The sequence below is a fragment of the Coptis chinensis genome, chromosome 9 (genome assembly GCF_015680905.1).
Source record: "Coptis chinensis isolate HL-2020 chromosome 9, ASM1568090v1, whole genome shotgun sequence".
Classification (NCBI taxonomy): domain Eukaryota; kingdom Viridiplantae; phylum Streptophyta; class Magnoliopsida; order Ranunculales; family Ranunculaceae; genus Coptis; species Coptis chinensis.
Genome location: NC_141464.1, coordinates 39,534,352 through 39,650,913, shown reverse-complemented (window position 1 = coordinate 39,650,913; position 116,562 = coordinate 39,534,352). Strand labels below are relative to the sequence as shown.

Sequence of the window (116,562 nt, the reverse complement as noted above, 5' to 3'; positions counted from 1 at the left end):
TCATTTTTATCTACCACATTAAAACAAAGTGACACCTTGCCTTTTTTTCACTATTAACACCTAATCTAATTTATTACATGCAAGGTGTCAACTTTGCACCAATAATTTGTTATCTTTGTCTTGACATGCTCCATGATTGATGACTCATCAATCTTGTGGCCCCCATAGTGGGTCCATGTGCGATCGATGGCGATCCGGTATTTTGGGCGGTTTACAACTTCCGCCTATCGCGTAGAGTTCATGCATACGATTATGCGAGCAGCTATTTTGTCGCATTCGAGTCCTGGTTCGAGAGGTAGGAGCTTTGGAAGTTTGATGCTTTCTACGTGGATTTGGGAGAATTCATATATCTGCCGTTCCTCGTGCTTTATTGCAGGTTTAACCAATATTTCCATGTTTCTTGCAAATACCGCAAAAAGTATGAAAACATATTTATTTCATGATTATTAAACACATAATGAACCAAATTTATATGTCTCAATGGGGTTTCATAATACACTTTTGGGTGCTTATCACACTACCCCCAAACAAACACTTTGCTTGTCCTCAAGCAAAGAAGAGACACTAAAATAGATAAGTGGCCAAAAATGTGTAGTCTAAACTAATTCTCGTTTAGAGAGTGCGATTGCATTGACCATATGCAACAAGGCCTTAAACCACTAGGAATTCCCTAGTGGGCGAGTTATAACCTCGTGAGAGTTTTCGAGAAAAGATACTCACAAACTTTATTTATACTACAACGACTTCGGATGTAAACTTGTCTCCTAAATTAATCTCGGATATCTATACATCTCCTTAGCGAGGGAGCGAGGATTTATTTCTTTGAAACTCAAGTTAATATGTATTCAATAATTAAAACATCTACATATGATTATTCATGCAGTGAACTTTTCATTGAAATATACTAGCGAGGGTTGTTTTACGGATCCTTGGAGAGCATACCTAAATGGGTTCTCCACGGTATGTGTTGAAACACATATTCACTCAAAATTTTCCCACTCGGGTTTTGTTAACTCCAGTGTGCGGTGGGCACACGTTTCCTTACATCTCAATGACGGTCGAGGAGGAGCCGATGTCGATCAATCCGTCTACTACTTATTATCACACCACCCTACTCCTAATTGAGCTAGAGGTCTTTATTAGGTATTGTGGGGCTTAGGTGATAGTGTACAAGAAAATGGAAATGGATAATCAAAATTTACAGTATGAGAGAATAGGGTCTTCATATATTTATACTAGAGAAATCCTTTTTCCTTTCCTTCTTCTAACTGAGTTTTTCAACCTTGTTCTTAAGCCTCGGATACTAAGGATTTTTTTTTTTTTAAGGCTTAAGAACATGATTCTATTTTCCTTTTCTCGAAGCAAGTGGCCGACTTATATTTGGGACAAGTCTTTCTCTTTATTCTTTCCACATTTCATCCTATTTCTCATACTCATCACTTAGGTAGGTTCTTTTATTTGGTTTTAATAGATGGGTAAGGAATTTTTTGTGGTGAAAGTGAAAGGTTTGATGAAAGGTTGATTGGAGTGACTAGCGGTAATATTTGTATGAGGTAAGAATTTTTAGCTATGTCGATCCAAAGAAGGCCTAAATTCTCGCCTAGGTTTGGTGGTGATCAAGTAAGTAGATGCATAATTTCCTCTAATCGGAAAAACTACTCCTCCGTGTCATCACACACAAATCACTCATATCAAGGCTTTTGGTTAGATTCTCACAGGATTTATAGTTTAAGTAACTAACCGTTGGTTCGAAACTTCTTTGCTATGTACAATCAATGATACTCGATTACATGAATATTCATGAAAAGATGTATAAACTATTGCGATGCATTATTATCTAAAGTTTCTTAAAAACAAATCCTAATTAGGATACTAATGTGAGATTTCTAGACAATTTTCATCATTGAAAAGGAAACAAGACTTTGTCACTAAGTACAATTATTAATATGAAAATAAAATCTATATATAGGCTACAAGATGCCTAATTTTTGCTATAGGTTTAAAGCACCCCAAAGCGAGAATGATGCTTAGTCCTCGAAGGATCAATAATTAAAAGAGAAAGTACACGAGAACCGTGAGCAAAATTAGGGCTAGATTCTTTGAACGAGAGGTTGGAGATCATAATATATTATTGAAAAGAACAAGAAAATGTTCAATAGCACACTAAACATAGCACACGATATAATAAACCACAAAGATACCTAAACATGAAAAACAATAGCACACCAAACAAAAGGATTAGCTAGATATATGTACAATGGAAACTCAAGTTTACCATCCAAAGTGGGCGATGAAGAAGGCGTCCTCTTTAAGGAAATGCATTTCCTTAGCATCACGCCAATAGATAATAGTCGCCAAATTTCGCCCATTCTTTGTCTCCGGATTCCCTTAAATTGGTCTTCATCTTTTTCGTCCTTTGGGTAACATCGAACATGCCTCGGTATCGAAATGGGGCTTCCATTGATGAAACCTTAATGGCGAATGATTACGTTTCTTTGGGCACATGGAATCCACCTTGACCCGATCATGAAAAGTATTTGGAAACCGTGGGAAATGTGTCTTCATGATTCGGCAAGCGGTGACTGGTAAAAGTATATACTTATCCCGAAAAGTGCGAGCTTCGTTTGGTGGAGACAAACACAACCTAAAATGTTAAATAAAGCATGACCCCCGAAGCTAGTAATGAATACGACATAAGCGACCTCATTGGCGGTAGAGAAATGCCAATCTCCCATAATGTTCGGGGAGTACAAATAACATTGCAGGTCCCCATGTTCATGGTCATGCTTGCTAATGGAATGGTGATGTTAGCCATGGTACATGGCCATCTCCTTCTCGTTTAATCTCAAGACCATCACCATAAGAGTCGCGAAATGCTTGCCACTGAAAAGAACGGTAAGAATTATGATAGATGTAATGCCAAGATGCAACAGGTTCGTGATATGGAAGGTCCAAAGTTAGAGCAAGTTGTTGTTTAGAAAAGATATGAGGTGTGTCACCAACTCGGATTGTGAATCCGTCTAAGTAGAAACCATGTGCATGGTTGAATGCTGGTGTGTCATCCATATTAGCATAAAAGTATGCAGCCAAACTAGGAGAATAAGTTTGGTCAGGTTGAAGAATTAGGGAAGACCACCCAATGTTTGTGATGTAATCATGGAAGAGATGGCCATAGGCATTGGAATCCATCATAGATTGAAAGGATTGCTCAGGAATTAGTTTGGGAGGTACCATAGATGATGAAGATGCAATGTTTGATGAAGATGCCATGGTGGATGAAGTAAAGAAATGGAGTAACGATATCGGGCTGAATGGAAAAATGAGTATGTAAGAAAATAGACCATCCTCAGTAGCACATGTTAAAATTATATTAGTCACAACGGAAATGATGACAATCCTACTAAGCATTTCATACAAAATAAAACAAAAGATAAGATAAAATACATAGACGACGGAAAAATGTAATAACATATATGATTATATACTTATTGACTTAGTAATATCATGGATTACGATATTGATCTAGGAGATGCATATTTTGCACCGGCATGTTTTAGGTCATCTATTTGTTGGCCGAGCTGCATCGAATGTCCCCTTGGGAGAGAGAGTACAGTTTGATTTTCCATTAGAGAGCATGATTTTGCAAGAATTGAGAATGATTTTCCAAGATCTCTTCTTGTTCAACATCATGCATTGCTTAACGATCTTGGAAATCGAAGAGTTGTGATGATGATATTAAACGGCGTGTAGTTCCTCAAACCCCGATGAAGAAGTTTAATGCCTTCCATGGGATTAATAATATTGACATGGCATTTTCATCAAATAAATTGTCGAATTTGAGCTTGAGGTGTTACGCTCATCTATCGAGTATCGGGGGTCCAAAACCAACGGAGTAATCTGTTTGAAGTACCTTTATATATGCTCTTTGAAGGGGTGTCTCGGAGATATTATTGGATAACTCCAACGATCATAATCTGCGTAACCAAAGTGGGTAGAAGCTGCCGACCTTCTTGTTTTCTTGGTGATTACGTTCTGCAGGTGTTGGATCGGACAAAATCATCTCTTTGAGTTTGCAAAATCCAAAGTAGGTGAAGTTGAGGCTTTGTGACTTCAGTTTGGTGTGATGTACCTACCACATTATGTCCCAACCAGTGGAGCACAACACGTTGATTATGTTTCAAAGAGCGTTGAAGAACCATGTGATGTGTATGTTCGACGTCGCCATGAGATACGGTAGCTCGTAGTAAAGTTTTTGCGGAATCGAATGATGACTCTTGAACAAGGGACTCCTGGGTTTTTATTGGGATTTGAAGTATGTCGGAGATCATTTCCTTATTCAATTCCAATCGTTGTCCATAGGCATTGAAGTAGAATTTTCCATCTTCATAACCGCTAAATTGGTAGAACATCAAAACCAATTCTCGGGAATAACTAGCTATTTGAATGATATAGAAGAGGCGCCCATCCTCGACGATGATTTCAGTGTCAAAATAAGGAGAAAACCGCCTTCTTCGAAAAGTTTTTAGGTAGTCTTTCTGCCGTTATTTTCCTTGGTTGAGCCATTCTTTGAGGGAAGGATAGTGAAAATTGTATGAATAAGAATGGCTTAAAAAGAAGAGATTTATAGGCAATCTATGAGGCTATACCAACTGGAGTCCAAGTGTATTTAATGACCCATGTGATTATGAACAAAGATCATCATAGGGGATCCACAAGTAAGTCTTTGTCATGTCCGGATATCCAAATACAATTAATGAGATGGTTTAATGTTTAGAAAATACGGAGGAAAGTTTCACAGGGTAGTTAGACTTACCCGTAATTTCAGAAATGATGATCATAACTCAGTAATAGAATATGGATAGAATAATCGAGCTGCATGTGTGACAAATGTTATGTGTACCTTGTAGCATGCTCGATTTTCTCTGAACACTATGTGTATCCATTAATTATTTCGGTGAGTTCTGGATGGCCTTTCTTTGTTATGGTTTGTTTATTTATTTCCTTATTATTATTTTTTTTTTTATTTTTTTATTTTTTATTTATATATATATTTTTTAATATTTTTATTTTTTAATTTATTTATTTTATATATATATATATATATATATATATTTATTAGAGAGGAAAAGACAACTAATATACACAACTAATTAATACGGAACTTCTCCATTTAATACGTAACCCGTACAAATGTGTGAGAATTATTTAACACACCATACTAATATACAAAATGAAAAACAGAAAAAGGGAGGGTTACATAGATCTAGATGTTCTGGATCAAGTTATGCATGAGTGACAAGAGAATAATGATAAACACTGTTATCACGATTAATGTGATAGCCCATTCGTTGCTCCTTTTCCCATCGCTCTAGTTTATTCATTATTGTCAAGAAATTTAAAATTTGTGAAGAAGAAGTTGTTAAGATTGAGAGAAGGGAATGAGTGAAAGAGGAAAGGAGAGTTGTATTTATAACTTGGTTTCTGACCGTTGGGCATGTGACCGTTTGGATCAGTCCGTTGGGTTCTGACCGTTGGGCTTGTGAGAGTAGGCCCAATGAATCAAGGAGCAAACTCATATTTTTGAAAGTACTATATTATTGATAACATAAATAATTTCTCATTTAAACCGTGCGGAGATACAAAATTATGAGAAATCAACCGATATATAATAATTTAGCACTAAAAATAAATATGCAATGCATTAGGGAAAAAAAAAATGACATAGTCATTTTTAAACCAAAGAAAAATAAAGCGACTCATTGGGAATCCCGGGTTAGTTAGCGTAAGATGAACCCGGTTTCTACGTCTTGCCACGACGAACTTCAGTGAGTTGATCAAGGAATGTGGCCTATAGATCAGAAAGTAACCGATCTTGGAATTCTGGCCGATTAGCCATCATCATTCTGGAATTGGCCTTGGCGATTTCTCATTTCTTCTTTGGAATTCATTAAGGGAAGTAATCATCTCTTCCTAGCGAAGAAACATCCTGCGCGATACTAGAATTCATGTTCCTCAAGGCATCCATAGGAGTATTGATTCGGCGCATGGTATCTTCATTAAAAGCGACCGCGGTGGTGAAGGCGAGGAGGAGGTAACGCGTTATCATGCTCAATGTCATCTCTAGCTACTTGGGTCCCAATGGTCTAAAACACAAGTCTCAAAAAATTCCAAAATTCTCGAAAGACCTTGTTTCAATGAAAGGAGTAGCAGATGGAACCCTAAGTTAAGCATAAGCTGAGTAACAAGTCTGACAGCAAGAGGAGCTGACCTATTTGACGCGGTCGTAAGAATATGGCCCAGGAAGTGGACCATACAGAAAGTGTGCTTCCTCTCCTATAGGATCCACAGCAGGTGCAAGAAAGTCTTGTTCACACGTCGGGCGTCTTTGAAGTTCAATGGCGTTGTCGCCAAAACCATCGAAAGTGGCGGCTAATTGGTTACGTCCGAGGCGAATGCTGGTACACGCATTCGAGCGAGTGTTGTACCCCTCGAAGCGTGTCAAACATCAAATCCTCGTGGTCGGATACTCTGACAATAACAGGGTCGGGCTATCAGAGTTAATCGGAATCTGTGCGGTATTCGAAATCAACTCCAGCGTGAGTTCACGTTCCATCCCATCCGCCGTAATCCAAAATTCGTCACCCCGGAAACCTCCATTATTATAAAATTTCAACACCAATTCTTCATAATATTGAGCTGGGATTCGATGCAATAGATATTCCCACTCTCTACTTTCAATTTCCTCATCAAAAAATGGGTGAAACATCCCGGAATTATAGAGATTTGTGAAATTTCTCTCGACTGTAATTCGTCTTCGTGCTGCCATAGCGCGGTATAATTTAAATTTTGGTGGTGCAAATAGCAAGAGGAGGTGGAGGAGGTGGTCTTTGGAGGAAGGGGTTGAGGTTGGTGGAGTTTGGCCAGCGTCTTGTGGTCAATTCATCTTTGGTATGCATGATGGGAAGTGGATGGTGAGGGACCAAGATCCGTTTTTGTGGAAGAAGAAGTGAGGGGGTGGACATGTGGGTACCTTGGCGTGGGGCTTTGTACCCGGATCTTGGGTTTTGGGTCGGGTCAAAATTTTGGCCCAAGTACAAATGAATTAGAAATTCCTCTTATGTCCCGAAAAGTTCGAAATTTCAAAGCGTGGAAATTGATTCGTTTCAACTCGAATTTAACGGATGAGATATCGAAACGATCGATTATTAAAATGCCATCCACTAGAATATGAAAAATCACATTCAAACATCATTTTTTTTTTTTTTTTTTTTTTTTTTTTTTTTTTTTTTCAACCAAACTTTGGTTTTATCTATTTATCCTTTATATACAAATGTACAAGTCGAGAAGAAGCGTGTCAACAACACCGGAAATCCAAATAAAACAACACATCACAAACAAACTTTCGAGGGCAACTTTCATGTCAAGGCGCGACCCAATCCAATCCCCGGGTGTGGCTTATCCTTTATGTTTTGGGGGCCTAGGGTTTGGGGGGCGGTACCATCCTTGACCAATGTGCAATGGTCTAATAATAATATTACCCTTAGTACATATGGTATAGCCTCAAACCGCCAAAAAGCGATCACATAGAAAATCGAGCGGGGTTGGCACAGGGGAATCCATTGCCCGTCATTGAACTAGGAAATGTCCGATGGTGCATATCACGACTCTCTTTGGGCACCATGATGGGTGCTAATAAAACAAAACGAGTATATACATGTTGAGTCTTTTAACGCGTCGGATCCTCAAAGGCGAAAGTGAGTCTTTTAACGTCCGATCCTCAAGGCGAATGTGAGTCTTTTAACGTCGATCCTCAAGGCGAATGTGAGTCTTTTAACGCCGATTCTCAAGGCGAATGTGAGTCTTTTAACGCCGATCCTCAAGGCGAATCCCAACCTGTGGGAACAACGGACGACGGCGAAGTTTATCTGAGCTGGTGTCGGACAATAATATACCTTATACCGCTCATCTCGGATAAAAGATCAAGACACTGGACAGAAAGGAGTTTGCCGGTTCATACACCACCCCATCCTTTTCGCCGCCGCTTTTCGAAAGCAAAAGTACTACGACCATTACCAATTCGAGATGGGTGAGATTTGGACCAAATGATGAGTTGGAGTTCGCGAGGAAGAGAATAGAAAAGGGAGGAGAAAGAAGGAGTTGAAATTTTTGGTACCCATTGTTTTCCTGGAGGCACGTTTGCTCGATTATCAGAAGACATTTATACTCAGTTCTGAAGTAGAGTTTTCGTGGACTAAGGTTCCGGCGCTTGCAACCACACACTCTAAGGAATTTTAGAAAAGAAAATAGAAGAGGGCCCGGCTACCCTAATGGCATACTTTTCCTGTTTAAATTTATGGAAAGAAGTACACCAGCGAATCTATTAGTCTGTGTAGACTGGATCATGGAGAAGAGTCTCTTCGACATCTGGAGAGCGCAACTCATGATAATGTTTTAAGGCGCTGGCCATTTACTTGGAATTCGCTACCATCATTTACGTTTTTTACGAGAGATAGCCCCATAAGGGGTGACGCAGCATACTGATGAAAGGACCGGACCATCGAAGTTTTAATTTTCTGGAAAAATGTGTAATCTTGAGTTGTACATCAAAACTTTTTGACCGACTTTGAACTCTTTTCGCAAATATGTGCTTGTCATGCACTCTTTTTTCATGTTGGCTTTATAGGATTTCGAGAGATCATAGGCATCACTCGAATTTCCTCAAGCTCATTTAATCGCAATTTTCTCTTTTTCACCGCCACGTTAGTGTTATAATTGAGGCTTTTGATGGCCCATAGAGCACGGTGCTCAAGTTCAACCGCAGATGATGGGGTTTTCCAAAACGAGGCGATCTGGAGACATCCCTATAGGTGTCTTAAAAGTCGCTCAGATGCCCACAAGGCATCGATAATCGTAGAACGATCTTTCTTAGATGGATTGGCAGTTTTTCCAAAATGGATTTTATTTTCGATTAGAGACTTCTACTTGACCAATCGGTTTGAGGATGATACGGAGTTGCCACTTTGTGCGTGACTCCATATTTCTTTACTAATGATTCAAAAATTTTATTGCGTAAATGTTTTCCCCCGTCACTAATTATAGCTTTTGGAACACCAAATCGAGATAAAATATTTTCTTTTACAAACAAAACGACTATTTTATGATCGTTAGCCACGACATGCCAATGCCTCAATCCATTTTGACACATAGTCAACGCTACAAGTATGTATAGGAAGCCATGAGAATTTGGAAATGGACCCATGAAGTCGATGCCCCATACATCAAAGATTTCCACAATTAGAATGGGATTTAAGGGCATCATATTACGTTGAGTAATGCGACCTAATCTGGCGGCGATTGCATGCTTTGCAATGCTCATGTGCATCTCTAAACAGTGTTGGCCAATAAAACCACATTGTAGAACCTTTGGCCGCGTTTTTCTTACCACTAAAATGACCACCACAAGATTGTTCATGGCGAAAGGATAACACATCGTTGTGTTCCCGGTCGGGAATGCAACGGCGGATTAGTTGGTCTAAACAATACTTGAAGAGGTAGGGATCATCCCGAAATAGAATTTCACAGTGGATAAAAACTTTTTCCGGTCATTACTGAGACCAAGATAAAGGAACTTCCTCGGTAACTAAGTAATTTACTATGTCAAGCGTAAGGGGGGACGAAAAAATAGAGTACAAGTGTTCATCCGGAAAGGAATCACGATAGGTTCAAGATCGTCGATTATCAACATCATCGACAAGTCTTGATAAATGGTGCGCAACCACATTTTCGCTACCTTTTTATCTCTAATTTCGAGAGTAAACTCTTGCAAAAGGAGAATCCATCGGATCAACCTTTGTTTTGCATCTTTTTTCGCTAATAGATAACGGCGCCGCATGGTCGAGTAGACAATAGTTGGAGAACCCACTAGGTAAGGACGAAACTTATCTAACGCATATACAATGGCGAGAAACTCTTTCTCAGTGGTGGTATAGTTTCGTTGAGCTTCATTAAGGGTTTTACTCGCATAGTAAATGACAACTGGCTTATCTTCTCGGCGTTGCCCTAGTACAGCTCCAATAGCATAGTCGCGTCACACATTAATTCAAAAGGTTTAGACCAATCAGGTGGTTGAATTATGGGAGCGGTAGTTAATGCGGTTTTTAATACCTCAAAGGCTTGTTTGCAACTGAAACTGAAATCAAAAGCGGCATCTTTAAGCAGGAGATTGGTTAACGGTCTAGCAACCTTTGAGAAATCTTGAATAAATCTCCTATAGAAACCTGCGTGTCCTAAGAATGCGCGAATGTCTCAAACTGTTTTGGTATAGGAAGTGAAGCAATTTTTTCTATCTTAGCTTTGTCGACTTCGATTCCGTCCTTTGAAACGATATGTCCTAAAACTATTCCTTTAGTAACCATGAAATGACATTTTTCCCAATTAAGAACAAGGTTTTTCTCTTCACAACGTGTAAATACTTTTTCAAGATTTGATAAACAGCTATCGAAAGAATCTCCATAAATTGAGAAGTCGTCCATGAATACCTCCATAAACCGTTCAACCATATCACTGAAAATATGAAGCATGCGGCGTTGAAAGTACCGAGGTGCATTGCAAAGGCCAAAAAGGCATTCGCCTATATGCAAATGTACCAAATGGACAGTGAACGTTGTCTTTTCTTGATCAGCAGGGTCTATGACTATCTGAAAATAACCGGAATAACCATCAAGAAAGCAGTAATAGGCATGACCGGCTAAACGTTCGAGCATCTGATCGATGAATGGAAGTGGAAAGTGATCTTTATGAGTGGCGGCATTAAGTTTGTGATAGTCAATGCATATTCGCCATTTTCTTTGGGATCTGGAGGAAATGCATTCATCTTTATCATTTCGCATTAACCGTAATGCCAGATTTCTTTGGAACTACGGTACAGGACTCACCCAAACACTATCGAGATAGGGTAAATAATACCCGCGATCTAGTAATTTTAACACTTCCTCTCGGACCACATCTTTCATGGTAGGGTTTAGGCGACGTGGTTCACGCTGACGTCTTTGCATTTTCTTCCGTGTATCGATGGGTGCACACATTAGGTTCAATGCCTTTAATGTCATCTAGGGACCATCCAATAGCGTAACGATGTTGTTGAATGACATTAATTAAACGAGCTTCCCCGATCGTCGGTTAATTGTGAAGAAATAATAAGCGGGTGGACGACCATCAAACATCAAGTCAGACGATTTTAATTCGAAGGAAGTGGTTTTAATTGGGGGGGGAATGGAGTGGGTATTAAAGATTCTTGAGGAAGGTCATCATCCATGTAGTAAAACAGATTGATGATCATCCAAGTTACTTGACATCACCTGTTGTAGGGTCAAATAATGGTAATCGACTCTAATAACTCATTTACTTCTTGTGTATAATCATCGCCCTCAAACTTCGAGTCGCTAAAGGAAAGAAATTGGTACACTTCATCTTCGGGAAAAGAGTTTGTAAAATACTCTTTGCGGAATCTTCATGTCAACCCCGTTAACCTCACCATCAATGTCGCTCGGAAGTTGTTTCATCAACTTGAACACATTCACCTCGACCGAAAAGATTTCCGAAGGACATGGTCATGGAACCATCTCGACAGCTTAATAAGAGCATTAGCGATGGGCAGGAGCGGGCGCCCTAAGATGATTGGAATGGAATCACATGCAACTTCGATCCAAAATAACAAAGTCTACGGGATAGAAGAAATCTTGGACTTTTACAAGGGCGTTTTCCACAATTCCTTTTTGGATACTTTATGGAACGATCCGCTAACCGTAGAGTCATGGTGGTAGGTTTAAGTTCATGAAGACCTAGTTGTTTAAATAAATAATATGGAAGTAAGTTCACACTAGCTCCTAGGTCTAGTAGAGAAAGAGTCGTGTATTTGCCACCTAAGGTGCATGGAACCGATTGGTCTACCGTGGTCCTTGTATTTTACTATACCATTGTGTTGGTAATGGAGGAAACCGCTCGTTGAGGAACGCTTGTTGAGGAACGTTAGTTCTTCTTTTTGTGGTGCACATATCTTTGAAATTTTGCATGTTTTGGTAATAATTTTAAGGCATCGAGAAAAGGTAAGTTTATTGTTAAATTTTGAAAAGTCTCGAATTTCAAACAAAAATTGTCATCGTTTATTCTTTGCCGCGTCCGCAGAAAGCGGTGCCTTAGGGCTGAATTTGGCAAAAGGGTCTACTTGCTTGGTTCCTACATTCGGAGGTGTTGACTCTGTTGAATCTGGGGAATCTTCCGTAGGTTCATTCTTAGAAATAGATTCCTTGGAACCTCCTGTTTCTTTTGGTTGATCATCCGCATAACGATATCGATTGTCTACGCTTTTTCCAGATCGTAGAGTCGTGATTGCATGGACCTCACCTTGGGTGGGGGTGCTTGTACAGGGCATTGGTCAGTTCAAAGGTCGTGGTTTTTGGTTTAGGGTTTGAACTCGCTTGTGCAAGAAACACGCCTTCGACTCTTTTCTTTTGCCAATCACTGAAGTGATTGTTGGATAGGCGTTAAAAATTTGAGATCGTTGGTTCATGTAAGCCGGGAAAGTCTCATTTGTCCTATCTGTAATGGTTGGCGCAGGTCAGGCAAATGTAGTAGTTCTCGATTATTGCTTAGAAGTTGTTGATTATAGTTGGGATTTGGATTATTTGGAACAAGGCTGCGGTTTGGTCCGATAATTAGCATTAGAATTATTTTGAAATTGACCTTGTTGGTATTGTTGATTATTTCCTTGGCGGTATGGAATAAATTATTGGTAGGTCGAACGGGTTGATTAGCTTAAACCAGGGAGGAGCCCCCATTTGTTGGTTATTTTGGCCAAGTTTAAATTCGGATGTTGTCTCCACGGTGCATGGGAATGTTGAATGCACATGCCTCCTCCGCTTGTTGAGTAGGGGAAGCATATAACAAGGGACAATATGCATCAGGATGATCAGGACTAAGACAAAGGACACAAGGAGTGGTGTCAACGTTCATGACTGGTTTTGGTAGTTGATCGTTTACTTGAACTGCAAGGGCATCTACTTTTTTAGTTAGGGATTCTATCAAATTTTTTATTTCAGGATCGGGTTTTACCCTAAAAAAATAGATGTGGCTTTTTGTAACAAGATCCTTTGATGATCTAGGCGGCTCGTGTTACCCGGTGTGTACCTTTTTCTTTTTGTTTTCAAGAAAAGTATAAGCTTCGCAGAGCTCCTTTGTCCATGAAGCAACCTCGTTCATTATATCAAGAGTTTCTTTTGATGATCGAGAGACCATTAAAGAATGAGCGAACAAGGACGACTTTTTCTAGTTGGTGGTGAGGACATTTTAACGAAGATCAAGAAAACGACTCCATGCTTCGTAAAAGGATTCATGAGGATTTTGACGAAAAGAATTGAATTTTTTCAAGCATTTGGTTGTTTTCTTCGAGTGTAAAATTGAAGCATAAAAGCTTGAACTAGTTTATTCCATGTGTCTATGGATTGTGATTGTTGTCCCCGCTAGCCGATTGACGCTTTTTCCGCTTAAAGTGAATGGAAACAATCGGAAGCAAGAGTTGTTCCTTAGAGACTATTTGGATGATGAAATGTTGTTGCCACTTGTTGAAGCCCTACGAAGATGATTGTACGGTTTTTCGTGCTCCAAACCATGATATATTGGTAACAAACCGAAGACGCGTTTGGTGGGATAATGAAAATCACCGACAATGTCCTCAAGTTTGATGCGGGAAGAAGGTCCTTTCAGAATGCAAGATAGAAGTCCGAGAGGGGCTTCTCTCTGGTGTAGGATCATCGGCCATAATGACAGAAGTTGATGGCGACGAAGGATTGTGATGAAGGTAATTAGCGAAGAAGAATTTTTTTTATGTGAGAACTTACGCAATTGCTTATCGTGATTTTTTTCGACGATAGGTTTGTTCAATTTCTTTAGTGGAACCGGACCTTAATCTCATGCAAGCATAAAATTAGATCTAACTTACGTAAGGAATTATGAGGACTTTCGAATTTTATTATTATCTTAAGCATTAGGGTTGAACAACATATGCCTAAGCTGCCGCTAACGAAAGAGTGAAGCTTAGGAATACGTGTGCATAAACCACCCAGTCACAAGATAGATATGAGGGAGGATTTCTCGCAAGCACGGTTCTAATTAAGTAACCTCAATCTTTCAAGTTTCCTAGACACCATTGGAATATGATTAAGATTTATGGAATTAAAATTTATGCAAAGGTGGTATTAAATTAATTTTAATTTAATTTAATTTAATTTAATTTTTTATTTTTATTTTTTAATTTTTTATTATTATTATTTTTTTTAAGATTTATGCAAGGGTTAAAATACAAACATACAAATACGATCTACTCATACAATACTAGGTGCAGTAGCATGTAAAGGTACTCTACTCATACTGATAGCTATACCGAAATAGGCAAGCTTGTGTCATCGATAAATATTTCCATACGCATGCAAATAAACATCGCGAATAATGTATATGTATCGCTTATTTTTAAATCGATATTACGTAAACGATATCAACAAGAATGTGCTTAATTTGAATCACTCATAACGATCTAAATACCTTAGCATACCTAATACAAATATACATACTGTGAGAATAGATGACAAAACTAAACATGCAAAGTATTATACCTAAACTAAAATACGACTCTTGTATTGCATAATAAATCGATTTCGACAATACTCATTGAGATTGCTAATGTCCTATAGAGAGCAGACTTTACCCCGTAGGTTTAGAAACAACTTACCCAACTCAGATTTTAACCCTCGTTTGGATGTTCTCCTCTTTCTTGACAAAATCGACTTATTAGACAAGACCGTTAATGATATCGTAGAGAAATATCAAACATGTAACAAGAAACATTTATCATTAGAAAGACATATACCCATGTAATATAGTACCATTAATATGTAAATATACATTCATATGCAATTCATGTCGCGGTAATCGTGATATAAATATTTACCGTATCTTTAACTTGATTCATGCATAATTCTAGGCTAAAACTTAAATAATAATCCATAAATTTTTCCTAATACTATATACATGGCATACATGCAGAAAAACATAATAATAATAATAAAAATAAATTACAATAATACTGAAAATTGGAACCTCAGCTTCTGCGTTTTTGAACTCAAAACAAACGTTTCAATTTGTCGACGCTGATTAATCCCAAAGGATTATTGATATTTTAAGGTACAAGGTATGATATTTAGGCCTGGAAATGGATCAAGGTAGATCCGAGATCTTTGGTGGTTGAACAGAGCAAAAATCGAAGAAATTCACCGCGGACGCTGGTCCCACTCTCACAAGACGCTGACTTCTACACCACAAGACGCGTGTCCAGTATTTCAGAATACTTTCAAATTTTCTCAGAAGTCTTATAATCGTCTGTAGTTATCTCTCCCAGTCCTAACTTTTGGTACCTGAAAGTAGAACGAAATTTTTTTTGGCTTACAGGTCAATCGCGAGGCAAAAATACGAAAAAAATACCAAAAAAAACATAAACGAACGAAAATGAAAGGAATGAAGAGAATGGGGGTTCCCCCTTGATGCAACGTCCGATCTTTAGCACACGTTCTATGGCTTTAGAACAGCAGCGGCGCCATTTGATATATGCTTGTTCTACTACTTAGAGATTTGAACTCTCTAAGTTTGATGTAAAAGCACTCAAAGTACCTTATTCACGATCTTCGTTGAGTAGAGTTAGAATAAGGATTCGAACTACCTAAAGCTTAGAACAACTACAAATTGGATGTTACAATAAGGGAACTAAGGAGTAAGGTTATAATACTAGGTTTCTTCCTAACAAACATTAAAGCAAAACATTTAAATTTGAAAGAGAAATTGGAGAGTTAATCCTCCTCATGTGAAACTATCATTAGTGTTGATTTGAAATAGATTTTGATTCTTCCTAGACTCATAGACAAGTCCCTAATGGAAAAATAGATTTGATCCCTAACATGCATGGCTCACTAAAGAGCTCATACATGCTAGCAAGTGAAACCAAACAATGACTTATCTCTAAGCTCATTTCTTGATTCCTAACTAAACTCTACACCAACTACCATTTTGGGATAGGATGTAGAGTTAGTTGTTCTTCCTAAACCTATCAAACCAACAACAATTTGGTTACCCTCACATGAGTTGGATTAACTCCCCAAAAGAGAAGTTAGCTCATGATCCTTGGGACAAAGACTTATGAACTAATAAAAACACTAAAAAGAAAGAGAGAGAGAGAGAGAGAGAGAGAAGAAATATCCACAACCAAACTCACTTCTATATTTTCTAGAAGAACAAGTGTTCCTCCATTAAAACTATTACAAGCTTTTTAATAAAAACCAAAACTAACTTCTCCTTTTCATTAAGGAACTAAAATAATGTCATGTGAGGAAAATAAGTCAAGGGAGTAATTGGAGTGTCCCCACATTTGTCTAATTTCTTCTCCATTTGAGAGAAATCTCATTTCCTCCCACGTGAATTATCAAACCACATTGATTCATTTTTATCTACCACATTAAAACAAAGTGACACCTTGCCTTTTTTTCACTATTAACACCTAATCTAATTTATTACATGCAAGGTGTCAACTTTGCACCAATAATTTGTTATCTTTGTCTTGACATGCTCCATGATTGATGACTCATCCAATCTTGTGGCCCCCGTAGTGGGTCCATGTAATGCGATCCTAGTGGCATCCGGTATTTTGGGCGCTTTTACAACTTCCGCCTACGCTGCAGAGTTCATCAGCTCGATTGTCCGAGAGCAGCTCTCTTGTCGATTCGAGTCCCGGGTTCGAGAGGTAGGAGCTTTGGAAGTTTGATGCTTCTAACGTGGATTTGGGGGAGAATTCATATATACTGCTCCTCGTCGCTTTATATTGCAGGTTTAACCAATATTTCCATGTTTATCGCAAATACCGCAAAAGTATGAAAACATATTTATTTCATGATTATTAAACACATAATGAACCAAATTTATATGTCTCAATGGGGTTTCATAATACACTTTTGGGTGCTTATCACTCACGATAAGTCTAAGTAAGTGTGCGCTTTTGCCAAATACTTGCATAGGTATATCATCTTGGTAATATATAGTAACTGCAGTGTAACTTGGGTTCATTTTCAGGCTATAATCATCATTGCATGGAGTCCTTCAGGATCTCTTACAACTTTATTTGATGAAGACGTCTTTAAAAGTGTTATGAGTATATTCAAAACTTGGGCTATACTTAATTTTTTGCAAGGTAATTCATCGTTTATAAGTATGTTTAGGATATTTGTAGTAGTAACTATGCAATGTACCATACATATAATTTATTCATAGGCAATGTTACACTTCTTGCACACTATGTAGCTATCAATTAGTATGATAATAACCAGTCCAAGGACTTGCATCTCAATTTGGATTATTGCTCCATCGGCCTTGCTTAGCTAAGTTGGCCGACCTCTTCTTAGTCTTACATTTTCAACGCGATTGCATAGAGGGCTTAGTCAATGGTATTAGCTTGGTTTGGGTTTTCATTCAATGCAATGCTTTTTTTTTTGTAAGTTGTGCTAATCCAAAACTTTACACCTAATGATCTAAGATTCAAGACCTTCATGCAACAAAACCATTAGATAAATCATAGATGTATTTCCACAAAATACTTTGTATGAGATGTGAGATGGATGAAATGATTTAGTCCGATTTGATAAATTATCACGGAACTATCAAGTCGGTGAAATTTAAGATCTTGTTGTTACTTTGTTTGCAGCCTAAATTATATGTGGGAAGAGGAATGCACGAGGATATGTTCTCACTTCTCAAGTAAGAAAGCTTCGGGTTTTATTTTTCATCTTACGAATATTAGGCTGTGATATCCCTCATTAATAGGATGTTTTGAAATGCTCAGGTATACTCTATTCTAGATCTTGTTGCTAATATTCTGTATCACCATTCATCCTTACCAAATGACATTGTCTACAAGTAGGATAATTCCATCTCTTACTCGTCTCCTTCAAAAAAATTCTAAGTGGAGGCCAAGTGGTTAAAACAAGTTAACTAATTCATTGAAGGCAAGCAAAGTAATGGATGCGAAACGAAGACATTACTAATGGTATGTTAATAATTAGTATGCTTTTGTATGGGTGATATACTAGTCTTGTACTCTGTAAGATGAAAATATATTTCATTATTGATATTTGTAGATATTTTGAACTTTTGATGGAGCGTGTTGATAAAGTTGAACCAACTCTTGAAACATTGGCTCTTTCTTATTTAATTCATAGGTCATTTCTGATGTATTTTTGGTGGAAAATTTCTAGTTTAGAGTATATGTATACCTGAAAGGAACTTTGTACTTTGTGTTTTTATATTATTATAAAATTAATATATATATTTTTTAGTTGTATAGTACGTACTGATTGTGGATTGTGTTGTGTCGAAGTGGTGTGGTGGTAGATTTTGTTAGAACGGATGAGTAAAATAATTTGGTTGATATGTAATGGAGTGAACAGTATGCTTGTTGCATTGTGGGTGGTGGTCCGACCAAAACAAAAGCCCACAAAATCCAATTATTGTTTTAATACTACAACTATTAGTAACGGATATATCCGTTAGAAATGGATAATTGCCAACAATTAATCAATTGCATACAAATTATTAATCGTTACTAATATATTGTAATGATTTACGTGATCCATTTGAAATTAATTTCAGTGACACTTTATAACCGTTAGTAAATTTTGTAACGGATAATAAGTGTTACAGATATTCGTTACTAATATTTGTCACACTTTTGTGTCAACGCAAGATAACCGTTACTAATATTTTTTGTAATGGATGTATATCCGTTACAAATTAACAGATTATGGTGTAGTGAATAACCACCTATTACCTAACCGAGGTAAAGCCACGAGGAGGACACACCGGGGAAAGCCATACTGTGCTTTCCACAAAGCAAAGTGCCATGAGACCAACGACTGCCACGGATTCAAGCCCTACCTCCAAGACCTCATTGAGGCAGGTCATACCAAGCACTATACTGATATAGCCGATGACGACCTGGGCCATAAGCTCATGGCTCGCCAAGAACAAAGCTGATCTCCCCCACGCCACCACTAATGGCCTCGTTCACACGCTAGAGGACGCACCAATGAGCGTTCTCGCCATGAACACCGCAAACACTCTTATGACAGGGAGAATCATAGAACAATCAATATGATCACATTCCAAGACGACTGTCGCGGTCCTCGAGGAGAAAAGGAGGAAAGTAGGGGCTCTACATGAGGTCTACCAATTCTTCTCCCAAGTGGCTATCTGCCCCATATGCAACGGCTTGTAACTCAGAGACATCACCTTCATCGAGGCCGATCTCAACAAGGTGTGTCTCCCACACAATGATGCCCTAGTGGTTCACGCCAAGATCGACCGGATCGATCGGCTGCTGGCCCCCGATAGACCTGTGCAGTTCAGGTGACATCTTATTCTACCAAACTCTAAAGGAGATGAACATGCCCAGTCGGTCATGATCGATCCAATAGCCCCCTCTATGGTTTCAACGGATCACGAGAAATAACCCAATAGGAGACATCATTCTACCTATCTCGGTTGGTCGACGCAGAGAAGGTCAAGATCAACCGCGTGTTTCAGCGCTCGATGTCAACTCGTCATATATTGTTATTTTAAGATGACGTTTGATCCACAAGATGCAAGCAGGTTCCATCAATACTTCGGGTTTTACGGGTTCTTTGGCCCCGTGAGGCATGATGGAGCTCGTAAGAAACAATTTCGATGCCCACAATTGCAAACCGAGATCCTCTCGTTAACAAAGCCCGGGTTTCACTCAAAGACAAAGGGATAGATCGCTAAAGCTGTCGGCGTAAGACTTCATCTCCGAGGTCAAGATCCCCACCAAGGCCCCCAAAGTTTAATTGACAAAGGAGAACACTAGGGGCTCGGCCTAACACACCCCTCCGTTGGTTCGTGACCCGTGAGGTCGCCCCACCCCTTCTCGGTCAAAGAGACACCGCCGAGACTAAGACCCTCAGAGGTCGCCAAACCATCAAACGGCCGCCGGACCGAAGCTTAAGGAAAAGGTCAACCTAGGAACTAAGGATGACCTTAAGTTCATTTATATAGGAGCTAACCTTGACCCTACTCTCAAGGCACAACTTGTAAGCTTTTTATCATTAAATAAATATGTTTTTGCTTGGTCGTACATCGATATGCCTAGAATTGACCCCACCAATATGTTCCAAGACATGTTAGGTGATACCATGGAGGTCTACATAGACGACATAGTGGTAAAAAGCAAGAAAGCTGGAGATCACTTGGGCCATCTCAAACAAGCGTTCTCTAGATTGAGGTGAACTCAAATGAAGCTCAATCCTGAGAAATGCCTTTTCAGAGCATCCTCTGGGAAATTTCTTGGATATCAAGTATCTCAACGAGGGATAGAAGCAAACCCAGATCAGATTCGAGCGCTCTTGGATATGCCAGATCCAAAAATGAAGAAGCAGATACAGAAATTGTCTGGGAAGGTGGCAGCTCTGAACCGATTCATATCGAGAGTATCTGACAAATGCCGACCTTTCCTACAAATTCTCAAAAAGGGTGAACAGTTCTCATGGAACAAGCAATGCCACCAGGCATTCTTCACTCTCAAAGAATACCTCACAACATCACCCGTACTAGCAAAACCAATTGATGGAGAGACACTGGGGCTATACTTGGTCATCGACTTCGCCATCAGTTTGGTTCTCTTCAAAGAGGAGCAGAACGCTGAAAAGCCGATCTACTTCACTAGCAAGACGATATTACCATCTGAAAAGAACTATTCCACAATTGAAAAGGCAGTACTGGCACTACTTTATTCCGCAAGAAAGTTCAGGCCATACTTCTAGGTGCATCCAATCAAAGTTCGGACTGATCTACCTCTGAAAAAGATCCTTCTCAAAGCCAACAAGACAACTCGCGATGGTAATATATAGTAAGAACTCGGGAACACCACATAGAGTTCACCCCGAACCTCATAGAAGGGACAAGTCGTTGCAGATTTCTTTTGCCGATTTCCCACGGACGATCTCAATTGGGAACAACAATGACATCCCGACCTCTAAAAAAAATAGGACGATCTCAGATAGTCACTTTTCATAGATGGAGCAAGCAACCCGGTGGCGATTGGAGTAGGTGTAGTCATAGTGTCACCGATGGCAACATGGTGGAAAAATCGGTTCGCTTTGATTATGGGGCTTCACACGCCATCGAACTCGACGCCCGTGAGTTAAAGGTTTTAGCGATTCACAACTAGTCGTTCACCGTGTCACCATGAATGAATACACCACCAATGAAGGTAACCTTTCCAAATATTTTCAAATTGTGAATCAAATACTACCTTCTTTTAAGAAAGTCACCATACACCATTTCCCACGAGAAGAGAATCGCCACGCCGGACAACCGGGCGCATCTAGCGACCTAAACACCTAATCGCGGACCCCTAGGAAGCTACTCATCGAAGTAATGTCGATAGACCCGCTTTACCAAAATGAGCACGCTTTTTAAGTCGGGGACCTATGCCCACTCTCTAAAAACTCTCGATGAGCCAAACATGGATGCAACCTATAATAGATTATGTCAAACTAGGCAAAGCACCGGAAGATCGACTCAAAGGCCGACAAATTCACTACTAGTTAGATCGCATTGCCAGTAAATGACAAACTGTTTAGAAAGTCCGTCGGAGGGCCTCATCCGAGGTGCATAAGCCCGTAACAAGGTCGGATGATTTTCGCAGATCCATGATGGAGAATGCGCAATCACGCAGAGGTCTCTTTGGCTCACAAAACGATCTCACAAGGCTACTACCGCCAAGAATGCAGATCGATGCAAAAAGCACGACTCAAATGAATCAAGTGCCAAACGTTTGGCCACAATATCATCCAACCCATTTCGAGAACTCATCAACATTGCTAGCCCTCGCCATTCCATTATGTGGGGTTTTGGACATCATGGGTCCATTCATTCCACGTAAAAGCCAGTGCTTCGATTCATCCTAGCCACAACAAACTATTTCACCAAATGGGTGGAAGCCATTCCTTTGGCTCATGTCAAAGAATCTAATGTCAAAAGCTTCATTTGGACCAACATTATTACCAGATTTAGCCTCCCCACACCGGGTGATGGATAATGGCTCCCAGCCCAAAGGAAAACAGTTAAAGAATTCTTGGCTAAGTGGAAAATCATCCACGATTCTCCACTCCCCAAGACGGTCGAGTAATGGTCAAGCGTATTAGTAAAAGCAATTCGAAAACTTGAAAAGAAGATCAAAAAGAATAAGAGTCAATGGCCAATGCACTAGAAAACATTCTATGGGCCCATGTAACGATAGCTCGCTCTAGTATATAGCGAAGTCCCCGCTCTCATTATGCTACTGCAACGACCGAGGTTGTCATCCCTACTAAGTTGACCGCTACAACAACCCGCCGAGATCGTTGAAACCGGGTCGAACGATGCCATTCTCGCAAGAGAAGTCGACTCCATCGAAAACCCTATGACCTAACAGCCCATTCGAGGGCATCCTACCAAAGAAACTCTGAGGAAGACATACAACAAGCGAAGTTAACCGATAAGCACCCAAAACTGTAATATTAAACCTCGAGACATAGCATTTTGGTCAATTATGTGTTTAATAATCATGTAATAATTATATTTTCATACTTTTGCGGTTCCGCAATTAAAATGAAGATAGCGATAAAACATGCATCAAAGTACGTGAATACGGGAATATTTGAGTTTCCCACTGACCCCCGTGAAAGTTCTAAGTTTCAAAAAGAACGTAACCGCGTAACGGCCCACATATGAAGAAGCAGGAAACTTCCGATGCTCGATCGATAAATCTAGGTGCCGACGTTGGCTAGTGAAGCCGCCAAGTACAAGAATACGGAATATTGGAATTCCCCGCTAAATCCCCGTAAAGCCCAAACAAAGCCCCGACTAGAGCCGAAGTTTCCAAAAGAACGTAACCGCGTAACGGGCCCACATATAAAGAGGCGTGGAAACTTCCAAGCTCAAATCGATAAATCTAGGTGCCGACGTGGGCTAGTGAAGCTCGCCATAATGATTCGGCTTAATTTAACTCGCAAGAAGGGACAAAAAGTCGTGAAAACGCCTAATTTTTGGCGCATCGACACACTAAGTGGACACATTATGGGCCCGTAAGACATGATGAGTCAAAGATAGGCAGGTGGCAATTGATGGTTTCAAATTGATACCATCCGCCAAGAAAGAAGACATCGATCAATTCAAACCTGGTGGTTTGAATTAACATAAGCTAAAACAAAACATTAAAATGGCAAAAGGACAAAAACTTAAAACCGTTGAAAACAAAGTTTGGTTTCAACCATTCAATTAGCAAAAGAACAAAATCTTAAATATTCAATGGTCACTTTTGTATTGCCTATATATATGAAGGCTTCGGCTTTCATTAGAAGGCCTTCAAAGATATTAATGCTTTAGCTAACGTTAAATTTCTTTCTTCAAGACTTACCTTCCGCTTATTTTGTTTCAAAGAAATTTTAATACAAAGAAGTTATTTTACCTTAATAACGCTTATTTCTTTCCTTGTTTAATTTCGTCCCGCATTATTTACTTAATGTATACAAAGAAGTTTTATTATTCCTCCTATGATGATGAGCTAATTCCCTCTGGGGAGTGGTTATGTCGCGTGTAAAAATCCTGATTGACTTCGTTAATATTCTAGAATCACTACTTAGGAATTAGACATAGAATTAACATCCGGTCCCAAAATGATGAGACTGCATAAAGTTGGAGTGTCGATGTTCCAGATATTTCAAGCCGCGATCCAAAATGTCTCGCATACGACTCTCTCGGTGTCGACAGCTCTCCAATTGGCCCAAACCGATGTGAACCGCGCTGTGAGCAGAAATAATATACCGTAGATGAGGTATTATCGAAACTCCTTATGCTAGTGAAATGCGACCTAGAGATGTGGGCATGCACTAGGATCAATACTGACGGCCGTCGTCTCAAAACGACTAACTAGAGATGTAGTGATTTAGTAATAAAAACTGTTGAAAAATGATTCTTGCATGAGCATGATTAACTCTCTCCCTGTTTCTACTTTTATTTACCTACATATAATCGCCGTAGTAATTTATATTATTTGCATTACCGCTATTTTAATTAAAACTAAAAGAAACCTAAAAATCCTACTCACCTAAAGTTGTAACTCCGGTTGTGGAACCTATCCGCGCCTCTAAGGTTTGACGATCCCTTACTCGACCTATCCTACCAATCCCAATGAGTAAAGGTAACTTGACTAAAACGCACGACAATACGGACGTTGGACTTTGGACTTTGACTTGGACTCGGTGGACCTCCGGACTTAAGAAAATAAGTAATCAAACCAATAAACGTGCCTAAAAAGCGTTTTATCAAATGCGCCACAGAGACGTAAGGACTCGACATAACGTAATAACCGGAATACATCCATAAAACCCTCCCCTTACCTCATCATCTTTTTAATTTTCATTTGCATTTACAATACTAACTCTTTACCGTAATGTTTTTTCTACTAACAAATAACCGTGGAGCCAAGTTTTGTTTATCTTCATTAGCATGATCTAAGTAATTCGAGGGAATTTGAAGTACTAAACAGATAAAAGAGTCCCGACGAGACTGAATTAGTAAGCCCGCCAAACTAACCTCGAGTATCAACACTCGGTTTTCGTTCGTACACGTGCCACTTTCCTTTTCAATTACTCTTTTGGGCTCTTTTGGTCCCTGTTTTTTTCTAGTAAGCATAAGCTTGGGAGTAGTCGATCGCTATATCTGAGGAATCGCGGACGCTGTGTTTCAAACTCTTTAAACTCCTCAAACTTTGTCGAGGATATTATTTGCTATAACCCGCTTTTACCTCGTGATATTTGTATGTTGGAATGAGAACTCAGGCATGTAAAGGTGGTTCGGCATCACATATTCACAATGAACACAATTAATATGATTCGTGATATATTTTGATATACGCGAAAGCACCAAACCACTTGCTTAGAATATTTTTATATGTGTATGTTACATCAATTCACATACTGGTATTCAATTGCATGAGTTCGTTTCTTGACATTCCCTAACTCACACATAGTTGCACGTGATAGGTAATATAGATTTGCATGGGTAGACTTTCAAGTAAAGAAACTAGTATATGTTAGTTAGTTCTATTTTGGCATCTATCGTTTTAATTGCATATTTCAGAATCAAGTCTCCATAATACACTAATCAATGAAATTAAATTAAAAAAAAAAAAAAAATTAAAAAATTAAAAAGTAAAAAAAAAAAAAATTAAAAATTAAAAATCATAGTAATTAAAAAAAATTTTCATCTAAATCATCTTAATAACACCCCGCATAATACACCATCATAAATCATCCTATTCCATCGCCTAGGAAACTTGAAAAAAATTGAGGTTGCCTAATTAAGGAACGTATAGCAATCTAACAACCTCCCCTCAATTCTCTCAGAGACTGGCGTCACCGGAATATTCACACGCTATCCTAGCTTCCCCGCCGAAGTTATAAAAATATTTCAGAAGGCGTGTTTCAACTTCCTCCTTCTTAACTTCTAAAAAAAACTCCAGTCATTATTCGCTCCTTTATGAGCACTAAATTAAAATTTATATTTGTATGAGACTACGGTCCGTAAACATAAGGAATTAGAACTTACATATCATCGCCGAAAAACAAGAAACAACTGTTTATGTTATCTCCTAGGCATAGTTCCTCCTCCTCAAATCAACCTCGCCAAACATCCCCGCTTTCCATTATCTCCTTTAATTATGGTGAAGAAAACCTCAAATGGTGAAACCCCTTCGATTTCTATATCGCCTCTACAGGAAGGACTCCGCTTCCCGCATTAAACTCGACGCGATTGTAGGTGATTTTCAGATTCGCCAAACATTTTCGGTTTGTTACCTCGCTTACCATGGTTTAGACCATGAAAACCGTATAATCATCTTCGCCGGATGCAACAAGTAGTCACCACTTTCCGCCATCCGACCGTTACTAAACTAACAAGTCTTACTTAGGTTGTTTCCCTTCACCCTAGCCGACAAAGCTTCAGGTTTGGCTCGCAGGACAAGCCGCAATCCATTGACACATGGGCCAAACTAGTTCAAGCATTCATGATAAAGTTCTATACTCAAAAGAAAACTACGTAAATGCTTCAAAAGATTCAATTTTTTCGCCAAAGACCCCTGTGAATCCTTTTCGGAAGCGTGGAGCAGATTTATCGATCTACTTCTAATGTCCCCATCATCAACTCGACATCGCAGATTAGTCCGTTTCATTTTTAATGGTCTCTCCGACCATCAAAAGGAAACATTAGACATCATGAACGGTTGTTTTTCATGGACAAGGGCGCCATCAAGCATACACTTTTCTTTGAGAAACAAGCCTCAATGGGCACCCATCGGGGAAACACCGATTCTTCTAGATCTTCTAAAGATACTCCTACCAAAGTTACGCCTATGTTCGAGGTCAAACCCGATCCGAATTAAAACTCTAATCGAGACCTTAAACAAAAGGTCGATGCTCTTTTCGGTACAAGTAAATGAACAAAAACCCAAACAAAGTCATGGCCGCTAACGCTTCCCCATGCCCTCTTTGCTTAAGTCCCGAAAAGCCGATTCTTATTGTCCTTTGGTATACGAAAGTGTCCTCCCCAACCTTCTGAAGAGGTTTGTGCTTTTCAACATCCCTAACGCACCTTTGGCGACAACATCCTAATTTAGCTTGGGCACCCCGCCCAACAACAAGCTCCTCCGTGTGGCAACAACGCTCCTCAGACGACCACCAAGGAATTACAATTCCTATCGCCAAGGAAATCCTCCACAATTTCAGCAAGGGCAAAGTAATTTTCCCAACAACGCAAATATGGGATACCAAAACAAACCGCAGAACCTTGTTCCCGCTTAACCAAGGATATGGCTACCAAAATCAACCCAGAATAATAACCGTGGAACTAGTTCCCCGCCTTCTTTTATAATCCACAGCCGATAAAACGGCTGAAACTTTCCCCGACATACATGAATCAACGTAATCAAATCCTAGCTTCTATCCAATTTCTTCAACCGTTAGCTCAGATAAAAGTCAAAAGGTATGGTTCCCCGCCAAGGTTCCAAACCCTAAGCCTCCCAACACCGCCTTTGAACTCAACAATGCACCAGACCTAGTAATCCGCCGTGGTGAGGTAAATGCCATTACCACTCTTCGCTCGGGCCGAACCATCGACAATAATATAATGATGCCGGACGAGGAATCGACGGAAGTCACGACCGACGCCCTTCCAACTCCTACCTCAAGAAATATAATGGACCTAAGTTGTACCTTCAAAATCTACACCTACGCCCCTAGGAAAAGATACCATCGATCCTTATACGCGATTCATTCAAAAGCTCCGTCTCCCGCCCGTTTGGTAAAGAACAAACGTGGACTTAACATTTTGATGAGATCCGCGGAAACCTTCAAAAAATTTGACCATAAACTTACCTTTCCTAGATGCGCTTAAAAGCATTTACCCAAGCATGCCAAGTTTTTGAAGGACATGTGCACCACCAAACGACGCACAAATGTACCTCAACAAGCCGCTCCTCATCGAAAGCAGTTTTCCATTACCACTACCAATGGTGTGGTGAAGTACAAGGACCTGTGTCGACTAACCGGCATTCATGCACGTTAGGCGACAAGTATACCGCCATCGCGACTTTTAGACCTAGGTGCCGTTGTTAACCTACTTCCCTACTACTTATTTAAGCAGTTAGGTCTTCATGAATTGAAACCTACCAATATGACTTCAACTCTGGATCGCTTCCATCAAGTACCCAAAAGGCATAGTAGAGAACGTTATAGTAAAGGTCCAAGATTTTTACTATCCAGCTTGATTTTGTCATTCTAGATAATCAAGTAGCTTGTGACTCCATCCCTATCATCTTGGGACGCCCTTTCCTTGCAACCGCTAACGCCTCATAAATTGCTCGGATGGTTCAATGACATTGTCTTTTGGGAACCTTCTCGTCGAACTCAACGATTCAAAATAATGAAACAATTTCCGATCCTATAATGGAGGGCTTAGATTAGCCCGGTTGATAGTCCGGAACATGATTATTTCGTAAACTCTTTTCCCCCGCATCGTAGATACAAGTTTTCTTTTCTTTTTTGATAATCCCGGAGTTTGACGATGACTCGCATATAAGGGATGTCCATGCATTATTAGAGTCGCACTCACTATTTGACCCTAACGCGCCGCAAAAACTAATTAAGAACCGGATTCGCTTTTTCCATTGAAGAGATGATCCCTCACTTAATCCTTGATCCCCAATCCTCCAACTCCGGATTTAAAACCTCTACCCCGATTTGAAGTACGACATCTCGATCCCCGATGGTAGTCACCCTATAATAATTTCTCGCCACTTGACTACGCATAAGAGACACGCTTTGATTCATGTCATTCGTGGAACACCGCCCGCTTATCGGATGGTCCTTAGATGATATCAAGGGAATAGACCCTAGCATATGCACGATCGTGATACATCTTGATGACGCACAAAGACATCACGAGAACCACAACGCCTTTAATCCCGCCATGAAGGAAGTAGTGAGAGAGGAAGTTCTATCGCTTATTTGATGCTGGTATCATATACCCTATCTCAGATAGTGATCTGGTTAGTCCCCGCCCACGTTGTTCCCAAAAAGTCCGCATTCGGGTTGTGCAAAATGAAAATGGTGAATGCATCTCCACTCGCAGATTCCTTTGAAATGGAGAATTTGCATTGACTATCGCGAAACTTAATGCCGTAACCCTCAGAAAGATCATTTTCCTCTCCCATTCATTGACAGATGCTAGAACGTTTAAATGGGTCATGCTTACTAATCGCTTTTTTTGATGGCTATTCCGATACTTCCAAATTGTCATCGATCCCCGACCATCAAGAAAAGACAACTTTCACGTCCCTTTGGAACCTTTGCTTACGCATCTAATGCCTTTTGGTCTTTGTAATGCCCCGTGCACTTTCCAACGCCGCATGCTTTCACATTTTTAGTGATATGGTGGAACGCTATATGGAAGTCTTCATGGATGACTTTTCCATTTACGAAATTCCTTTAACGATCGTTTATCCAACCTTGCCAAAGTCTTAACGCGTTGCGAGGAGAAAAATCTGGTACTCAATTGGGAGAAGTGTCATTTCATGGTTACCAAAGGACTTGTTCTAGGTCATATTGTTTCAAAAGACGGGATAGAGGTTGATAAAGCTAAAATTGTTAAAATTTCTTCGCTACCCTTCCCACGCATAGCTCGATATCCGCGCCTTTTTAGGCCACTGGTTTTTACAGAGATTCATTCAGATTTCTAAAGTTGCTCGACCCTTAACCAATCTCCCGCTTAAGGATGAGATTCGACTTCAATTTCAATTGCAAACAAGCTTTTGATACACTAAAACCGCCTCGACTACCGCCTCCTATTATTCAACCCCGATTGGTCTCAACCATTCGAATCGGGATGTGTGACGCTTAGCGACTTTGCTATTGGTGCCGCGGTATTAGGCCAACAACGCCGACGACAAACCCGCTTGTCATTTATTACGCTTAGTAAAACTCTTTAACGACGCCAACGAATAATTATACCACAACCGAGAAAGAGTTCCTAGCTGTTGTCTATGCTTTGATAAGTTTAGCCCTACCTAGTTGGAACATCGAAATTATAGTATATATCGACCATGCCGCAATTCGGGTACTTATCGCGCAAAAAAGGACGAAAACAACGATTGTTCCACTGGATCCTTCTCTTTACAAGAATTCACCCGGAAATCAAAGACAAGAAAGGAACCGAAAATGTCGTGAGTCGACCATTTATCAATATTGGTTGGTGACATCGATAGTGATTCCCGGGTTATCGATTCCTTCCCGATCAATAATACTTGTATTTCTATTTTTCATCTCCATGGTATGGATATCGTTAACTACCTAGTTACCGAGGAAGTCCCTCCCTTTGGTCACGCCCGATCATAAAAAGTTCTTATCCATCGTGAAAATATTATTTCGGGATTGAACCCTACCTCTTCAAGTATTGTTCGACCAACTCATTCGTCACGCCGATTCCGTGATCGGGAACACACCGACGATTATCCTTTGCCATGAACAATCTTATGAGGGCATTTCAGTGGAAAGAAAACTGCGCCAAAGTGTTACAATGTGGTTTTTATCGCCTACCCTTTTTCGCGATGCACATGAACATTATGTAGCTTGCATTCGCTGTCAACACCTAGGCCTAATTACCAAAACTAAATATGATGCCCCTAAGTCCTATCTTGATTGTGGAAATTTTGATGTTTGGGGGCATTGATTTTATGGGACCTTCCCTATTTTCAAGGTTTTCTATACATTTTAGTCGCCGTAGACTATGTGTCCAAATGGATTGAGGAGGCACTCGATGTCGCCGAATGACCATAAGACTGTCGTGGAGATTTGTAAAAAGAAAACATTTTTCTCGCTTTGGTGTTCCCAAAGCTATCATCAGCGATGGGGTACACATTTTTGTAATAAAAATTTTGGGTTTTAATGAAGAAATATGGAGTTACTCACAAGGTTGTTACTCCATACCACCCACAAACGAGTGGCCTGTGGAAGTCTCCAACAGTAGAGATAAAGTCTATTCGAGAAAACTGCCAACCCATCAAGAAAGGATCGGTCTTCCGCTTATCGATGCCTTGTGGGCATACCAACAAAGATTTAAGACACCTATAGGATGTCTCCTTACCGCATTGTTTTTGAAAACCTTGTCATCCGCAAGAACTTGAGCATCGTGGCTTTTTGGGCCATCAAAAGCCTCAATTACAATATCATCGAGGCAGGTGAGGCTTAAAACCGCAATTAAACGAGCTTGAGGAGATTCGGAGTGATGCTTATGATCTCTCAAATCCTACAAAGCTAATATGAAAAAGAGTGCACGACAAGCACATTTTTGCGTAAGGATTTCAATATGGCAAAAAAGTTTTATCTGATAACTCCAGATTACACATCTTTCCCCGTAAATTGAAAACACGATGGTCTAGTCCTTTCATTGTGTCACCTGTGAAACATTATGGGGCAATCTCTTTGCTTAATCCAAAAGATAACAGTTGAATTTCAAGTCAATGGACAACGCCTAAAACATTACCACTACTAATTACGCCACCGATGTTGAAATCGCATTCTCCGTAACCCAAGATATTAATCGACTAGATGTTTCGCTTAAGCGATCTTTAATCTTGTTCTATAGAGGGTACCATTTTGGTAGCCGGGCCATCTTCTATCTTATGATCTCCAAAGTTCTTTGAACGACGCGGCGCTGACGGCTGGTGCGGCGTACTGCCAAACACCCTTCCGCCTAGGCTCGGTATTGCTATCATCTTGTTAATGTTCGCTCAAGTAATTCTGTCGATATATCTCTTCAAGATATGGCTTGGAGTCCCGGAGAAGCCTGAGACCCTCTTTTGGTGCACGCAGGGTCAGGGAGTTGCTTTCCTCATATTATCGCCGAAAGTAATCGATGTCATTGATTTCCTTTGTCCCTCATTGCCGCCATATCATGGTAGACTTCTTTGCTCATAATACCACCATTCTTCAGACTTCACGACTTGCTCCACTTGCCAGATAGTCGCTCAGCGCTCGCTTTGTCACAAGATGAGACCCCCCTGCCAGTCGAGTCGACCAGAGAAGGGCCATGCACGCAGAGGTTAAAAAGCTATTTTTGAGGTCTGGCTCCATTGGTAAGCAGTTCTTTTGAACGTCCTGGAAAGCGCAGATAGTCTTGTAGTGTGCTTGCTTGATAGAGCGGAAGTCTAGGTCTGCTTGTTTTTTCTGTTATGCATCTAAGACTCTGCGATATCTTGGCGAAATTGAGAAGTTGTGGATTGGATCGGGGTGAGCATGCAGGGCGATCCAATGCTTCGCCTTTCGTCGGGGAAAAAGTTTGCATTTTAGGTAGTCATAGTCCTAAGTCTTTGTAGGCCGGGATTTGGTAGGCGAGCTACGCGGCCGACTTGGATACTTAGGGCCACCGGTCGTCAACGAGAACTTTGGTTCAATAAAGTCGATGGGAGGTCGCTTCAATGCGATTTCAATGGTGGATGGTGGCGCCTTATGTGAGTTAAGCATCTTTTGAGCGTTACGCTGCGGCGGCTTTTTCTCCCGATTTTTCTTAGTCTTTGGGTGGGGTCATCGAGGCGTTGATTAATTGGTTGTCAGGAGTATTATGCTGACATTATCGTGGTGGCATCCGGAGTCGCATTATTTGGTGTTAAAGGAATTTGGTATGCTTTCATGGCATCGGTTCTCTCGGTCGAGCGCGTGGTGGAATAACTTGCGGGAGAACGACTCGATCTACTAGAGTTTGTATTTGTGCTTCCACGGTGGTTTTCTAACTTAGGTAGGCTCGAGAAAATGGTGTGGTTGTTTTCTCATGAAATGAAATTTTGAGGCGCATGAAATTTTAAAAGGTGTGGATTTTGTATACGACTTGATGTTTTAGTTTGATAGGGAATGGTTACGCCTCTTTCTTAGGACAAAGAGTCTTCACATATCAAGTTTCTTGGGTAAATTGAATCAAACCTTAAAGTTCATCTCTCTCGCATAGATGTTTGGTGACTTTCCTTATTTGCTTGGTCGCTATCGCGTAGATCCATCTTTTAATATCTTGATGATTCCTCATTATTTACGATGTTACAAAATAAATGTCTCCTTTGATTGCGCGTTGGATCGAGCTCCGTGGATCGCTGCAGATCATTTGCTTCCATATATGGTAGGTTTGATATTTGGGATGACCGGAAGTCCGGTCGTTGTTATGCCCCAGTGGCGGATACGAGCTAGCGATATGCACGAAGTTCGGAAGATACGAATTCGGTGTGTGGACACGTGTGTTTGTAGTGATATATTTGAGAACGGAGGGTACTTACAATAGATGAATAATAAGTTGTTCCATTCATTAAACATGAAGAAAAATGTTTTGGAAGTTTCTCTTCTTACAGGAGCATTATTTTGAAGAAATTGGGGAAATGGTGAGCTTAAAATGAGGGTGTTTGATTCCTTAACATAGACACGCCATCTTCAATGGACTCGAGATCTCTACAACCGGAAAATAGATCATCTCAGAATCGTTATCGCCGTTGATCCGAATCCAAAATGTGTGTGTGCCTCGATACCTATGTGTGTGTCCGAGATGTGTGTATTGGTAATGCGCCGAAAGATACGAGATGTGTGTGTGTGGTACAGGATGGTTATAGAGGAACCGGTCTCATCTTAAATTGACCAGTTTTATTGTTTATTTTTTTTTTCGTAGAGACAAAAGCTTGAAGAAGAGACAAGAATCTGTTATGAAGTGATTGAGGGTAATTTTGAGGGCATTTTCATCACACATTTATTTGGCCTTTGGCAAAAGCAAATTGCCCGTTGGCAATAGGCGAACCCTATTTAAACGGCCATTGTAATTGTTCTTATGTGGAAGTTGCTATTCTGAGTGTGACCAGGAACTAATCTCAATTCTCGTCTTAACAAATAACCAAATTGTAAATAGCCACAAAAGTCCAGGTAAGAACTGCATAATTAAATACCAAGTGTATCATTTCCCAATAATAACTCCTTTTCCAGCTTTATTTACGTTAGAATTAGACCAGAAACTTCTAACAAGTAGTAAGGTCATCATCTATCTGAAATGGAAATAGAATTCGATGACCTCTAACAACCCCCTTTCGTTCACCCTTTGTTCACTATCAATAGTGACATATAAACAGCCAAGACTTATCTACAAATATTTTGGGTCCTGTACTCCTATGTTTATACGCACTTATCTACATTCACTTCATATGAATTGAATTCTCTTTATATCCTTTTGGGGTCCTCTTTGTGTTAGCTTTATATTATGACTGCAACACGAAAATTGGTACTCATAATACTCCTTATTATGGAGACCTAGACCCGAGTCACCCGACTAGAGTGAAGTTCATCTGGCTGAATTGCATGTACTTGAGTAAAGACAGGCAAAAGAGAAACTTCAGCTTGTTGATTGAAATTGTAGCATAGCAAAGAAATGAAAAAAAGTAGCGAGCATTAATGTATGTTTTTTTCTATTTTTTTTCAGTTAAACAGCATTAATGTATGTCACAGTAGAATGTCTGTGTCTAAAATTGATGAATTTAGTGAAACTCTTCAGACATCTTTTAAGACTACCTACCTGGTCAATTTATGGCCTTTTAAAGAAAACAAAGCCAAGTCACGTAAAAGTTGTTGTATAATTCCTCACTTACCCTTCCACGAGTCACCAAGAGCGTGCACTTCCGTGAATTGAAACAAAATCCTAACATCATTTGTCACTCATCTCACGCCCAACCTTTGTGAATCCTACTCCCTTCTTAGTTCATGTGATCTTCACCACTTTTCTTCCATTCCCAACCTGTGATTAGCTTCAATTCTGCTTCTTTCTAGTGTCTCCCTTTATATAGAAAGTTCTCTGTTCTCTATTTTTCATCAAACTCATTCTTCATTTCTACTTCAAGTCATCTACTCTAATTTTTCCAACTTCACATATACGAAAGAAGATGGATCAGTCCGGTAGAGCTTCAGCGCAATTGATTGCATTGGTATTGGCTGTTCTTATAATAGCTCCAACAGTCATATCAGCTAGGCACATTATTCATTCCCATTCGCGTATGTATTAAAACCTGTTTAAAAAATTCTAACTTTTTGCTTAACATTATTTTGGTGGTATGACGTATTCTGATTAGACATTATCAATTTTTTGCTATACAGATCATAGTCATAAACATCATCACAAAACCTCTAGAACAAAAGATGGAATGATAGTGAAAGCAGATTTCTATGGCGAGCGTAGAGCAGTCATACATGGAAGACCGGATACAGTCCAAGTAGCAGGATCAAGATTACCCGATTGCTCACACGCATGTGGGTCATGCAGACCATGTAGACTAGTGATGGTGAGCTTCGTTTGTGCTTCGGTAGAAGAGGCAGAAACATGTCCCATGGCGTATAAGTGCATGTGTAATAGGAAATCATATCCGGTTCCATGATTAAATTATGCATAATTAGAATGAAAAATGTGTACATCATCATATATATTTTGTTATTTTCTTAGATTAATTAGTCGCAAGTTTCCTGTAGTCGTTAGACCTTTGATTCCTAACAGTATGTATGATTGTATTCAAGCGTTAACATTTTACAGACAGGCATTGAGTTTGCATAATTTCACAACTTTCGAACTTGGAAATATTGAAATAGTGATAGCTGCAATATCTAATTGTAGTTCAATTCCACTAATCCACAAAAAAACAGTATCGTACATTCTACAATGAAATCATTCCACGAGCGCAGTACAGATGGGAGCAAATGTAAGTTACGCTACTAGAAGGTGCCCCAGCGGTCCATCCTCTTGAGTCTTGCCATTGCCCATGGCCCATGGGTGTGGCGTAGGCCCATGGAGAACTAGCCTTTATTCTGCAATTCCATTGAATCAGGCCTCCACTAGGGCCCCATTATACAAAGAGCCCCCGGGCCATGTTCTCCAACATTAACACTCCAGCAGTCCAGCCTAATAAACTGATTTACTCGTAAAAATCCACTTCAACAAGTTCGAGTAGTTTTGTCACTTTTGTGAAAGGATTTTGGAGGTCAACACATTAAAAAAACCCAATTCTACTTCAAATCCACGCGTATTTCACCTCAAGTTTAGACATAACGTTCTGATGAGAAACAAACACAACCTATATGAAACAAAACCTCTTTTCTATTGCTGGGTCTGAATTTGCTCGCCTTGCCTGACCCAAACTCCGCACATTTCAAATGTACTCCATGTCTCAAACCATGCAACTTTATGGCAATCCTCAAATCCGGCCCTAGAAACTGGCTTGATTTCAAGTTTGGCAATTGGGCTTGGACTTAAATTCATAAATAATAATATTCCCAATCCCTACGGAATAGGCATGGTTTTAGCATGGGCTTTTAGACGTTCTCTATATTCCGACAAATCCAATCCGACAACGGTGGAAAAGCAAAACGCACCCCTTTTGTTTTGTCCCTCCAATTGTTTGGAGAAGTGCTCAGATGCTCCACCATCTCCTTCTCTTCCACTGTCACCGGCCCCACCACCTCCACCCTAATTGGACCCCACCCATTTCTCATCACTACCCACCAAACATCTAAATCGAAGGTAAACTAAAAAGTTCTTGGTGGTCCCTACCTTTTGTAAAAAATGTTTTTGTCTTTTCCCATACTTTTTTGTCTTGTATTGTCTCCTTTGATTGCGTTGTTAACTTATTATCAAACATACTTTTTGTCTTGTTTTCCTTTTTACTATTATTATTACTTGTCCTCATTTCATTTTCGGTGCTGCATTTGTTCTTCTGTTGTGTGTATATATATATATATAATGATCATGGTGTTGAAATGATAACATTGCATGTGACACGGGTCTTGAGTGTCATCATTTTATGTTCCTTCATTCTTCTTTATCACTTTAGAAAAAAAAAATGAATAATCCTATCTTAGCTAGTGATCGTCTTTGCCTGAAATGAGATTACGTCGTCGTCGTCATACATGCATTCCTTCTTGTTCTTCCATAGAAACGGTAAAACTTCCCCATACATATTTGTATTCTTTGATTAATTTAAGTACATTATTTTTCTGGTAGTGTTTTGTGGGTGCAAATATAATATTTTGTTCAAAGATATGCTTTTCTATAGAAAAGAATGGAAGAAGTAGCTGGCCCAATAAGTTGACACATTTATGAAATTTTTTGGAGTAGTTGTTTGGGACCTAAACCACCTAAGCATTTTCCTAATATATATTTTGATCTCTCTTTTTTTTTAAGTGATTTGCGCAACTGGCAAAACTAGCTGGCATGCTTTGTGGTTTAATTTGATTACTAAGTTTGAATAATTACTGGCACCTGACAGAGATTGTGAATACAGGTTGATGAAGGTGGTCGCTGGAAACGGAAGAGTGGACATGAAGATCAGGCATTGGCGCATAATCTTGCTCACGTAATATGGCAGTCTGCTCAATGTTTTAGTGAGTCGTGGTTTATTGCATTTTTAGTTTATTAGCTCTGTTTACTCATACTTGTATTTTGGTCTATATCGGAATCTCTATGTTGGTTTTGTTTCATAATGTCTTTGTCAATATTACTCTCAACTTAAAATATATTTTTGAATGCCTATTTAGATTGTTTCTATATGATCAATCTGGTGCTTCTTCTTTGTTTTTGTTTTTGTTGAAACGGGATCTGGGTTTTACCAATGCTAATTCCTCTGTTCTGCTTTTATGGTTTTGTAAGACGTACTTTTATTCTGCATAATGAAACTTGTAAGCTTGCTAGCAAAACGTGATCGATGGCCTAGAAAGGTTCTCCGATCATGAATATAACTAAAAATATCAATAACATCTTTTGCAAGTGTAACTTTATATTACCTCCCCCTTCTGAGATTAAGTTATGAGTACAAAGAAGCATGCCTAATTTATGGCATATACGTTTTTGCTCAATTGTTTTTCTTTAATAAGTAAGTAATATATGGTGGATGCAGCTAATGCTATGGTTGGACCACGATCATGGATAGGAGGATTTTTTTTTCGCTCAGGCAACAGGCGACATGGAAGCAGTAACAAGTTTACTGACTATTCTTTAACCCCCTTCAGGTTAGTGTAAAATTTAGTAACACTAGTAGTTTAATAGTTCTTATTATTTCTTATTTTGTTCAATAGGGTTGTACTGTTTATGGAGTCAACAAGATGTTTATAAAACGTCTTCTCTTTTCACTTGTAATGGGTTTCTTTTGTTCTTTATTTTTTGTTTAATTGTTTTATTACGTATTAACGAGTGATATTTTTATTTCTACAAAATATTCTCAATAGCTGCTACTGATTTCTCTCTTAAAACTTATGACCTTCATTTATATCCTTGCAGGAAAAGAGATTGAAAATGCTTCAAGAACGGCTACAAGTACCATTTGACGAGACTCGACCAGACCATCAGGTATGATTATTGTTTATTTATTTTATTTTCTTTTTACTACTTTTTTCCCAATACTTTGCTCATCCTTTCGTTTTTCCAATGTTACATAGACACGCCATATTTTAAACATTATCCGTGTCGGATACGTATCCACGTGTCCATGTCGGACACATGCAGGAGACATATTATATGTGATATATACCTCAACTATTGATATTTCAGAGTGTCAGACACTTCATATGTGGGATATGTATCCATCCACGTGTCCGTGTCGGACACATACAGGAGACATATTGTATGTGATATATACCTCAACTATTGATATTTCAGAGTGTCAGACACTTCGTATGTCGCCTACGGACGCATGTATCCATGTCAATGTATCTTCGATTATTCCCTTTCCTTGACTCCAAAGATATGCAATCAAAAGTATGCCTAGGTGCTAATCTGACCCCTTACACCTTGGACCCTAGTGCCTCCCAGGCTCATGTGTAGTGTCACTTTTCTCGTGCCTAGCCCCTAGAGTAGTACCGAAGTTCCTTCTATTTTGATTAAGCCGAGATCAGATTTCTTCAAACTAAAGAATCAGTGCAGAAACAGAGATCAATAAGGACATATTTTGGCTGGTCCTTTTTTTACTAAAAGAAAACAAATGCATAATGGCTGTAATTTTAGCAAGTCAAAGGTGCAGAAAATCAGTTAAGCAAGACGGAACCACCACCAAGTAGACATCTAATTATGTGCCATACATGTTATCCTTTCAATGCATTATAAACTACAATTGTGTTTTAACATATGTTCCAACACTTTCCTGTGATTGTTCAACTTTGTCAGTTTGCTAAAGTATTTCTAATTGAGCCCTTGCCAAACAATTACCAAAATATAGAAATATATTTCTATGATTCCAGGTGGAGTCGACATCAGAACATTTATTTTGCTGTTATCTATGTAATATATGTGATTCCTGTTACTATTGTTTTAATGCACACTATCATATTCAGTTGTAAATATGTTCATAAATCATATTAGCATATAAACCATTGCAGTGGTTATTGCCACAATGCCACTTAGAGGAGTGTGAAAATTGTCTCTTTTATCTTAGTTGAATATTTGTTCTTCATGCATTTCATGATATTGAGGTCATATAATATCATTTGTTGGTAAGCCATTGTAAAGTATTATATCTTGCTCTTAATTGGTGTCTATAGTTCACTTAGCTTTGATGTAGTTTTTGATTAGTCATATGTAGGTCTGAATTCTGCCTTTGTATCCACTTGATAAGTGACATCAAGACTAGAAGACATATGATCACATTACTAATGCTGGTTAGGGAAGGAAAAGAAACATGTTTTGAGGTCCTTGACCTTATTTTGAAAATCTAAACTCACACTTCTAGATCGAATGGAAAGTGCCTTGCTAATGCACATATCGTGTCTGTGCATTTTACTGGGGGTACAAATCACTTGGATGTATTGAATATTAAGGAAAAGGTTCACCTTTCAATGTATGTATTACTTATTTCTGCACTGTTTATGATGCCATTTAAGGGAGTTTATTTGATTTGCTTATCTTATTGTCAGGAAGCTCTGAGAGCATTGTGGCATGCTGCTTTTCCAGAGGTTAAGCTTAAAGCCCTGATCTCAGAACAATGGAAGGAAATGGGATGGCAAGGTCCTAATCCATCAACTGACTTTAGGTCTGATACTGTATATCTCAATGATTTTATGATTGTGTTCTTGGCTAGCATTTGACTTCAAATTATAGTAAATGTGCTAACAAGAGTGATTGTTCAAGAGACATTTTTTTTATTATTCGTCGGCCAACTGATGTCAGTCTAAAACATAGTTGAGCTTGAGCTAAACTCCTTTAGCTAGACTGATTGGTTGAGAGAATGACTGTCACTTACTTTATCTATTAATCTCACTTGTTTTTCATAGAGACTATGTTTCATAGAAGTAATTGGAGCAGGGTGGTAGTTCCCGTAGACGGTTGGGAAAACTTTCTTGGTGTTGATGTGCATAAGCCTGGGATACTTTATTGCCACTTAATGTGACCCATAATTTGATAAGAGAAAAGAATAACACAGATTAATGAAGATGATAGAGACTTTAGAGACAAAATGTTGGGACTACATTGCTTGGTAAATGGAAAGTAAAATACAACTCTTTTGCTTATATAGAGAAAATTCTAGACTCATATATACCTCGACTAGACTTCTAGTACATAGTGTCCTAATACCAATATTATTCTAGTTCCTAATTTTAACATTCTTACCTTCTTAAAGATGGCTTGTCCTCAAGCCGCAATTCCTCCTAGATCCTAAACTGCTCAAAACATGAATACATTCTTAAGTTGTCCGGAAAAGAAACAAATTGCCAAGCGACACCAACAAAATAAGTTGCAATCAACGAATGTCTTGGCATTGTATGTTTCAAAAAGATACAAAGAACCTCAATTTAAACAGGGAACACAATATCTATGTGTTGAACAACCTCCAAATATCTCCTTCCATTAATAAAGACTGCAGGATCAGTATAAGTATATATTAGATCAATGACTTGAGTTGAGGCTTGATTCAAATTCAAGTGTAAAGAAGAACTTATTAATACAGGCTAGTACTCCTAAATCAACAACGTATAAGAGTGTGTAAGGGATTGTACCAGCTGATGAATGAGATCCTGGAACTGTTTGTAGGTTTTTGAAGAAGTTGGAAACAGATGTAGAAAAATATATGTATGGTAAAAGTAGGGTGTTGATATTAATGTATCACCTTAATCCTTTTCCTTGTATATATTGTTGCATAGTGTAAAGCATGTGTGTACGTAGAAATCTGTACTAAATATTGATCAAGTGCGATTCATTGACATCGGTCATACAGGAGAATGAGGAGATTATCTTTATCTTTACCAGATATTGTTTTTAACATCATAAAATCTTCACTCCTCTGCAGGGGCTGTGGATTTATTTCTCTTGAGAATCTGTTGTTTTTTGCCAGGACTTATCCGGTACGTCTATTTTCTTTACTAACCTTTCCGAATGACCATCTATAGATGATCATATTTGCACTTATTAGTTATACCAATGTTCTTGTAGTCAAATTGTTATTACATATTGTATATTACTAATTACACTAAAATTCAATATGAAGGCTTCTTTTCATAGGTTACTTTTCAAACAAGAAGGCAAACGAGCAAAGTGGGAATATCCATTCGCTGTTGCTGGCATTAATGTGTCATTTATGTTGACTCAGATGTTGGATTTGTATTCAGGTGAGCTTTTTTATTTTATTTTTTTGGTGAGTTAATTTTTGGCTCGGCTTACTGAATCCAACATATCTGCAAGGGCAGCAACAAAAAAAGATGTAAAATTACTTCCACTGTCGCAAGTAATTTGTAGGATCACATTACTTCCCATCATAACTACCACTCTGTCGCTGCCATCAACTTTCTTATTGAACTCCCTTGCCACCGTTGGCAACACCACCACCACCATTAATTCATGACAAAAACAAGAAGTTAAAGTCGTCGCATCACACTGACTCAATAAGGTTTCCTCAGCTGTGGTGTATCATGAAAACGTGATTGGTCAATGTAATTGCAGAAAACAAATCATGATTGGTGTATGACTATGCACCATCCGATATGCACGGTGCACTAATACAGACAAACCTATCTTGGTTGGTGCACTACCATGACAGGGTTATCAGGTTTCTTTAGTTTATCTATTTATTTTATGTGACGTGAAAATGTGATCATGATGGTCAATTTGGAAGAGATGAAAAACATGAGATAAGAGAGGATGATGAGGGTGGAGCTTTCATTTTGAGAAAGAAAAAAGAAATGAAGAAGAGGAAGAACCCGGGAAAGAAGAGAATGGGTGAAATGACGTAAAACAGAAAGGTGACGGCAGTGGTAATAGTGTGTGGGGGTGGCGACTGGAGGAGGAATAAGAAGATATACAAAATGTTGCCTTGATTAGGTGGTATGAGAGAAGATTTAGTAGATTCATGTGGCCTACCTTCAAGATGTGTCTCGTCTTGTTCAGACAAGCAGCAGAGCATTAATATTTACTTGTATTTTTTTATGAAGAAAAAAAACTTTTTTATATGGAGAGATTGTTGCTTTGAACCCAAGCAACTAGTTTTTAACTGTTAAAGAATGAAACTTCAACATGTCGTTGAGCCACTTGAGTAGTCTCGTCACCTCCACCTCTATGAAGACTTGCTTTCACTCCGGTCGACCTAAGCAGCCGCTATACTTTTAAGCTAACCCTACGGCTATCATCACTAGCCCCCAAGGGTAATCGATCGTGGAACCGTGACCGATTCTTTAGAAACCCAGCCCAAAGGCTATCATCGCAAGCCCTAAAGGGCTTAATTAGTTACATGAATGAAACTCGAGTTTTGTACCCGCAACCTTCCACATGCAAAGAGGGTACAGAACCAGTTGAGCTGCAAGCTCATGCGTTCTTTTAGATCGTGCCCTATATATTGGCTTCTCTTGGATCTTCCTATTTCACTGGTTGAGCCCCTAAATGATAAGTATTTTCAACCTAAAATCCTAGCATTAGTCTGAACCTAATGTACGTTCTCTCTGATCACTGATAGTCCTTTTTTTTTATAATGTAAAAGTATTTAATGTTATGTATTTCCTTGTTTTCCAAAAGAAGAAAAAATATTTTCTTGGAATTGGTGATTAACTACATTCAATGTATGTCTGTTTGTGTCTTCCTGATTAAGTTTCTCTACCCTTGTACAGCGAAACCAAAATGTCTTCCGGGAATTAACTTCATAAAAATTTTATCAGGTAAAATAAGAAGTTTTGCAATGTGTTCTCACTTGGTTGCCTAATGTTGAATTCTATTAGCATCAGTATATCAACCTCTTTCTGATTATTTTCATCATTAACATGTCAACCTTGTTGCAGAAGATGAAGAAGCTTTTGATGTACTATATTGCATAGCATTTGAAATGATGGATGCTCAATGGCTCGCCATGCGTGCTTCTTACATGGAGTTTAATGTATGTGTTCTTTTTCCTCTCATTATGAATTTCAAGTTTCCTGGTATTGCTCCTATTAATTTTTTTTTTGCTCCAGGAGGTCTTACAAGTGACGAGGACCCAATTAGAAAGAGAATTATCCTTGGAAGATGTTCATCGAATTCAAGACCTTCCCGCTTACAACCTCTTGTACCAGTAGCTTTAGTTAACCTGTTAAATACTTAGGCTTCTTAATTTGCTCAAGTTCAATTTTCCGTATTACAAAGAATGTGAATAGTTAAAATCTGTGCTCTCCAGTGGAAAGGCAAACTCTTGTCATTCCAAAGGAGATTGGTACTGGTCAAGTCTGTGCTCTCGAGTATCCCATTACATAATATGGCTATATATAGATGGCCAGCAGGACTTATCCATGAAGCAGAAACTTTCTTTGGAGTGGTAATCCGGCTATAAGCAAGAAAGTGGTGGTGGCATGGGATAGGTGTTGCAAACCCACTAGTGAAGGGGGACTTGGTATTCGAAGACTAAAAGAAATGAATCTGGCACTACTCATGAAATTAGCTTGGCAGGTTCTTACAGCAGATGATGACTTTGCCCAGTTCATGAGGCACAAGTACTTCTTACGAGATGGGGAACCTATTAAATACAGCACTCGATCCTCTATCTGGTCCGGTATTAAGTGGGCTTTAGAACATATAGAGCAGAATTACCAATGGAATATTGGAGATGGTTCAAAGATTGATGTATGGAGACATAATTGGTCGGGAAGTTCAAGTATGATGCAAGAACTGGGACTGACTAGTGCTGAACTTAAAGGATGCAATGCAAGACTTGACCAAGAAGGTGAGTGATCAATACCAATGCCTGTTCAGCATGTTTTTGTGCAAGTTGGAATCGACCCAGATCACATGCCTGTGTTAGATGCTTCAGTACAAGATTCAAGGGTGTGGCTGCCGGACTCCAAAGGAAAGTTCAGTGTTGCGTCGGCATTTGAATTGATCAGAACAAAGAAACCTCAAGTCAATTGGGCTTCTATGGTCTAGGATTCCGCTATTCATCCTAACATCTCTGCTACGGCTTGGAAACTGTGCTCTAAAGGTGCAACTACGGATGATGCGCGATTAAGCTAAGAGGTGTTAAATTGGCTTCTAAATGCTACTGTGGGTGTGCAAAAGAAGAATCTCTCCATCATATTCTATGGGAATGTCATATTGCCATTAAATTGTGGAGATGGGTGGCTCAAAAATCTGGTATTACTACAAATTTCTCTTCTATTCAGAAAGGGAGAGCAGCAGCAGCTTCTAAGAATGGTATCATTAAGGAACTATGGCAAGCAGCGTTGTTTAGTGGCATTGTGGTCCTATGGAAACATAGAAACATAGTGTATCATGATGATTGCGGGCCTAGTCTACAAACTTGTCAGAAAATGCCCGATGAAAGCATACTAAGAAGCTGGGGCCTTCCACCCAATTACAGGAGGGCACCGAGAGTGCAAAGTTGCAGATGGTTCTTACCAGACCAAGGGATGAGTAGAAACATTGGCACCCAAACCAACTTCATGGCTGAGGTGTTAGCGATCATAGAGTGCATTGAACTAGCAGTACAAAGGGGTTGGTATGTGCTCTGTGTGGAATCTGACTCCACTGCTGCTGTACATGCTTTGGACACGATAGACTGCCTTGGTTCATCACTCCTAGGTGGAACAAGTGTAAATCTAAGATGCAGCAAATTTATACCACTTCAACGTGGAGGGAAGTGAATATGCCGCAGATTGTGTTGCTAGACATGGCGCTAGTGCAACAGAGACGATAGCGGAGATAGAGGAAGGGAAGCCCCATTGGCTCAGAAGATGGGAATTACTAGATACTACATATTATAGATTCACTAACTAAATGTACTCTTAATGGGTGACTAGTTGGTTCTGTGCTGAGATTTTGGTTTTGTATCTTGGAGTGATAAAGCACTCCTTTAGGCTTAACAGACACAGCCACCTTGTACAAACCCTCCCCCCCTCCTCTCTTTTTTTTGAGTCGTTAAAATAATAGCTTTAAAAAGACACTCAAAAGGAAAGGGAATATGGAGTTTGAAGGTAACCTCAGTCCTCCAGATGTTTTTGTACTGTGTATTATGGAGTTTGGAGTGCTGGAGAAATGCTTCATCAAACCAGCATTGTCGTTTTAGAAATTAGTTCTTGAAGAGTTGGTTCAACATATGCCTTGTGCGGAGAATTAGAATTTAATTTATTCAAACTTCTCTAAAATCCTTTGTGGCAGATGAGATTGTTGGAACTTGGAAGGGTCTTGTGTTTTGGAATATTTACACACATAAGGTCGGATTCGGCATCAGCAAATACTTGTAGTACTCATAAGTTCATTGGTTACGAAGTTTTAGCTACTGATGCACATTCTCGTATAACAATTACTGAACAAGCAGTTTGTATCATTTTTGCAGTTGTGTTGTCACAAGATTATCTTGTTTGAGTAATTACCATCTATGGTCGCTTGTTTGCCTGCGGGCTCAACGGCCCCTATTAACTGCGAGGAGTGTCCGTTAGGAAATACTTATATTGTTCGAAGAAAGAAAGGCTGAACATGATAAAACTATAAAAAAAAAAAAAATGAAGTCTTGGAGCTGCTAAGTTCCTGGCTAAGTTGCCAAAAATTTGAACTTATTGAACCTGCATCAACGATGACTAATTAAATAAAGAAAGATAAGTAAACCTGTCATGTTGTAATTAATTAATTCTTAGAGTCTTCTTAATCATTGATCACGGTAAAACTTGTTCCTGGCGCAACATATACTGTGTCCAACACAGATGCAGCCTGTGAAGTAACGGATGTAAAGGAGTCTAACGACAAATTGAGTGCGAGTACGTTAAGGGTACGTAATGTAGACCTCATTTGTTAGACTTGGAGTTGATTCAGATTTTGTCAGTCTCTTTTTTTTTTACTCTAATTTGATCTCAAACGTCTTGCATAATTGAAGTATACAAGCTGCACACCTGATCAGATTGTATAACATGTAGTAGTTATAGTTTCTTGTCACAGGAAATATCCATGAAATGGGTAAAATATGTCTAAATTACTTTTAAGACATCTAGAGAACAAGGATTTACAAGCACGTACAGTAGTCATGTGTTCGATGACTACAACAACAGATAAGTGGAAACTGAATACGTAATAAATAATTGGCTGATCACATGAATCTAACTTTGTGGCGCATAATGTCCATTTCTACTCCTCCTTCAATACAGTGGCAGTGACATCTTGGTTCTTGGAAGTACTAGTTTTGATTGCTGCCTGCTCAGCATGTGTTCCATTCGTTAGAAAATCCTTGTACCATTTTGCAGATGCCTTCGGCGTTCTTTTCAATGTTAGATAGTCGACATAATAGAGACCAAATCTCAATTTATAACCACTGGTCCATTCAAAATTGTCTATCAGTGACCACACAAAATAACCTCGAACATCTGCTCCATTCCTGTCAATATCAATTAACTTTAGTCCCTCAACATACAAAAAATGTATCCATTTCAGTTGTATAATGAATAATCATATATCAAGCAGGACCCAGGTTAGGCAGTCTGGGAATGGGGAACGCACTCTTATTATAAATCCTGGTTGCTTGCACAGGAAATATAATTGGACAGTTAATTTGAATTGAAGCTGCGATTGGATTTTTTTTCCGTTCTTTATGAACGAAAAAAATTAGCAGTAAATGAAATATTACCTCATTGCCCGCAGAAGAGAAGCAAGGTAGCTTTTATGGTAATTTACACGCTTTATATCTTGCAACAACTCATTATGTTTCTCGACAGGTTCATCTGCTTGAGCCATTCCTGAACACAAATTAGCGACAATTCTGTAAGTATTTTACACTGGAGCAAAGGATGTAAGTATTTTATATGAGCAGCTACAATAGACAAGGCCACTGTCCTCAGAATAGAGTAAGATGGAAGTCTGACCCGGCATATATATTATCTGAATAACTGATAGTTATACACATCTATAGCACATATACTGATATACTCACCATTTTCAAGCACAAACATAGGCCTGATGTTATTGTATCTTTCCTTCAGATACTTTCGATGATCTTCTCTAAGCCATAGGGAACCACAAAGAAACTTGGAAATGCTGTCTGTTAAATAAGAACAGAAACTCAGTTAGTGAGAAGGTACAGAGGAAGACGGGAGTAGAAGTTCAGAAGACAAAGAAAAGATGTTGGTGTTGTTATAGAAGACTGCCATGACCAGAAGTCAGTAATACACAATGACCTAATCGTTGTTTTAAATGTCAACAAATTATTGACCTGCCAGCACACAAACTTATGATACCAGGATATTCTGACATAGGTGTCATAATCTATGAAATATTCCATCTTATGCAAAATGCCCTGCTCTTACTGTGCCGTAGCTGTATTATCTGTATCTGTGTATCATAATAGGTGGGCACATTCCGTCTATACGACTATACCGTCAGCTCCTTAGCAGATATGGAGACTGAAAGTGGTCTCGAACATAGAGGACTGCACGTATCGGCTTAAACAGAATAGGCTTTCAAAACAAATTACAATATTTAGGCAATAGATTTTGCAAAAGCCAACAGTCTTAGCTAATTAACATAAGAATAATTCAACAGACTATTTTGTATCAACTCCATACTAGAGGTCTTGTGCATCAAGTCCCGACTGAGGGCCTTACTGGTCAATGTGCATCAACTCTATACTGGGCTAAAGTCTTGATCCTAACTTCTTGGATGAGAACTGGGGTTGTCCCAGTTGGTTGTGGATGCCTAGCCTGGGACGAGTGGAACTTGAGCACCGTTCCAGCACTCCACCAACATTTAGAATAAAAAGAACAGAAAAAGGTGGTCAAGTCTTCTAAAACAAAAAAATAATCTGTCAATTAAAACGTTTTTGAAGTACCCTTTCTCCGATTAGTACGCCATTGTTTTCACTCAAGGTGAGCATAAAGCCTTCAATGGCGTGACATCCAGACTCAGAAGTAGAATGCATACAGTCCTTTGCATAAAAAGTAGCATAGTGGTTAATGGCAATGTAATCTAAACTATCTTTCATCATGTTCCTCTCTTCGTGGGAGAACTTAGGCAGTCGATCTCCAAGACATAGGCGCATCTCTGGAGGGTAATCACCATGTAGGAGGGGATCGAAAATCCTGTTTATGATCAATCATCATTTCAGTGCATATAGTTTGATAAATTATCTAGAAGAAACTGAATGTAACACGATTTAACAAATTACAGAGAAAACAGTTTGCAAGAAAAGCAAAATTTAATGAATCAAACACAAAGTTCAGAAGGCAAATCTGGAGAAACTCTGTAGCAGAGGATATTGATTGTTAGGAATGTTTTCAACAAAAGGTTGAAGGAATTGATAGTGATCTTTCTGGAGAAACTCTGTAGCAGAGGATATTGATTGTTAGGAATGTTTTCGACAAAAGGTTGAAGGAATTGATAGTGATCTTTCCAACAGCAAAAAATGCACCAAACTCATGTATCCCAATCAATGATTACAGAAAGTCAGGAACGGCACATTAAATTAATCTTTGCAGTTGGGATAAGCAAATCAGACAACATTATCCTATATATTAAGTTCACATTTTTCTTCACCCTTTAATTATAATAGCAAATATGTGTACAAATATTCACCAATATAGGTTAAAAAACTACATTAACTCAAACCCTTTGCATTAAGTTGGTAGGTACATCTACACTGTATAAGTTGGTAGGTAGATCTAGACCAAATATTATTGGCTAGGAGATTCAGAGTTTGGATAACAGCGTCCCCTTTCACAGCTCAAAGGGGATGTTTTGTATTATTGGAAATTTGGATAACATAAACAAGTAGTTCTAATATTCTTGCATATAATATCATCACTTGATATGCGCGTTCATTGTTTTTCCAGTGAGCTTTATAACATACAGTACCTATTGTCTACCACTTGAAAGTAGAGTTCCATACCCGAAGAAAATCTGAAGTAGCTTATTTTTAAGGAAGTTACAACTTACAAGCCATCTATTGCTGCATGTTACAAGGAAGAAAAATCGGTAAATTAAGGCGGGTCGAAATCATTTTAACATTAATTGACAAGTCAGTCACAAAATCAGCTTTGTTAGTATTTTGCCAATGGTCGTTGTTATATGAAGTTCGCAGAATCAATTGTAGGTTGTATAAACAAAAGTTTATTAGCCTTTGAGGGAGTCAGTGAACACTTACCAGGGGATACTGAAAGCCATAGCTCTATTCGCAGCTTCACGATCCGCTTCATCATCACTTATGGGTAGGAACGCTGACGCATGGGGCAGAATTCCAATGTATCCTCCTTGTTGGGCCTGAATTGTATTTTTAAACCAACACACATTATATCTAATATATTCACTTGTTTATATTGCTTTGTATTTCACTCTGAGACGTTGATCTGATGTCTCTTCCATGAGATTAATCTAGTAAATTCCAGATTCTACTAAAACATTTTCAGTCCATGGTCTCATGGAAAATATCACTACTAGCTATTTCTGTGTCATGGAGATTAGATTTCATATTTCGTACCCTTAAGTAATATCCGTAGTTAGCCATACAAAAAGGAAATGCAGTGATTGAAAATTGAAAAGTCACAATTATTTATGTACCTGATAGTGTTTTTTATAAATGGTTGCGGCCTTAGCATGTGATATTATCATGTTATGAGTAGCAACAATAGGCTCCGTCTCTGAATCTCCCGAAGAACAATTTCCGAATGGTGCTGAACATCGACCAGGTGGGTATATCCCCATCTTGTAAAGCGTTACGGGACGAAAAGATTGGCTCATTGATAGTAATCCAATATTTTCTGCGATCACCAAAGCTCTTAAAACATATATCGGCATAATATACAAAATCATCCCTGTAATTGCACAAAATGTTTTCAATTCTATGTCCACTTAATTCAGATAACCTAGCAAAAGAGTAAAATGAATTATATTACACTTACTGTATCAAAGGGCTAAGCCACGACTGATATCTGTCTTCAAGTTCTAGAGGTATATCATGATGGCTAATTGTCACAAATGGTTCAATTCCTGCCTTGAACATTAGTATATCAGAGCAATAATTCATCTAAAAGTAAGCAAAAGGAACCATGATAGTGGCCAAGTGGTACCTCTCAGTAAAAGATTGTCTATGAGCTTGTTGTAGAACATGATCCCATTAGAATTAACATCCCCAAATCTCCCTCCTAACAGATTTGTTTAGAAACACATGCAATTCGCTTATCAACACAGGGGATGAGTAGCACTTAAACGGAAAACGTAACGAGCTTTTACAAAGCTTACTAGGTAAAATTCTAGTCCAAGATATTGACAACCGGTAAGCATTTATGCCAAGGGTATGCATCAGCTCAATATCTTCCTGTCCATAGCAATCAAAAAAGGTATTAGAAAAGGTTTTGTTCTCTAGAAATTGAGCTAGAAAGAATGAGCAATAACACTATTACTGTTCCACCTCGTATCGATGGTAATGATCATCGGCAACATCTGCGTTATCTCCATTAAAAATCTTTCCTAAGAAGTTAATGAAGCAAAATTAAGATGAAAATGCAAGAAACCACATTATGTGAACTGTATTATTATGACAACAAAACATGCATTAGGAGAATTTAGTTCACCTTGAGTGTGACTAAATGCATCCCAATTGTTTAGACCCCTTCCATCTTCAAGAACTGCACCTTCAATCTTCAATATTGAAACACCAGACTCTTACAGAGAAAGCAGATAAGTTACATATATATGAGAAAAACAGAAAGGTCAAGAAGAGCTACCTGATAAGATGATGTAGCAGCTCCAAAGAAAAACCCACTAGGAAATTGGCTTCTACTGATCTCTTCTTGAGCGTTTGATACAAAAGAGAAAGCACAGCAGAGATAAAGAAAACTACTGTTGTAATACTGCTCATTTTTAGCTTCTCTTTCATTCAACTGGCTCAAAAATTGTAACCCAATTATACTGATGATCTCTTGTAAATGCTGAAGGAGCAGGTGATACTACAACGCGCGTATAACGTGTGGTGGTTGTGTGTGGTGTACGTAATCAAACAATTGTGTGCGACACAAATTTGTCCCTACTAAACGTTTTAGATTAGACAAATGGCATTAGTTCAAGTTATCCTGTAACTTTTAGATCAAGAAATCATATAGTGCTACGTATCTTCTAGTGCTGCATATTAATCATAAAATCATTTTCAAATTTTCAACCACCAGAGTATACAAATAAATCGTTTTCCCATAAACATACTCACTGTTGGAGTTATCCCTCACACGAGAATGAGGAAGAAGCTGGAGGAACAGGTACTGTTTGTCTAAAGAAGTTGGAGCGCGCACGCGCTCGACTTAGCCTTGCTCAAGGCGCGCCCACACCTTTGCCGTGAACAAGGACTTAGTTTTTTCACGAGAGGTGTTTTACTGGAATTTGGGTTTGAGGAAAATAAGAGAGCGCAGACATTTCGATTTTGCCTTTACCGAGAGCGCACCCAGCTCATGCCTAAACTTGTGGGTTTCTATTTCTATAGAACTTGAAATTGCAAGTTTAGTATAAAAACAGAAGTTAGGTTTTGAAAACCAAGTATTAAAAACCCAATTTTGAGAGCAATCAAAATTGAGAGAAAACCCTTACAAAGAGAAAAGTTTATAAGGAGAGAGGAGTGATCTAGTAAGGTGGAGAGACTTGAGAAGAGTGATTGTAATCTTCCTTCCCATACTTATAAAATGATTAGCTCTTGTAGAAGTAGGCATCATTGGCCGAACCACGTTATATTTTTGTGTTGTGGTATGTTTTACTTGCTTTATATTTATATTGCCTGTTTGTGATAGTTATATCCATATATTAGGATTGTGGTTGTTGGTTGTAGTGAAAGATTAGATTTTTTTATTGGAGTAGTAGATTGTCCAAGTACAAGTTATCTTAGTGGGGATTGATTGGTATCGGTTTACCCAACAAAGTGGTATCGAGCGAGGGTTGGATTAAGCCCAACAAGGTTGTTATCCAAATCTTGCCCAAAAAGTATTTGATAAAATTCATGAGAGGAGGTTTGAGTTGAAATAGCTTGTAGAGATAGACCATTCCGTAAACACCGTGATGACTAGTATGAATAATAGAGCTAACTACACTATTTGGAAATCCAAGATAGAAGACTTGCTCTATTGCAAGGACTTGGCACAACCCATTAAGAATGGATGAGTAAAACCGGACAAAATAGTATGGCCGAGTGGAGCAAGCTTGGACAGTAAAAGCAATTGGGTACATTCGACAAGTGGATAGATGATGGTGTCTTTCACCATGTATCCCAAAGAGACTACCGCTTTTGGCTTGTGGAAGAACTTCAAGACCTCTATAAGAGGAAGTCGGCGTAAAACAAGGTAATCGCTCATTAAGAAGTTTGCTAACACGGAAGTACAAAGAAGGTTCTTCAATATCCGAGCATCTTAATAAAGTACATAATACCATCAAGCAATCGCGACTTGATGAAGATTAATATGGGTGGCTTAAGTTGAGCTTTTGTTCATATTAAACTCTTTACCCGACAATTGGGAGGCGTTAGTAGTTTCTCTTAACGGAGCCGCTAAGGATGGAATCATTTCCATGGAGATGGCTACCAGGGGCATTGTTGAACGAGGAGACAATAAGGGGTTCACGAGGCAGTTCCTCTCACTCAGAGATCCTTGTCACAAAGAAGCGGGGAAAAGGTAAGAGCAGAAAACCATCTCATTCTAGAGGTGATGACATAAACAAATCTAGGGGTGAAGCTAGAACTCCTAAGGTAGAGAGACAATATTATTATTGTGCCACCAAGGGTCACTTCAAGTATGAGTGTATAACACTGAAGAGGGATGAGAAGAATAACTGTGTACATGAAGACATGGTAAAGAGGAACGGAACACAAAGGAGATAGATACCGCGACTAGTCGAGGATGATCTAGTGGGAATTGTGTCAGATTGTGGTGAGTGTTATGTTAGTACCTCATGCTAGGATACAGAGTGGGTGATAGATACATGAGCATCCTATCACGTCACACCGCACAGGGGATTCTTCACTATACCTACAGCTGTGGTGAATTTGGTGAGGTAAAGATGGGTAACAGTGGAGTCTCAAAGATTATAGGCATTGGGGATGTTCATGTAGAAACCAATGTCGGCTACACCTTGACACTCAAGGATGTAAGACATGTCCTTGACATTCGGTTAAGCCTAATTTCCACTAGGAAGTTAGATGATGATGACTTTCTAAACTCGTTTGGTAACGGGGCATGGAAACTGAGCAGAGATTCCATTGTAGTAGCCAAAAAGAAGAAAACTTGCTCGCTTTATAAGACATAGGCTAGTTTGTGTAAAGTAGAATTAAATGCAAAGACAAGAAGAAGCTTCCTCCAGAACTATGGTATAAGAGACCGCGGTCATATGGGGAGAAAAGACATGGAAGTTCTTGCCAAGCAAAAGGCCTTGCCAAACATCAAAGTTACAGCATTTAAATAGATGTACTCACTACCATTTAGTAGGAAAGCAACACAAGGTGCCTTTCCAAAGATTCCCTCACAGAAAGAAAGGACAATGTCCTTGAGCTTGTACACACATATTTATGTAGTCCTATGAAAGTGAAGTCCCATGGGGGAGCTTTGGACTTCTTGACTTTCATTGATGATGCATCAAGAAAGATATGGGCATATAGTCTCAAGACTAAGGATGAAGTACTTGGCGTGTTCAAGACTTTTTATAGCATTGTGGAAAGAGAGACAGGGAACCCTTTGAAGTGTATTCGCTCAAATAATGGGGGTGAGTACATTGGGCCGTTTGAAGAGTATTGCAAGAGTCATAGGATTCATCATGATCAGACCGTTCCCAAGACTCAGTAACATAATGGTATAGCCGGAGGATAATAAGCAGATACCATTGTAGAGATGATGATATGCATGTTGTCTCACTCTAGGTTACCTAGAAGTTACTGGGTATAAGCAATGTGCATAGCCGTACATGTGATCAACCTATCACTTTCGAAGCATCTGAATAGTTATTATCTATAAAGAGTATGGTCAGGCAGAGATGTTTATTATGGATACTTGCGGGTATTTGGGTGCAGGGCATTTGTTCATATTCCCAAGGATGAGAGATCTAAGCTTAATGACAAAGCCAAGTAGTGCATTTTTCTAGGTTATGGGGATGAGAAGTTTGGCTACAAACTTTATGATCCGATTAATAAGAAGGTAATCCGAAGTCAAGATGTTGTGTTCTTGGAAGACCAAACTATAGCAGATTTTGAAGATGGTGAGAAGCTACAAGCTTTCACTAATGCTCTTGTTGATTCAGAATCAAAAGTTCCTATTGTGGAACGTGCAGAAGGCATTGAGAATGCAGAGAACCATAGGTTTAAAGCTCATGATGATGATCCTATTGCTCATGATGTGATAGAACCTATTGATATAGAAGTTGCAGATGAAGTGCATGAACCACCACTTGAGCAAAAGTAAGTACATTCTCCGAGGCACAAAAATGGGGCAAGAAAGTCCGACAGAGAGAGACAAGCTTCAACTAGGTATCCACCACATACGTATATTTTAATATCTGATGGTGCAGAACCTATACACTATCAAAAGGCTCTTGAAGGTACAGAAAAAGAGAAGTGGTTGAAGGTCATGCATGATGAGATGGATTATTTGCATAAGAATCACCCTTATGACTTAGTTGAGAAACCGAAAGGAATAAAAGTTCTCAAGAATAAGTGGATCTACAAAATCAAGCATGAGGAGAATAATCCACATCCAAGGCACAAAGCTCGCCTTGTTGTGAAGGGATTTGGTCAAAGTAAAGGTATTGACTTTGATGAAATTTTCTCTCCTGTAGTTAAGATGACTTCTATCAGGGTGGTATTGGGTCTGATCACAAATATGAACCTAGAGGTTGAGCAACTAGATATCAAGACAGCTTTTCTTTATGGAGACCTTGAAGAAGATGTCTACATGGACCAGCCAGAAGGGGTTTTAGGTCAAAGGCAAGGAGCACCTTGTATGCAAGCTGATAAAGAGTTTGTATGGGTTGAAGCAGGCACCAAGATAGTGGTACATAAAGTTTGATTCATTTATAGTGAAGCATGGCTACATGAAGTCTACTTCCGATTATTGTGTGTTTGTTCAGAAATTTCCAGATGGGGATTTCATAGTGCTCTTGTTGTATGTGGATGATATGTTGATAGTTGGTTATAACATCAACAAGATATCCAAGCTGAAGAAAGACTTGAGTAAGTCCTTTGAGATGAAGGATTTGGGTCAAGCAAAGTAGATACTTGGTATGAGGATCACTCGTGACAAAAAGAGTGGGAAGTTGTGGCTTTCTCAAGAAAGCTACATTAAGAAGGTGTTGAAGAGATTCAACATGGATCAAGCGAAGCCAGTCAGTTGTCCGCTTAGTGGTTATTTCTGCATGACCAAAGATATGTGTCCAAAGGGTGAGCATGAGCAGAGTCAAATGGAAAAGATTCCTTATGCATCCACAGTGGGCAGCTTGATGTATGCAATGGTGTGTACAAGACCGGATATTGCTTTCGTTGTTGGTGTTGTAAGCCGTTTTCTATCAAATCCGGGTAAGGAGTATTGGGAAAGTGTTAAGTGGATATTGAGATATCTCAAGGGTACTTCCAAAGCGTGTTTATGTTTTGGTGGAAGTAAGACCTTACTTGAAGGCTACACTGATGTAGACATTGCAGGTGATGTTGACTCTGTAAAGTCCACCTCCGATTATCTGTTTACTTTTGCAGGGGGAGCAGTTTCTTGGCAATCTAAGTTGCAAAAGTGTGTTGCCCTCTTTACTACAGAAGCCGAGTATATTGCAGCCACTAAGTGTGGCAAAAAGATGCTATGAATGAAGAGGTTGTTCGATGAACTAGGGTTAAAGCAGAAACAGTTTGTAGTTCTTTGTGAGAGTCAGAGCGTCATCCATTTGAGCAAGAATCCGAGTTTTCATTCCAGATCCAAGCACATACATGTGCGTTATCATTGGATTAGAGAAGTTTTCGAAGACAAACATTTGTGCATTGAGAAGATCCATACTGACAAGAACGGGTCGAATATGATAACCAAAGTCTTACTGAAAGATAAGTTTGATGTGTGTTGTGCCACCACCGAAATGGTAGCACACTCCTCTTGTTGATTTGGGAATGCATGGAGGTATCCCCCCTCACTATTTGAGAGGGGGAGATTGTTGGAGTTATCCCTCACATGAAGATGAGGAAGAAGCTGGAGGAACATGTACTATTTGTTTGAAGAAGTCGGAGCGCGCATGCGCTCGACTTAGCCTTGCTCAAGGTGCGCCTACGCCCTTGCCGTGAAAAAGGACTTAGTTTTTTCATGATAGGTGTTTTACTGGAATTTGGGTTTGAGGAAAATAAGAGAGCGCACACGCGCTCAATTTTGCCTTACCGAGAGCGCGCCCGCGCTCATGCCTAAACTTGTCAGTTTCTATTTCTATAGTAACCGCAAAATTGCAAGTTTAGTATAAAAACAGAAGTTAGGTTTTGGAAAACCAAGTTTTAGAAACCCAATTTTGAGAGCAATCAAAATTGAGAGAAAACCCTTGCAAAGAGAAAAGCTTGTAAGGAGAGAGGAGTGATTGTAATATTCATTCTCATACTTACAAAAGGATTAGCTCTTGTGGAAGTAGACATCATTGGCCGAACCACGTTACATTTTTTTGTTGTGGTATGTTTTACTCGCTTTATATTTCTATTGCCTGTTTGTAATAGTTATATCCATAGATTAAGATTGTGATTGTTGGTTGTAGTGAAAGATTAAATTTTTTTATTGAAGTAGTAGATTGTCCAAGTAGAAATTATCTTAGTGGGGATCAATTGGTATCGGCTTTCCCCAACACTCACAACGGTTCTCACCAATAATCTGGAAACCCAATTTCAAAACTTATGCATGTTCTCTCTCAAATTTGAGATTTCAGGATAAGAACCTTTACTACTAACATAAAGCAAAATCTATCACGGAAGGTGTATTTTAGATTTTCAAATTAGTGCAAGTGGGTCTACTTATCTCTAGCTACTTATAAGTATTATTATTTTTAAAATGTCCGGAGAACTATGACGGAAAACATTTCTCCAAGTACGTTATCTAATTAAATAATACCCGTGGTAGAAATGTAGAATTATTCCTAATTTATTTATTTGGGCCTTGTCGACACAAACAATTTCTTTTGTTTATGAATTGGAATACGAAATTTTAAAGAAGGGTTAACTAGTATTGTCTCCCCACTAGATGAGCCAATTAGGATTTTCTCTTCTCCTTTCTTGATGGGAATTAGAGTCTCTTTCTAAATACACACAAAAAATACATAGTCATCTAGTGTGTATTTAGAAGTGAAGACCGTGATTTGTGTGTATTTAGGAAAGAGACTCTAATTTCCCATCTACTAGTGGGGGGAAATAATTGGCTCATCTAGCGAGGTTAATACTAGTTAACCCTTTAGGCCCTATTTGGCAGCATGAATTGCCCAACCTATAGAAGGAATAAGACCATGTATACTAGGTCTTAGTGTTTGGTCCCATCCATTTTATGAATTGGGGCCACAACTAATGAGTAGGGTATAAACCATGTAGATTGTAAAACCATAAAAAACGTGTATAGTGGATCTTTGGGTTTAGGAGAGATAACGTAATATACGAGAGAAATACAAGAGATAGAAAACACCATTTTATTATTCATTCAAGTTATACACTCAAAAAATTGAGCCTTCTTCTTCACCCACTCATTTTTTTCTCTCACAAATTTCTCCCTTCACCTTTCGAAATTAAAATTAGAGATCATAAACAGGAGGAGCAAGCAATAAAAAAAAAACATAAATGGTCTATGGTTTTTCTTCTTCACCGTCTCCATTCCAATCGACCGACCATCACTTTGATTCTTCAATGAAATTATGTTGATTTGAAGTTTGGTTTTTCTTTTTGAAGTTATTGATACGGGTTTTCTTTGGTCGATTTGTGTGTATGTGTGTGTGTGTGTGTGTGTTTTTTTTTTTTTTTTTTGGATTTTATTCCATTGGGAGAATTGAAAAAAAAACACAATGAAAAAACAGGACGAGACAATCTCTCTAAAAAAAAAGGGACCAAACAGTTTCTAGAGTAACTATTTTTTGAGTATCCACTACTTGTTTTTCATACCCTAAACATGGTCGAGTACTATCGAATTTCACATGGCCAAACAGTGCCTACAGAGCCTTAAAGAAAGTTAATTTTCATTCTTTTCAGTCGATAAAAAATCGTTCATGGGCCAAATTGTACAAGCATTTTCGTAGTAGTTTTCTGTAATATTAAATGTTGTACCTTCATGGTGTGACGCTGGTAACAGGCTATATGTAGGGCAGGGAATCAGGTCGGGTTTGACCCGAATTCGAATAGTTTGGGTTCGGGTTGATTTTTATATCTGTTTATTTATTGGAGTCGGGTTTGGATTCGGGTCTGTCATATTCGGGTTCGAGTTCAGATATATTTTTTTGGGCTTTTTTTGCATTTTTAGTGTTATCCGATCGGGTTGGTCGGGTTCGGATCGGATTCAGATATAAAATATCGATTTTATTCGGATTCGGGTTCGGATATCGTGAAATTCGGATTCGGATATAGCCGAACCCGACCCGTTCCCTGCTATAGCTACATGTCATACTCATTTCTGTGAATTTGGAGCACGTATACTATAGGTGATGCTTTTCTAGGAATTTGCAACCATATTTGAAACTTTGTGTGGTGTGAATGAAGTCTTCCACAAAAGCATGGTCGTCGGTTGAACACGTGCGTGTCGAACCACGATGGACAATTGGACACTAATACTAAACTAAGCTTAAATTGCCTTGCCCTACGAGTCAAAGGCGAATTGATAAGTTTTAGAACCGAATAAACAGAAGAAGTGTGCATTTATTATGATAGCGTTATTGCCCAACAAGAATAAGCATGTGGTACCACGCACGGTAGACTGGTGGACCATCAAGAAATGCATTTGAATGGGCTGTTGCTGTGGTGAATGATGGTTACCCTATAGAAGAATCGAAATGCAACTTTGTTTTGAGCTGACAACTAGACGAATGGACATCGGTCAATGCAAGTGTTTCAAATTAGAAAAGGAATACATTTTGCCTACTTGTCTTCTGGTGTCGTCGAGGGGAGTGAAATTGTTGCACACGGCTTTTCCGTGTGCTTATTAACACGCGAGCTTATCCCTCTACACAACCTACGAACTTTTGGTATATAAAAGTACAGCGAACTGGTGAAAACAGTGGGAATCTCCGGATTCAGTCTAAGGGCATCACCCATTTAAAATCCAGGCCCACGTTAGATTTTGGAGGTCCACGTTGCAGTAATGAGGAGCAACAAAGGAGCTAAAACTAGGCCTTTGACATAAATGAAACAATTATCCACGATGATAAAACTGGAGGCCCGTTTAGGGGTTGCATTGGAGTCTTGGAGGCTGTTTTTTTAAATGGTGATGCCCTAATTATAGATTTTGGTAAGGTTCGCTGGAACTAGATAACCCAACTTCAGCATTTGTTGAAAAAAAAAAAAAAAAAAAAAGGTAGATAGTTCATTTGCCAGCACCAGATAATTCGATGAAAAGAGCTATATTGGCTGTCTTTCTGTTTTGTGGCGCAATAGGCTACTAAAAGACACTTGTGAGGGAGTAATATTCACATCCAATGAATACCACACACGTATCCAGCATATACAGAGCTAACGACCAACCTCGTATCCTCATCCTCAGAGCTCGCTTCATAGTGACTCAACTCAGACAAGCAACCTCCACAACTCGCCGTGAGTGATGTCACCACCAACCGATCTCCGTGACTCGACCTTCGAGCTCGCTTCATAGTGACTCGAGTCAAGTAAGCGATCTTACTAAGAAGCGATCTCCATAGCGCTCACTCCTCTCTCTCCACAACGGCTCGTAACATAAACCTTTATTACACCCATCAAGACCGAAGCTTCAAGCACGTAGCTCATTGATTATCCATAACTCGCCATTATGGCTCATAAGAGACCTGAAGACCTGGATCTGACCTGAAGTGGGAGAGCATGAGGCACAAACATCTTACCTATATAAAGAGGATGAGAAACTACATCTGACCTGATTAGATAGTTTGTCCATAAGAACTCGGTCAACTCAATCCAATCATCCCAATCCCTTTATCAAGCCTACATTTGTAAGGATAACCAAAAACATCTTTTACATTGGCGTCGTCTGTGGATCGAATTACTTGAAAATTCATCTACTTAAAATTTCCATTTCATCCAACCATCTTTCTAGAATCGTTAATTTTCAAGCCCATGAAGCATGGAAAGCCTCAAAAGATCAAATAGTAAAGGTCATGGCCGTACAGATGGAAACCATGAATGATAGCATCACCCTCTTACGACAGGAGAACATCGCACTGAAAACTCAGGTGGCATCCCAGAACCCCAATGGAGTCACAGCCAAAGACGACATTAACGAAGTGAATTAGCAAATCAACGAGCTGTCCCAGCGAATTGACTAGAGTGTTATGAAGAAGGACGTCACTGAGATCATCCAGAAAATGCTGAAAACTTATTGAGCATCCTCATTCACTCTGGAGATACTTAGTAAGCCCTCCCCGCACGATTTCATACAGCCGTGCTTCGTGATGTATGATGGAAGTTCGTGTCCCGATCAACACGTAGCTCGCTACATCCAGAGTCTCACACTCTATAGTGCGCAAGAGTTTAACTATTTGCAGTGCCGCCTATTTCCTACAAGTCTGAAAGAAGGAGCTCTCGACTGTTTCTACTTGTTGGAACCAAACTCCGTCGATAGCTTTGAAAAGCTAACTGATCTGTTCGCTAACCATTATGTCCACAACAAACGTAAGAAAACCGATGTAGACTCACTCTTCATGTTGTCTCAAAAGAAAGATGAGTTAATTCGCTCCTTCTTAGGGTGATTCAAGACAGACTTACTGTCTATAGAAAGCGACCTCCAAGAGTCATTTGCAACCTTGACATTCACCAAGGCAATCCGGAAAAGCACCTGGCTATACAGGTCGCTCATAAAGGAGCATCCTGAAAAGTTAGAAGACTTGTACACTCGAGTGTACAAGTATATAAAGCTATAGGAAGCTTTAGATAACGACGGTGAACAAGAGGAAGTTGCAAGCAATCTCGACGCGTTGCCCGCCCTCAAACAAACTACCGGACCTTAGGGACGAAGTTTGGTACCGGGGCTATTACCTAAACGCGAAGTTCACAGGCCGATAAGATCTCCAAGCTACATACTGAAGAAAATAAAAACCACTACACCATAATAAGGATTTTCTAACAAATGCAATTTCTCGTTTGTAACACATATTTATCCGTTAGTAAATTACTAACAATTATAATTCCGTTACAAAGTTACCTAACCGTTAGTAAATTATTCGAATTATTTTGTGATGTTTCTCAAGATATTAACTAACGGATCTTCAAGTGTGACCAATGTTAAAATCTTACAGAAAAATTGAGACCAATTAAAAAAAATCCAAAGAAAAAAGGTGAAAATCTAAGCGGGATTTTTTCACATCGCGCTCATTAGGTCAAGACCTTGTGTAAGAAAAGAGTAAACAAAACAGGAAAAAAGGGGTGAAGTGTTGGTATTTGGTTCTCGCTACCACCGCCATGCCGGGATCCATATGAGGCATTTTTCGTTCTTTTCTTCTCTATCAATCTCATCATCATGAAATAGAATTGTTTTTAGGTCGATCGCACACAAAAAAGGAAACCGAAAAACCCCTAACCCCATCTAGTACTAGCAAACAAGCTCTTCCTTTTAACACACCCAGATATCCCCGACATTTAGAAAGTCCAACTCAAAGAAGAAGTTTTAACCATGGTTAAGTCAGATGAAAATAATATAAACGCCCCTTTGTTTCTTTTATCTTAAATATGAATAAAAATACAATATTTAATTAGTTAATATATTGTAATGTTTTGTAGATATGGCACCTTTGTATGAACACTTGATTGGTGATGGTGTGGTGCTCAAATATCGTACATACCGATATTTGCCATTATTTCAATAAAGTTCTAATACAATATCGGCATGAGGGCCGATATATTCATTATAAATTTTAGGTACAAAGGAAAGAGACAAGGATAGTGACATGTCAAAAAGCTATTGGATGGACACATGTGGAGCAACTATAAAAGGAGTGGAGACAAAAGAAAGAAAAGGACCAGATTCATTTTTCCAACTTTACTTTTTTTGTTTCTCACATGTAAATAGAGAGAGAAAAAGTGAATACTTGTAAACCCCATTAATGGAATAGGAAAAGCTTAGTTCAAATCATTTTCTCTTCTTGCATCTTACAGATGGTGTGTTGGAGAAGGAGGAAGGTGTTTTGGCTTCGATGAAGGTGAAGAATGAGGAGGAACTTAAGAAACTAGATGTAAAGTTAGAGGGTGTTTTTTCTCACATCTCTCCATGTACTAGTTATATAAGATACGAAATCAATATTGTACTAGTTATTTCAGCAAGTTAGAATATGATTAGAATGATAGCTTTGTTGATAATAATTAGTATGTAATTAAGTCTTTGTGTCCTACATGTTTGACAAAATGTCTCAATGAGTACTTTACTGTTTTTGTGTCTCGAGATGTCTAGTTCTGTAACGGTTTAGTTACATACTAAAAAAGTCTACAATCTTCATTCAATTACAAGAAATTCTCTCTACCTGGATGAAGAATTGAAGACGAGTTTTCACAATATGGAAGATGGTATGAAGAAATGTGAATGTGTATGTTAAACAATGGAGTCTGACTAACTCAACCAACTCATAATAATATCTTATTTGGATTTAAGACCATTTTATGAGCTTTCCATAATGCTAAACACCATCATGTTCATTGCAGGCTCTAATTATCGGTACCTGCCTAGTCTAAGTTGTTTGCCAGACTTGGATGGACCAATGTAAATGACTTTGTTTTGTTTTAGATCTAGTTTTTCATAGATGCGGCCTTTTGTTGTGTGCATATGAGCTAAGTTCATTTTGTAATGTACGAATTAGATAATGGGAATAGCCCCAACATTATATTTGGTAGTTTTGTTGATTTAGAGTATAGGGGGCTTACAATTCACGTTTGCTTATAGATTCTACTTCGATGTTATGTAGTACAGTGTTTAAACTGGATAGCTGATGTATTCAATACGATTACCTGAGTTTAAAGTTGGGTAGTTTGGATCTAGTAGCCTTGTGTTTGTTCATTGAGTGTTCACTACTTCGAGAGGATTATTGCTAGTATATGTTTCCCTTCCGAACTACGCAATGTTGAAATCCAGTATGATTTTGGGGTTTTAAGGTATTTTTCCCCACAATTTTTTTGAATTAGAGTATAGGCTTTATAGTTCGAATTTGTTTTTAGATTCAACCCCGATAGTCACTTGCTACGGTATTGTGGTTTTTAACCAGGCCAACGAAAGTGTTTAATGAGATTACGTGGCTTTAAAGTTGGGTAGTTTGGGTGCTACCTTGTTTATTGAGGATCTAGTAGCCTTTTGTTCATTGATATGTTCACTTTATGGAGGGATTGATATGAAATTATTAATATGCATTTATTTGGAGACACTTTGAGGATAGAGTGCAGACGGCCTGGGAGCTGATTTTTTTAATTAGGTTAAAGCTTTCGTCAGAGTTCTAGGTAGTGTAGAAAGATATGGTATTTTGAAACTTTGTGTTTACATTGCGAATCATTGGCAAGTAGCATAATTACGCTATAGATGTTGTATTTTGTTTTGTTGCGTCTTTTACTCTTCGTTTGTTTGTATTGTAATGTTGTAGAGTCTTCATGTAGTACAAGTAATTGTTATGAATATTTAGATGCGTGAGGATAATTGTGTTTGGCATTTCTAGCACTTTATTGCAGGGAATGCGCATCTACTTTGGTGGACAAACTTTGTTATTTCTACGTCTCTTAGTCAATTAATGTATTATCACGGAATAGAAGTATAGATTGCAACAAATTTATTTTTTGACATCACTTTATTCTCTATATTTTAGGTATATCTATATCAATCTCATCAGTCATGAAATATAGCATTAAATTGAGGTTAGTCCCATTTTTAGATCTGATTCTTTCCTTTACTTAGTCCCATTTTTGTGTGCACAACGTCCTTAACTATATTGTCTAGTGCATGAGTACTGCCATTCTTTCTTTTTTGGCTTAACCAAGGTGTTGCTTCCTAAACAACTCTTATGTGTATAGAGATCGACTTAAGGACTTTCATGCACATCTTTTCTTATAATCTTAAATTGGTCGTGGAAGGTAAGGATTCATGCACACATATAAATAAATAAATGAAAATTTCTTTCGTAGAATGTAGACTTTTTAAGTTATTATGTTTTTGCAGGATCCAGTGCTTACTCTACCTGCTTAGAACTCTCACAATTGATTTGATTGAGCCAATGCCCTTTCCCACTAGTTATTTTTTTAATATCATTTTTCCTTGAAACAGGCATATACATATTTGGATGAAGCACACAACATTAGAGCAGTTGGTAAAACAGGAAGGGTGTTTGTGAGCTCCTAGGTGTCGATACTGCTGATGTGGAAGTCATGATGGGAACTTTTATGAAATCGTTTGGTTCATGTGGTGGTTATATTGCGGGGTCCAAGGTTTTTTTTTTATCTTCTTGCTCATATTTATTGGAGATATAGGATACAGATATTTATAATAGGAACCATAATTGACAGACATGAGCATGCTTTTTTGGTGTTTTGAATGAGTAAATTATATGGTGGATCATGCATCTTATGTTAACCCTAGTTTTCTTACCTGAGTCAGGTTTTAGTTTTATCAGTCTACTTAGAAAACTTCAATTCCTATAATTGTGACAATGGATTTAGTTTTGATTGCGAAATGAATTTCTTTCTTTTAGCAACAAACTTAGCAACATCAAGAGTCGACCATCTAACTAAATATTAGACCAATGATGGGCGGGCCATCTGTATACTAGGGCAGTGAGGTTTAATGATGATTCGTCCGCATGTCGCTATTCCAATCCTTATTTTTCTTATTAGATTAAGTGTATAAAGGAAAGTGGACCTAATGCTTTGTTAACTGGTTACGAAGAAATTGTTGAGTGTCACACCATCAAGCGCCCCCGATGCTAGTTCATAATTTTTATACATGACTACATGCCCATTCCTCCATGATCACCGTCTTTCATTTGAAACACTGGTTTTGTTCAATATTTATTTATTTTTTGTCTTTCTTCTTAAGCCTATTTATTTCCACATTGGTTTAGGTAGCTTATTTAAGAGCAACAAGGAACACTTTTGGATTATCTTTGATGTTAGTATGCAACTTGAACTTGTGGTGTTCAAATTTGTGACTACTTATACTTTTTATTTTGATTTTACGAGCTTATCGAGTACCTGAAGTACACTTGCCCTGCCCATCTATATGGCACGCCAATTTCACCTCCTGTTGCACAACAAATTTTATCAGCCATTAAAGTTATTCTAGGACCTGAAGTACAAGTTGCAACTCGAGTTGGCTCTACTGATGATCGTTCCTCACTTTCAACTATCTCACGCTTCCACTCCAGCGCTCTAGGTATAACTAGCAGATGAAGGTATTAATGTACGTCAAATTCATAACTAGTAGGTTAAGATTTAAGAATTATTTGGATTTCTGATGATGGGTATTTTGGTTTTGCAGTTTTGAATAAAGAATATAACTCTACCTAAGTTGTATGCTAAGATGAAGTATTGTGTTTCGTGTGCGATTCACTCGCATGTTGGGAGGGTTCGTTCTCGTACTAACAGAAGGAACCGTGAGCCACCACAGAGATTCAGACGCAGGTTATAGTTATTAATTTGGGTTTTTGTTAGTTTTTTTTTTTTATTATTATTATTATTGGTTGATTGGTATGTTTGAGAAGCTAGCATGTTGCTGCACACTTCTGAGAAGCTAGCATGTTGTAGAAGCCAGTATCTTTGAGTTACACTTCTGATTTTTAAATGTCATAAACCCCTTAATTAAGGGTTGAGTCTATGGGAAAAGGTGTTGCTCACGATAAGTCTAAGTAAGTGTGCGCTTTTGCCAAATACTTGCATAGGTATATCATCTTGGTAATATATAGTAACTGCAGTGTAACTTGGGTTCATTTTCAGGCTATAATCATCATTGCATGGAGTCCTTCAAGATCTCTTACAACTTTATTTGATGAAGACGTCTTTAAAAGTGTTATGAGTATATTCAAAACTTGGGCTATACTTAATTTTTTGCAAGGTAATTCATCGTTTATAAGTATGTTTCGGATATTTGTAGTAGTAACTATGCAATGTACCATACATATAATTTATTCATAGGGCAATGTTACACTTCTTGCACACTATGTAGCTATCAATTAGTATGATAATAACCAGTCCAAGGACTTGCATCTCAATTTGGATTATTGCTCCACTGGCCTGCCTAGCTAAGTCGTTGGCCAGCCTCTTCTTAGTCTTACATTTCTCAATGCGATTGCATAGAGGGCTTAGTCAATGGTATTAGCTTGGTTTGGGTTTTCATTCAATGCAATGCTTTTTTTTTTTGTAAGTTGTGCTAATCCAAAACTTTACACGAATGATCTAAGATTCAAGACCTTCATGCAACAAAACCATTAGATAAATCATAGATGTATTTCCACAAAATACTTTGCACAGGTGTGAGATGGATGAAATGATTTAATCTGATTTGATAAATTATCTGGAACTATCAAGTCAGTGAAATTTAAGATCTTGTTGTTACTGTTTGCACAGCCTAAATTATATGTGGGAAGAGGAATGCACGAGGATATGTTCTCACTTCTCAAGTAAGAAAGCTTCAGGTTTTATTTTTCATCTTACGAATATTAGGTTGTGATATCCCTCATTAATAGGATGTTTTGAAATGCTCAGGTATACTCTATTCTGGATCTTGTTGCTAATATTCTGTATCACCATTCATCCTTACCAAATGACATTGTCTACAAGTAGGATAATTCCATCTCTTACTCGTCTCCTTCAAAAAAATTCTAAGTGGAGGCCAAGTGGTTAAAACAAGTTAACTAATTCATTGAAGGCAAGCAAAGTAATGGATGCGAAACGAAGACATTACTAATGGTATGTTAATAATTAGTATGCTTTTGTATGGGTGATATACTAGTCTTGTACTCTGTAAGATGAAAATATATTTCATTATTGATATTTGTAGATATTTTGAACTTTTGATGGAGCGTGTTGATAAAGTTGAACCAACTCTTGAAACATTGGCTCTTTCTTATTTAATTCATAGGTCATTTCTGATGTATTTTTGGTGGAAAATTTCTAGTTTAGAGTATATGTATACCTGAAAGGAACTTTGTACTTTGTGTTTTTATATTATTATAAAATTAATATATATATTTTTTAGTTGTATAGTACGTACTGATTGTGGATTGTGTTGTGTCGAAGTGGTGTGGTGGTAGATTTTGTTAGAACGGATGAGTAAAATAATTTGGTTGATATGTAATGGAGTGAACAGGTACAGTTACATTGTGGGTGGCTGGCCCGACCAAAACAAAAGCCCACAAAATCCAATTATTGTTTTTAATACTACAAACTATTAGTAACGGATATATCCGTTAGAAATGGATAATTGCCAACAATTAATCAATTGCATACAAATTATTAATCGTTACTAATATATTGTAACAGTTACGTATCCGTTACTGAAATTAATTTCAGTGACACTTTATAACCGTTAGTAAATTTTGTAACGGATAATAAGTGTTACAGATATTTGTTACTAATATTTGTCACACTTTTGTGTCAACGCAAGATAACCGTTACTAATATTTTTTGTAATGGATGTATATCCGTTACAAATTAACAGTTATGGTGTAGTGAATAACGACCTATTACCGACCTGAGGTAAAGCGACCAGAGGACACACCAGGAAAGCCATACTGTGCTTTCCACAAAGCAAAGTGCCATGAGACCAACGACTGCCGCGGATTCAAGCACTACCTCCAAGACCTCATTGAGGCAGGTCATACCAAGCACTATACTGATATAGCCGATGACGACCTGGGCCAAAAGCTCATGGCTCGCCAAGAACAAAGCTGATCTCCCCCATGCCACCACCAATGACCTCGTTCACACGCTAGAGGACGCACCAATGAGCGTTCTCGCCATGAACACCGCAAACACTCTTATGACAGGGAGAATCATAGAACAATCAATATGATCCAAGACGACTCTGTCGTGTCCTCCAGGGAGAAAAGGAGACGAGTAGGGGCTCTACATGAGGTCTACCAATTCTTCTCCCAAGTGGCTACTGCCCCATATGCAACGGCTTGCAACTCAGGAGACATCACCTTCACTGAGGCCGATCTCAACAAGGTGTGTCTCCCACACAATGATGCCCTAGTGGTCCACGTCAAGATCAGCGACTGGACTGTCAAGCGCGTCCTGATAGACCCAGGCAGTTCGTGTGACATCTTATTCTACCAAACTCTAAAGGAGATGAACATGCCCAGGTCAGTCATGATCGATCCAATAGCCCCCCTCTATGGCTTCAACGGATCACGAGCCGACCCAATAGGAGACATCATTCTACCTATCTCAGTTGGGTCGCACGCAGAGAAGGTCAGCATCAACACGTGTTTCAGCGTTCTGGATGTCAACTCGTCATATATTGTTATTTTAAGATGACGTTGGATCCACAAGATGCAAGCAGTTCCATCAATACTTCATCAGGTTTTACGGTTCTTTGGCCCCAGAGGCATGATGGAGCTCAGAAGAAACCAGCTCGATGCCCACAATTGCAACCAGATCCTCTCAGTTAACAAGCCTGCTGGGGTTTCACTCAAAGACAAGGGATAGATCGCTAAAGCTAAGCTGGCAGAAGACTTCATCTCTGAGGTCAAGATCCTGACCAAGGCCCCCCAAAGCGAATTGACAAAGGAGAACACTAGGGGCTCAGTCTAACACACCCCTCCAGAAGTTCAGACCCCAGAGGTCGCCCCACCCCTTCTGGTCAAAGAGACACCGCCAGAGACTAAGACCCCAGAGGTCGCTCAGCCCACTGAAACGGCTGCTCAGACCGAGCTTAAGGAAAAGGTCAACCTAGGAACTAAGGATGACCTTAAGTTCATTTATATAGGAGCTAACCTTGACCCTACTCTCAAGGCACAACTTGTAAGCTTTTTATCATTAAATAAATATGTTTTTGCTTGGTCGTACATCGATATGCCTAGAATTGACCCCACCGATATGTTCCAAGACATGTTAGGTGATACCATGGAGGTCTACATAGACGACATAGTGGTAAAAAGCCAGAAAGCTGGAGATCACTTGGGCCATCTCAAACAAGCGTTCTCTAGATTGAGGTGAACTCAAATGAAGCTCAATCCTGAGAAATGCCTTTTCAGAGCATCCTCTGGGAAATTTCTTGGATATCAAGAATCTCAACGAGGGATAGAAGCAAACCCAGATCAGATTCGAGCGCTCTTGGATATGCCAGATCCAAAAATGAAGAAGCAGATACAGAAATTGTCTGGGATGGTGGCAGCTCTGAACCGATTCATATCGAGAGTATCTGACAAATGCCGACCTTTCCTACAAATTCTCAAAAAGGGTGAACAGTTCTCATGGAACAAGCAATGCCACCAGGCATTCTTCACTCTCAAAGAATACCTCACAACATCACCCGTACTAGCAAAACCAATTGATGGAGAGACACTGGGGCTATACTTGGCCGTCACTGACTTCGCCATCAGTTTGGTTCTCTTCAAAGAGGAGCAGAACGCGGAAAAGCCGATCTACTTCACTAGCAAGACGATATTACCATCTGAAAAGAACTATTCCACAATTGAAAAGGCAGTACTGGCACTACTTTATTCCGCAAGAAAGTTCAGGCCATACTTCTAGGTGCATCCAATCAAAGTTCGAACTGATCTACCTCTGAAAAAGATCCTTCTCAAAGCCAACAAGACAACTCGCATGGTAATATAGGCAGAAGAACTCGGGGAACACCACATAGAGTTCACCCCGAGAACCTCATAGAAGGGACAAGTCGTTGCAGATTTCTTTGCCGATTTCCCACTCGACGATCTCAATTGGGAACAACAGTCGACATCCCGACCTCTAAAAAATAGGACGCATCTGTATAGTCACTTTTCATAGATGGAGCAAGCAACCCAGGTGGCAGTGGAGTAGGTGTAGTCATAGTGTCACCAGATGGCAACATGGTGGAAAAATCAGTTCGCCTTGATTATGGGGCTTCACACGCCGTTGGAACTCGAGGTCCAGGAGTTAAAGGTTTTTAGCGATTCACAACTGGTCGTTCACCAGGTCACCATGAATACACCACCAATGAAGGTAACCTTTCCAAATATTTTCAAATTGTGAATCAAATACTACCTTATTTTAAGAAAGTCATCATACACCATTTCCCATGGGAAGAGAATCGCCACGCGGACAGCTGGCGTACCTAGCGACCTAAACACCTAACTGTGACCCTAGGAAGCTACTCATCGAAGTAATCGATAGACCCGCTTACCAAAATGAGCACGTTTTTTAAGTCAGGGACCTATGCCCACTCTCTAAAACTCAGATGAGCCAAACATGGATGCAACCTATAATAGATTATGTCAAACTAGGCAAAGCACCAGAAGATCGACTCAAGGCCAGACAAATTCACTACCAGTTAGATCGTTACTGCCTAGTAAATGACAAACTGTTTAGAAAGTCCGTCGGAAGGCCTCATCTGAGGTGCATAAGCCCAGAACAAGGTCAGATGATTTTCGCAGAGATCCATGATGGAGAATGCGGTAATCACGCAGGAGGTCGCTCTTTGGCTCACAAAACGATCTCACAAGGCTACTTCTGGCCAAGAATGCAGATCGATGCAAAAAAGTACGTACTCAAATGAATCAAGTGCCAAACGTTTGGCCACAATATCATCCAGCCAGCTCGAGAACTCATCAACATTGCTAGCCCTTGGCCATTCCACATGTGGGGTTTGGACATCATGGGTCCATTCATTCCACAGAAAAGCACAGGCTTTCGATTCATCCTAGCCACAACAAACTATTTCACCAAATGGGTGGAAGCCATTCCCTTGGCTCATGTCAAAGAATCTAATGTCAAAAGCTTCATTTGGACCAACATTATTACCAAATTTAGCCTCCCCCACACGCTGGTGATGGATAATGGCTCCCAGTTCAAAGGAAAAACAGTTAAAGAATTCTTGGCTAAGTGGAAAATCATCCACGCATTCTCCACTCCCCAGTACGCCAGAGTAATGGTCAAGCAGAAGCTAGTAACAAAGCAATTCTGGAAAACTTGAAAAAGAAGATCGAAAAGAATAAGAGTCAATGGCCAATGCACTAGAAAACATTCTATGGGCCCATAGAACGATAGCTCGTTCTAGTATAGGCGAGTCCCCGTTCTCATTATGCTACGACACTGAGGTTGTCATCCCTACTAAGTTGACCGTTACAACAACCCGCTCAGAGATCGTTGAAACCGGTCAGAACGATGCCATTCTCGCAAGAGAAGTCGACCTACTGGAAAAACCCTACGACCTAACAGCCATTCGAGTGGGCATCCTACCAGCAAACTCTGAGGAAGACATACAACAAGCGAGTTAACCCTCGAAGTTTTCAACCTGGCAACCTAGTCTTGAAAAATACTAAGGATGACTCAAAACTGGCACCAACATGGGAAGGCCCTTGTATAGTAGGGGAACGAGACCTTTGCAATGGAGCATATTGGATCAAAACCCAAGAGGGACAGGCACTTTCGCGTCCTTGGAATACTTTCTTGTTAAAGAAATTTTATCAATAAAAAATTCCATTTCCACGAGTTTTTACTCTTAGTATTTATACACATAGTTTTTATTCTTGCATCAATGCACTGCAATCCCTTAATGTTATCAAGTTGACGCATAGCTCGCTCTCTAAACGCAGAATGCTCACTCGAACTAAAACATTCTACAAGGCTTAAACATTCTACAAGGCTTAAACGTTCTACAAGGCTTAAACATTCTCCACATCAAAACGTTCACTCGAGCTCAGGGCTACATAGCTCATAGGCTACTTAGCCTTAACACTGCTCGTTAGTTGGAGACCTATACTTCTAGGGTCAACTAACTACAGAACGCTTTCTAAAAGCAAAACATTCAAACGAACTTAAACGCTCTCTAATGCTCAAACGTTCTAAATGACCAAACGCTCACTCGAGCTCAGGGCTACATAGCTCACACACCTCTCACTAGTTCAAAACCTACATTTCTAGGATTAACTTAGTGTAGAATGCTCTCTAAGAGCAGCATGCTTACTTAAGCTACAATGCTTACTCGAGCTCAAGGGCTTCATAGCTCCAACATTTCCTACTAATTGAATACACAGAACTGTAGGATCAACTTAGTGCAGAATGTTCTCTGGAATAGTCAAACCGTTCTCCTGAGCAGTGCGCTTAATCGAGCACAAACGATTTATAACATCCTACGTTTTCCTAGACAACAGGATATATATTTCTAGGTCAAATTCCTACGAAATGTCAAAACAATATGCGACAAACATTCATATAAAAGTAAACATCATGCGTTCTATAACGTGCAAAACAAATGAACTGCCTGAGCACACTCAGGAAACCAGTTCTTCAAAATAACCGAACGGCCACTTATGTGGACACCAGTTTGCTACATTATAAATAACACGAATTGCCCAGGTTTCCCCAGGGTATCAGCTCTTAATGTATCTGGGCCACGCCCCAACCATTTCAAAAACAAACTGCCCAGTCAAGCCCAGGAAACCAGTTCTATTGTTTTACAACCACTTACAAACATGAATTCAGGGAGAAATATTCAAAAGCCGCACAACTTACACAAAGGAAGAAGAAATCTAGAAGCAATGATCAAGCACCAGGAGTAACATGCTTATCATCAGCAGGCCCGTCAGCTTGCTCAACAGGAACAATACTGGTAGACGAAATGTTACTAGGATCTCCAGGTACGACAAGCACACTTGTACCTAGAGCCCCACGTTCACTCTCACCTTTCAATTGAAAGTACGTCTCCTCCAGTAACAAATAATCTTGGCACACTTAGCCATATGCCTACTGAGCCTTTCATGCAACCGACTTGCAATGCTTGGCGTACTCTGTTACTGCACCCAATCTTTCCTGCAAGTTAAGCATCGAATTGACCATTGTCGTCCTCTCAGATACAGCGTTCTAATGCATTGTCCTCAAAACCTCCAGTTCCTTCTTTACCTTGCCCACATCGTTTTCCTTAGCTTCCATAACTTGGGCAGTGTGCTTTAATTTCTGATATCCAGCAAGAAACTACAAATGAAAATAGCAATGTTACTCTCACCAATAAGATAGAAAGAGACCAGAGAAGATTAAAAGCTTACCAAACAGCAAGCTATGTCCATGGTCTTCAAAGTCTTGTCCAAATCTTGGCCTTCTAGCCCTTCCTTATCACATTCTAATACAATCCCTTCCAGGAGACAATTAGCTATAGGTGCCGACCCAAAGCTGCAGTCAGATCGTTTCACTGCACGCTTCTTCCCCGTCTTCCCAGTATAGACGAAGTTGCTTCCCAGGTCACCAAGCCGCCTCCCCAACGAACCAGTCTCAGAACTTTCTCCAGCAACAACTTTTCCCTTGCCCGCCACACCATGGTTGTAAGCAGTTTAGGTCGACCACACCCGTAGAGCTCGGGCACCTGAACACCACACCTCCAGTTCGCTTGCGCGAACCAGAGTTAGAACGACCCACAGGTTTGGACCACTTCGTGGCCCTCAAGTCAAAAGCAACAACCTTCCGCTTACCTATATTGGCCCTAAGACGCGGCAAGAAATCGATCTCATCCAAAACGAGGGGAGAGCCCTCCCTCGCCCTACCCGTTGGAGAGACCGAAATTCCATCATCATCACCATTTATCCTAACCATCATACACTTCATAGACAACGCAACATTCAACAAAAGAAGCATACAAAACTTACATATCATAAAAGAAGAGAAAGGAAAAGAAGTCGGAAGCTAACCTGAAGCGCTCTAGAGCTTTGACAAGAACTTTGGAAAATTGGTTAAGGGAAATAACAAACCAGTACCCCTAAACCTCTCACGAAAAGATTTTAGGGTAAACTGTTTCACTTCCCAAGACATACCATTAATACATCAAAACCCTAACCGACGTGCCGCCCGACCGCCATCTTTTGAAATTCCACAACACGAGGTGCTTACTATTTCTGCTCACAAACATTTTGCCTCCTCACACGTGCCAAACACGTGCTAAAGTCCTCTCTCAGTAGAATGCTCTAACATGGAGGGCACTCTTTAAGAGCAAAATGCTCACTCGAGCCCACAGGCAACATAGCCTTAGCACTTCTCACTAGTTGAAGCCTACAACGCTAGACGCGACTTAGTAAAGAACGTTCTATACGAGCAAGATGCTCATTCGAGCCCACAGGCTACATAGCCTTAGCACTTCTCACTAGTCGAAGCCTACAACTCTAGACGCGACTCAGTGAAGAACGCTCTATATGAGCAGGACGCTCATTCTAGCCAACATGCTACATAGCCTTAGCACTTCTCACTAGTCGAAACCTATAATGCTAGATGCGACTCAGTGAAAAACTCTTTACAAGAGCAAGACGCTCACTCGAGCTCGAAGGTTACATAGCCTGGACACTTCTTACCAGTTGGAACCTACAATGCTAGACAAGTGCAATAACATCAGGCAAATTGCATTCAAGACATCAAGAAAAGGATCAAGGAGAGTAAGCATGCATTGCATAAATGTAAGAGAACGAACTGTCCGAATTAGCTCAGGAAACCAGTTCATTCCGAACTCAAACTAAAGCAGATAATAAAGGCTAACTACCTAGGCAAGCCCAGGTTATCAGCTCTTAATGTATCGGGTCATAGGCCATACATCAATAGATAAAGGCGAACTGCCCAGGTAAACCCAGGAAACCAGCTCTATTGTATTATAACAACCAATCACATATAAGATAAACAAAAACAAGGGGACATTTCTTTCACAGCTGACAAGATTCAAGAAGCATTCAGCAAACTCTCAATGGCTAGGGGCTCCAGCACGTCCTTCACAGCACCTCCATCCAGGGCGGGATTTGAGACAACATCAGCCACAAGAGTAGGACCTTCAAATACAGGAAGAACGGTACTAGCATCTCCAGGCGTGTCTAACATTGTTGCACCTCGAGCCCCACGATATGGTTCCTCCTGTAAAGCAAGGTATTTCTGCTCTAGATTGTTGTACTCCTTGGCTAGCTCGGTCGCCTCTCCGAACAGAGTCTCATAGGCATCCTTCGCCACCTTGGCCACAACTGTTGCCTTCTCCACGTACCCAGTGTACAATGCCAACTCGTCATTTGCTTCCTCCAACGCCCTTGCCATGACCATTTTCTCTAGAGCTACCTCATCGTGCTACTTCTTCAGTTCGTCATAACTGGCTTGGAGAGAGACTTGAACAGAACGCACATTCTCTAGTTCTTCCTTCATCTTCTCTCGCTCGCCCTTATCAGCCTCAGCGATCACGGCCAACTCTTTCAACTTTTGATACCTGGATAGTACCTACAAAGCAGCAGTACATCCAAAAATTAATAAATCATCCTACTCATACACATCAAAAGGCCAAGTTATACAAGTACGTACCAAGCAATATCCAAGGTCCATGGCCCTCACGTTTGTAGCAAGGTCGCCCATAGCATCCAAGTTCTGCCGATCTCAATAAAAAATGATGCTATCCAGCAAGCAACTCGTGATTGGAGCCGACTGGAAGCTACAATCATACCTCATCATGTATTGGGTTTCTCTAGTATCGGGATTAACATAGGTGACACCTGTCTCAAGAGCGCTGCCTTTCCCCTTACCAAGACCAGCCTTGGCACTACCCTTACCATAAGACTTTTCTCTTCTAGCAGGAGGAATAACAGCCACAGCAGTACTACCCTTCTCCCTCTTGAGTGGCTTCAGGTCATCATCTCCCAGATCGACCCTTTGGAACAACCTCACCCGAGAGCCCGAACCTCTATCAGAACACCCAACTTTTTTCCCTATAGAACGGTGACCAGAATCTTCCCTCATTATGCTTTCCAGACGAGTTGTCTTAGCCACCCTATCGTCGTCAGCAACAATTTTTCTTTTTAACAAACTTCTAGGTTCACGAACTGAAACTCTCAGCTCATCTACATCCACTAGAGTGGGTGCTCGCCTCTTGGTTTGTTCCGAGGAAGTAGGATCAGAACCAGAATGGTGACCCTTCCCACCACTAAGCTTGGGCCTCCCACCATCACCCCCAGAGGCCCTAGCACCTCCCAAAGGCATCAAAGGCCCGCTCTAGCTCCTATTTCTAGCCTCCCTGGTCAAAATGCCACTATCTTCCCTCTCCATGATGAACTCGCTAGAAGACTCACTATCGACCTGACCACGAGCCCTTTTCTTTTGACTCCTCTGCTTGAGCCTTATCCCACGACCTCCCCTTTCCACAAATAAAGTAGCTACCTCAGGCAATTTCTCTTGCATCTTAGCTCGGCTAAGCTTAGCAAACCTCTTGATCACTCCCCGATTAGTACGACTAGATATAGCGACCTCTGAACACAACCAGTTCCAAGGTCAGTTCAAAACAAACAAATATTGCTCAAATATACAATAAAAGACACAAAAACATACAAGAAAAATTTCAAACCCTAGTATGAACTGCAAACCCACTAGCACAATAATTTCCAATTAACAACAACAGCCTTCTCTCCCAAGTCTCGTTGCTCACACCGTCTAGAACGCTCGACTTCCCCATTAGCGTATTGATAAGAGCCCAAAACTGTAGTTTTAACCCCTTAACAATCATACTTTTAGACTAATTATGTGAGTAATAATTAAGAGTTAATACTGATTACGTGTTTTTATGCATTTCAGGGCTTCAAAGTCTATTATGTGCAGAAATGTGCCACTTTAAGATAAAGGAGCAAAGGTCGGTTGCTAAGGAGTTCTGTGAATAAAGGCCAAGATTCAAGGAGACAAAGCCTTTGTAAAGCCCGGGTCAAAACTGAAAAGTCAACACGGGCGGAAAAGAGTGCACAAGTCGCCAGAACTTCCGAAGGCCAGATCTTTGGACTCGGATCTCGAATTGGGAGTAGCTTATGTCAAAACGACCGGCTCGAAGGAGCTTTCCAATGGTCCAAGCCTTGGCCCAATCAGAGGAGCAAAAGTGGACGAAACATCTGTCGAAGCCAACTGCAGCTGAAGAGCCCATTTTGGACTAAAGAAATTGGGTTTTGGTCCGATTTTCCGCCCAAAACATGGCTCCAAGCCCATGCACGATTTTTGGATCCGGAAGTATAAAAACAAAAGCTTGACTCTTTGTTAATGGCAGTTATAATGTTAATGGAGTTTAGGGTTAGAAAAGTTAGATCTAGATTAGTTAATTACTTAGTTTTCATTCCATTAATTAGTTTCATTCTTTGTTTTAGATTAGTTATTTAAATCATTGAATATCATTCATTAGAAAAATAAAATAGTTGTTATTCATTCAATCATATCTTGTTCTTATTGTCCTATTAGATAAATAAAGTTAATTAGTTCTCCATAATCTAGTTTCATTTTCATTTATTTATTAGCTTAAATCCCTAGATTTACTTATTTGTCATTATTAGTTTAATTCAATTATTGCATGAGTAGTTTCAAATTGAGTTTAAACAAATAAAGTTCAAATCTTTATATTATGTCTTGTTTAGATTCAATTGTTGGGAATGGTAGAATAGAAAATTCACATCAAATTATTACTCTCACCATTGTTCCTTTTGGGTTTGATTAGTTGAATTCAATTTAAGTCTTGAGGGTTTAAGAGTGGAACGAATCCTGACTCTAATATATTACTTCGTTATTGAGAGTAGGAATATTGATATAAACACGTATTTACATATTTTAATTATTTATGTTTACGCATAGATAGTTAGAATACGTAAAATCACTTTTATCACGTATGCAAACTAAAATTATTGGCACGTGATCGCTTCACAACAAAGTGCTCAATAATGACACCAACCTCAACACGATACCCCAATCTCTCATTCAACAGGTCGAACACTCTTAACAAATGCCAAGTATTGCCAACATACTGGCAAGGCGCTTTCTTACAAAAGTTCAAAAAATTATAGATAAATGGTGAGAACGGTATCCTCATGCCAGCTAGCAATTTCCCCTCACAAACTACCACCCCATATTCCCGTGGGATGAATGCATTGCTTAAAGCATCAAGGTCATCCCCAATTTCATGTATCTCCAGGTTGCTAACATTTATACCACAAGTATCCCTCAAATCTCCAAAACTTATCAAAGCACACTTATCTACATTTCTAGGGGGCAACCCACTTGAAGAAGAACCCTCACAACGACCAGAGCTACTCTCCAAAGCAACTACAGATTCAGATTTTACATATTCTTCTTCAGTATCAAACCCTAACGACCCTACTATCACCTCCTCCAATCGTGTATCATCGGAATCAGACATGTTTGAAGACAAAAAAGGAAAGCACCTAACAAGCAAGGTTTAACTACCAAACGAGAAGAGGAAAAATTGAGGAGATTGAACTAACCTGAGCACTCAACGATCTTAACAATCTGAAGAAAATGAAGCAAAACAATAACTCTCTAGTTTCCCAAACCGTCTTATACACGATGCCTGTTCAGTTCTCAATCCAGACCATCATTGCACTGAACCCTACCCGACACGTCTTCTTACGACTTGTCTTTTCAACGTCCACAAAACGAGGCGGTTATTATTCCACATACATGCTACACACGTGCAAACGTTCTCTCTCAGTAGATCGTTAAAAAGTACTAAACGACCTACTGAGATAGGGCTGCGTGAGGGAGTAATATTCACATCCAATGAATACCACACACCTGTCCAGCACATACAGAGCTAACGACCGACCTTGTATCCTCGTCCTCAAAGCTCGCTTCATAGTGACTCAACTCAGGCAAGCAACCTCCACAACTCATGCCCAGAGTGATGTCACCACCAACCGATCTCCCATACTCGACCTTCAAGCTCGCTTCATAGTGACTCGAGTCAAGTAAGCGATCTTATTAAGAAGCGACCTCCATAGCGCTCACTCCTCTCTCTCTACAATGGCTCGTAATGTAAGCCTTTATTACACCCATTAAGACCGAAGCTTCAGGCACGTAGCTCATTGATTCTCCATAACTCGCCATTATGGCTCATAAGAGACCTAAAGACATGGATTTGACCTGAAGTGGGAGAGCATGAGACATGGGCATCTTACCTATATAAAGAGGATGAGGAACTACGTCTGACTTGATTTAAGTCCCCCCAGAGAGAGAACTTGATACGTAGGCAGTTCATTCATACGAACTCAATCAACTCAATCCAATTATCCTAATCCCTTCATCAAGCCTACATTTGTAAGGAGAACCAAAAGCATCCTTTACAACACTGTTAAAAACTGCAAATGTAGTGTTAAGGTTAATTCCATAGGCTACCAAGCAAGTGACTTTGACCATAAAGTTCAATTTACTCTGTACAAATTACGGAGTAACATTTTGTGTAAAAGGCAAATCGATCTAGCTACACCTAATACACTAAGAATACTTATAACCAGGGGCGACCCTGAGTTTCCAGGGCCGGCCCTAGACAAGTTCCTAGAATGTGCCTATATATATATATATATATATATATATATATATATATATATATATATATATATATATATATATATATATAGAGAGAGAGAGAGAGAGAGAGAGAGAGAGAGAGAGAGAGAGAGAGAGAGCCATATTCTTATGCGCACATTATAGCCACATTTTCGACATACAAAAGAATTACGACCTAGGTTTTTTGTGGAGATGATCTCCCTACCTCGGTCCGGCTAGGTAGACATCAATTTCGTAGACAACAATCAAACAACAAAATTTCGGCCATTGGATCACCAAATCTAAATCAGAAATCAAAGGCCAAATCTAAATAGAGTAGGGGTATTCTGGTAAATTTAATTATTTCTTTCCCAAATTTCATTTTTATTCTGTGATAAAAAAACCCTTAACTTCACGCGCTCTCTCTCTCTTTCTCTCTCCTCCACTACTGGAAATCGAAAATTAGAATAACCCAAAATTTCCACCCAAAAATCAAACCCAGCTAGGTTGACACCAAGCGAAACCCATCTCCCATTCGTTGTTCTTCAAAACGAGTCAAATGTGATAAAGATCAAGTCTTTGGACTCTTAAAGACGTGTCACCAGGTAAATTGATTTGTTGAGATTTTGTTTGTTAATTTGATGATTTTGATATAACTGATTGATTGGTTGATGTAGTGTCGACAAAGAAATCTTGTTTGTTGGCTTACTTTAAGAACCAGAGAAATAATAATAAGCCTTGTTGTATCAAATATTGCCAACAATGCCTCTTGAATAGGTTTGATTCCAACTTCATTTTTTTTTTCATTTCCTTGTTGCGAGATGTATGAACATAAATATTCACCACTAAGATCATATGTTTTTTCATTTCATTTTTTTTTCATTTCCAACACTCTTATTACGCACCCCTCCCTCTTCCCGACTCTTCACTTTTCTTTTCGCTTGCTGCCTTCTTCGTTTTTCTCGCACCATTTTTCTTTCATTTCCTTCCTAGCGAGCTCCTTGCTTTGATCCTACTTCCACCGGTGAAGCTACCCTTGCATCCCGCTCCCACTCTACACCACGATCGCCCTTCCTATTCAGGTTTGCATCTACATCCCTTAGTCTTCTTTTCTTTCTATTGTAAGTTTGTTGGTCACTTTTTAGTTCCATTTTCTTTCATGCCCCTCTCTCTCCTGCTGCCCTCCATTCGTTCCCTCCTTCATTAGGTGCCTCCCCTCACTCTGGTCTTTTCCGTCCCTTTCCAGTGCCATGTCTGACTCCGAGTCTAGCGGCTCCTCTGCTACCAGATCTACTAGATCTGGGTCCCCGACCTCCTAATCAGTCAAATCTGCCGCAGAGTCTGGATTTTCCGGCCACTCCGCCGACCACCCAGAATCTCTTTCCACTGAGTCGACACATGGGGCTGCTGCCCCATCCACCTCTGGTAGACCCTCCGCGCTACCTCCCCCTCCATCTCACTACCGCAGACCTAATATGTCCACTAAGCAGGCTGCCTACGATATTCCTGAGGACGTGGTCTTAGAACACGTGCCTGGGGTCACTCATTTTCCTCATCTAGTACCACCGCGGCCTGGGTTTTTGGTAGCAACCGTGGGGCAAATAGCGGCTGGCCTCCGCTTCCCCTTATCTTTGTTAGATGTAGATGTCTGCAACCACTTTAACATTCCACTATGTCAAGGCATCGACAACTTTTGGCGAATCATGTTCGCTGCCAATCATTACAATACCATGAATACCCTACGGATTTCCCTTCAAGACATCACTTCCCATTATTTTATCAAGAAAAGCACCAAGTTCGGGAGTGTGGGGTATCAATCTTTCTACGTGCATCCGCAGAAGAAGTCGTTTGTCATCCGTGTCACCACTTCCGACAAGGTTTGGCATCACTATCCCCTATATGTGTCTGGGAACTTCCTTTCTGCTGATCTTCCCCCTGAACTGTCCTTGAGGCAATCCCAATTTCTCCGCCGCAATGAGTGGAGTCTATTGCTTTGTTTGCTTCATGCATGGTTATCTCCTTGACATGTCTTTTCCTCTGCTTTTCAGGTTAGAACCCGGATTCCCACTCCCAAATATACACTGGTGTTTCCTTTGAGATTTTCACCAGCCGCAACCTAAGGGTCAGCCAGTGCGACATCCTCGGCATCGACCCAGACAAAGGGAGTCCGATTCTCCGGGACCCTTCCCTTAAGGACATTGGCAAATACCGCGGCCCTCTATACCTTCTGCCCTCGCCCAAAGAGAGGAAACCCAAACCGTCTCCCCCCAAGAAATGGAAAGCGAACACACTAGTTCATCGGTCCTTCGGGTATACCACAAATAACTTCCATAGCCAAGCTCTCGCCCGAAAGGCTGCAGCCTCTCAGACTCGTAAGCCCTCAGTTGGCTCTTTCTCAATCCCTCCTATTACACTCCCCAAGTCTTATTCTTCCATAGCTAATTGGGAAGACGATTTTGACCCCCCGGTAGGCACCTCTGAAAATATGGATGTTACCAAACTCAAGTAGTGGGACAGCGATTCTGATGGCAAGGCGCCCAAAAACACAGCGCAGCCAAGGGCCTTCCTACCAAGAAGGCCAAGACTACTGCCCCTGATGCCGCCGCTCCGACCTCTCGGCCAACATCACCGCGGCCATCTTCCCGCCGTACTGAAAAAGAGGCGGTCCCTATTGGTCCCCTGCCCGAAGGGCCTACAGAAATCTGGCATCCTCAATTCAAGGCCAGAGACCACAACGTCGCCACTCGTGACTCCGCTCTGGATAATCCAGTGGTGGTTGCGTCTCTTTTCTTTAGTTCATACCTCCCTAGGGATCAAGTTTATGGGGATTCTGGCTCCTTCGCCTCCCACCGAGCGGCGATCTACACTGGCTGGGAACGGGTATGTCCCCCATCCCTCTCCTTTCCTTCTTTATTGCTTATTTTTCTCTAACTTTACCTGTATCTTCAGCTAAGCCTGGATGTGGGTTATGTGATTCGCGGTCTAACCAACACCCTGGACGCGTTTGAATCTGTGAAGGCTGAGATTCATGGGCCAATTGGGTGGAAAGCGAAATGTACCCAACTGGAGAAGGAAAGAGATGACGCTCATCTCACGGCCCTCAAACATCATAAGGAGCTCTAGCGCGCCGAGCAAGCCTACAAGGACTATGTGGCCGGTGTTGCCTCTCAGCTGGAGAGTCAGAGGGAAGCTGATAGAACCGTTGCTCAAGCAGACTTGGAGCAGTCACTGAAAGGCGCGCTGAACACTTCAAGGTCCTGGCCGCCAAGAAGATAGCCTGAGAACTGAACCAACAGCTGGAAGCTCTCACTACCGCCGGGCGTTTTCTCCCCGACCCGTCTCCTGCTTTGATTCCCACCAAATCTGTGGCCATCTCCCCTGCTCCTGAGACGGAAGCCGTTGCCACTCCTGGGGTGTCCTCGTCTCCCATTGATGTGGACGAATCCACCGAAGCGGTGGAGGAGGGTGGCCTGCAAGCAGACGCCTTAGGCGATCTGAAATGAAGCATACTTAAATTTCTCTTTATCAGTTGGCTTAGCCTGTTACCCAATTTAGATTTGATCTTTGATGATTCAGTTTTTTGTTTCAACCCTGGGTCTGGATTTCTGGGTAGTCCCAGCAGATCGTGGTGGGTCTCTACTTCTTGTTTAACTCATGTTTAGTGAAAACTCATTGCAATCCACGTGTTCATCTTTTGTAATGTGTTGTCGTCCCTCCATGTTTATTTATTGCCTTGTTTCACAGTGGCGTTTACACCTGGCATACGATGGCTGCCGAGTATGCCCGGACCACTCAGCTTGCTCCCCCCCAAGTCAACTGTGGAGATGTTGAGGGCCACTGAGTACCCCCCGGGCCACTCAGCATGCCCCCAAGTTGGCCGTAGAGGTGTTGAGGGTAGCTGAGTATGCCCAGGCCACTCAACTTGCCCCGAAGTTGCCTAAGGAGATGTTGAGGGCCACTGAGTATGCCCGGGCCACTCAGCGTGCCCCTAAGTTGGCCGTGGAGGTGTTGAGGGCAGCTAAGTATGCTCGGGCCACTCAGCTTGCCCCCAAGTTGCCTAAGGACATGTTGAGGGCCGCTGAGTATGCCCGGGCCACTCAGCGTGCCCCCAAGTTGGCCGTGGAAGTGTTGAGGGCAGCTGAGTATGCCCGGGCCACTCAACTTGCTCCCAAGTTGCCTAAGGAGATGTTGAGGGCCGCTAACTATGCCCGGGCCACTCAGCGTGCCCCCAAGTTGACCATGGATATGTTGTGGGCAGCTGAGTATGTCCGGGCCACTCAGCTTGCCCCAAGTTTCCTAAGAGGTCGGTATTGAGGTTGGAACCCATTATCCGTTGCTCCTGGCCTAATACACACATGAACCGACGCACATTCATCAGATGGAGGAAATTGGCTATTGCTTTCATTAACATAGTAGCTAATTCAAAATAACATTACAAGGCTTGAATGAAGCAAATACAATTTTCTTTAATTAAAAGCACTCATAACAAAAGTTACTCATGGAATTCCTTCAGCATCCTGATGTTCCACGGCCGCTTGATGTTCTCCCCTTGGGGTGTCTGCAACCTGTAGGTCTCGGACATTCCTGCCTCCACCATGGTGTATGGTCCCTCCCAGTTGGGTCCCAACTTCCCGTTTGTCTCTTCCTTGGTGGCTAGGGTCACCCTCCAAAGTACCCGGTCTCCAACATGAAATGTCCGCGGCTTCACCCGCTTGTTATACTGCCTTTGCAACCTCCGGTGATACTCTTCCAATCTGATACGCATAGTGTCTCTCCTCTCCTCTGTGAGTTTCAATTCCTCGGCTAGTATTTTCTCATTAACCCCTGTCTCCACCGCCTTGGTTCTAGTCGTTGGAGCCATCATTTCCACCGGTATCACTGCCTCCACTCCATAGGCCATCACGAACGGGGATTCTCCTATAGATGTCCGCAATGTCATGCGATACGCCCACAATACATGGTTTAACTCATTTACCCAGCACCCTTTGTGCTCCTCCAACTTTTTCTTTAAATTATCCATGATTACTTTGTTAGAAAACTCTGCTTGTCCATTCCCCTCGGGATTGTAAGGGGCTGAAAAACCTTGCTTCACTTTGTAGGTTTGGAGGAAGGCTCTCACTTTTCCCCCCGTGAACTGAGTACCGTTGTCCGCGATGATGGTATGTGGTAGCCCAAACCGGCATATTATATTCTCCCATAAAAACTTTCTCACATGTTCCTCCTTCACCTGCTGCAGAGCCACACCATCAACCCATTTCATAAAATAATCCGTCCCGGCCAGCATAAACCTCCTTTTGCCACGGGCCATAGGCAGAGGCCCGACAACATCCAACGCCCACATAGCTAATGGCCACGGGCTAAAGACCTTGTGCAATGGTTCTGCAGGTGAATGTATCAACAGCGCAAAGGTCTGACATTTCCGGCACCTCTTGGCATACTCAATCGCATCTTTCTTCATGTGGGGCTAGAAGTACCCTTGCGATAGTAACCGGTGTGCCATCGACCTTCCTGCTGAGTGGCTTCCACAATCCCCATCGTGAACCTCTCCCAACACCACTTGTGCTTTCTGCGGCCCCAGGCATCTCAAAAGTGGTCTGCTAACGCTCCGCTGATATAACTCCCCGTCTATCAGAACATATCTCATTGACCTCTGTTCCATCCTCCTTCTTTCACCTTTGTCTCCTGTATCTACCCCCGATAGATAACTTTTGATGGGTTCCATCCATCCCTGCTCTTGCTCAGTGGTCAAACACACCTCCTGGTTCTCCATGGTGCTTGGTTAACTTAACACCCTGACTTCGATAGATCTACCTTCGATTCTAGGGAGCACTACGGCAACATACGCTAATGCGTCGACATGTCTGTTCTCTCCCGGGCCCAGGTGAGCAAAACTGACTTTCTCAAATTCTCCTACCTTTCTCTATAATACCTCTAGGTACTTTGCCATCCTAGGACACCGTGCCATGAATCTTCCATTGGCTTGACATATTACCAAATTCAAATCCGAATATACCGTTAGTTCACACACCCCCAAGTCCTTGGCCAAATCCATCCCCGCTATCACTGCCTCATACTCAGATTCGTTGTTTGAAGCCGCGAAACCCAGTTTCATCGACAACTCCAGGCGAGTATTCTCTGAGGTGATGATAAGAGCCCAAAACTGTAGTTTTAACCCTGTAATAGTCATACTATTAGACCAATTATGTGAGTAATAATTAAGAGTTAATACTGATTACGTGTTTTTATGCATTTCAGGCTTCAAAGTCCATTATGTGCAGAAATGTGCCACTTTAGCGAGATAAAGGAGCAAAGGTCGGTTACTAAGGAGTTCCGTGATTAAAGGCCAAGATTCAAGAACAAAGCCTTTCTAAAGCCCGGTCAAAAGCTGAAAAGTCGACGCTGGGCGTAAAAAAGACACAAGTCGTGAGAACTTCCGAAGGCCCGTATCTTTGGACTCAGACCTCGGAATGGGGCCTACCTTATGTCAAAACGACCGGCTCGGAAAGAGCTTTCCAATGGTCTAAGTCTTCATCCAATCAGAGAAGCAGAAGTGGACGAAAAGTCTATTGAAGCCAACTGCAGCTGAAGAGGCCTTTTTGGACTGAAAGAATTGGGTTTTGGGCCTGATTCTCTGGCCCAAAACATGGCTCCAAGCCCATGCATGATTTTTGGATCTGGAAGTATAAAAACCAAAGCTTAACTCTTTGTTAATGTTAGCTAGTTAGACCTAAAACTATAGATAATTATAGATCTAGTTTTCATATAATAAAATTAAGTTTAGTTTAAATTAAATTATTGTTTTAGATTAAACTCTTAGAATAATTATTCTTCATTAGTTTGATAAATAAAATAGCTAGTTTGTCAATTTCGATTCTTGTCATTTACAATTGTTTAGATCTAATTTCCCTTATTACGTAGATAGCTAGACTTAGATTAGTTAGATTATTAATTTAGTATTTGAATCATTGTTTTATTATTCATTAGATTAATAGAATAGTATTCTCCATAAGTTAGTTTCATTTCCATTAATTGTTTAGTTTCAATTCGTAGATTCAAGTAATTGCCATTATTAGTTTAATTCAATTATTGCATTAGTAGTTTTGAATTGGGTTTAAACAAGCAAAGTTTCAATCTTTATATGATGTCTTGTTTGAATTCCATTGGGAATGATAAGCGTGATGATTCTCGGCTAAACCTCCATTGAGGGGTTTGAAGCCTTAATGAAAGTTTGATTCCAATTATCGTAAAGTCGTTAAGTAATTTCCTTTCCACTCTAGAAAGCGATTAGTTCACCATGAGAATGGGTTTAATCGTTCACATACTAGTTATGAATTGGTAGAAATGCCATGTGTAATTAGGGATTAGGAGTAACCATATTGTTAGGGATGTCCATTCTGCGAAACCGAAACCCGCCCAAAACCCGAAAAAAAACCGACCGAACCCCACCGAGCCCGACAAAACCCGAACCCGAACCTGACCGAAATACATAGGGTCGGGTTTGGTCACACTATCTAAACCCGGACCGACCGAACCCGACCCGATAATTTGGCCCTAAACCCGATTAAAAGGGTTAAAAGCCGAAACCATATCGACCGAACCCGAACCCAAAACCCGGTTATATAGGGTAAAATGGAACTGAACTGGACCATAATTCCCAACAACTATATTTTCATTTATTATCTATTTATCTTCAACAAACTTTTAGTCTTTTGCTCATTACTATTTACTTTTGGTCTTCAAGACAAATTACCTGGACTGCAGGTACCCTTACTACTCTTTCTCTTCCCTCCAACAACTCCCCAAGAACAAGACAACCCAATCACACGTTCATGATGAAGAGATTGGTAGGTTTGATGGTCTTTGCTAAATTTGCATTCACTCGAGAAAATTTGCGGCACCTCCTCAAATATCTCTTTCTAAATGTGGTCACCAAGGTCGAGCAAATCAACGAGGTCGATTCACACCACCACAAGAAAGAAACTCCCAAAAGCCATCAATCTTATTGTCAAATTAACGGGTGTCGATTCACACCACCACAAGAAGTCGAAACTCCAAAAAACCATCAATCTTATTGAGTTATTGTCTTGGAATTGCTTGCTTTTGAACTTTTCTCTTCTTTTGCTTTAAAAAAACAACTATTGTTTTGAATCTTTGATGTTGGGTGGTTTTACGATGTTAAAGTTAAAACGAGATCAAATCCAATAAAAGAAGATGACTTTTGATTAATTAGATGAAAAAGAGGTTTTTCTTGAGATCTAATAACCGAAAATGACGTTCACGATGAAGAGATTTAATATTCTTTTTATTTCATATATTTTGGGTTTTACCATACCCGAAACCCGAACCGAACCCGGGTACCCAATTACCAAATAGGGTTAGGGTAGGGTTTGGTCACATGTATCCAACAAAAATACCCCGACCCCGACCCGAAAAAAGTGGGGCGGTAACCCGATACGTTCAAAACCGAAAAATCGGGTTCGGGCCGGTCGGGTACCCGTTTGGACATCCCTACATATTGTTTGCTGGGCGATTCGTTAATTGATTCTGACGATTTCGTTAGTAGGATTAAGTCGAGTTAAGGTGGAATCAATCCCCTCTAACTCCTTATCATAGAATCACGCGAAGCATTCCCATAGTAGTTCTAATAGTCGACTAGTTGCATCTTGTGGGTAGTTAAAGTCTAGTTGCCAAAAATCTCATTAGACTTTAGAGTTAAAGTACTTATACGTGAGAGAACACAAAGATGGAAGGACTAGGAGTGGAACGAATCACTCTACTCCATTATATCTCATAGGATTGAGAGTAGAAATCTTTGATAAATATAGGCACATAAATAGTTTTAGTTTACTTACGTTTTGAGTTTCATCGTTCATTTCGTAGGTAAACTAGGCATTTTTATGGTTTATCAAATGGCGCCGCTACCATCTTAGTTTCACTTTCGCATTGTTTTCGTAGTATAAGTACTTTTCTTAAAGTCCCATTAAACCTACCCACCCTTGTTTGATTCATACTGTGGTTGTCCGTTTCAGCATTGAAAAGTTCCGCGAAAAACCGAGCGCGACCATCAAGCCAAAGCGAAGCACTAAACCATAAGCCTGAAACCTTGAGCGACCTACCCTAAAACACAGAACTTGAGTTACACGGAGCGACCACGCCCTCTAAGCGCACCACTTTGCCACTCGAAATGACTTTTGCCGAATTTCCACAGGTTTGATTCGAACCCGATTTTTCAAGTTTTTCGGTGTTCTAACTAGTTATATACACCGAACACGCGTAAACAAGACGCTTATTCATAAGCGAAGCAAGGACGCAATCGGTATTCCTTTCTTCCGCACCTCGCATCTCCTGTTAGAGGTTTATACTAGTATATCAGAATTGTTTGGAGTGTTGATGTGTTTAGCTAAATTTGGTCTTAGCCTTGTATGAGATTAAGGTCTGGTTGAACAAAAACACAACAACGTCAACAAACGATTCTATCTAGTATACCATCTACTACACCTCTAGCTACTATTTCACACACACCACCTGACACAATGCCCGACGAAGGAGAGACTCCTCTCTCGGACTTTTATAAAGCCTTGAGCAATATCCCCAAATCTTGCATCGTTCTAGCAGACCCAGTGGGGGATTTCCAAATCCCCCCAAATATTTTTAATTTGTTACCCATTTTTCACGGTTTAGACCATGAAAAACCCTATCAGCACATGCGTAGGATTGAACAAGTCCTAACAACATTCCACCATCCTACGGTTGGTGCGGAACAAATTAAACTCAGGGTATTCCCTTTCACCTTAGCCAATAAGGCGGCGTCTTGGTTAACTGCCCAAACACCTAATTACGTGGACTCGTGGGCTAAACTTGTTGTTTGTTTATGGAACATTTTACCCACCCCTAAAGACGGATGAGATGCTTTCCAAGATTCATTTCTTTTCGACAAAATTCTCATGAATCATTTTCAGAGGCTTGGAATCGTTTCACCGATCTCCTTATAGAGTGTCCACATCATAACTTAGCGAAGCGAAAGACGTTAGTTCGTGCCTTTTTCAAAAGGACTTCAACATCACCATAAAGAAGTCCTCGACATAATGAATGGGGGTAATTTCTTAAGCAAAGGAGCCTCGGAGGCTTATAAATTTTAGAGGATCAAACTAAGCTTAAATAACAAACTGGGGGTAGTGGCGATATCCACCGCTCCGCTAGTTCATCAAATACAGTTAAGGCCGCCCGGTATGTTTGAAATTAAACACGATCCCGAGCTTAAAAACTCTAATCAATCACTCACTAAAAGGTAGAGGCCATTTACGTTCAACAAAAGCATATCCCCATCATGAACATAAATTCAAATTCATGTAGTTTCATTTGGAGCCACGAGCATCCCGACTTTAATCGTCCCCTATAGCCTATGAACAGGCTTGTTCCATTAGTAGTGAACCTAACGCCCCTTCGAGACAAAATCCCAACTTCAGTTGGAGAAATAACCAACACGCCACACCTCCAGGGTACAATAATCAATATGTTAGGCCAACGCACAGTTTTAACCAAGTTCCACCACGACAAGGACAGGGTCAGGGTAATTTTAATAATTACAACAACCAAGTGCAACCTCGACAAGGTCAAGTACAAGGTCAAGGTAGTTATAATAATTATAATGCTAATAGAGGTATCGTTCCGGTAAATAATAATTATCAAAATCCACCCATAAATAATTCACGTGAAATAGTTCCAGTCACACCACCCGTGACTACTACACCCACACAACCGGATCGTCTTGACACCTTCATACAAGTGAGCCAAAAACTTTTCCAAACCATGGCTCAATCTAACCAACAGCTTCTACAATCCGTTAATAATTTAACCCAACAGTTGGCCCAAGATAAAGCCCAACCCAAAGGTGTGTTTCCAGGTCACGCAATACCTACTCCTAAAACAACAAACACAGCCTTTGAGGTAGCCGATAATACTAGTAATGAATATAAAAATGTAGGTTAGCTAAAGGCCATCACCACTCTCCATTCTGGCAGAGTAGTTGATAACAAAGTAACTATGCCTATAGTTACCCCACCAGTAGCCCCTACACCTGCTATTTTACTAGATACCGAAATAGAACTGAAGAGCCTACCAGCGTAGAGGTACCGATTCACAACACAACCTAAAAAAACAAAGCCCACGGTTAAACTTCGAGGGTGATACCATTGCTAAATATAGACGAAACCACCGTTTCCATAAAAATTTAGCATTATTAACTAGAGATACTAATTATGAGGAGATTAGAGACATTTTCAAGAATCTAACTATAAACCTTTCCTTCCTCGAAGCTATTAAAAGCTACCACACCATGCTAAGTTTCTTAAGGAGTTGTGTACTACTAGGCGTAAGACCAATATACCAAAAGGCGATTTTTAACGAACAATTCCCAACTCTATCGAACATAATGGAATTGTTAAGTACAAGGACCCGGTCGATCCCTCTTTGTCATAATGCACCTTAGGAGATTCTTATCACGACGACGGCGTTATTAGACACGGGGGCTAGTGTTAACTTACTCCCATTTTATTTGTATAAACAAATAGGTCTAGACGAGATGCAACCCACTAAAATGACGTTGCAATTAGCTGATCGGTCTATTAAGTATCCTAAGGGTGTGGTCGAAAATGTGCTGGTAAAAGTTCAGGATTTTTACTATCCAACTGATTTTGTCATCCTCGATACAGAAGTCGCTAACGACTCTGTCCCGATCATCTTCGGGCGTCCTTTCCTAGCAACTGCCAATGCGCTCATTAATTGCCGCGATGGTTCAATGTCCATGTCTTTTGGCCATCTTGCTGTTGAAGTAAATGTTTTTAAAACAAAGACACATTTACCCAATTCGTCTATGGATGGAGAGGTTAGCATGATCGAGAGCTTTGCTCAAGATTATTTCAACAACACGTTCCATAATAATCATATGCCCAAATTTCTTTCCTTTGGAAGTTCAGACTCCAACATTTTCATCCCTACACTAGTCGATACACATATTACGGATGAGGATGAGATAGATGACTTTCTCAAAGATATAGAGGACTATCATAGTAACGTGGATATGACCAATCTAGATGAGGAATTCGATGAGTTTCTTAGAGCAGGTGATGATTCACCCTATCAAGAACTACTTTGCACAACATCCACCTCGACTCCCTTCCTTCCACCCTTTCAAAGGAATCTCGAGTTTGCACTCGATCCTTTTGTTTCTTCTGTACTTCATAATTTTTTAAATCCACCTAGTAAACAAATACTTCAGAAGAACAAAACATTTGACACCTTCATTTTCAGACTTGAAACAGTCCCTACACACACCATGAATGAGTTTTGTGCTAAACCCACATCCTCATTATTTACATGCTTTCCTTCTACAACTTATCCATATCCACCATATTATCCACAACCATTCACTTTTCCACAATTATTCACTAGAACACCCTCTCGTTCAAAAATGAAAAAGAAGGTGCATGCTAGGTTACGTTATAGGGTTATCCGACTTCGCTTTCATTTCACTAGGTTGCGTCATAGGAAATCTTGGTGCTTGATTGTGTTTGGATATGTTTTCTGTGATATTTATTTATGGAATGATCCACAACTATTTCGGTTGTTGATATATGATAAACTGCATGTTCATACATATGTTTAGATAAAGTCTCAGTATTTGACTATAAAAGACTCAACTTTTGTGTTTGGTGCATTTCCTTTTCATTTCCATATATTGGTGAGTGCACCATTAAGGTAACCGGGCCCTCCCTATGGAGTGTGTGGCTGTAAGTACCGGATCCTAAGTCCACGTTTAACATAATTCACGATTTCCACTCTTGTATGTTTTCTCGGATTTTTTACCCTCTCGTTCAAAAATGAAAAAGAATGTGCATGCTAGGTTACGTTATAGGGTTATCCGACTTCGCTTTCATTTCACTAGGTTGCGTCATAGGAAATCTTGGTGCTTGATTGTGTTTGGATATGTTTTCTGTGATATTTATTTATGGAATGATCCACAACTATTTCGGTTGTTCATATATGATAAACTGCATGTTCATACATATGTTTAGATAAAGTCTCGAGTATCTGACTATAAACGACTCAACTTTTGTGTTTGGTGCATTTCCTTTCATTTCCATATATTGGTGAGTGCACCATTAAGGTAATCGGGCCCTCCCTATGGAATGTGTGGCTGTAAGTACCGGATCCTAAGTCCACGTTTAACATAATTCACGATTTCCACTCTTGCATGTTTTCTCGGATTTTTTAGTCATGTTTCTCTATGGGGTGACTTATGTCTTTCTTGCTTATTGTTTTTCATTATAAAAGTATATATATATATATATATATATATATATATATATATATATATTAAAGAATAAACATAGTAATCTAGGAAGTCTCGGGAATCTGACTTTAAAAGACCCACTTAAAAAACAAATTTTCTAAACTTTGTTGTAAAAAATTTGTTTGGGGGTGGGGTGTTCGTGTTTCCGTCTTAGAATGTTTTATGCCCCATTAGAGTTGCTTAGGCCGTTTAATTGTATTTCGATCGGGTTGACATAATCTATGAATTTAGAGTTCAGTCGTTCGCATAACGTACGTCATGCCCGCACTTCGAGGCAATTTCCACTATCTTATATGTCATCCACGGTCGGAATAGAGTGTTTTATGGATCATTGGATTGGAAATTCTCTCCTGATCATTTCCATATCTCATTCGCAAAAATCGGACCGGTAACGAAGCGACAATTTTAGTTTGAAGTTTCGTGAAAAATCGAAAAATTCAAAAATTTCGAATTGGGCTTGGGCCCAAACCCGCGCGCACCCGCGCCCTTGCTCCACACCAATAGTTGTCCTTCATTTTCTCAAACCACCATTATCAAACAAAACCAAAACTTCAAAACCTAAATCCAAAAATTAAACAAGAAACCTAATTAAACCCACGCCCAGATTCAAATCAAGTCCAAATCTTCTCTAAAACCAAACCACCACCAAATCCACCAACTTACATCACCAAAAACCCATGAAAATTAAAAAATTTAAGCTGTCGCGCCACCACCACTGTTTATTTCAGTCGGTCGACTCAAATTCCAACACCATATCCCATTTAAACCCCCACTACATTCCAAACACTAAAATGGCTCAACAACGTCGAATTTTGCTGGAGCAAGCATTTACTGGCGACCACTTCACGCCGTTTTACGGTGATGAAATGATCAGTAGAGACTGGAATAGGTTGTGGTACTCGACCGAAACCTTTTACCACGAAGACTTAGTCCGATGGTTCTACAACACGAGGGAGTTGGAGGGGACTAGAATTTTTGTTATGGTGGCGAAGAGGAGGAAGGAAGTAACTACTGGGTTGTTGGCCGAGATTCTAGGCATTCCGCCTAGAATCCATCTGGATGTCATGTTACAGGAATCCCAATATAATGGGGTAGAGCCGTTGATGCGCGCGGATGATTACGAAGGGAACTACAATGCGAGATCGCGATTGTTCGCCGAGCATCCTCGTGAAGGAACCAACCGGGGGCGCATTTCGATGGATTGGTCGAACGCCCTGGGGAAGGAGAAGGTCGGCGACATCGGTCCGAACTGCCTCCACATTTTATGGATACTCGGGGAGCGAAGTACGAAGTTCTCGTATCTTGGAGTTTTGCTTAGCATGATTAGGGGAGTAGGGAAGGCTGTTGCACCTCTCCCCCGTGTTGATAACCAAGATCATCATTGAAGTTGAGAGCGACTCCGTCGATAGGTCTTACATCACCCTACACCGAAATCCTCGCATCTCTAAGGATTGTGTCCAACAAGTTTGGAGGTTGCCTGAGGATAGGATAGAGGACGAGGAGGATGGTGGAAATGAGAATGCCGAGGAGGATGGGGGAAATGAGAATGCCTCGAAGGATGAGGAGGACTTGACTTGTTTTGATGTGGATGCCCTGGAGAGGTGTTGGTCAGATGCAGAACGCATGGCCGTAATTCATCGTGGCATGCGTTCACTCAACACTATCTGCGAAGACCTCCGGACTCTCGACGCTACTATATCATCATAACTTTGAGATCCGATCCAGCCGGAGGGCGAGTGGTGGGAACAGATGAGGGCGAGCTAGAAGCTTCGGGCGCCAATTTCGGGCCGACATTCTTGCACGATTCCCACCTCACGAGGATTCTCCTTCTGAGGACACACCATTGAGGCACGGCGTCGTCGCCGAAAAGGCGAATGGTGTCGGCCCATCGGAGCTCGGGGAGCCATCTCGGCGTGTGCCATCTACCGTACCAAAGTGGTTAGGGATAGTATCGTTTGATGTTTATTTGTAGTTTCATTATTGTTATTTATTTTAATGTAAGTTTAATTCCGTAATTTGAATTTTGTAGTGAAATGTACTTCGAATGAAAATTTTAATATAATGAGATTATTTTCATTGTACGTGGTTATTTAATATTGATCCCACCTTCCCAAATTGTTTGGGGGTGGTGTTATCTATTCCAGCATGATTTTTATATGACCCTCGTTTTAGACGTTATTGTGGAGTCAAAGTGAAAATATGGCCGTTTAGGCAAATCTATGAATAAGTATCATGGTAGGATGAAATCTCGATTAAATAGGTAGATTCTATCCTAAATTCAACCTAAAAGATACTAGGTTTGTTTTAGAATCAAGAATATGAGTTGTTTCCGTTTTCGGGTTTAGAAATTTTAGGATTTCCGGAAACTGCCGTAAAAACTTTTTGGCAACTTCCCGATCCGTTTTAGCAACTTAAAACCTATATAAACGTCATTCATTCTACACTCACAACTCACACTACACCTAACCTCCATCACTCACCTTTCACTCCCACGATTCCCACGTTTCGTCTCATTTTTCCGATCTTCAACACCTCGAGGCGCTTTTGCGCTTGAGGAGGCGCCAGGCCACTCTACATTTTTTCAAATTTTTTTGAGGCGCACTCCTTCAAGGTGAGCGTGACCAGCTCAAACACTGGAATTCAAAATCTTGAGAGCGCTTTTCAGCGTAGTAGATCGCGACTCACATACGACTTCCGTGGACCAGAAAAATTCTAGTTTGTGCGGGTTGTTCCCAAATCATTCGCAGCTATTTGAGCATAATTTTGAGATGACATCTCCTACATTGATACCGAACAGTCTTTTCGAAGATTTGTTCCACACACTACTTACGGTGTTTGGTTTTATGAAGCGATTATCACATATGTAGGCGGGAATCGCTTATGGTAAGACGATGCACTTTATTCTCCAACACTAGCATCTTTTTTTTACGATAACTGCATTTTCTTTGAAAGACCGGATGGAGAACAAGTGTTCTCCATCAACATTGATAATGAACCAATGGAAATTACCGAGGTTCTTGCTAGCATTTGTTCTTGGACTTGCTATGCCGCTGAAATACAAGACCCATGGTGTTATTGGGTAGATAATATGTATGTCTACACTTATGAGTTTTTGCATGAGTCGTATGGCGGGCATTTTTCGTATCGAGGACCAAGGGAATATAACGTCGCCTTTGGTAGCTTTGTCCATGAACATAAGAACTGTTATGTTTTGGATCATGCTAAACATTTTAGGGAATGGCATTTTTTCTTACGTGAATGATGCCACTTGCAGCGTCTTCCTTGCTTTAGCCCGCGGGGCGTATGTGTCATGACCTTCCCGAACCTTGATGTCTAGTTTAGCTCGATCCCATAGCATGAGGCATAAGTTCCTTCTTATGCCCATTTCTAATTTCCGTATTATGCTATGTTTCTTTCCTGCTTTTTGTACACGTTCCGCGGATTGGATTATGGCCGATTAATCGTAAGACCCACAAATAGTATTATTCGATCTTTCCGTGTAATGACTTGGCAAGGGTGGAGGATACAACCTCATCGGGTTGCACCCTACACCCCATCAGACAAGTGGCTCTTAATAGGTTAGCAATAATAGATGATAAATGGCGGGAAGCCGGCAAATTATCATGGCATGGCAGATCGCGAAGGAACCTCACTTCTTTATAGAAGAAGAGGATGAGGAAGATGATGAGTAATCGCGGGGAGATAAGGTAAGTTTTCATTCTAGTTAGTGTCCGCTTATGTCCCAAGCAATTTCATTCTTGTTAACCCCATAATGGGTAGAACTTCATTATAGAGTTGCGTCGGTTTTATTTCCTATATTAGTGCGTTCTAACTTTGTTTTGCGGATGTTCTGAATTTCACGCAGCGTTTCAATGGTACTTTTCCTACCCTCTTTATTTAAAATACTTTGAGGACAAAGCATGCTTCTTGTTTGGGGGGGGGGCATAAAAACACGTGTAATTAAGGCATCTGTTAGGATATAGATATGTATAATATGCATTTGTTTTCTAGTTAAAATTTCAAAAATTCAAAAATATAAATAAATAAGTTATGCTATACACTTAGGAATATTGGTATTGTTTTCTTTCTCTATGCTCTTAACAATCTAGAAGTCTCACGTAGCTTTTGCATCAGAATAATTTTTAGAAACTTAGGTTAATATGTAGGTAATAATCTTTGCATCTATCTATAAATATATTACATGAGTATCGATGATTGTTAGCGATGAAGTTTTCGAAATCTAGGCTAGAGTACTTATTCTACAAATCCTGTGAGAATATAGCCTAAAGTCTTATATGAGCAAAACATTTGAGAAATGACACAAGGGACAAGTAAAATCCGGATAGAGATATCACACGTCCACATGCTTGATCACTAAACCATATCCTAAGCGAGAATTTAGGCCCTCTTTGGATCGATATAGCCAGAAATTCAAACTTATGAATTATTTTTACGCTAGTTAAGCCCCCTCGAGCCTTTCTTTAGCCTTTCATAAACCACAAATCCTTTACCCTGTTACAAAACAAAACATAATAAAAAATAAATAAAAAAATAAAAAAAAAATCAACCTACCCAATTTAGATAAGTCTGAGAATAGAATGAGGAAGAAAGAAGAAGAGAAAAACACCGCGGTAAAACAAAAGTTAGTTAATTGCTTCAGAAAATAAAGAAAAGAAGTTTCCATCCAAAGAAAAGAAAAATAAAAATAGAAATAAAATAAAAACTCCAAAAAAAAAATAGAATAAAAGGAGTCAAAAGCCAAAGAAAAAGAAAAAAATATGGCTAAGGATGGAAACAAAGTGTAGAAGCAAAAGTAAATAATAAGGTTTCCTCTAGTTACATAATCTGAAGACTCTATTATCTCAGACTTGTCCTTTTTGAATATCCATTTCCTTCCTTCTTAACCCATCTCCTAATCCCCGCAACACCTAATAAAGACCTCTAGCTCAATTAGGAATAGGTTAGTGTGATAGTAAGTGGCAGATGTGTTTGATCGACTCAGGCTTCCTTGTTGTCATTGAGATTGTAAGGTAAAGTGTGCCCACTACACAATTGGAGTAAATGAAACTTGAGTGGAAAAATCAGAGTGTTGTATCTTGACTATTATTGTGAGAACCTACTAAGGGCGCTATTCGAAGTTTCAGTAAAACTAACCTCGCTAGGCATTTCATAGTATTACTCATTGTATATATGTTTATTGCAGATGATTGATTATTATGCATATATTAGCTTAGGTTTCGACTTGATTACTCTATATGCATTGCTAGTGAGAGGTATAGTTAATTTAGAGCATGAATAAAGGAAACAATAGTTTTATTTCTTAGTCGTTTGTAGTATAAATGAAGTTTGTGAGTACCTTCATGGAAAACTCTCACGAGGCTATAACTTCGTCCACTAGGAATTCCTAGTGGTTTAAGGCCTTGTTGCATATGGTCAATACAATCGCACTCAGCGAAACGAGAGTAGATAAAACTCCATTTTTGGTCACTTATTCTAATTTCTCATCTTTGCTTGAGGACAAGCAAAATGCTGTTTTGGGGTGGTTTCATAAGAGCCCAACACTGTAGTTTTAACCCTGTAACAGTCATACTATTAGACCAATTATGTGAGTAATAATTAAGAGTTAACACTGATTACGTGTTTTTATGCATTTCAGGCTTCAAAGTCCATTATGTGCAGAAATGTGCCACTTTAGCGAGATAAATGAGCAAAGGTCAGTTACTAAGGAGTTCTGTGATTAAAGTCCAAGATTCAAGAAGACAAAGCCTTTCTAAAGCCCGGTCAAAAACTGAAAAGTCGACGCGGGCAGAAACAGCACACAAGTCAGTAGAACTTCCGAAGGCCGTATCTTTGGACTCAGACCTTAGAATGGGGCCTACCTTATGTCAAAACGACCGGCTCGGAAAGAGCTTTCCAATGGTCTAATCCTTGATCCAATCAGAAGAGCAGAAGTGGACGAAAAGTCTGTTGAAGCCAACTGCAGCTGAAGAGGCTTTTTTGGACTGAAAGAATTGGGTTTTGGGCCTGATTCTTTGGCCCAAAACATGGCTCCAAGCCCATGCATGATTTTTGGATCTGGAAGTATAAAAACCAAAGCTTAACTCTTTGTTAATGTTAGCTAGTTAGACCTAAAACTATAGATAATTATAGATCTAGTTTTCATGTAATAAAATTAAGTTTAGTTTAAATTAAATTATTGTTTTAGATTAAACTCTTAGAATCATTATTATTCATTAGTTTGATAAATAAAATAGCTAGTTTGTCAATTTCGATTCTTGTCATTTACAATTGTTTAGATCTAATTTCCCTTATTACGTAGATAGCTAGACTTAGATTAGTTAGATTATTAATTTAGTATTTGAATCATTGTTTTATTATTCATTAGATTAATAGAATAGTGTTCTCCATAAGTTAGTTTCATTTCCATTAATTGTTTAGTTTCAATTCGTAGATTCAAGTAATTGCCATTATTAGTTTAATTCAATTATTGCATTAGTAGTTTTGAATTGGGTTTAAACAAGCAAAGTTTCAATCTTTATATCATGTCTTGTTTGAATTCCATTGGGAATGATAGCGTGATGATTCTCGGCTAAACCTCCATTGAGGGGTTGAGAAGCCTTGATGAAAGCTTGATTCGATTATCGTAGAGTAGTCGCCGTAATTTTCTTTTCCACTCTAGAAACGATTAGTTCACCATGAGAATGGGTTTAATCGTTCACATACTAGTTATGAATTGGTAGAAATGCCATGTGTAATTAGGTATTAGGAGTAACCATATTGTTTCGAAGGGATTCAATTCGGATTCTGACGATTAGATGGATTAGTAAGATTAAGTCGAGTTAAGGTGGAATCAATCCCCCTCTAACTCCTTATCATAGAATCAACGTAGCATTCCCATAGTAGTCCTAATAGTCGACTAGTTGCATCTTGTGGGTAGTTGGATCGTAGTCTAGTTGCCACTTCGTAAATCTCTCATTAGACTTTAGAGTTAAGAGTACTTATACGTAGAGAACACAGCATGCGGAAGGACTAGGAGTGGAACGAATCACTCTACTCCACTATATCTCATAGGATTGAGAGTAGAAATCTTTGATTAATATAGGCACGTAAATAGTTTTAGTTTACTTACGTTTTGAGTTTCATCGTTCATTTCGTAGGTAAACTAGGCATTTTTATGGTTTATCAGGTGACCAGCACCACCCCAATGCCATTACCGGTGTCGGTAGTAGACCCGTCTACAAAGACTCTCCACCCATTTCGCATGTCCCAAGGGTCTAGCGGGTCGTGGTTTTGGTCTACCTCTAGTTCCATGGCCATCTCCTCACCCCAGGTGGGATCCTCGGCTGGAAACTCAGTCTGAAATTCCACCATTACCTGTGCCTTCTCTGCGGTCCTGGCTTGGTACTCAATGTCATACGAACTAAGCAACACCGCCCATTTCAACATTCTCCCTGATTTCTCTACCCGCAACTCCTGCTTGAGTGGCAAGTTGGTCACCACTACCACTGAATGAGCATCAAATTAAGGTTTCAGTTTGAGTGCAAAGAAGACCAGCGCCAAGGCATACTTTTCAATCCTACTATACCTTATTTCGGCGTCCAACATTGTTCTACTCTGGAAATACACCGGACTATCTACCTTGCCCATGATCCTTATCAACACTGAACTAATTGCACACTCCGACACCCCCAGGTACAGATATAACTTTTCCCCCTGCCCTGGCCGCAACAAGATCGGGACCTTGCCCAAATACTCTTTCAATTCCTAAAAAGCCCTTTCGCAGGCCTCGGGCCACTGGAAGTCACTCGTCTTTCGCAGTAGTAGGTACAAAGGTCGGCACTTATCCGAAGACTTGGAGATGAACCTATTGAGTGTCGCGACCCTACCCGCCAGCCTCTGAACTTCCTTCACGTTCTGCAGAGATGGCATTTCTAACAAGGCTCTAATTTGGTCCAGGTTTGCCTCTATGCCGCGATATGTGACTATGTATCCCAGGAACTTCTCGGATGTCACCCCGAATGTACACTTCTCTGGGTTCAACATCAGCCTGTGTCTCCACAGTACAGAGAACGTCTCTTTCAAGCCCTCCAAATGCTCTTCTTCAGTCATACTCTTCTCCACCATGTCATTTATGTATATCTCCATCTTCTTTCTGATTTTGTTCTCGAACATCTTCTCCCCTACCCGCTGGAACGTGGCCCCTGCATTATTTAGACCAAACGGCATCCTGGTGTAACAGTACGTACCTCCTTCCACTATGAACACAGTCTTTTCTTGGTCCGGGCCATACATCATCACCTGATTGTAACCCATGGACGCATCCATAAATGAAAAGAACACAAACTCTGCGGTCCGGTCCACCAATTCGTCTATCCGCGGCATAGGGTAGCAATCCTTCGGACATTCCTTGTTGACGTCCGTGAAGTCCACGCACATTCTTACTTTTCCATTCTTTTTTGGTACCGCTACCACGTTCGACAGCCACTCGGTAAACTTGCATTCGCGGATGATTCCTGCATTTTTCAACTTCTGCACCTCTTCTCGAATTCCCTGTGCATACTGAGGCTTCCTACTCCTCATTTTTTGCTGGACCGGGTGGGCGCCTTCCCGTATGTGCAACCTGTGGCATGCAAACTCTGGATCCAACCCCGCCAAGTCCTCAATCGTCCATGCAAACACATCACTGTTCTCTACTAACAAGGCGATCAATTTTCCTTTCCAATCCTCCGACAAACTGGTCCCTATGTTTACGAACTTCTCCTCCTCCGCTACCCCGATGTTTACAACCTCAATCTCGTCCATTGTCTTGCCCCCGATGAGCGACCTCTTCTCTTCGGCCGCGGCCTGTAATTGGTATGCCAGCTTGTCCCCTGTCTCCGGCGCCTCTTTATTAGGCGCACGGCCCAGATCTCTCACTGTCACCTGATGTATGTTCTGTGCCGTGACCTGATCCCCCTTTATCTCGTATATCCCTCCATTCGTCGGGAAGCGGATCACTTGGTAATAAGTAGACGGGACTACCTTCATCTCATGAATCCACTTTCTCCCCAGGATCACGTTGTATTGTGAGTTAGTATCCACTACCAAGAATCGGGTGAAAGTGGTTACTGGCTCCGCGGTCACCGACAGTAATAGTTCCCCCAGCGGTTCAGTCATGCTGCCGTTAAATCCGAACAAGTTGGTCTGAGGGGGCTTCATCTGCTTCCACTCAATGCCCATTTCTTCCATTGCGCTCTAAAACAACAAATCCACTAAACTCCCACAGTCTATCAACACCCTTTTTACCATGTAATTCCCCATCACTATGGTAATCACCAGTGCATCCTCATGAGGTGAGCTCAACGACTCCAGATCCTTTAGACTGAATTTTATCAATCATTCCCTTTGCCACCCCCCTGGAACTGGCTGCGGACTTCCCACCACTTCGTTTATCTGCTGCAGACTGGCAGTCTTCCTCACCTTATCTCGGTGGGCGTTCCTCCCCAGCGTTTCACCACTGAAGATAACATTTATCGTGCCCAGGATTCGAGCTGCGGCCGGGACCCTCTCGATCGGTTACACCTCCTTGACATGTTCCTTCAACTGTCATCTCCCGATCATTCTCTCTACCAACCACTGTAAAGCAAAACACTCATTGGTAGCATGGTTTCTAACCTAATGGTACGCATAAAATGGCTTTCCCTCTATGTATGAACACTAAAACTCCACTCTCTCATACAATCTTCTCCCCCTCTCTTTTTCCTCTCTCTTACTGTTTCCTACCTCTCTCTTTCCTTGCGGCCTCCACTTTTTCTCCTCATCTTCTCCTTTTTATATCCTTCTTCATCTCATCTGGTCCGTCCATCTGTCTTGTCATCCTACAACCCTCCTTCCGACCGTACACCTGCCACCTCGTGGACTAGGGTTCCGCGGTCTTGATTCGCTGCTCCTCCTTGTTCTTGCTTATGTTGCCTCCTATCCTCTACATCGCAGACTTAGTCCAATATTTGCACATCAGGCTACTACACTCTATCTCCTTAGGTGAACTCCGTGGTTCTTCGTAGTTCCGCTGTCCCTTGATTAGTGGCAGGATTTCCTCCAATGGCTTGTTCAGCGGTGTTAAGTCCACTTCTGCGGTAAGGCTTTCTCTCCCTATACTCCCTTCAGGCTTGGTCTCATCCCCTCTCTGCTCTCTGTGTCTCCCCTCTGTACTTTCCTCTATCTCTAGCCGCAGCCCTATCTTTGTCTCTCCTATCCTCCATGGCCACGGCATGTACTAACTTGTCGGGTTTCTTGTGTCCTTACTGTTTCTCCGCAAAATGTCCTCATATCTTATGTATCTTTCTACCTTCAAGTACAAAGCATGCAAGGTGATAACCTCAATCTTAGACACTGATTCATGCACCGGGTCCCCTGTTTCAACCCATGCTGGAATGTTATGACCGCGGTGCGTTCATCCAAATTTTCCACCCTCAGCATCTCTTCCTTAAATCTGCACAGGAAGTCCCTGAGTGTCTCGGCGGACTTCTGCTTGACGTTAAAGAGATCCGCTATGTCAACTACCCTCTTCTTCTGATGGATGAAGTGATTCACAAAAGCTTGGTCCAACAACTCGAACCTTTGAATACTCCGCGATGCCAACCGATAATACCAGTCGGATGCTCCCCCCTTCAGACTGGCAGGAAACATCATGCAACGAAGTCCATCATACTTTGCCTCTTGCCACAGCGACATCTGCTAACTAAAGTGATGCAAATGGTCAGCCGGATCTCCTTTCCCATCGTACCTTTCAAACTGCGGCTGCGTGAACCTCTTGGGTACCTCCGAATTCTAGACCGAGTTAGCAAGTGGGTTCTGATTCAGGCTATCCACCACCTTCTTGGCCGCGCCGTGTTTCTCCTTTTCCACCGCGTGATTAGCCTCTCTGTCTCTTTCGATCATCGCCTGCACCATTTCCATGGTAATGCCTCCGGCATGGTTCTCCCGATTGCCGTAGGATGCCCCCCGCTTTGCACCTCCATTTCACTACCTACAGGGACGGCTGTTTCCGATCCCCCTTGAGTGTCTTCCCTTTCTCTCCTCAACTCATCATTCTCTTCCCTAAGCCTGCCTACCTCCTCCTGAAGTAACCTAGTTACCTCAGCCACCGAATCTTCAACCTCCTCTTCCCCCACCTCTACATTTTCCACACTCGCCGTTTCATTTGGAATGGCCTCGTCCCTCCTCGGTCTTCCTCTCCCTCTTCCTCTACCCCTCTTCCTCTACCCCTTCCTCTCTTGGCTGGAGCCATGTTCCGCTAGATTTTTTTCCTCCCAAGTCGTGGACCTACCTCGTCCCCACAGACGGCGCCAAATGTATGAATAGAAATATTCACCACTAAGATCCTATGTCTTGGTCCTCTCCAACTCCTCTCCCTCTTTTTCTTTTTCTTTCTTTTCCTCCCCTTTTTCCTCCTCCACTGTTCCTTTTTATATCCTCTCCATTCTTCTCTTAACCCTTGATCCTTTTCTTATCCTCTAGTCCACCTCCACACACCTGTCCCCTTAGGGTTCCGCGGCCCTACCATAGTACTCCCCGTTCCTGTTCCCTTACGGTGCTTCTTCTTTGACTCGACCTCTCGATCCCATGTATTTGCACATGCGGCCAAACCACCTTCTGGATCGGTGCGGCCTCAATCCGGTGCTTCGCGCCTCCCCTTCCTTACCCTACTTCAGGCTAGTAGACATGCCACCTCAGTAATCCAAAAAGGGGTTGATACACGAGATTTGTTTCAATTTATTTACATTCTGTCTTAAAATAAATTGTTTGTTCACTCATTCGTTGTTAAATAAATTTATTTACAAAAGCACAATCTTTTTATGCGGATTTTACTGGAAATCAAAAGAACAAAGCAACCAGGTTTGTCTCCCTCATTAAAGCACGATTTTTCTTCCTTCAAAACTTCACGGTTCCATTTAATTTTATCATAAATCACTTGTTAGTTCTATTAAAATTTTAGAGGTCTTCAATTTCTGCTATAATTAAAAAGTCAAAGCAATTTATGTAATGAATCTTTAGTATTTATGTCCTATCTATAAGGGAGTGACATGTTAGAATATTCTTTAACTATATTGGAATCAATAGCTTGAAATTGTATAAAATATCTCGTTGCTCGTTGGTCATACAAGCGATATATGTGTTCTGTGTGATTCAAGTGTTATTGCTTTAACAGTACGTGATATTATTTGATGGTAGATGGAATTTTCCTTTAGATACAATGACGAACCTGTATCAAGAAGCAGTACAGTTTGTATCTCGCTTGCAGAATGGGATGACTCCCTTGCGCCATGCGGTTCAACACTCACTTCAAGCAGTTTCAACTATAAAGACATTACTCGAGTACAATGTTAGTTGTAGTGTCAATGACAACGTAAGAATATCTATGATTTATTTCTACTATGACAAATGTGGACTGTATTCGTTTAAGATCTCTTATAAGAAACCCCTTGAGCTGCAGGATGGATTGACTCCAACAAACCATCTCTAAAATGGTACTGGAAGTGAGGATTTGCGTGAACTTCTCCATTTGCATCTTGAGGAGCAGAAACAATGCAGAGCTGATGAAGTGTGTGGGGAGCTTAAAGCCAAGATGACTGAAATTGAAGATATAATATCTACTACTACAGGTCTGGATGATCTCAAGTTACAACTCCGAGCATGGGAAAAAGATATGTTTTTGGTTGAGAAGCGCAAGGCTCTTGGGCTCAAGATCAGTGAACTAAGAACACCTCATATAGTGTTTCTTGGTAATCCTAAAGCAGGTAATTGACTTGACATAATATTTGAATGTTTCCATAATAAAGCACCCTTCCAAGTTCCAACTACATAATGTTCTTCCTTCCATCTAAAAGAACTTAAAAATGTTGGTTTCTTAAGATTTTTTGCAGTAAATTCAATCCCTAGTCCCTACAATAAAATTTATCCATAAGCATTTTTTGAGTTGCAAAATTATACACGGATAATTAATTTAATTGTGGTTCTTAATCTAAATGCAAAATCATCGTACTTGGAAGTTCTGATGTTAAACTAGTCAATATGATTTGTAATAAACCCCAAATAAACTAAAAAAAAACACATTATTGATTAATCATATTTGTTTTTAAGATTGTTTCTAGTAGGCTAATAGTTATCATTTTGCACGACAGGAAAATTAGAGGTGGCTTGAACAGTCGGAAAACTAATCCATTCTCTTGAAATTTTACCTACGGACAAAGTAACAGAACTGGAAAATACAAATATCGAGGAAAAGGTATATGAATTTTGTTTTCGTTAGTGTATGTCTGTCATTTCTTAGCAAGATTTATTTAATAGTATTAATTGCTAGGCAGTCACCAATCAAGACAATCTCAGAAACATACTTAAAGACACCTAGCAGTATAAAAACACATCTTGAATATATGGCCAAGTTAGCCACTCAAATCAATAATTGTAAATGTTGAACTAGTCCAGACCACAACTATGGATGCACAAGTCGAGGGTACATCTACATCTACATACAATGCCCACTTAGCAGGCCAGAAACCCAAAAAAGATAATAAAACTAAAGAACTAGAACTATAAGATATATATAATTCTAATCTGTAATAATTAAAAAAAAAATAGTACAACGACACATTCTATGATATTAAGGATGAAACATTACTTTGTAAGCAGAAGAATTAGCTGTTGAAGAATCCCCAGTGAGCGAATCAAAATACAACATATCCGATACAAAGTACCCTAAAGTCCCACTCCCATCTCCATACTGGAACGAATAACTACATTGAGAGTCTTGAGATGTGCATCCAGCTTCAGCAGTTTGAACAGTCGAATTACATAGATTATCCGCACAAGACACTAATGACGCTGATCCAGAGCTTTGAGGATTATAAAACTCGAGCTGGATCTGCAACACACAAAATACGTTTTCCTTAATACCAACAACAATAACATAATAAAAATTGGAAAAAAAAAAATGAGGTTAATGGAAAGAAAACTTAACACCAAGTCCACTGGATTTAGGGCAACCTTGACATGAATCACAAGTAACCCACAAGCTATCACTTCCAGTATCAATATGTACGTAAAATTCTTTAGCTAGAGACCCTAACTTAACTCTTGTGAAGTACAACCTATAAAACTAGCCCACCAATAAGTCAAAATTTCCAAAAGTCAACTGCCTATTACATTACATAACATGAACAAATAAACCCAAGAATACAAAAACGAAACATAATTTATTCAAGAAAATGTTGTAAAGATTACCCAACAATGAAGGGTCAGAAGAACCATCAACAGGGAAATCAACAATACCATTTTTGTTATTAACATTAGAACTGTGAAGCATTCTACGATGACGTAAACGATTTTTGGGTTTGAACACTAGTCTTGGGTAATCAAACCCAACAACACTAGTCTTGGGTTTGATTTTTGGGTTATTCCAATTTTCGATTTCCAGTAGTGGAGGAGAGAGAGAGCGCGAGAAGGTAAAGGTTTTTTTTTATCGCAGAATAGAAATGAAATTTGGTAGAGAAACAATTAAATTTACCAAAATACCCCTGCTCTACTTAGATTTGGGCCTTTGATTTATGATTTAGATTTGGTGATCCAATGGCCAAAATTTTGTTGTTTGATTGCTGTCTACGAAATTGATGTCTACCTATATATATATATATATATACAATTTGTTTATCAAGTGTTCTTGCTGCTGACAGATTACTTCTGCATTAATCAGGTGTTTTACCTTACCTCTCTTTTTCTTTGGTATCAAAGTCATGGCATCTTAATTTGAGGTTAGTGCATTAACGGTGAGGAAATGTTTTACAATTATATTTAATTGTTTTATTTCCTAAGAAAAGATGTAAGTAAGGGATAACCCCAGTATGATTAAGGAAAAAGGCATGAGGGTTACATTTTAGGACTACTTGCTAAACGCTCGAATTACCGACAACAAGAATGTCCGCCTGGATCCTAAAATACTGTTGACTCTTCCTTACCAGTATTATGAATAGTATCTTGTTAAAGATGAAGTTAGGATTAGTTAATTTCATTCTTGTTGATATAAGACTATTTGCATAAGCAATAGGTCATCATTATTTCTTTCATTTATGATGGTAACTCTAGGACGTCACCCAACTCGCGTAGGGTATATGCAGTGCCATTTAGCAGGATATGTGTTTTAGGCCGTTTGCTCCCCGTAAAGCGTTGACAAACGTGGTTTTACTATTATAAACACTGAAGACTTGATTTTGATTTTACTGTTTATAATACTTGGTGAAGAAGACAATATATCAATGATTACATCATGAATAGTTTTAATACTGTTTGGTATGATTTTAATTCATTATATTCTACCTATTTTTGCACTAACACCTCAACACCCATGGCACAGTCATCAAATGATTATTTGAGTTCAATAAAGAACACATAAATAATCGAGTATGATCTCGACACGCAGGATAAAATGAACAAATGGATGATTCCTAATATGGATCCCAAGACCATATATAGATATGGTAACTGGATTGAGAATTGACCAGTAAAATTGCTATAAAGACTATGGAACAAACTATTAGTTTACATTCCATGAGTAATAATTTGCATCTTTTAAGTCCTCGTGATTTATATCCTTATATGAATAATTATAAATTTATTCATGTAGGATTAATACATGTTGCATTTAGACCTTTGACCCTTTTGGGTATGAATGCTTGTATTCAAGCAACTCTCAGAGATGCTAGGTGTCTCGACTATTTACCATCCCTTATAGGAGCAGTAGAGACTAGTCATTGTCATGGACTAGTCTATTTTGATGTCTATCCTAATTTAAGTTTATCTTTGTTGAATAGAAATATTTATGATTCTTTATCATTACAAATTCAGGCTAAATGTTATAACTTTTTACCTGGATCTGAGGTGATTGGAATTACCTACAAAGTTCACTATAAGGTGTTACAAACTTTAACTCCTAATAATGCACGGAATAAATCTACACCAGGTAAAACTGTGTTAATTTATACAAATCTTTTAACTTCTAGTGTAGTAACACCCAAGATGATTCCTTGGAGTGAAATTCAATTTCCTAATTCATGGACTTGCAAAAACGCTGTTCAACCATAGCCAATCATTAATAATGATTTAGATCAAATAATTCAATCAACTGAAGGTGAAGTTATATTAAACGTTAAGAAACATTTTGTTAGTAGAAGTTTGTCTTCAAGATCTTCTTATAAGATCTCCATACCACAATCTTCTAGGCATTCAGCTTCAGAAGTTGAATCTTTATCTTAGTATAATCAATCTGTAGAAGAGATTCATATCTTTAATCAACAAATACCACATGGTATTTATACACAGCAAGCTAGGGAATCTCCCACAACTTCATAAATGAAATTTGTTTTATAATGGATTACACATATTATAAAACAAATCAATTTTATAAATTAAAATATGAAGAGTTAAGTAAATATTTTACTCCTATAGAGTTGAAACCTATGATTCAACCTTATAATGATTATTTTGATTGGTACCAGAAGAATCATACTTCTCTTGCAAAATGGTTTTGCCTTGAGTATCAAAATCATAATATTCTTAATTCTAGAGTTAAACGTGCTACTCTATAGAAGGATATTAGTGATTATTTAAAATTTAAACAACAAGAGAAGTTGAAGTCATCTGATAAGATGATTAATTTACCTAATAAAGAGGTTAAGCAAGTACAGGAAAAGATTATTCCTCAACCAATAATTTTTGAAGTAAAAAGGAATATTACAATTGAAAAATGTACCTTTACTCCTATAAACAATTATAAGGTCAAACCTAGTTTACCTATTCCTCAGGTTAATAATCATTTTCCTAATAAGATTATTAAGTTACCCACTCAATCTGAGGTAAAAAGAGATTTACCTAATATCACAGTAAAATCTCAGGTTAACAAGGATTTTGAACCTATCGATAATTATATTGGAGTGTTAGAATGTTATCAAAAGCATTCCACTACTTCTGATAATAAGAAGATTGCTTATGTTCATCCTCCAATAACACCTTTAAATCTAAAGGATAATACTTAAAAGGTGAATTCTATTAAACCACCAAAAAAGCATAACATATTAGTTACTAAGGTTGATAATAAATCTAAGACTTTTAAGAAATCCAAAAGTTTTAAAGAGAAACAGCATTGGAAGAGACTCAGGCCTAAAGCCAAAGCTCTTCATTTATGTCATAAGTGCGATCAACAAGGTCATAATAATGGTCAGTGTTCTACGCTACCACAAGATTATAAAAATCTTTTGAAGATAAGAAAATTCAAGATTACTCCACAAGATAAGATTATAATCTTAATTATCTTCAGAACTTTATGACTTTACAGAATCTTTGTTCTTATAATAATTTGAGACTTTCTAATACTCTTTATTTAGGCAATTCTCGTATTACTAATGTCCCTGATTTACAGTATGAGGTTAATAACCTTACAATAGAAATAAAAGAGTTAAAGATTAATAAAAATCTTGTTACTAATTTTAATTCCCAGCATAATAAGATATCTATGGATAGTTTTTCCAAAGATGGAATGTTTTTATTACTTTGGTTATTCAGAATTAGTATACTTTTACAAATCATATTGCCTTAATACCTACTAAATATTAAGGTTTGAATTGTATTCATCTGCAAAATATTTTGAGTTGATTTGAATTGTATTTCAAGAAGGTTTAATACCTACTAAATATTTTGAGAAATCTACTCAAAACCTTTCCACTGCTAGCGGCACCCCTATGCATATTGCTTACAAGTTAACATATATATTCATCTGCAAAGAAGGTCATTGTTTATCTTCTACTTTCCTTCTGGTTAAAGATCTTTCTCGGCATATTATTTTAGGAAATCCTTTTCTTAATTCTATTATGCCTATTACCAAAATTAATGAGAAAGGTATTCATTCAACTGTTGCTAATCATAAAGTTATTTTTAATTTTATAACTTCTCCTGTACATAAACAGATTCAAGTAATTAATAATAATTTAATTACTAAAAAGAATCAATTAAACTTTCTTAAAGAAGAAATAATTTCTTTAAAATTACACCAAAGACTTAACACTAAGGAATTTCATGTTCAAATTGAACAGATAAAGAATCAGTTTATCACTGAAGTTTGTAGTGATGTCCCCAATGCTTTTTGGGAAAGAAAGAAACATATTGTCTTTTTACCCTATGAATCAAGTTTAATGAAAAGTTTATTCCAACTAAGGCTAGACCTAGTCAAATGAAATTAGATTATTTGACTTTATGCCAAAAGGAGATCCAGAGTTTTCTGGATAAGAAATTGATTACTCCGAGTAAGTCTCCTTGGAGTTGTAAAGCTTTTTATGTTAATAAAGCTGCGGAGAAGGAAAGAGGGGTTCCGAGATTAGTTATTAATTTCAAACCCCTCAATGATGCATTACAATGGATTAGATATCTTATTCCTAACAAGAAAGATCTATTAGATCGTTTATCTACAGCAATCATATTTTCTAAGTTTAACCTTAAGTCAGGATATTTGCAAGTCCAAATTGCTACTGAAGATAGGTATAAAACTGCTTTTATTGTACCCTTTGGACATCATGAAAGGACTGTAACGCCCTTTGGATTAAAAAATGCTCTGTCAGAATTTCAGAATATTATGAATGATATTTGCAATCCTTATTCGGATTTTTCTATTGTTTATATTGATGATATTCTGATTTATTCTAAATCTTTAGAACAACATATTAAACATTTAAAGATATTTAAAGATCTTATTAAAAGAAATGGTTTAGTAGTATCGGCACCTAAAATGAATTTGTTTCAAACAACTGTTCGTTTTCTTGGTCATAATATTACTGAAGGAAAAATAATTCTTATTGACAGAAGTATTGAGTTTGCATCTAAATTTCCTGATGAAATATTAGATAAAACTCAGTTACAGAGATTTCTTAGTAGTCTTAATTATTTTGCAGACTATTATAAAAATCTTTCCCAAGATACCTCTATTTTATACTCCAGACTGACAAAGGTTCCAACAGCTTGGAGTCCAGCACATACTCTTGCAGTACAAAAGATTAAGCTTAAAGCAAAGCAATTACCTTACTTATCTTTACCTAATTTCCGGTGCTTTAAAATTGTTGAAAAAGATGCTTCCAATATTGGTTATGGTGGCATCTTAAAACAAAAGAATCCTATTTCTCGTAAAGAATAATTAATCCGTTTCACTTCTGGCACTTAGAAGAAAGCCCAGATTAATTATTCTACTATAAAGTAGGAGATTCTTTCGCTGGTAAAATGTATTCATAAATTCCATGATGATTTATTAAATAAAAAATTCTTGGTTCGTATTGATTGTAGTGCTGCTAAACAGGTATTACAGAAGGATATCAAGAATATTGCATCTAAACATATTTTTGCAGGATGGCAAGCTGATCTCTTCGCCTTTGATTTTGATATTGAGTATATCAAAGGTGATTTTAATTCGTTGCCAGATTTTCTAACTCAAGAATTTTTGCAGGGATCATGAGCACCTCTCAACAAGGCAAAGGTCGTGGCTATACCACTAAAGGCCGTGGGAAGAGCAAAGGAAAATATAATTTCCTTGACAATGAAGAGCAATTTCCTCCCTTGTCTCAGCAGAAAGGAAAGTCAATGAAAGAGGCAGTTCTTACTCCTCTGACTCCTTATGTCCCTAATAAAATAGCAGATCAAACCGTCATTTATCTTCAACCAGGTGATGAGCAGTGGATGCCTAATCCTTGGGAAATTCAAAGAAGATATTTTGACACACAACAGTATCCTGTTATTGATGGCAAACATAGATATATCTATGAAGAAATTCTAGCTTCGGCTACTTCTACTATGGATATTAACCATACATTACAGAAGCCTGATTCGGAATATAGTTCGATCTCTTACAACAAAGCAATATTTAAAAGATTTATCTCTTATAATGATTGGGGTTTAGATCTTAACAAATGTCGAAAATTGAGTTTGACAAATATATTTTATAATTATTGGGATTATATCTTAGCATGTACTAACACATTTTTCTATCAAAATACTCACAGAAAACATTCATGGTTTATTAAACTATGTCCCTAATCTATTAAGACTGACTATCCCTATTGGATTTTTCATTGGTGAGAATATTTTGGTCCTGAACTTGATATTCTCCCGGAAAACCTTTTAGATATATTTCTAAAATGGATAGATTATCATCCTCAATTAAAGGGTGATGATAAGATGCCTATGGGTTTACCGTCTTTAACATTTTTTTACCATTTATGGTATACCATGGATATTTAAGTGGGATTTTAAATGTGAATATAATCACCTTAAATTAAATTCTAGTTCTCAAAAGGAAGTTTTATTCAAAATGGTGGATTACTTTTCCAATAGAAGAAGCCATTATCAGTATTGAGAATGATTTGAAATCATTCATTGAACAGACTCCTAGAATTAATCCTTCCGAAGATATGGATACAGGAAACCCTTTTGATATGATGAAGAATCTTATCAGATTTTTAGAATCCGAGTTTCTCAGAAAATCAAATTAATGACTTATGTATGGAGAAGCTTAAGAGTCATTTCTTGACTTCGTTCAAGCTACTGCCTACTACTAAAGCATCCTCCAGTACAAAGGAGATATCATCCTCAGAAAATGCAATAGTATCCTCCCAGCATGATGATGTTTCTATCAAGGCCCAAAATATCAAATTCAGTGAATATTTCGGTGTACCCAAAAACCGATATGTATCAGATATATCGGAAATATCAGATATATCCATTTTTTTTGTGACCAGTCCAAACTATCTAAAATATCGGAAATATCAGTAAAAAAATATCATAAAATATCAAAAATATAGGAAATATCGGATATTTATATTTAAAAATGGTCAAAAAGTCAAACAATATATATCGTAAATATCGCATATATCGATTATATCAGCGATATAAAGTTTAATATCAGAAATTCCGATATATATCGAGAAAAAAAGGATTCAATATTCGGTGGATATATATCGGATATATCGATGTCGGTGTACCAAAAAAACGATATATGTTAGATATATCAACGATATTTTGGGCCTTGGTTTCTATGACATCAAATGATAGCCTAGATGAAGCAAATCAATTTGCTTGTATTGCAGGAGAAAGTCAGCCAGATGGGGACTTGGGTGACAATTTTAATCTTACTGGGGCTCTAACCCAGATTTATCCGAGTTCTTCTAATCTTCCAGTTGAACCCATTGACATATGGGCTAAATTCAAGCAAGTTCTTCAGGCTAATCAGGAGCCCAAGCCCACTTCCTCTAAAAAATAAGGAAGTTTTTGTTTGCACGACAAGTTTTCTAAATATCAAAGAAAGCAATGATGACTACCTATGGCCCATAAAGAGGAGATAAAGCAGAATTATTCTCCATAAAGAGGAAATATTATCATGATAAGGATTCTTATCCTTAACAAACGGAATAAAGGCAGAATCAGCATTATTTTGCTTTGGATTCTTATCCTTACAGCTAGAATCAAGTCAAGTATTACTTTGTCCGGTGGGACCCTGGAACTTGACATCCTACCTTTTGCTTTTTCAAAAGTCAAAAGTTGTATATATATATATAGGGGGGATACTCCCACTCCCAGTTTAGCCCACTCCAGCCCACTCCATTTCGTAGCCACTCAAAAACCCGAGATCATCTCAAAATCTAATGGTAGAAATTAAAACAAAAGTTAAGAAAGAAAAAACAAAAGAAACCCTTCATCTCGCCCAACACCAGCTTCCTAGCAAAACGAAATTCAACACCAGCAAAAAGCAAAATCAAACGAAAACAAAACAACGAAATAGAGTTCTCAAACCAAAATCAAACGAAAGCAAAATCAAACAAAAGAAAAATCCAAATTCTCAAACCAAACCAAATTATCTACTCGCAAAATAGAGTTCAAGCTGCATATTACTGTCTTCAGGCTTCAGGCAAGTAAAAAAAATTCGGTTTCTGCAAGCTGCATTGTTGTTTTTTCTGCATTGCTCTAGTTTTTGTTGTTTTCTATTTGCTTAAAGTGTTAATAGTAGTTAGATAATGTCATAGTATGGATTTCCAAACCTTTGACTGCCCATTACCTACACACTGCCACATAGCATATTGTCATGAGTGCATCTGATAAGTGCTCAAAAAGTGCTATTTAACCCTCGATTATGCCTCTTGTTTAGCCATCTTAGTGGACTAATAGTGTTTATAAGTTGTGTTTTAAGATTCTACAAGTGAAAAAGAGAGTTTTGTAGAATATTAGAGAAAATGGGGTAAAACGAAGCAATTCAGAGCATTAAGGATCACATGAGAGGCCCGTGGACAATCATGGAGAAGGCCAAGGAATTGGAGCTGTTAAAGATGCGACTTTGACCTATTTTAAAGTCTATTTGGAAGCCCAAGGCCAAAGGATTCGTTGTTTGGACCAAAGCCCGCAAAAGAGGATAGAAGGATAGAGCAGAAGAGAGAAAATCGGCTTATGCGTCTGGGATGCATGTATCGAGCGTCCAGACACATTGATTGCGTCTGGGACGCATAAATCGAGCGTCGGTGGCATTGATTAAGTCTGCGACGCATGAATAATCGTCGGATGCATGAATCGATTAATCGTAGCCAATTCCTTCCGGTTTTGAAGGCGAAGTCGGACTCTGGAAGAAGTCTATTTGTATTAGGAAACAAATGACGGTTTGGAATGCTTCTAGAGCTCATTGTAACCCCTATAAATAGAAGACTTTAAGTGCCTCATGTAATTGGCCAATTCACTTATATTCTTGTCTCGGAACTTGAGGCTGAGAGAGAGATTAATAATAAAAGATCGGTTTTAACTAGCCGAAGTCTTAATAAATTAGTCTTTCTAGTCTTATGTTCTTCGACTCTTCTTCTTCTCGTTCTTCGTGTTCTTCCTTCTTTATGGAAGGCTAATTGTAAAGTATTTTTAAATAATATTTTTATATTTATTAATTAATTTAATTATTTATTTTCAAAATTAAGCCGGATTGGACTCGGGATACGTGGGCCGGTTTTTGGGGCTTGAAGTCGGTGTTGGGCTTGGGTTTGGGACCCAAGTATATAAACACATTTTTCTAGAAAAATAGGGTTGAGAGAAATAATAAAATAATGAAAATGGAGCGAGAGATGAAAATTTGGATTTACGGAGGGTGGAATTTAATCGGGCTAGGAGGATTCGTCGAGTCGGGTCATACAAGTGAGTAGCTATTTTGCTATTTCACGGATTTATGGTTTTCGTGTATCGATGTATACTTGTTTAATGTTTACATTTTTATATACCGCTCATTATATCGCTTTATTTAGGTCGCCCCGCCACTTGAAAACTCGCTGTTGAATTTGTCGTGTTGTTAAAACTTCGAAAACTTCTGAAAGTGAGGTTGAACTGTTGAACC

At 39.5% G+C, this 116,562-nt stretch overlaps 3 protein-coding genes, 2 long non-coding RNA genes and 2 pseudogenes across 14 annotated transcripts; 4 read left to right on the top strand and 3 right to left on the bottom strand.

Moving 5' to 3' along the window:
* The first annotated feature begins 17,034 nt into the window (after positions 1-17,034).
* On the top strand, positions 17,035-18,430 carry LOC147475946 (uncharacterized). 2 transcript variants are annotated; one of them, XR_015209458.1, is made up of 3 exons: positions 17,035-17,284; positions 17,795-17,847; positions 17,933-18,430. It is a non-coding gene; the product is annotated as an uncharacterized LOC147475946 (long non-coding RNA). The 2 variants fall into 2 exon arrangements; XR_015209457.1 differs by lacking the exon at positions 17,035-17,284 and having other exon boundaries at positions 17,780-17,847.
* Positions 18,431-34,565: 16,135 nt separating this feature from the next.
* Positions 34,566-35,210, top strand: LOC147475945 (uncharacterized). Its single transcript, XM_086584285.1, has 2 exons — positions 34,566-34,766; positions 34,869-35,210. The coding sequence occupies exons 1-2, from the start codon at positions 34,658-34,660 to the stop codon at positions 35,144-35,146; spliced, it is 387 nt and encodes a 128-aa protein (XP_086440411.1). The 5' UTR covers positions 34,566-34,657; the 3' UTR covers positions 35,147-35,210.
* A 1,269-nt stretch (positions 35,211-36,479) lies between these two features.
* LOC147475944 (uncharacterized) lies at positions 36,480-45,373 on the top strand. Its single transcript, XM_086584034.1, has 10 exons — positions 36,480-36,699; positions 37,043-37,142; positions 37,655-37,770; positions 38,035-38,103; positions 39,663-39,778; positions 41,033-41,087; positions 41,231-41,351; positions 42,840-42,887; positions 43,008-43,102; positions 43,179-45,373. The coding sequence occupies exons 1-10, from the start codon at positions 36,643-36,645 to the stop codon at positions 43,278-43,280; spliced, it is 879 nt and encodes a 292-aa protein (XP_086440160.1). The 5' UTR covers positions 36,480-36,642; the 3' UTR covers positions 43,281-45,373.
* A 713-nt stretch (positions 45,374-46,086) lies between these two features.
* LOC147475943 (beta-glucosidase 18-like) lies at positions 46,087-59,970 on the bottom strand (annotated as a pseudogene). The gene is made up of 14 exons (XR_015209740.1): positions 59,808-59,970; positions 51,371-51,460; positions 50,895-50,956; positions 50,742-50,808; positions 50,579-50,637; positions 50,410-50,485; positions 50,238-50,312; positions 50,070-50,157; positions 49,729-49,982; positions 49,316-49,431; positions 48,005-48,254; positions 47,111-47,218; positions 46,808-46,916; positions 46,087-46,558 (listed from the first exon to the last, which is right to left on the bottom strand). The product of XR_015209740.1 is annotated as a beta-glucosidase 18-like (transcript).
* A 2,336-nt stretch (positions 59,971-62,306) lies between these two features.
* Positions 62,307-67,531, top strand: LOC147475942 (uncharacterized). Of its 8 annotated transcripts, none has more exons than XR_015207903.1 (9): positions 62,308-62,505; positions 64,147-64,195; positions 64,602-64,762; positions 65,513-65,724; positions 65,811-65,953; positions 66,034-66,177; positions 66,266-66,383; positions 66,896-66,948; positions 67,034-67,531. It is a non-coding gene; the product is annotated as an uncharacterized LOC147475942 (long non-coding RNA). The 8 variants fall into 8 exon arrangements; XR_015207902.1 differs by having other exon boundaries at positions 65,811-66,177; positions 67,034-67,237; positions 67,329-67,531; XR_015207905.1 differs by having other exon boundaries at positions 62,307-62,505; positions 65,513-65,732; positions 65,811-66,177.
* A 22,171-nt stretch (positions 67,532-89,702) lies between these two features.
* LOC147475941 (small nucleolar RNA R71) lies at positions 89,703-89,797 on the bottom strand (annotated as a pseudogene).
* Positions 89,798-103,466: 13,669 nt separating this feature from the next.
* Positions 103,467-103,850, bottom strand: LOC147475940 (uncharacterized). The gene has a single exon (XM_086585584.1). It carries the CDS (start codon positions 103,848-103,850, stop codon positions 103,467-103,469), a length of 384 nt encoding a protein of 127 aa, XP_086441710.1.
* Between the last annotated feature and the right edge of the window lie 12,712 nt (positions 103,851-116,562).

Bases quoted from the DNA above. Each gene is read 5' to 3' on its own strand.
- LOC147475945 (XM_086584285.1), top strand. From the start codon at position 34,658: ATGGATCAGTCCGGTAGAGCTTCAGCGCAATTGATTGCATTGGTATTG. The intron at 34,767-34,868 runs GTATGTATTAAA...TTTGCTATACAG, and splicing joins CATTATTCATTCCCATTCGC to ATCATAGTCATAAACATCAT.
- LOC147475944 (XM_086584034.1), top strand. From the start codon at position 36,643: ATGAGATTACGTCGTCGTCGTCATACATGCATTCCTTCTTGTTCTTCC. The intron at 37,771-38,034 runs GTGTAAAATTTA...ATATCCTTGCAG, and splicing joins CTTTAACCCCCTTCAGGTTA to GAAAAGAGATTGAAAATGCT. The intron at 41,352-42,839 runs GTGAGCTTTTTT...ACCCTTGTACAG, and splicing joins GATGTTGGATTTGTATTCAG to CGAAACCAAAATGTCTTCCG.
- LOC147475940 (XM_086585584.1), bottom strand. From the start codon at position 103,850: ATGTCGCTGTGGCAAGAGGCAAAGTATGATGGACTTCGTTGCATGATG.